At 40.6% G+C, this 144179-nt stretch overlaps 1 protein-coding gene across 1 annotated transcript; it reads right to left on the bottom strand.

Moving 5' to 3' along the window:
* Nucleotides 1–47610: 47610 nt before the first annotated feature.
* Nucleotides 47611–94052, bottom strand: cxxc4 (CXXC finger 4). Its single transcript, XM_084096590.1, has 3 exons — nucleotides 93832–94052; nucleotides 91607–92545; nucleotides 47611–48694 (listed from the first exon to the last, which is right to left on the bottom strand). The coding sequence occupies exons 2-3, from the start codon at nucleotides 92429–92431 to the stop codon at nucleotides 48650–48652; spliced, it is 870 nt and encodes a 289-aa protein (XP_083952716.1). The 5' UTR covers nucleotides 92432–92545; nucleotides 93832–94052; the 3' UTR covers nucleotides 47611–48649.
* Between the last annotated feature and the right edge of the window lie 50127 nt (nucleotides 94053–144179).

Genomic DNA, 144179 nt, shown 5'->3' with positions numbered 1-144179 from the left:
GCACCTGTGTCATTGTTATGCTTGTTGCCTAGTAACAACATTCTTCACCGCCCACCACAGAAAGAGTGGAAGCCATGCATGAAGATAGGAACAAAGAATCTCATATTTCATGGACATTTTAAAGAGTTTATGTTGGAGATGTGACTGCAAGGTGTCTGCATTCATGTTTTAAAGGTTTATGACAGTCAGTTATAAAAGTAATATATATATATATATATATATATATATATACATAATTTTAAAAAAAAATCACAACTGCCATGTGCGTAGGCTTTCTGGCATTAATATTAGGCTTCTATAGCAACATTTTAAAGACAGTCTGTTTCGCAAAGTCACATTTTGATTGGCACCTACAAACTTCCCGTACCACAAAGAATGCAGGTATACTGAATAGGCTAAAGGTATGGAATATTTAGAGAGCTAGATAATTGGTCGTAGTTAGTTGACTATTTCACTGTATTGTTATTGTAGGCTATATGTTGGTGAAGCAGCCGCAATGAGCGTGTGTTTTATAGTGAAGCAGAAAAAATTATTTACTTTTGGTAGTGGTGGTATCATGCACTGTAAAAAAAAAAAAAAATCCTAATTTTTAATAATCCTAATAATTCCAGAAAATAACTGTGATTTTTTGACGTTCATTTTCTTTCATTTTAAATTGTATTAATAAATAAATAAAAAATTCAGCTGTTATTTTAGGTATTGTGACATTAAAGAATGTCATTGCATTTGTCATTGCAAGTGATGATGCATTTCTTTTCCAGGCATGGGAAAGAAACCAGGTAGGGAACCAGGTAAGCCATGTTGTATTTCTGGAGAAGTAGTTTCAGATGGGGTGCACAGATGCATAGGATCTAGTTCCTGCTCCCAGGTTTGGCCTTGGTCAAGAAGGTTGTCAGCAGGTGGTGGTGGTGTAGAAGCAAAACGTACATTCCATCCCTGTGGAAGTTTGTGGGGCAGTGTGGGTGTGGAGTAGAAAATGGAAGTGCTTGGCAGTGGTTGACTGAAACGTTGCACATTTTGCTGTTGCCCCGTTTGCCCACTTGGAGTAGGGATGTCCGGAGGAGGATCGATATCCACCAAAGTGGACGGGGAGGGTGGTTTTGTGGCCATATGTATCATGTATATCAGTCAATGTATAAAAGTTCAATAAAGGTATTGTCTTTCAATGTGTGTGGTGAGTATGTAAATCACAACAAAAAATAAAAAGGTACAAAAATGAACATACACCCTCACACAAAAAGTCACAATTTTAAAATGATCCCCCACAGGAATTACCAATAGGCCTACACATTAAATTTTCTAGCATAGAAAATCACTTCAATTGTCCATTAGCTTAGCCACACCCTTGATGTCTGTCATTTAACCACTTATCAAAAACACTTATCATAGGGCTCAAAAATAACAGTTGGTTCCAAAATCAGCAACACACAGTTGTAGCAATAAAAAATAATTTCTTTACATGACAATTATGAGAAGTGATAACAACAACAAAAAAACAAAACAAAAAATCAGTTCCTTTGTAAGTTTTTTTTGTTTGTTTTCAAATGCAGTGCTAAAGGGTTACCCACATAAATTTTAGCTTATCAATTCATTAACACTATTCACAGAAGTCATGCAATCTTCCCAAAAACATTCAAATTCATATTCACAAAATCAAATAATAGACCCACACAATTATAAGAATATCTGAGTAAATATAGTATTATACGTTCAAGTCCCTGTTCGGGCGCCACTTATGTAACGGTTGCAGTAATTCACTTTTTTTTTTTTTACAGAAAATTGACTGTATTTTTCATACAGTATTTTTTCTGTTCCTTTTCAAGGGAACTCACACTGCATCGATTGACACTAAGGGAACATGATGACATATTGAAGCATATGTAAAATCAGTCCAATGGTGTGACGGAATGTCAGAGGCGGGTGACTTCATGAACCAGGAAACTATAAAGCCTGCCCAAAACAGAGCCGCGCTAGCTTCTGTGTCTTCAGTAGCGCTCATTGTGAAACTGTCCTTGTCATATTTGGTGTTGTTTTGTCTTTATATTTTATATATATATATATATATATATATATATATATATATATATATATATATATATATATATATATATATATATATATATAAAGTCATGGTGAGCAAGCAGCAGTTCAGGATGTGTGTGCACCCCTGCCCGCACTATTTAACGGGTGGGGACACACACATTCTTTGTGTAGCTTGTTTTGTGTAGACAGACAACGTTTTGTTGTGCTAAACGAGTCTGTCATGCAACTAAAGTTCAAAATGTTAACACTGAGACAAATCGTGCCACAGATCAGATCTGAGGACTGGTTTGTCACGATAGATCTCAAGGACGCATACTTCCATATATCCATCCTTCTATATCACAGGAAGTTCTTGAGGTTCGTTTTCGGGGGCAAAGCTTACCCATATCGAGTTCTTCCGTTCGGCCTAGCACTATCACTCCGCACTTTCACAAAATGCGTAGATGCAGCTCTGGTGCCTCTGCGCCTGCAGGGTATTCGCATCATGAACTACATCGACGATTGGTTGATTCTAGCTCAGTCGCATCAGTTGGCGGTTCGGCATCGAGATGCCGTTCTCGCCCACATGAAAGAGTTGGGGTTACGGCTAAACACCAAAAAGAGTGTGCTTTCTCCACTACAGAGGACCACTTTTCTAGGCATAGTGTGTGACTCAATGTTGATGCAGGCACGCCTGTCACCGGCAAGCATAGAGTCTATCCTTTCAGCTGTGAAAAGAATAAAGCTAGGCCAGTCACTCACTGTCAAACAGTTTCAGAGGCTGTTGGCTCTGATGGCAGCAGCATCCAACGTGATACCTTTTGGACTGTTGTACATGAGACCCCTGCTGTGGTGGCTCAGGACCAAAGGGTTTTCCCTGAGGGGCAACCCCTTTTGCATGATCAGGGTTACGCAGCGATGCTTACGTGCCCTGGTTATGTGGAAGAAACCTTGGTTCCTGTCCCAGGGTCCCGTGTTGGGAGCTTCTTGTCGTTGCAAGATGCTAACGACAGATGCCTCTCTCACGGGCTGGGGAGCGATCCTAGAAGGACGCTCGACTCGGGGTCTGTGGAGGGACCACCATTTCTCATGGCACATCAACTGAGGTTGTAGAGACCATTCTACATTCCAGAGCTCTCTCCACGAGGAAATTTTGTGCCTTGAAGTGGAGAGTTTTTACTCCATGGTGTAGTGACCGTCAGTTGGACCCAGTTAACTGCCTGGTTGGTACAGTGCTGGAGTTCCTGCAGGAGCGGTTCACTGCAGGTCTATCCCCGTCCACTTTGAAGGTTTATGTGGCGGCCATAGGTGCTTACCACATTCCTTGGGTGGAATGTCTTTGAGTAAAGATCCGTTGGTATCTCAATTCCTCCGTTGTACTCTGAGGCTGAGGCCTACAGCTCGTACCAGGGTGCCGACATGGGATCTGGCCACTGTCCTTCAAGGCCTTTCCCTGGCTCCCTTCGAGCCACTGGAGGGGGTTCCGGCTAAGTTCCTGACCCTAAAAGCTTTGTTCCTCTTTGCTATCATGTCTCTTAAAAGGAAAGGAGATTTGCAAGCACTGTCAGTTGCACCCTCGTGTTTGGAATTTGCACCTGGCATGGTTAAAGCATTCCTTCATCCTAGACCAGGTTATTTTCCAAAGGTCCCCACTAATGTGGCCAGATATATCATGCTGCAGGCCTTTTGTCCTCCTCCCTTCCAGAACTCGGACCAGGAAAAGAATAATCTGCTATGCCCAGTCAGGGCGCTAGATGCTTATGTCCACAGAGCTGCCATGTGGCATAAATCTGAACAGTTGTTTGTATGTTTTGGGCCCCCTAACAAAGGGTCCTCTACATCTAAACAGAGAATGAGCAAGTGGGTGGTTGAGGCTATCTCACTTGCTTTTGAATCGGTCAAACAGCCTTCACCTATGGCTGTCTGTTCCCATTCTACTAGGAGTATGGCGGCCTCCAATGCCCTTATAACAGGAGTTGCTCTCCAAGATGTTTGTGATGCGTCAGGTTGGTCCTCACCTCACACATTTGTAAGGTTCTACTCTTTGAACTTGGACTCTACACCAGGGTCCCAGGTCCTAGTGCTGCTCCTCGCGATTTCACACTGGACAGACACTTGTCGCTATGGTGGCGTTGATATAAACGTTCCCTTAGTGTCAATCGAAGCATCGCGAGTTCCCTTGAAAGGGATCGCCTTGGTTACGACTGTAACCTCGGTTCCCTGAAGAGGGAATGAGACGCTGTGTCACCTTGCCATATCTCCTATGCTAGCACGGCTCTGTTTTGGGCAGGCTTTATAGTTTCCTGGTTCATGATGTCACCCGCCTCCGACGTTGCGTCACACCATTGGATTGATTTTACATGTGCTTCAATACGTCATCACGCAAAGCGTTCCCTTAGCGTTAAACTGCAAATTAACATTTATATGCCCTAATATATCATAAAAACGATATGTTAGGCTACAGACGAAATAGGAAAGACAACATTTTGTTGACTAGTTTTGGATAGATTATAAAGTTTTTACTGTAAAATAGACTACTGCCACATCAAATAAGCTTTTGTTTGCCAATTTCTGCTCATATGTTATGGTACGTTTTGTCAAAAATAAAGTCATCAACTAAGATGTTATTATAGTGTTTGTTCCAATGTAGGCTATATTCAAACTAATGAATCCTTTTACGTATGATAAAATGTATACATTAGTTTTTTACAAAGAAAGATTACACTTGAAATATTGTTAAAATTTTAATTGTAATTTTAATTTCATTTTAAATTTTAACTGTAATTGTAACCTTTTTAATAAAATAGCAAAAAATATATTTACAAGGTAGATGTAAACAAAATCTTAAAAGGTCAACATAAGCCTTCTCTTTAAATTATTTTTATTGTGTTTTATTAGTGACAAATTTGGGGAGAGGATACCAATTCCAAAACTTAATTAATTGCACAATTACTAGAAATGTTTACCTTGGATATTATACAATTTGCAAGCATACACAATTTGTTGAAAAAAAAAAAAAAAAAATTCGAGATGTTTCCAACTGTGAACCAATTTTGTAGGATATATATATATTTCTTTTGTCCTTGCATTCTTTCTCATTATGCAGCTCATTATGTGGGTCATTGTCTTCTCAGGTGTGAACCACATCATTATTCATGATCATTCATGCCCCCACGAATATTGCCTTTCCAAAACAAAAACTGTCCTATAAAATTTAAATCAATGTATTGTTTTATTGTTTTAAGATAATTTTGAAGCAAAAACTCTAGGCGACAACATCCATTAGTCAAAAGTCTTGTGGACACATATTTAGTATGTGTTTTGTGGCCTTATTTCAGAAACTTTCAATTTTAGTTTTTTCAATAACCATGCATGAACATTATTCTCTCAAAAATACAAACATGTACATACATGTTGCTCACACCCTGTTTGTGCTGAATAGAGTGTAATTACACCTTTGCCATTAATATGTTTATAGACCATTTCAAGGACGTAAACAATAACATTCCGTTGGAATGCTACTTCGCATGTCTGGCCCTGAAGCATTTCCGGTGGCGGCGTTTTTAAATCTCTGGTCTGTGAAAACAAGCGCGTAACTTTTACGTCTAGCGAAAAGGCAACAGTTAAAGTATTTCCAAAAACTGAAAATAAACGATGATTGGAATTACCGGACCCTTTAAATAAGATTTTGATGCGTATACTTTTTACACAGAACAACGTTTGCCTGAGTAAGTTAGTCCGATTGGGTGTTGCGGCTGCTTGCGTGTACACGAGAGATGCGATAAAAGCCTAACTTATCGCAGTCTGGATACTTACAATTAATTTCTTAGCAGAAAGGTTGGGAACATTCGTTCGTAAAATGTTGATGACATCTGTCTTGTGTTTGGTGAAGATGAAGCAAGTCAAACAGCGTCAAAAACGTACTTATCATGGTTTGTCCGGGGAGGTTACGAGTGGGCATTTCACTTGCATTTGCTGGCATATCTATGCAAATATTCATATTTATTTGTACAGCGCTATTCAAAATACATATCGTTTCAGAGCAGCTTTACAGAACATGCATGTACCGGTATATTACAACGCTAAATGTACGCTAGTAAACGGACTTCAGTAAAAATCGCTTTAAGTATATGCCAGTACTCATTTCATTCGTTTCCAAATGTGTGTGCTTAGTTGGGTGAAGTGTGTTGCTGTGGAACGGTGTGCGAGAGGGTTTAAATGTCCTATCTGAGCCCCTCATGTGGTCACAAATAAATAGAAGGTGAAAGCAATGTAATGCTGGCTGTCTTTTTTTTCTAATGCATAAACCTGTATTAGTCATTTAAGAGAAATGTATACGTGAAGATTAATAATTGTAAAATTAAGAATAAAACATACAGAATACACTTTTTAGGTCCTTGAAGGGAAAATGTTATTTTATGGTTAGTATAGTCACATACAGATTTGCTAGCTGTGTGTGTATTTATGTAGTCAACATTTGAAGTGGATCAAAAAAGTTAATCAAAGTTGTCCTAAGACAAGAACGGGTATTGTTCAAAATTAATGTTAACTTTGATGAAAGGTTTTTATCCACTTCAAATGTTGACTACTGTATATATTTAAAAATGCATAAAAGAAACATCCTCTCACTTTTAACAGCTTTTATTTCCAGCAAATTTCTTAATGTGTAAATAAATACTTGTATGAACATAATCTGCTTCAACAACTGAGACAACAACATAAAACACATTTCACAGACTTTTTTTGACAAACAGAAATGGAGTTATGAGTCCCTGAACAAAGGGGGTCAATATCAATCCTCAAGGTCTCGAACACATCTGGGGGTTCATATGTGTGCAGAATTATTGATTTTGCACGTTGATTTTCTGATCATATATTTTTTTCTCCAGACACATTTTTACCAATTCCAAACCACATTAATCTTAACTACAATTCATTTTGTATTTAATAATTTATAAGTGATATAGAATTGTTCATCAAGGCTGGAAATTAAAAAAACCTTATATTCAGATGTGCATAATTATTAGGCACGTTTTCTTTTACAGTTAAAATAAGCCAAAAGAGATAGGTAAAGAATACTAAAAAATGCCCCACACTTAAGAATCACAAGCTGAAGTGTAGTAAAATACATGAAGAATTAATCTTCCAGAATCTGGCATTAAGTTTTAGGAGTTCATTTTTAAAAATTAACTCCCAAAACTTACCGATGAAGATGAATTCTTCAAACAGTGGAACAAGAGGATGTGATGCTGGACGTCTTAAATTACAAATGATGGCTTTCCTATTAAAGACAAAAGCAGAAAAACAATTATTAACTTAATCTGGTTAATGCACAATATTTAAGAACTAATGCTACTATTGTGTACTATAGTAAATGTTGGAATTAACATTAGCCAAGCTTAAGTAATGAAAAAAGTTTACCGTTACCTTTTGTAAACTACTGCAGCACACCATTCAGGTGGTAACTGTTATACAGTATACATTCTGTAATGTGTTACTTACTGCAGTTGTCAACTAACTAGACAGCTAGCCAACAAATGTTAACTCCTACTTAATTACAGCCCACAGAAGACAGAACATTTAGGGGAAAAGACGGAAATAAAAGGCCTATTTTCACTAAATTACACACGTCAAAATGCTAGGTTTATATGTAAACAATAACGAACAGAGCTATCTTACATTATGCTGCAGCATACATAAACAGTTAACGTAAAGAAATAAAAATAATCCAATGGGGGTGGGAGTATTTTACTTACCAGAATCGAAATGTGTGCTGTATATTGCTAGTTGCGTATTCAGCCTTCTCGCTTCACTGATGCAATCCAGGCGCGTTTTTCAGGAATTTAAACATTTTAATTTAAAAAAAAAAGTTTGTTTCGGGCCAGAAGGAGGACCCAACTAACGAGCAACAAGGACCTAATTTTAATTTAGATATTCTAAATAGCAGGATTAAATAAATTATCGCAATCCCACTGTACATCAAGCGCATCCTGCCATTGTTTTGAATGCGCTCGACAACTAACCGGAAACGTCCTAGGGCCAAATACGTCACTTCCTTAAACAGACGAAAGGCCGTTGAAATGGTCTATAAGCAACTGAAAAAAAGCACAAATGTCAGGGCATGTCAAAACATCTCAAGGACCCCAAAACACCTTAGACCCCAGAGGGTTAAATGATAAAACTGTCGAATAACTGGCAGCCCAAAAAAACTCCTGTAACATTTAAAGTAAAACATCCTAAATTAAATAAACTGAAAAATGTCCTGAATTATCGTGATCAAATACCTTCATTGTAAAAAAAAAAAAAAATCGTAAAAAAAGGGTCAAATGACTGGCAGCTACGGCTGCCAAACAAAAAACATAAAATTAAAATAACAAAATGCTAATTTAAATAAAGTGAATAAAACTTTAACAGAAATGATGTCACCATGATGGAGATCAGTGTTTGCTTTAGTTGGGCTCATGACCCTTGAATTTTTAACATTAGTTTTTCCCTGGCTGCTTTAACTGTGTTTTTGATACACATTTTATAGCAAAGAAAATCTCATCAGATGATGTTGGTCACTTATTGGTGATGTTATAGTCATTATATGGTGACCTTATTCACTGATGACTTTGAGTCAAATCTCTGAATATATTAGCTGAGGTTACATAAGTAAGGGATAATCCACGGCTAGCCGTGCATTAAAGGATTTTAATGCACGACGTAGAGGCGAAGAACCACCCGACGCGAAGCGGAGTTGCTTTTATTTGAATGAATTCACATTTAAATTCATTATTAAAAGAGAGAGACAGAGAACTGAAGGAGAAGGAACAGAGAGAGAGAGAGAGAGAGAGAGAGAGAGAGAGATGCGTGCGCGAGTTACCTGTGTGCGTCTCTTCTTTAAAGTCTATCAGCTAACGTCCCCTCGTTGCTTAAGAATATAGCTAACTTAATGATTCTTTAATGGATTTATTACAATTATTTATGAATGACAGGCAACACTGACAGTGACAAGGCAATCTTTATTTGAACTAATCATGTCATTTATTTGTTGTTAATTCTTTGTGCCGCTTTTTGTCATTCAACGTCTTCTCCAAGTCTTCTATTTCGTCTTGTGCCTGGGCCCATTTCTCAGAGTTGCCATATTCACCATACAAATTAAACGATATGAAAAATTCATCCATTTAGCCTACCTAAATAAACGTTTTCATATGCGTCTCTCACTCTGCTTGCAAGTGTATCTGTGTTACTATGGTTACCAATGTAGCGGATTAATTTCGAACTGTAATCAAACTGACTGGAACTACCTGTGCATTAAACGGTTTTACTGCACACCTTCCAGCCAATCAGAATTGAGTATTTAAACAGCCCATGGTATAATATTTATTATGTATATAGAGAATTTAATTTTATATAGAGTATGATTAACGTCACAATTTTTCACATGACTCTTAAGATATTGTGGCATTAGTATTATGACAATGTGATATCCTGAAATAAAAATATTAAAATATAATAGATATAAAAATATAAAGACTTTAGTTTTGTGATGAGTTCAGAGTTGATCTGAATTTTTTTCATTGTCACCATAGTTGCGATTCATATGCTGATTCTTGATGTCTGTGTGAGTCTATATGATCCTGTCAAAACATTTTCTGTATAATGACTTCATAAAATATTTCAGAGTATCACAGTACTGCAGGATTTTCTGCAGCAGTATTGGCATGCAAAAGGTAACTGTTTGCGTCAGCGTCTGCAAACTCGAACATGTGTAAATACCGATCTTTTATACAGCAAGTATTAGAATATGATTGGATAGATGTGAAGGTAATGAGTGACATAGTAATTGAGTCTTCCTGGCAGAACTTATGCTAAATATTTCATTTCTGTTAAAATGTTTAAAGAAGATATCTGTAAAAGTCTGTTGCCATTCATTTTACGGTTTTTGTATGGCAGCCATTGCTGACAGTCATTTGACCGTTTTTTATGTTTGTTTGTTTTTTACAGTGAAGGTGTTTGATCATAATAATTCAGGAAATAGCTGTAAAATAACATTGTTTTTCTGTAAAACATTTAAGGAAAATTTCTGCAAAAGTTTTTTGCACTTTATTTAAATTAGGATATTTTACTTTATTTTTACGTTTTTTGTTTGGCAGCCACGGTAGCTAACAGTCATTGACCGTTTTTTTAAAGATTACATTTTCTACAGTGTGGTACCTTGTCTGTATTTATGGTAAAAAGGCTGACATTATGTACCATTGATGTATTTATATCTGGTGGTCTAAAATGTGTTTATTTCATGGATATTGATGAGTCGACTTTTTCGTATTTGTTGGCCTAGGTGAATTTCCTTTTTGTTTTATGTAGTAGGCCTAATATTATTCAAAGCTCTGCCATCTGTATTTGCTAAGCTTTTAGTTTCATAGTTGTAGTAGGGACAGGTTTGTTTACAGTCCAACAAAAAAGTGAATGGGCCCCATGTTTTTCTGCAACCCCAGTTCCAGAAAAGTTGGGACATTTTGTAAAATGCAATAAAATCAAGAATCTGTATTTCCTATGTTTTCACTGACCAACTTAATTGTATTTTGCAAATATAAACAAATTTTGATTTTGATGGCTGCAACACACTACAAAAAAAGTTGGGACAGAGGCATGTTTACCACTGTCACATCACCTTTCCTTTTAATTACACTTTTTAATCATTTGGGAATTGAGGATACTCAAACATTTTTACACAATCTCGCTTGATACAAGACAGCTGCTCAACAGTCCGTGGTCGTCATTGTCTGATTCTCCTTTTCATTATGGACCAAACATTTTCAATAAGAGGCAGATCTGGACTGCAGGCAGGCAGTCAGGTACATCCACTCTATGGTGCAGAGTGTCTCGAAACCACTCTGTTGTTGCCTCAGAATGAGGCATGGCATTGTCTTTCTTCCCAGATTAAATGCCATCCTGATGGCAGTTTATGTCGCTGTAAAATCCAAATATATGCCTCCATGTCAATGGTACCTCCACACATATGCAAGTCACAGATGCACCCCCATACCATGACAGATATTTGCTTTTGGACCTGTTTCTGATGAAAGTCTGGATGGTCCCTTTCATCTTTGGGACTGAGAACGAAATGTCTGTTTTTTGTTCCAAAAACAAGCTGAAACATACACTCATCTGACCACAGCACACATTTCCACTGTCTTTTAGACCATCTGAGATGAGCTCGGGCCCAGAGAACTCAGCAGCATCTCTGCATTGAACAGATGTATAGTTCTCTCCTTGCGTAACAGAGATTTGAGTTGCATTTCTTGCTGCAGCGCCAGACTGAGTTCAGTGAAAACGGTTTTCCAAAGTACTCCTGAGCAATATGTGGCTATATTTAAACAGTAGCGTGATGGTTTCTCATACAATGCCATCTGAGGGCTCAAAGGTCATGCATATTCAACAGAGGTTTCCTGCCTTTCCCTACTTGTACTGAGATTTCTCTGGATTCCCTGAATTTTTTCACAATATTATGTATGGTAGATGGTGAAAGACATACATCCTTTTCAATCTTGCATTGAGAAATGTGATTTTTGAGTTGTGAACTTGTGAAATTTGGCACAAAGTGATGAGCCATGACCCATCTTTGCTTGCAAAGACAGAGAAGCTCCTTTTACACCCAATCACAATACCCTCACCTATTACCAATTCACCTGCTAATTGTGGACAGTTTCAGATGAGATTAACTTGCATATTCTATAATCTTTTATTTTATTTTGCCTCTGTCCCAACTTTTTTGTAGTGTTGTAGCCATCAAAATCAAAAATGTTTATATTTACAAAATACAATTATGTTGGTCATTTGGTCAAACATTGGAAAACGTCTCGGTTACGTATGTAGTCTCGGTTATGTCTCGGTTACGTATTCCCTGAAGGAGGGAACGGGAGACGTTACGTCGACGTGATGACGTAACGACGTAATTGGGATCACTTCAGGGAGCCCTATCATCATCTATCGCACCTCTGTTTTTTGCTGAGGAGCTGAGATCGTGACGGCCGTACAGCGATGGTCAGCAACAGTGGCGAAGGGACGTAACGTCTCCCGTTCCCTCCCTCAGGGAACGAGGGTTACATACTTAACCGAGACATTCCCTTTCAGTCGCTCAAGTTCGATGTTATGTGGACGTGACGACGTAATTGGGATCCCTATGGAAAACGCCAAGGTTGCTGCCACATTCAGCGCTCTGCGCAAGACTCTCAGACCCACAACTGACTGGGGCGGAAGGCCTGCATAGAGGGAGTTCAAACTGCTGCTCCGTTAACCCACACAGTGGAACTCTTGGATAACACTGGGAAAGCGTGCCTTTCCAGGGGAGAGGGATGCTGCGGAAGCCACATCCTGCCCGAAGGGAGGTAATGTGGAGAATACACATATGGACTGGCCGGTGAGGGACAGTACAACATATGTAGAGAAGAAGAAGAATTGAAGTGAGAAGAATGTCACTGGGGAGACTACACCGGACAGTGACGGCAGAGCAGACTCTGCCAAGGGAAAGACACAGGCTCACCGCAGGGAGCTGATCGTGGAAGAATACACATAGGGGATCGCTGCAGGGATCACAACATATGGAAGCCAGCCTAGCACAAGTTAAACAAGCATACGAGCACTAGGCCTGGCGTCGGACGCTCCGCAACGTTCACGGGAAGGGAGTGGTAGGAACCTTGGGCACGTATCCGGGCCGAGGTCTCAGGATCACGTGAGAGTTAGCCAGGCCGAATTCTAGGCACGATTTGTCGATCGAAAATGCATGCAGGTCCCCTACCCTCTTGATGGAGACCAATGCAACTAGAAGTACTGTCTTACAGGACAGAATTCTTTACTCTGCTCATTGCAAAGGCTCAAAGAGTGGTCTCTGAAGTGCCGAAAGGACCAGAGACAAATCCCAAGAGGGTATCGAGAGCGAGTGAGGTGGATTTAGTCTCCTCGCCCCCTTCAGGAACCTGGCGATCAGGTCGTGCTTTCCCAGCGATTTACCCTCAACTAGCGGCAACATACACTTTAAGGGTGGAGGGAGACAGCCTTTGCTCCAACCCTTCTTGCAGGAAGGAAAGCACAGCTCTGATCGAGCAAGTTTGGGGGTTCTCCTGGTGAGAAGAACACCACTCAAGGAACAAGTTCCACTTCAACGCATAGTGGCGCCTCGTTGAGGGGGCTCTAGCAGAAGTGATGGTGTCAACTACAAGGTGTGCTGCTAACAACTCGAAGCAGTTGATGTGCCAATGCAGTTGAGGCCCCGTCCACAGACCGTGGCCCCCCAGCCGGTGGCAGAGGCATCCGTGGTGACCACAACATGCCTGGACACTTGTTTTAGGGGAACGCCTGCCTGAAGAAACGAAGGGTCCGACCACGGGCTGAGAGTTTAGCGACAGTGCGGGGTGATAGAAACCCGGCACAAGCCGCGCTGCCACGCCCATCTCGGGACTCGACCGTTGAGCCAGTGTTGAAGCGGCCTCATATGAAGCAATCTGAGTGGCGTCACCATGGCTGCAGATGCCATATGCCTCAGGAGCCTCTGAAATAGTTTCAGTGGTGCCACTGTCCTGCATCTGAGCGAGCTCACGCAGTCCAACACTGACTGGACGCTGGCCTCCGTGAGTCTCCTGGCCAGTTGTCGAGGTAGTTGAGAATGCGAACACCACGCTCGCACATGTGAGCAATGGCTGCCTCCGCGACTTTCGTGAAGACATGGGGCGACAGGGTCAGCCCGAAGGGTAAGACTTTGTACTGATATGCCCGCCACTCGAACACAAAGTGAAGAAATGGTCTGTGTCGAGGGAGAATCGAGACATGAGGTCGATCGCTGCAAACCAGTCTTGGGGACGGATGCACTTAAAAATGTCCAAGATTGGCTGTAACCCACTGCCTTTCTTGGGTACAATGAAGTACGGGCTGTAGAAGCCGGTCTTCATATCGGCTGGAGGGACCGGCTCGATCGCGTCCTTCGCCAAAAGGGGGAACAAAAAGAAAAGGAAACAACAGATTCTCCGCCCTGCCCTCCACTGGGGGAAGGAGCGGCGTGTTCACCATCTCCTGAAGAGAAGTCTGATCCACCTCTGGGTCGCCCGTCTCAGGATCATTTGCACCTCCGCTTGCCACCTGGTTTGGCAGCGGACTGGATGGACGGGGTCGACTTCGTACGGTCGGCTCCATGCTGTGGCCTGGCTGGAGGCTGCTGCGGCGGCTTAACGGGAGGACGCCGCAGGAGTTCGACCTCGGCGACGAGCGGACGGAGGGTCTGCAGCCAGCGGACAGGTGGGGGCAGCAGCGGTCTGCCGGGGCAGGATGTGTCGAATGGCCTCCATCTGCTTCTGGGCAGCCGAGAACTGTTGGGCCAAGCTCTCGACTGCCTCGCCGAATAACCCAACTTGGGAGAGGGGGGAGTCCAGGAACCAATATTTATCGGTCTCCCTCATGTCCGCCAGGTTGAGCCAAAAGTGGAATTCCTGGACCACCAAGGTGGACATCACCTGACCAACGGAACGTGCAGTTTCCTTCATCGGTTGGTTGCCGATGAGCGCCTGGGCCTGGTGGACCTGCAGGAGCGCCATGGCATGGAGGGCGGAAGCAGCCTTTCCACAGGCACTGTAAGCCTTCGCTGTTAGACCGGTGGTGGAGGGTTCCACACAAACCGAAACCTTCTCGGCGGCCCGGGAAAGCATAGACACCCATTCTGGATCAGACTCGGACAACGTTACACTCTCCCAAGGGGGTAACGCAGCCGAATCTTCATCTCCAGAGGACTGAAGCTCCTCCTCCGATGCTGCAACTGACATCTGGTCATCAGCTGGAGCCCCAAAGGAAACAACTGGTCGTCCATGCGAAGGACCAGCGCACTCCTTTGAAGGCTCCACCAGCTGCTGCATTTGAGAGGCGTGAGGGGCCCACAAAGACTGGCTCGGCGGGGAAGCCCTCACAGTAAACATCAGATCACCCTGACTACACGCCAAAGTAGCTTTATTCTGGGGACCAGAATAGACACTAGAATGGGGAATAGGCGAGGGGACTGCACCTCTCTTGAGGTAAGCGAGTCTCTATCTTAACGCAGCCATAGTCATGTTCCCACAGTAAGAACATGAAGTATTCACAAAAGCAGCCTCAGCGTGCTGAATGCCCAAACACGAGAGGCAGCTATTGTGGCCGGCTGCTGGCGCCAGGGAACAAATGCATCCAGAAATGCACAGGCTGAATGACATCCTGAAAAGGACGCAGTGTCACGCCTGTGTTGCTCTTATGTGAATGTAAAAACAAAAAAGAAGAAATACTCTCTGTGACTCTCACACAGTGCTGAGGCACCCAGGGAATGGCCGCTGTGTACTATGTATACTATGGGAAACGCCCACTGACCCGACACATTGCTCTTGCTGTGATAACAGCAGTTGTTGAGCTTTGAGCTCACGGCCACTTGCTGCTCGCGCCGTCACACCAACAACCGAAACACAACCGAAACAAATATTCCCAAGAGAATACAAATATTCATCGTCACAAGTTTCAAAACGTTATGGTGAGTATTGAGCACTGAAATTATTTCAAGTTTTGCTTTAAGGCCCGGTATAAAGTTTAAAAGGCATTTTGTAGAATCGCAAGTTCATGCATTCATTGGTTTCATGATAATGTTTTCGCGGTTTCCACATTATTATCTGATGGTAGCCAATAGTTTTATTTTCCTCATGTCATATATGTCTAAAATACTGTTTGATTGGCTTCTGAGATGTTATGTGTGATGTTTGCGCCATGCGACCGCTGAACACAAAAATGGGCAAAAAATATATTGGTAGAAAATATATTTATGTAAATATATTTGAGCAAATATATTTTTTTGTATATTTTGAAATATATATGAAAATATTTGGAAATCATATCGGTAATCGTTACCGTATGGGTTAGATTAAAGTTGACCTCAGCCTCTTTGGGGACTTATTGACTTTTAATATCAATCATGCTCATGATTTTCTTATTCATCCATTCATCTTTTTATTGATCATGTCAGTAACTTTAAGCAGTCCTGAAAAGCTGCATATTTACATAATGCAAAATAAACAATAAGGAAAAATCCATATCAACAGACACAAGTCTCATGCCCCCCCCCCCCCCCCCCCCATTTTCCAGACTTATTTTTGGGACAAAAGGAGATTTTTGTGGAAAAATCTGAAATATCTGGATTTAACAGAAAATAATTGTATTTGAAAATTGCAGTGATAATTCATTCTCTCTCTTCGAGCGCGTGTGCGCACGCACCTCTCTGTCTCTGGGCCCTATCTTGCACCCAGCGCAATTGACTTTGTACACCGACGCATGTATCATTCCTATTTTGCACCCGCGCAAAGCGCGCTTTTCCCTCCACAAAAGCACGTCGCTAAACTAGGGAATGAACTTGCGCTCCCTGGGCGGTTCAGCACAAAAAAGGAGGCGTGTTCCGGCGCAAACGTTCCTTCATGCTATTTTGCAGGTTTAGAAAACAATTGCGCCACTAACCAGGAAAAAATTAGCTTAAAGTCAGTGGCGGGTTGCGCATGTTATTCATATGCTATTTTAAGGGCGCATGCTTGGCCATAATCAATGTAGCGTGTGCACAACGCGCATACACTTTGATTCTCTCCTCTACACAGAAGCAGCAGTTTTCATTTTTGCAAATCATATATTATTACGATAGATAGATAGATAGATAGATAGATAGACAATTTATTATAAAAGCATACATCTAGCTTACACATTTACCCAAATTATCATACGCCTTTTTAACCGAAGTTAATTTGGGTGGGTTTCTCCATCCCCAACGTCCCTGACGAGAGCGTTGCTCTCCTTGGCTGTGAACCGCTCCTGGCGCGCGCCTGGCAAATCCGCCGTTATAATAGGAATCCGCTTTAGAACAAAGCGCGCCTGCTCTTAAAGGGAATGTGAGATGACGCTCTGATTGGTTTATTTCACGATACGCCCAAACCACACCTATGAATAATGAAGCTACTTCAGACCAACCCATTTTAGATTTGCGCCTGGCGCAAGAGTCATTTATCCCGCTGGGAAAATAGCAACAGCGCCAAGACCCGCCCACAAAGTTACTTGCGCTTTGCGCTTTGACACTTGCGTTTCAGATCGTTAAAATAGGGCCCTGAGTCTCTCTCTCTCGCTCTGCGTCTCGCGCGCACCTCTCTCTCTCTCTCTCGCTCGCTCTGCATCTCGCGCGCGCACCTCTCTCTCTCTCTCTCGCTCTCTCTCTCTCTCTCTCTCGCTCGCTCTGCTTCTCGCGCGCACCTCTCTCTCTCTCGCTCTGCATCTCGCGCGCGCACCTCTCTCTCTCTCTCGCTCGCTCTGCGTCTCGCATGGCAGAGGGGAGCAGCGTTTTAATTCAGTTAAACACAGATATTATGTTGCTTCTCTAATTTTACATGCAAGTATAGCCGAAATCATTTTTAATGGGTCGCGTTTCAGTCACTATTTCATATTAATTCCGTTGTTCCTTCTCCCTTTCCCCCCGCGATTTTGTCTATATCGCGAATATAAGACGACCCCCCATTTTTCAGCCTATTTTTAGGACAAAAAAACTCGTCTTATATTCGGGTATATACGGTATTTCGCTTTGTAAAGTTTTCAAGACATCCTGTTATACAGAAGACTTCTTGAATGTATTCAGTTTTTTCTTATTTAAAATAAGGTATTTTTACCAAAAACCCTGTGTTGGAATTGATTTGTTAATAAAGTGATGTGATAAAATGTCAACCCTGTTGTGTTCTGTATTTTGCTTGATGTATTTGTTTTTCATACATTTTTATATTTTGGAACAGTGAGAAACAAACAATTGCTACTGCAATTTAAAATATTTAATTGGACCAACAACACGGTTTGGTAAACTGGTCCAATTAACTGAGTTGGATAGGTCTGGAACTTTTTAGAATGAATTGTCATTCTGAGTAATTCGAGTTTGGGTTGCACAACGATTGAGACAAAACCATTACCCTTTTTACCTTATGAAGATGTCTGTCATTCAAGTGTGGAGAGAGACTTTTTTTAAAATTCATTTTCTTTGCCATACCTGCTTGTGAGCACAGAGCGCCACTGCTAGGGCTGTCATACTGGATCAGAGCTCTACTGATTACTTCCACTTTGTCACCTTCATCAGGAAATGATTCTGGCATACACTCACACCCTGGTTTCTCCACATCAATATGTGTGCTGTGAAAAACAAATGTAGAAAGAAAATAAATAATAAAAAGGAGGGCATGATACAACTTTACACTCTCTCTCCCTCTATTGCTTCTGAGCCATGTTTTCCAAGAGGAAAAATGTATTGCTCAGTGGTTGCTTTTCCTATTCTCAGGAGACTCCTATATCTCTCATTTTAGTATCAACAATATTTCAGATGATTCTTCTAAAATAATAGAAATAAAAGTAGACACAAATGAGACATGAGAAATATCTGAGAGAAAAGGAGTGAAAACTGAGAATGTGCTGGAAGAAACATAGAACGTTTTTATTGTCTTGCTGTAATCTCTTTCAAGACTCCATTATAGGAATATTTTATTGCTCAAAGGTTGCTCTTTCTAAGCTCAGGAGACTTAGTTGTGATTCTCATATATCTCTCATTTTAGTTTCAACAATGTTTCAGATTTATGTCCTAAAATTCCGTAGGAGAAAAAAAATTAGACACAACTGAAACATGGGAAAGTTTTTGAGATCTCTTCTGAAACTTAGGAGACAAATATAATACCACCTGAGTCTTTAGGTTCGTCGTCTAGCACTGATAAATCTGAGATTGTGGGATGGACTTTTGGATTAAAGCTGGACGTGATGGTGAGTTCTGAGCATCTGAGGAACATTGTGTCAAGTGAACATTGTGTCAATTGAAGCCTTGGCGGAAGTTAGAGATAAATTTGATTCTGTATTATTAAGTTATTGGTTGTCTGGGTGGGTGGGTTGAGTTATTTGGATACCTTTGAGCAGAGATGTATGTGAATTGGCTATTTCTGAGGAGGGTGAACTGAAAATGAGTTTGTGGAAAAATTGGATTCCGCATAGGTAACCGTTGATGGAGCTGGATTGGAGTTTCCTGGTGCTGTTGAGAAAAGATATGAATGTGGTGATGATAAGCAGAGAAAAATCTTGAAAATGAAGAGATGTCTCATCGATCACAAGTTCAGTATGGCGTACCACAAGGCTCAGTACTAGGACTGTTGGTTTTCACTCTGTACATGCTACCCAGTGAATTAGTTTTCACTGTTATGCCGATGATACTCAGCTCTATATTTCTTCACGCCCTGACGAAACTTACCAATTAACAAAATTAATGGAATGTATAGGTGATATAAAAAATTGGATGACTAGTAATTTCCTACTACTTAATTCTGAAAAAAACAGAGATAATTATTGGACAAAAAATTTGCTCACGTAATAATCTAGAATACTGTCTAACACTTGATGGCTGCTCTGTCAAGTCTTCATCGTCGGTTAGGAACCTGGGTGTGCTCTTTGATACCAATCTTTCATTTGAAAGTTACGTGTCTAGTATCTGTAAAACCGCATTTTTTCATCTTAAAAATATATCTAAATTACGTCATGTGCTCTCATTGACAAATGCGGAACAATTAGTCCATGCGTTCATGACATCAAGGCTAGATTATTGTAATGCTATTATGGGTGGTTGCCCTGCACGCTTAATAAACAAATTACAACTGGTCCAAAACGCAGCAGCTAGAGTTCTTACCAGAACCAGGAAGTATGACCATATTAGCCCAGTTCTGTCAACACTGCACTGGCTCCCTATTAAACATCGTATAAATTTTAAAATATTGCTGATTACTTACAAAGCACTAAATGGTTTAGCTCTGCAGTACTTGAGCGAGCTCTTAATGCATTATAGTCCTTCACGTCTATTGCAATCTCAAAATTCCGGCCAGTTGATAATACCTAGAATATCAAAATCAACTGCTGGCAGTAGATCCTTTTCCTATTTAGCACCAAATCTTTGGAACAGTCTTCCTAACATTGTCCGGGAAGCAGACACACTCTGTCAGTTCAAAGCTAGACTAAAAACACATCTCTTTGACCTAGCATGCACATAACACATTATAGACTTTTATAATTCAATGTTAGGCTGCATAGATTAGGTAAGCTGGAACCGGGAACACTTCCCATAAATCCTGATGTACTCATTACATCATAAGAAGAATGGCGTCTACGCTAATATTAGTCTCTCTGTTTATCCCAAGGTTTACCGCAGTCCACCAGATCCAGGCTGTATCCAGATCTGATGAAGGACCTGCGCCTGGACGCGACGACAGCGCAGTCCTGAAATGTGAAGGCCTCCCTCCCCTCCCTTTACCTATCTACAGATAAAGCGTTGTCGGGATAATTCCGGTTTGCGTGGCTACGTGGAAGCGATAAAAATTATGTATTATTAATTTTAAGGCCAGACAAGTAGTATGTTGAGGGTTGATTTGTAGGGAAGGACTATACGCCTGCGCACATATATTCAAACACACATACCTATAGACTGAACTCGTAATGCGCATGTGCACGCCATTGGCGTTCTCACTGGTTCGCGTTTTTGAAGTTTGCGCAGAAAGAACTTAAGAGTTTTCTGTTAAAACAGTGTTGTGTTAGTGGCCCCTAAGTTAATAACTAATGATCGTTGCGACGGAAGTGAATCAATTAAACTAACTTTAGCTGAACAATAACTTTATTCTAGAGCTGCTATAAAGCCAAAACACTTTACTTTAATTTCCTATTATCAATGTAAAGCTGCTTTGGAACAATCTACATTGTTAAAAGCGCTATATAAATGAAGATGACTTGACTTGACTTGAAGTCAAGTCAAGTCAAAGCAGGTTGCGTGTGTGGAGTGGAAAGTCTAAAATACTTCCATGCAGTTTGGTAGGATTGGAGGGTTCTAGGGGAAACGGCTTGAAAATGGAATTGAGAGAGGCATCAAGGAGAGGTTTCAATGGTTGACTTATGGGAATATCAGCTCTGAATAGTGAGTACTGGGGTTGGGAATAGGTCTGCCTCTTCTGTGAAGATCTGTGCTCTGATGCTGATGGTGACAGGGGGGCGGTTCCAAAGTGCAGGGCAAAACTTTAATGAATTAACCCCATCACTGCCTCAGAACAGGGAGCCCACACGGCAATGCAAAAAGGGATGAGTTCTCATTGCAATCAAACAGGAGGGCTCGACTGGTGCTTTGTGGGTGTAATTAAGGGAACCTGTGAACAGGAAGCCCCCACAGGGCTTATTTAGCGAAAAAAATGTCTAATCCTCGTCAATTTGTTGTATCAGGAGTTAGTAAGCAGCAATAAAGCACACGAAACAGAAGTAGCAAACTTCATCCATCTTGTTTACTCATTACTTCTGTTCTCACACACATTACATCAGAACACAACACTTCCTTACACTCTTTCAAAATAGTAGTCCCAGCACAATTCTACTTATGAACACAATAGACCTCTCCCATGTTAGATCCACCTGTCATTTTTTATTCTCAAAACTTCCCTGGAAGTTGTGTACACCAAGGAATTACCAGTATTCTTAGCACAGCAGTGTACAGCACAGCATGAGCATTCCCTGCAGAATACCTGAGGGATTATTTAGACGACTGCACCATCCCTGGGGTGGCCATGCCTGGGAGAGACACAAGGTTCAGGCCCAGCATACCACTGCAAAAGTGAGGAATATCTTTCTACTTTTTGTTGCTCACTGGACTAGGTATTCGCATAAATTACATCTATTGCTTGATTTTACAACATAAAATAGCTATTTATAAATATATACATCTGTGGAACATACTAAGATGTTATATGATTTGATTTTAATATCATCTACTGCAAATTCATAGAAGAATTTCTATGAACAGTAGCTTTTTACTCAAAAAACAGAGAACCCTAAGCATGATCACAGTCTGTATGTTTTTGTAATCATTTATTTATGCAATAGACGATTCTAGAACATACTACTTCAAATCAAAGTGTGTGAATGGGTTTAGGAACAGAGGAGAATAAGAGCTCTCTCTGGCCCTGTTTAAACCTGGTATTACGATGCATTTTTGGTCGATCAGATCACAAGCTTAATACATTTTTAGCTGGTCCACTTTCGACCACTTTCAGAGCTATTTTTATATTTCAGCTTATTTTGTCCATTAGATTGAAAGATCTGGGAAAAACACATACATTTACCCACCATAAACCATTCCCTCGAAAAACTCAGGACAGAAGTGGACAAAAGAGATGAATTAAAACACCAGGGGCCCTATTTTAATTATCTGAAACACAAGTATCAAGCGCAAAATGCAAGTAACTTTGTGGGCGGGTCTTGGGCGCTGTTGCTATTATACCGGCGGGATAAATGACTCTTGTGCCCGACGCAAATCTAAAATGGGTTGGTCTGGGTTAGCTTCATATTCATAGGTGTGGTTTGGGCGTAACGTGAAATAAACCAATCAGAGCGACATCTCACATTCCCTTTAAGAGCAGGCGTGCTTGTTCCATGGCGGATTGCTATTATAACGGCAGATTTGCCAGGCGCACGCCAGGAGCGGTTCACAGCCGAGGAGACCGACGTTCTCGCCAGGGCCGTAAAACACAGAGAAGTGACATTGTATGGGGATGGGAGAAACCCACCCAAATTAGCTTCAGTTAAACAGGCGTATAAAAATGTGGGTAAATGTGTAAGCTAGATTTATGCCTATTTTTTCACATCTTCATGGACACAACAATGATTTCCCTCGTGTGTTAATATTTTTCCTTGTAATAATGTATGGTTTTTAAAAAATGCGAACTGCTGCGTTTGTGTGTAGATGAGATAAGCAAAGTGCATGCGCGTTGTGCACACGCTACATTGATTATGGCCGAGCATGCGCCCTTAAAATAGCATATGAATAACATGCGCAATGCGCCACTGACTTTAAACTAGGTTTTTCCTGGTCAGTGGCGAAATAGGGCCCCAGGTGTAAACGGCTGTGTCTTCCTCATCTACGGTCCGATCGACCAAAACACATCTTAATAACAGGCGTAAACAGGGCCTCTGGGGGCTATTCCAGAAAGCAGGTTATGTGACATACCCGGGTATGTTTAAGGGTAAGTAATGATGAGGCTCCAGTGGGCGTGACAGATTGGCACAGTATTATATATAGTTATATGGATTTATAAAGCGCTATTAAAACAAAGTCATGTTAATTTTATGTAAATCAGCATAGAAAGAAGTAGTATGGTGTGTTTTTTATCAGCGTCCGTTTCCATGATGACTCATCGATTCGGTGCTCTGTTGAGAATATCTTGTGTGTTAACCATGAACATACTCTGAGTTGGATGAACTTTCTCCCTGACGCGTTTTTGGAACCAGCATAGCTCGAGTAAACAAAGTTTGGTTTAATCAACCAAGAGTTCAGGGTATGTTTGATGGTAAGATAACCTTGCTTTCTGGAATACACCCCTGATGTTCTTGTTCTTGATGGCCCTTATCACCTTGTGATTACTGAGGGGATTTGGCATAGATGAAGCTGCAGCCAACATTAGTAATTATTTAGACCCTGCACTGCCAGGTGTTCAAATGCTTCATATTTTCTGACCAACATACTTTCCTGAATAGCAGAGAAGCCTGTGAAGATTTATTAACAATTAGTAACACATACATTTGGCACTTTCAACACACTCATCGAAAGAGGTGCTAAATTTACAGAGAATGTTGATCGTCAACCTCAGGAGGTAAAACAATATATTACAAGAGCATAACATTTTCTGTTAACTTATACGCAAGAAAGTTACTAAACTTTGAGACAAAAACTTTGTGTTTTTTTCTAGGCTATAAATAAACTTACAGCAACCAGTGGTAATCTGTTGTTGATAACAGGCTCACTGTAAACTAAGTAAAAAATAAAAATAAAAAAAAGCATGCAAATGACCACTTCCAAGGACAGGGACTGTGTGAGTGCAAAGACAACAGTTCCTCGAGCTGCGTCGTAACGCTGTGGGAACGCCTCTGCGTGATTGCGTCATGAAGCACGTTTGAAACCAGTCCAATGGCGTGACGGAACGTCATGTGACGTCATCGACCAGTAAACTATAAAGCACACCTGAACCAAACAGTGTCAGCTTCTGTGTCTTCAGCAAATGCTCTATGTGAATATATGTCCCTGGTGTTTTTTGTCTGTCTTAGAATTTGCTAGGCAGGAGTTTTCACCCATAAATATATATATATATATATATATATATATAAAATAAAACTTTATAATGGCGAGCGAACAACATTTCAATAGTGTGTTCATACCTACCCAATCTACATCACGGGTGGGGATACACATGTATTGTGTGTTGTTCGTTTGGGAGCGCAGCACACTCGAGGGTGCTGAATATGAGCATTGTTGTAAGACAGTTGAGAACGCTGTGCTCCTGCTGATCGCTCTTTAAGGAGGGCGACTCGGCTCGCGTTGCGCTCGTGGCTCGAGTCGTGGGGTTCACAAATGGATCTGGCAGAGGGGTTAGAGATGGGCTTCGCCCTTTTTCTGCCTTCACCTGCCAGGTCCAGTGTCTCATCTCGGGGTCAGAAGCACGATTTACGGTTACATCCACCCCTAATGAGGCACCGGTGCTGCAATTATCCAGTTCTGAGGAGCCGAATGCTGTAGTTATCGAAACAGACTCACCACTTCATGTGAAGCAAACAGCCTTTTGAATTGTGTCCCTCCCTGCCCTTACTACATTACGAGTGGTAATACACGCGGTGTTTGTTTGGGGGCAGTGCATGCACGTCAGTGTGGGCTGACAGTTTCGCGTAGATTATGGGTCCGCAATATATTTATAATGCAGAGGAAACTGAGCTCAAGGAGTTCCCCTTTCTCTCTTTTTCCTATTAACACAACTAAAATGTGTGTTTGCAAGCTATGATTTTTTTTTTGTATTCAAATATGAATATTCAGCCTGTAATTCAGACTATGAAATACTTGTCTGATTGTTATTGGCTGCATTTAAATTTGAGAAATTAAACGAAATATATGTATGGCCTTTTTGTTGCATAAAATACTATGCACTTTCTAAAATCCATGTTTATTGTAAGGGCACTCGCTGAGTGCTTCATGCCCTTTCTAAAATCCACGTTTATGGTTTTATTTAATTTTGAGAAATTAAACTAAATATCTTTCTGGCTTTTTAGCTGCATAAAATACTATGCACTTTCTAAATCCATGTTTATGGTAAAGGCACGCGCTGAATGCTTCGTGCCCTTTCTAAAATCCATGCTTATGGTAAGCGCACGCGCCGAGTGCTTCGTGCCCTTTCTAAAATCCGTACTTATGGTAAAACGGTTCTGAGGACCGTTATAATCTCTAAGTAGGCCAAGAAGCCCTGACGCCAGTGGTGTCAGGCTTCTGAGTAACTTTATCTGCTCTGCCCAGTTAGGGCCTTATATGCTTATGTCCACAGAACTGTGGAGAAAGTCTGAACACTGTTTGTTTGCTTTGGGGTACCCACAAAGGGGTGCCCGGCATCTAAGCAGAGGATGAGCAAGTGGGTGGTCGAGGCAATCTCACTAGTTTATGAGTCGGCCAGTCATCCTTCACCTTTGGCTGTATGGGCCCACTCCACTAGGAGTATGGCTGCTTCCAAAGTATTACTGTCAGGAGTTTCCCTCCAAGACGTTTGTGATGCGGCAGGCTAGTCCTCACCGCATACATTTGTGAGGCTTTACTACCTGGACCTCGGCTCCAATCCAGGGGCGCAGGTGCTTTCGCCTAGATGTGCGCATTGATTTCACACAGACGGACACTTTATGGCGGCGTGGGTATTAGCGTTCCCATAGCATTTCGACACAGATCGAGTTCCCTTGAAAGGGAACGTCTCGGTTACGTATGTAACCTTAGTTCCCTTTTGTGGTCATTACGAGTTACGTCAGTGACGACGAATGGGGTTTCGCTTAGAAAGCCTATCATCTTTGAGTATATAAAACGAGCCAATGGCAATGAAATGCCATGGGTCTGTGTAATTTGCATAGCGTAACTCCGCCGTACGCCGGCAACATGCAGATATGTTTTCGCTTCGGAGCCGAGTTATTCACTTCACTCCACAAGCCAAAATCTGAGTATCATCTCTATCCTCTTCGAGACGAGCCTCTCTCCAGGTGTTGGTGTGACAGCGAGTTCCAGCGAGTGCACATTCCCTGCTTATCTGTGCAGTGATTTGCCAGTGTTTGTGTGTTCATCTCCCTGGTCGCTTCAATACTCTGCGGAGAAATCTCCTTTCTAAAAGAGCATTGCATGCGGCACGTCTTTTTAAAGATGCCTCGCCCGTGCACTTCTTGCGGTTGCGGTCGCGTTGTGACTGATTCTGATGGGCACAATCGCTGTCTTGCGTGACTGGGCATTGATCACGCTAAGGCAGCGTTTGGGTTAGGGTTCGATCTACGAGCTCCACGAGAGCTGGTACTTCGGCTGGCAGCCAGGGTGACCTGAGGGTGACGGTGTGGAACAAAGCGCCGACTCTTCCACGCTCCACACCCCCCTCTCTCACAGCGCAACCTGTGAGCGTCCCGAATGAGCCCGTGGCATCGTCTCTCGGCGTGCCGCAGGTCTCTTTCGGCGCTCCAGATGATGACACGATGTCGATCGCGGCATCACAAGGTGGGCAGGAGTCATCGGGAGTGCCAGCATTGCCGAGTCTGATCCCGAGTTGACGGCCATGCTTTCCCGGGCAGCCGTGGCCATTGGGCTCGAGTGGTCCCCGCCACCTGACCCAGTGCGCTCACAGCTGGACGATTGGATTTTGGGTGCGGCCGCTGATCCCCGTCAGCGTCCAACCCCAATGCCTTTCTTCCCGGATATGCATGAGGAGGTCACAAGGTCCTGGAAGGCACCCCTGTCTTCCCGTGATCGCTCGGCGACCTCCTCCGCCTTGCAGATCAGGCGGCCGCCAAAGGGTACACTGGGGTTCCCCGGGTTGAACGCTCTGTTGCGATGCAACTGTGTCCGCAGAGTGCTTCTTCCCGCGGTGACCCAAAGCACTCCTCCAAGGCCTGTAGGTTCTCCTCCACCCTTGTGGCGAAGGCCTACAGAGCTGCGGGGCAGGCGGCCTCCTCACTGCATGCCAGGCGGCCTCCTCACTGCATGCCATGGCCACTCTGCAGGTCTACCAGGCCCAGATGCTCAGGGACATGCACGAGGGGAGGACTGACCTAGGGCTCTTTGATGAGCTGCGTGCCGCCACCGACCTTGCTCTCCGTGCGACGAAGGTGACCGCACGCTCTCTGGGTCAGGTGATGTCCACATGCGTGGTCCAGGAGCGACACCTGTTGCTAAACCTGGCCGATATGTGGGAGGCCGAGCGAACACGTTTCCTCAACACCCCCATATCCCAGGCTGGCCTCTTCGGCGGAGCAGTCGAGGACTTTGCCCAGCAGTTCTCGACTGCCCAGAAGCAGACTGAGGCTCACAAACATGTCCTTTTTTCCATGCCCCTCCCGCACGGCCCCAGCAGCAGCCTTCACCCGGGCCGTGTCGTGGAGGAAGCCGCAGGAAGGCGCCACAGCCCTCTCCCGCCCCGCCCCACTCCTGAGACGGGCTGCTCAGAGATGGCGTCCAGTTCTTTTCAGGAGACGGTAGCAGGGCCGCTCCTTCCCCCGGTGGAGGGCCGTGGGGAGAATCCTTGGTTTTCCGAATCCCGCTGCTCGTCCCACGACGGGCAGCACCCTATTTAATTTAAAGAAAGAACTGACACACCCATCTCTGAGCACACAGAGTTCTCGGAGGACAGTGCTGCCGCTCACGAGCCTCGCCACTCTCATTCCCCTCTGTTGCCAGACCCCTGCCAGAGCACGCCCCCGTGGGACGCTGGTCCTCCCCTGGCCTCCTCTGGCAGGACGCGGCTAATGACCGTGCCCCCGCACCGGGCCACTATGCCACCCACGCCTGGGCCGGTCATTCCGCCTCGCTGCACCACCGAGGGTACGTCTGTGGTCCACATGACCCCGCTGGTACAGTTCTTGGGAGCCTGGTTAGAGCTTCCCAGACTGTCCCACTGGGTCGCGAGGACCATCAGGCTCGGCTACGCGATTCAGTTTGCGCGGTCTCCTCCCCACTTCAGGGGAGTCTGCTTCACTATGGTCGGTGGCAATGCCCCTGTCATGAGAGCGGAGGTCGCCACCCTACTAGCGAAAGGTGCGATCGAGACTGTCCCTCCAGCCAAAATGAAGTCCGGCTTCTACAGCCCCTACTTCATTGTACCGAAGAAATCCGGTGGGTTACCACCGATCCTGGACCTGCGCGCTAGAGGTCTGCATTCCCGCGGGACCCGACCAGATATTTTGCGCCGCGGGATTAAATTTCCGACTAAAAAACGGTAGCGGTCGGTAACTCTGGTGTAATTTGAACGGGAGCGGTCGGTCATTCAATATCACGTTCCCGACGCCGACGTTCTTTAAGAACAGCATATCTTCGCTTTACCTAATCTTAATCTTATCGACCACCCGGTATAGGCTACAGTCTGCCCTGTACTCAGGACCGTTATGCACGCGCTGCACGCACGGACCAGTAACGGTTCTTTCTGTCATGCATTGTATTTGCTGGATCATTTGTCAATGACATTCTTTTCTTGCATGGATATTTAAAATAGTCTGGAAAAAGCTGATTTTTCCAAGTAAGTAAACAGCTTTCGTTCATTTCATATTGCCTACAATTTTGAGTTGTTAATTTTTTTTTTTAGTTATTGTTGAATTTATATATTTTGTTGGAGAGACGTACGTCAGCACATTCTTCTCAGGGATGAGAAGGTTAAGGCCTACATATTGTTCGGTTAAGGCCTACATATTTTGCTTAATGACATGTCATATTTTCTTTCTTTCTCTGACACTTTTCCTGTGTTGACAGCAAAATGTTACGAATTTTGATAATACGAATAAAAATAATAGCCTACACTTCATTTTTTTTTCGCTGCGACATTTTTTCCCCTAGCCTACTGTCTGCAGCAAAATGTTAAATTTTGTATATTGACAAGGCGAATAAAATAATGATTAAAAAAAAATTTTGTGCAGACTACATTTTTATTTTCTCTGTGAAAATGTAGGCTACATGTGAAATTCTGGGAGATCTATATTAAGCGGGATGGTCGGGTCGGGAAGAAAATTATTCTAAGCAGACAGCGGGTGAACAAATAGTGTATATATAGCGGGAACGGGTGGGTGCGGGATATAACCCCAGCGGGAGCGGGCGGGAGCGGGACTTAAAAAACAGTCCCGCGCAGACCTCTACTGCGCGCCTTGAACTGCTCCCTTGACAGGATGCCGTTCAAGATGCTCACGGCCAAAAACATTTTTGAATGCGTGCAGCCGCAGGATTGGTTTGCAGCGATCGACCTGAAGGACGCCTACTTCCATGTCTCCATTCTTCCTTGACACAGGTTTGCTTTCGAGGGGCAGGCATACCAGTACGCGGTTCTCCCTTTCGGGCTAGCCCTGTCTCCTCGCGTCTTCACGAAAGTCGTTGAGGCAGCCCTTGTTCCTCTACGGGAACACGGGGTTCGCATCCTGAACTATCTCGACGACTGGCTGATCCTAGCTCACTCTCGAGACCAGGTTTGCGAACACAGGGACCTAGTGCTCCGGCACCTAGCTCGTCTGGGCCTTCGGGTCAACTGGGAGAAGAGCAAACTCTGCCCTGTGCAGAGGATCTCTTTTCTCGGTATGGAAATCGACTCGGTCGCCATGTGCGCGCAGCTTACGAGCGAGCGCGCGCAGTCACTGCTGACTTGCCTTCGTCAGTTCGAGGGCAAGAGTGCGGTTCCACTGAAACTATTTCAGAGGCTCCCAGGGCATATGGCATCCGCAGCCGCAGTAACACCGCTCGGATTACTTCATATGAGACCGCTTCAGCTTTGGCTTCGCGATCGAGTCCCGAGGTGGGCAAGGCAACACGGCACGCTCCGAGTCCCAGTGACTCCGGCCTGCCATCAGACCTTCACCCCGTGGACGAACCTCAGTTTTCTACGGGCCGGAGTGCCCTTAGAACGAGTTTCTCGGCATGTTGTTGTATCAACAGATGCCTCCACCACGGGCTGGGGCGCATGTGGAATGGACATGCTGCCGCGGGCTCCTGGACAGGACCCCAGCGCCTTTGGCATGTCAATTGCCTCAAGTTGCTGGCTGTACGTCTCGCCCTGCACCGCTTCCGTGCGTTGCTCAGGGGTCAGCACGTACTAGTCTGATCAGACAATACCACGACAGTAGCGTACATCAACCGACAAGGTGGTCTATGCTCCCGCTGTATGCCGCAACTCGCCCGCCACCTCCTTATATGGAGTTAGAAGCATCTGAGGTCGCTTCAAGCCATTTATATCCCGGGAGACCTGAACCGTGCGGCCGACGAGCTGTCTCGGCTTCGGCCTCTCCCTGGAGAATGGAGACTCCATCCCCAGACGGTTCAGCTGATTTGGCACGGATGCACTGGCGCGCACAGCTGGCCGGAGGGGCCTCCGCAAGTATGCGTTTCCCCCAGTGAGCCTTCTTGCGCATACCTTGCGCAAGATCAGGGAGGACGAGGAGCAGGTCATTTTGGTTGCCCCATATTGGCATAAACGGACCTGGTTCCCAGAACTAGTACTCCTCGCGACATCACCTCCCTGGCCAATTCCTCTGAGGAAGGACCTCCTTTCTCAGGGACGGGGCACCCTATGGCACCCTCATCCCGATCTTTGGAACCTCCACGTGTGGCTCCTGGACGGGACAAGGCAGGTTTGAGTACCCTACCACCAGCGGTGGTGGCTACCATCACTTCCGCTAGAGCATCGTCCACGAGACATGCCTATGCGTTGAAGTGGAACCTCTTCGTCAACTGGTGTTCTTCCCGACGTGAAGACCCCACGAAATGCCCGATCAGTGTTGTGCTTTCCTTCCTGCAGCTAGGGTTGGAGCGAAGGCTGTCTCCCTCCACCCTGAAAGTGTATGTTGCCGCTATCGCCGCACATCACGATGCAGCTGAAGGTAAGTCTCTGGGAAAGCACGACCTGATCATCAGGTTCCTGAGAGGAGCGAGGAGACTGAATCCTCCTTGCCCTCCTCTTGTTCCCTCTTGGGACCTCTCAGTGGTACTAACTGCCCTGCAGAGTGCTCCCTTTGAGCCTCTGCAATCAGTGGAGCTTAAGTTCCTTTCAATTAAGACAGCGCTCCTATTAAATATTATTCATTGTAAAAAGGATGCGCCAAATACAGCTCTTCTATCATTGGATGCCGAAAAGGCCTTTGATAGGGTTGAATGGCCATACCTTTTCCGGGTATTAGAAAAATTTGGATGTGGAAACAATTTTATTAAATGGGTCAAAATATTATATGACAGCCCCACTGCTGAAATCATCACTAATAGAAATATTTCTCAACCGATAGCAATAAAACGCGGGTGCCGACAAGGCTGCCCGCTCTCACCTTTATTATTTACGTTAGCAATAGAACCATTTGCAATAGCAATACGCTCCCATCCCCAACTTAGTGGAATTGCAGTAGGACCAACTGAACATAGGATTTCTCTGTTCGCAGATGATGTGATCTTATTTATTTCAAATCTAAACACATCAATACTGATCATTCTGGAAATCATCCAGTTATTTAGTGAAATTTCAGGTTACAAGCTCAATAAAACCAAGTCTTCTATCTTACTGTTAAATGAACATGAAAGAGCAAACCCAATCCCAGATGTTATACAGTTTAATGTTGTGACACAATTTGAGTACTTGGGGATACAGATTTTACCAAGCTTAGAAAAAATAGTTGAGGTAAATTACAATCTTTTAGTAACAGGAATACAAAATTCAGTTGATAGATGGATCCTGCTGCCAATATCTATAATTGGGAGAATTAATATTTTAAAAATGAACATTCCTCCAAAGCTATTATATCTGTTTCAGAATATTCCCTTTCACCCCCGTTTGCTTTTTTCTCACAAATGAAAAAAATGTTTATACGTTTTCTCAGGAATAATAAAAGGGCAAGACTTAGTTTGTCTTTACTGTACTTGCCTTATGAACGTGGAGGTTTGAAATGTCCTAATTTTAAGCTGTACTATTGGGCTGCGCAACTAAGGTCTATTATGTTTTATTATACTAATCATTCACCACATTGGATAGAAATGGAATCACAAGGATTGAACTTACCTCTTCCCTCATATATATATTCAAATACAATAAGAAAACTATTAAGAGAAATTAAAAACGCCTCGGTTACGACTGTAACCTCGGTTCCCTGAAGAGGGAACGAGCGTTGCGTCGAGTTTGACGCTATGGGAACGCTTTGCGTGATGACGTCTTGAAGCACATGTAAAATCAGTCCAATGGTGTGGCGGAACGTCAGAGGCGGGTGACGTCACGTACCAGGAAGCTATAAAAGCCGGCCCGAAACAGAAAACGAAAGCTTCGTAAAGTCTGAAGTCGTGTTGACAGGCATGAAGGAGATATGGCAAGGTGACGCAACGCTCGTTCCCTCTTCAGGGAACCGAGGTTACAGTCGTAACCGAGGCGTTCCCTTTCAAGGGAACTCGTGTTGCGTCGAGTTTGACGCTATGGGAACGTCTATACCAACGCCTCCATAGCTACAAATGTCTGTCCTGTGTGAAATCTGGTGAGCAGCACTAGGAAGACAAAACATGAGGCCCTGGAGCAGAGTCTAGATCCAGAGAGTAGAACCTGACGAAAGTGTGCGGTGAGGACCAGCCTGCCGCATCACAAACGTCCTGTAACAAAACTCCTGATATAAGGGCCTTAGAGGCCGCCATACTCCTCGTAGAGTGCGACCGGACAGCCAAAGGAGAAGGCTGTCCAGCCGCCTCATAAGCAAGTGAGATAGTCTCAACCACCCACTGCTCATCCTTTGCTTAGACACTGGACCTCCCTTGTTAGGGGAGCAAATGTCACTTTTACGCCACAGGGCAGCTCTGTGGACATACGCGTCTAACGCCCGAACAGGGCAAAGCAAATTATTCGCCTCCTGGTCCGATTTCGAAAGGGAGGAGGACCTCCAAGTGCCACGAGGGAAACGAGATACCAAAGGGGTCTTTCCCCACAGACATTCCACCCAAAGGACTGTGGTAAGCACCTACGGCCGCCACATAAACCTTTAAAGTGGACGGGGTCAGACCTGCAGTGAACCGGTCCTGCAGGAACTCCAGAACTGTACCAATTGGGCAGTTGACTGGATCCAACCGACGGTCACTACACAAAGAGGAGAATACTCTCCAGTTCAGGGCATAAAGTTTCCTCGTGGAGGGAGCTCTGGACTGTAGAATGGTCTCAACAACCTCAGTTGAGAGACCTGACTCTATGAGCTGGGCCCCCTCAGAGGCCAAGCCCACAGGTTCCACAGTTCTGGTCGGGGGTGAAAAATCGAGCCCCCTGCTTGGGACAGAAGGTCCCTCCTGACGGGTAGCTCCAGAGGAGGCCCGTCGAGGAGGGACACAAGATCGGGAAACCATACTCTGCCCGGCCAGCGCGGGGCTATAAGAAGCAGGCAAACCCGGTCCCTGCGAACTCTTTCCAGAACTCCCGGGAGCAGAGCAACTGGGGGAAAGGCGTACAGACGTAGCCTCGGCCACGTCTGTACCATAGCATCCAGTCCCAGAGGAGCTGGATGCGTGAGGGAGAACCAAAGTGGACAGTGAGACGTCTCTCGAGACGCAAACAGATCCACTTAAAATTTCCATATCAGCTCCACCACCTCGGGGGTGGAGCCACCATTCCCCGGGCCTCGGCCCCTGTCTCGACAGAGTGTCTGCTCCTATATTCTGGACCCCGGGGATGTAGGCTGCCTGAGTGACAGCAACTTCCCCTGGGACCACAAGAGGATATGGCGTGCCAGCGCAGACCCCCTTGATATAGGCGACTACCGACGTGTTGTCCGTATGTACTACACATGGTGTCCCCTGAGACCTGTGATAAAGCTCCTCAGAGCCCGGAAGACAGCTAACATCTCTAGGCTATAGAATGCCAGGAACGATGATGGTCTTCCCACAGACCTTGAGATGAGCGACCCTCAGGATCGCTCCCCAACCCGTGAGGGAAGCATCCGTCGTTAGCAGTTTGCGACGACAAGGAGCTCCCAGCACTGGGCCCTGGGACAGGAACCAAGGTTTCTTCCACATAACCAAGGCACGTAGGCATCACCGCGTGACCTTGATTGTGCGAAATGGGTTGCCCCTCGGGGAAAAACCCTCTGGTCCTGAGCCACCACTGCAGGGGCCTCATGTGCAGCAGTCCAAAAGGTATCCCGTTGGAAGCTGCTGCCATGAGACCCAACAGTCTCTGGAACTGTTTGACAGTGAGTAGCTGGCCTAGCTTTACACTTCTCACAGCTGCCAGGATCGAAGCGTGGCGATGACAGGCGCGCCTGCATCGACACTGAATCCCAAACCACGCCTAAAAAAGTGGTCCTCTAAAATAGAGAAGCACACTCTTCTTGGCGTTCAGCCGTAACCCCAACTCTTTCATATGGGCGAGAACAACATCTCGATGTTGAACCGCCATCTAATGCGACTGAGCTAAAATCAACCAATCGTCGATGTAGTTCGTGATGCGAATACCCCGGAGGCGCAGAGGCGCCAGAGCTGCATCCACGCATTTGGTGAAAGTGCGGGGTGATAAAGCCAGGCCGAATGGAAGAACTCGATATTGGTATGCTTTGCCCCCGAAAGCAAACCTCAGGAACTTCCAATGACACGGACGGATGGAAATATGCGTCCTTGAGGTCTATCGTGACAAACCAGTCCTCGGACTAATCTGTGGCACGATTGTCTCAATGTTAACATTTTGAACTTGAGCTGCATGACAACTCGAAGACCTAAAATGGGACGCAATCCCCCGTCCTACTTTGGAACTATGAAGTACCGGCTGTAAAACCCGGTTTCCCTGTTGGAGGGAGGTACATATTCTATGGCCCCTTTCTCTAACAGAGTGTTTACTTCCTGTTCCATAACCAGAACCTGCTCGGGGCCCACCATTGTGGGCAGGACCCCCATAAACCGCGGTGGGCGTTACTAGAATTGTATCTAATACCCTTTTTCCACGGTCTGCAGGACCCAACGAGAAACATTTGACAGTAGCTTCCACGCTGTCAAAGATTCTACTAGAGGTACCAGTCTCTCGAGACTGGTTTCTGGATTTTGTTGCTGTTGAGTAGTCGGTTCGTCGCCCTGTAACGGCGCACCGGCAGGGAACGACCAAACAGACTGCTCTAGCACCCTCCTCAGAGGGGGCGGGCATCCCGAGGCCACTACGTTTCCGGGTGGACCTTGAGATATGTGCTCGCCGGAGACCGCTGCGCCCTGTAACACCGGAGGCGGCAGGGTTGGCAGAACGGTCCCCTGAGGGCACCGAAGAGAGACGGCACCGTATTTTTCTCCTGCTGTTGAGCAGTCGGTTCGTCGCCCTGTAACGGCGCACCGGCAGGGAACGACCAAACAGACTGCTCTAGCCCCCTCCTCAGAGGGGGCGGGCATCCCGAGGCCACTACGTTTCCGGGTGGACCTTGAGATATGTGCTCGCCGGAGACCGCTGCGCCCTGTAACGCCGGAGGCGGCAGGGTTGGCAGAACGGTCCCCTGAGGGCACCGAAGAGAGACGGGCACCGTGAAAAGAGGTGTTAACCGCTCTGCTTCGGGGGGACTACCCTCATTTGTCCTGAGCCCTCAGACATCAGGACTTTTTCCCAGCAGCCTTCTTGGCGGTAATAACGGTCCGCAGATCCGTTTTACCCCTCGAAGACTGCTGGGTTTGAGAGCGCCCTCCGTGTCCCCGAGATTTTTGTGGGGGAGCACGGGAGGAAACGCTCTGTTTCTGAGTGGCGCGGTGCTCAGCGCTCTTTTTAGAGGAGTGAGGCTGCTCCCGCTCAGCAGCCTCATAGAAAGAACGGCGGGGGAGAAGTTTCTGAAGTGCAGCTGCCTGTTTTGAAGCTTCTTGTGACTTCGCTACAGCAGTATTAACTGCGTCTCCAAATAACCCTTGCGTGGATACTGGTGCATCTAAAAGAACATGTTTTTCTTTGTCCTTTATGTCACTTAAGTTGAGCCACAGATGCCTCTCAGTGGCCACCAGGGCTGCCATAGAGCGGCCGATGGATTTAGCCGTCTCCTTGGTGGCCCTGAGAGACAAATCCGTGGCTCTACGCAGTTCAGACACCGTATCAGCACTAATACCCCCGCCCTCCTCAAAATCACCCAATAACTCAGCCTGGTAAGCCTGCATTATGGACATTGTATGTAAACACGCTGCAGCTTGACCGGCGGCGGCATAAGCTTTATGAACCAGGGAAGAAGTAACTTTTACTGGCTTGGATGGAAGTGCAGGAGCCTTCAGAGAAGATGCCGTTGCTGGAGAGAGATAGCTCGCGAGCGTCTCTTCCACCTTCGGCATCTCCCCATAACCATGCTCTTTATAATTGTGAATGGATGAATAGTGTGATGTTTGTGCAGTATACACTCGATATGACACTGGTTTCGCCCACGATCTCGACACCTCGGTGTGGAGATCGGGGAAAAACGGCAGGCTCCTGCGCTGGGGCTGCGCACGAGATGGCAGGAAGCGTTCGTCGAGCTTACTTTTCGAACGAACGTCCTGCCTATCTTCTGGCCACTCAATAGACAGTCTGTCAACAGCTCTAGTAATGACATCGAGCAGTTCCTCAAACGCATGAGACTGAGGTGGCGAATCCTCAGACTCAGCTACAATACTCACAACATCCAACTCCTCAGAGCTGGATAGTTGCAGTACTGGTACCTCTATCGGGGGGGAAGAAACCGCAGCGCGTGCTTCCACACCCTGATAAGAGGCACTGGATCTATCAGACGGATGCTGAGATAAGGCAGAGCCCGTCTCAACATCCACTGATAAATCCATCTGTGAACCCCAGGTCTGAGATCGACGCCGTGCCTCGGCAGCGGCGGGACCCGAGCCCTGGGGAGCGTGGTCGGGATTGAACCGAGCCAAGCGGGATCGGAGCGTACGCAATGGAAGCGCACAGCAATGCACACAGTCACCACCCTCGAGTGCTGACTGGGCATGCTCCTCTCCCAAACAAACAACACAAAGAGTGTGTGTGTCACCTCCCGTTAAATAACGCGGGCAGGGATGGACACACACTCTAAACTGCTGCTCGCTCGCCATACTGAATATATATATATATGATATAGACAGACAACACCAAATATACAGACAGATTTCACACAGAGCGCAACTGAAGACTCAGAAAGCTTTCGTTTTCTGTTTCGGGCCGGCTTTTATAGCTTCCTGGTACGTGACGTCACCCGCCTCTGACGCCCCGCCACACCATTGGACTGATCAGACGTCAAGACGTCATCACGCAAAGCGTTCCCATAGCGTCAAACTCGACGCAACGCGAGTTCCCTTGAAAGGGAACCCAATTCTTAAAAACATGATAAAAGTATGGAGTGATGTGAAGACACTTTTGAAAGATTCACACTGTCTGTCTCAATTTAGTCCATTATGGGGCAAACAATTTTTTTCCACCAGGCAGGGCAGGCGCAACATTTAAGTTATGGAAAACCAAGGGACTGAGAATGGTTCAAGATGTGTATTTGCCAGAATCTGACATACTTATGACCTTCCAAGAATTACAAGATAAATTTCACTTAGATAAAAAACATTTCTTTAAATATCTCCAACTCAGGAGTTTTATAAGAACAAGTCAAGTCAAGTCAAGTCAAGTGTATTTATATAGCGCTTTTCACAATACAGATTGCATCAAAGCAGCTTCACAGCATTAAACCAAAATAACACAACAAGGTTGTTTCTAGTGTAAATTTATTGATTGATAAAATTAAATTAATATCCCCAAAATATCCCCAACTGAGCAAGCCAAAGGCAACAGTGGCAAGGAACCGAAAACTCCATCAAGTGACCTAATGGTGTCCTAAAACTCCATCAGGTGACCCAATGGAGAAAAAAAACCTTGGGAGAACCCAGGCTCAGTCGGGGGCCAGTTCTCCTCTGGCATTTATGAACTAGAGGCCAGATTGTAGTTTGAACAGTAAGATTTAAAATGTTATATAAATGCCTGGCTGAAGAGATGCGTCTTTAATCTAGTTTTAAACTGGGAGAGCGAGTCTGAGCAACGAACAGTATCAGGAAGGCTATTCCAGAGTTTCGGAGCTAAATGTGAAAATGCTCTCCCTCCTTTGGTGGATCTGGATATCCTAGGTATGACCAAAAGCCTCGAATTTAGTGATCTTAAAGAGCGCGATGGATTATAGGGCGATAGAAGATCCGTTAAATAGACTGGAGCTAAGCCGTTTAGGGCTTTATAAGTCAGTAGCAATACCTTGTAATTGATACGGAACTTTATAGGTAACCAATGCAGTGATGATAAAATCGGTGTTATATGATCATATTTTCTTGATCTAGTAAGAACTCTAGCGGCTGCATTTTGGACTAACTGTAGCTTGTTTATTGAGGATGCAGGACAACCAGCTAATAAAGCATTACAGTAATCTAGTCTCGAGGTCATGAATGCATGAACTAACTTTTCTGCATCGGAAACTGATAGCATATTACGTAGCTTAGCAATGTTTCTAAGGTGGAAAAAGGCAGTTCTTGTAACATATGAAATATGATTTTCAAAAGACAGGTTGCAATCGAGTATAACACCCAGGTCTTTTACTGTAGAGGATAAAGTAACAGGACATCCTACGATGTTAAAATTGTATTGTGAGAGGTTTTGTGGGCGGTTTTTTGAACCGATAAGTATTACCTCTGTCTTGTCTGGATTTAATAAAAGAAAATTACGCGTCATCCAATCTTTGATATCTTTAACACATTCTGTCAATTTGGATAATTTAGCGTTTTCATCCGGCCGTGATGAAATATATATTTGAGTGTCATCAGCATAACAATGGAAACTAATTCCATGTTTCCTTATAATATTTCCAAGTGGCATCAAATATATTGAGAATAACAGAGGGCCTAACACAGATCCCTGCGGCACTCCATAGTTTACTGGAGTTATGATCGATTTTTCTCCATTTAAAGAGACAAAATGGTAGCGGTCAGATAGGTATGATTTGAACCAGCTTAATGCTTGTCCTTGAACACCAGTATAATTTTGTAGTCGATCTAAGAGTATTGTGTGATCTATAGTATCGAACGCAGCACTTAGATCAAGTAAAACTAGTATTGAGATACAGCCTTGGTCAGAAGCTAAAAGTAAATCATTTGTGATTTTAACGAGCGCAGTTTCAGTACTGTGATGCGGTCTGAATCCAGACTGAAACTTTTCATAGATATCATTTTCTTGTAAGAAAGAGCCCAGTTGAGCGGACACCACTTTTTCTAATATTTTAGACATAAATGGAAGATTTGAAATGGGTCTATAATTTGCTAGATTATTAAGATCTAATTGTGGTTTCTTAATGAGAGGTTTTATAACTGCCAGTTTAAATGTTCTAGGAACATGACCTAAAGATAAAGATGAGTTAATAATATTGAGGAGAGGCTCTTCCACTACAGGTAACACTTCTTTCAGTAATTTAGTTGGTATAGGATCTAATAAACATGTTGTTGTTTTAGATGAAGTGATAAGTTTATTTAACTCTTTTTGTTCTATAGTTGTAAAGCATTGTAATTGTTCTTGCGGGGTGATAATTGAGGCTGAATTATAAGGCGCGATTGAAGATTGAAAGTTTACAATTGTGGTTCTGATGCTTTCTATTTTCTCAGTGAAGAAGTTCATGAAATCATTACTACTGAACTGTAACGGGATATTTTGTTCGGGTGACTTCTGTTTATTTGTTAGTCTAGCCACGGTGTTAAATAAAAACCTAGGATTATTTTGATTATTTTCTATTAGTTTGCGGAGGTGCTCAGCCCTGGCCGCTTTTAGGGCCTTTTTATAACGTGACATACTGTCTTTCCACGCGATTCTAAAGACCTCTAAATTAGTTTTTTTCCATTTACGCTCTAAATTACGGGTTTCTCTCTTTAGAACATGCGTAGTATTGTTGTACCATGGTGCTTTAATTTTCTCTCTGACCTTTTTTAATTTAATAGGTGCAACAACATCCAATGTTCTAGAGAGAATGGTGCTCATAGTGCTAGTTAGTTCTTCTAGTTCATCTGTTTGTTTGGGTTCAGGCAGCAGATGAGACAGATTAGATAAGCAATTTGAGAAATTATCTATGGTGGATGGAAGGATTGTTCTGCCTGGTTGATAACGCGGCGCCGCATGACATATTACAGCAGTACGTAATATGCAAGTTACCATGTAATGGTCAGTGACATCATCACTTTGTGGAATGATATCTATATCAGTTGGATCGGTTCCATATGATATAATTAAATCGAGTGTATGATTAAGACGATGAGTTGGTCCGGTGACGTTTTGCTTGACCCCAAAGGAGTTTAATAAATCTGTAAACGCAGCCCCTAACGCATCATTTGGATTGTCTACATGTATGTTAAAATCTCCAACAATTAATGCTTTATCGACATTGACTAATAGGTCTGAGAGAAAATCTGCAAACTCTTTTAGGAAATCAGCGTAAGGCCCAGGCGGTCTATATACGGTAGCCAAGGCTAGAGATAATAGGGATGTTTTTCTAACATCTAAGAGCGTAACATTTAGTACAAGTACTTCAAACGAAATAAACTTATAACCCGTTTTCTGAGTAACATTGAGAATATCTCTATAGATTGTTGCAACACCGCCGCCACGACCAATCAGACGGGGCTTGTGCTTATAGGAGTATCCAGATGGAGTAGACTCATTTAGACCGAAATAATCATTTGGTTTAAGCCAGGTTTCAGTAAGGCAAAGTACATCGAAGCTATTATCTGTGACTATTTCATTTACAATAACTGCCTTAGGTGCGAGTGATCTAATGTTTAGAAGACCTAGCTTTAAAAATTGTTTTTGTTTACTAATAGCAACATTTTCTGGTTTAATAACAATTAGATTGTTCCTAGATCCTGCAGTAGATTTATTATTTGGTCTCACTAAACGAGGAATAGACACAGTTTCTATGCAATGTTCAACACTAGTATTTATATCAGTTAAATTGGTGCAGCAGAGACTATGATTTGGACTTTTGGTTACTAGTCAAAAGGTATTTAACATTTTGGAGATGTTATCTGACAAAAGATCTGCTCTGAATCTGCTTGGGTGTAAGCCATCAGCACGGAAAAGCCTAGGACGCTCCCAAAACAGATTCCAATTATTTAGAAAGAGCAGTTTCTGCTCACTGCACCATGACATTAACCATTCATTTAGCGCGAACAATCTACTAAACTTTTCATGTCCTAGTCGGTACGTGGGAAGCGGTCCTGACACAATAATCGTTGTTTCGGGCGATGTACTGCGTACCGTATCGATCAGATTCCTGAAGTCTTTTTTCAGAATCTCCGTCTGACGCAGCCTGATGTCGTTCACTCCCGCGTGCAGGACCACAGTTCCGACGCGCTCGTCATCGTTCAGAATCTCGGGAACGCGAGCAGCGATTTCAGAAACAAGAGCACCAGGAAAGCAGTGACTGTGCACCTTACTTTTACCTAACGTAGCATGTACGTGCCGAACGATGGAATCGCCGATGATCAAAGCATCGCGTTCTGTTTCGCGGAGAGGGGAGAAGCGGTTCTGTGTGGATAGCTCGAAAACCGGGAGGGTCGGAGAGAGTTTTGGTCTGGGCCTGACTCGCGTCTTCCGCTGCGGAACCACCCAGGCTTCGTGGTGGCGTGTTGGAGCCGGAGTGAACGAGACCATGGCTGATCGCGACCTCGGCGCTCGGGACCGATGTTGAGAAATGCACGGAGTAGACGAGGTCGGAGTCAGCAGGTTAGTAACGTTAGTCACTGATTTGTGTGCATCGGCGCGTGATGTTTCAAGAGCCAAACGCCGGTCTATCAGCTCGGCCTGTCTTACTAAAAGGTCGTGGATCGCGATAGTCGGTGTTACCGGTGTTACACGGTGTTCAGTCGCAACACCGGTTTCATCACTTGCCCACCGCAGCACCGCAAAAAAATTTTTTTAAAGCAATTACGCAGTATCCATATTTTCTGTCACCAGTTGACTAGCATTGTATGATCATGCTCAACCATTCAAGCGTGACAAAACAAGAGACCGCGCTGTAAGTCCTGCCTATTACACACGCACACATACATACACACACACACACACACGAAAAAGACGCGCGTCAGTATCGAGTTCTTTTCGCCCTTGAACAAGGATTGGTATATCGGTAGCCTAATAATCATGAATGCACTCTCTTGTGTGCATGAATGAATCTTTTAACACATCTCCGGCGAACTTTTCACGCAAAAGAAAAACTCATAAATCGCAGTGAAATTCATGTGGCGTTTCCTGTTGGAACGAGGTTGTTCGTTAAATTCACACGAGCTCTAAACGAATGCGAGACTGCTGCGATTAGTCAAAATTTATTAATGAAACAAAATCAGAGGGAATAGTTTCTTTAATGTATTTTTTTCACCGGTTGGCCGGTCACACGCTTTCATAGTTTTCAGTTAGGCTAGTGCGGAGATTCCGGGTTTCCCGATAACGATGTATCTAAGCTCTTAAGTGCGTTCTCTATGTGCAAGGTTACGCTCGTCACACGCCGCAATTCCACGCGCGTTTCCAACGCTATCTCACGACCAATTCGTACGAATTCGTACGAATGATAAAAAGTTGGCTAATTCGTACTAATTCGTACGACCTAACTCGTACGAATTTGTACGATTTGTCTAAACCCACGTGATGGGTAGGTTTAGGGGCGGGGTCAGGGGTAGGTCATTCGTATGAATTCATACGAATTGGCCAATTCGTAAAATATGTACGATTTTGCAAAAATCGTACTAATTCGTACGAGTCAGGTCGTATGAATTCGTACGAATAAGCCACCTCGTAGAATTTGTACGTTTTCCCGTGAGATCGGGCTCGCGTTTCCCAAAAATGCACTTAACATGAATGCGCGAGAACGCGTTCCTGCTACTTAAGAGTCGCTGTCCATTCCTGAAGTGATGAAATGTAACCTTACATGGTGTATTCTTATTCTTTTTAATAAACGTTTTATGTTTAATATAAGCGTTTGCGTTTTTCAAGAATAATAACGAACCCACCATTCAAACTGTGGTTGAATCCGAAATCGCGCCCTATAGGGCGTTATTGTTCTCAACATGATCTAAAGCAGTGAAAAATAGAGGACACTGACAACGCGCGGAAAAGACAGGACCAAGCAGGTAATATTTAACAAAGTCTCGACTTTCAAATTTGGTCAGTCAAATATAAAATAGGCCTACCGTTTTTTGGCTCTTTAATGTGTTGTGACAGATTGCCTCAGTTAAAGCCAAGCTCAAATCCACCGAAGTTAATCAATAACTCTTCTGACTGCTTTGTCGCACAAAAATGGTGGAATTTGATTGGTCAGATCGCATGTCAATCAAACTCAATACGAATGATGAATTGACGCCATGTAAAAAAAAAAAAAATTACATCACTCTAACACCCCCCACCCCCACGATGAAACCGGTAATACCGGTGTTGTCACAAGTCGATTAACCGGTGGGAGAATATTATCACCGTCACATCTCTACTCCAAAGACAACAACACGTTCAGACGCGACGCATGCGCATTCGTGCAAGTCAAAACAATATATTAACGAAACCCACCACGTCAGACTTGGAAGAATTGTTGTTAAAAGATAATCAAAAGAAAGGCATTATTTCTCAGTTTTATAATCTGATTATGTCTTACGTTCCTGAAAGTTCTCATGATAGATTTAGAGCTTGGAAGGATGATTTGTCATTGCAACTTACAGAGGAAGACTGGAAGGATGCATGCACTTTAGCTCACACAACATCAATAAATACTCGTCTTAAAGTTATTCAATTTAAATGGTTAATGCGAACATATGTGACACCAGTGGAACTCTGTCGATATAATGGAAACATTCCTGATGTGTGTTCAAAGTGTGAACAATGTAGAGGAACACTGGTTCACTGTATGTGGCATTGTACAAAAATTACACTCTTTTGGGAAGAAGTAAGAGACATTATATATTATTTCCAAACAAATAATATTAGAACCAAAATTGTTTTTATTGGGCTTATATCCAGAGAAGCATAACTATACTAAAAATGAATGTACATTTATAGACCTTAGTCTGCTTAACGCCAAAAGATGTATAGCTTTATTTTGGGGAAAAAACATGTAGACCAAGAGGCAATTTATGGTTACGGCAAATGCTGTCTGCTCTGCCACTAGAGAGGATTACATATGTGCTAAAAGGCAAACAGGGACTTTTTGAGAATATCTGGAATACTTTTATTGATTATGTCAAAGATTTGGATTTAACAGAAGACAATGACTGAGATGTGTGGACACTGCAGTTCACTTTTGGACAATAATTTGTATCACCTGATTTGTATAATTCATGTATTTTATTTTATTGTATATTTTTATTTTAAAGATAAGCGATAAATATTTATAGATTGTTGCTTTGTACAGAGATGGCTTTCTGATAGGCATTGTGGTTGTTTGTCTTGTGTTTGTGTATGCACAAAACTTAATAAATATATTCTGGCAAAAAAAAAAAAAAGACAGCGCTCCTGGTTGCATTGGCCTCCATCAAGAGGGTAGGGGATCTGCAGGCATTTTCGGTTGACGAAGCATGCTTGGAATTCGGGCCGGCTAACTCTCACGTGATCCTGAGACCACTTCCTTTCGAGACCAGGTGCTGCCATCGGAGGAGGCAGACCCAGCCTTGGCACTGCTCTGTCCAGTACACGCCCTCCGTGCTTACGTAGACAGAACGCAGTGTTTCAGGACCTCAGACCAGCTCTTTGTCTGTTATGGTGGGTGGCGTCCACTAACCAGTGAGACAACCTTTGCTTGGAGAGAGCCTTTCCCTTCAGCTTTGGCATACCAGCAGCAAAGTCGACTGTGCCCCCTTGGTGTGAAGCCCCACTCCACCCGGAGTGTGGCTTCCTCTTGGGCTCTAGCGCATGGCGCCTCACTAACAGACATCTGCAGAGCTGCAGGCTGGGTGACACCTAACACATTCGCGAGATTCTACAATCTCCGAGTGGAGCCAGTTTCTTCTCATGTACTCGCTTCAACCAGCCGGTACTAGATTCTGCTCAGGTGTCTTCGCTTGCTCGCCATTCCTCTCCACGGACGGGATACGTGCGATTTTTTTCCTCAGGTGAACCTAATAAGCCCTGAGTTTCCTCCAGCACTGTCAACGTCAACGCCAGAGTTATGCCACCGGCAGCTTTCGCGCTTGGCTAGGTGCCTCCATGTGCATGGTTCCCCCTCTGGGCAACCCCCACATGTGTACTTCCACTGTAAGGCTCTCTGAGCATGTGTCTTTCCCTCGGCAAGCCACCTTGCCACCCCTGGGGTTGAAATATTCCACCTGCGGCTGGACACCCCAGTGATACTCTATATACTCCATTTCCACTGAGCTATGCTTCCCAGTGTACCTTGGTATTCCTGTGTTAAGTAGGAGTCCTTCGTCCGTGCCAGTCTCACGACAGGGAGCTCAGACTTACGCAGGGCACTGGAAGACAGCCGAGGTGGCGTGATTAGACTGGCGTAACTCGTAGTGACCACGAAAGGGAACGTCTCGGTTACGTATGTAACCCTCGTTCCCTGAGTAGTTAAGTCTCCCTGCCACTTCCGCTGTACCGCTGGAACGCTTGAGCTCAGTCTCAGCTCCTCAGCGAAGACATATCTGCATGTTGCCAGTGTACTTCCTTATATACCCACGAGGTGGGTAGCAAGTTACGCTATGCAAATTCCGCAGACCCATGGCATTTCATTGCCATTGGCTCATTTTATATACTCGAAGATGATAGGCTTTCTAAGCGAAACCCCATTCGTCGTCACTGACGTAACGTCTCCGTTCCCTACTCAGGGAACGAGGGTTACATACGTAACCGAGAGGTTCCCTGAAGAGGGAACGAGATGCTATGTCACCCTGCCATACTCCCGGTATGCCCGTAATCAACTTGCTTCAGCCTATCTGAAGCTGACGTTGTTTGGTTCAGGTGTGCTTTATAGTTTCCTGGTCGATGACGTCACATGACGTTCTGTCACGCCATTGGACTGGTTTCATACGTGCTTTATGACGCAATCACGCAGAGATGTTCCCACAGCGTTTCGACGCAGTGGTCTCGTTCCCTCTTCAGGGAACTAGGGTTATGTAACCGAGACATTTTCTTTGGTTGTCAACCTACGCTCACTGGAAAAATGTGCCTCTACATACATTTTTGTTAAACTCCAAAAACTTACACATACATGCAATTCACAGCAGTCTCCAGCTAAAATGACCACTGGTGGCAACACCAATCAGTTTTATTTCTTTTCACACAAATTATGAATGATGGGGAAGATTATAGATTAATAAAGATTTATTTTCATGCTGTTCCTTTCACAATTCTATGACCTCAAAACACTTTGTGCATGATTTTCAAACTTATACATTTTGACGTTTGCATCACATATAGATCAATATGTGTTCATTTTTCTGATGTAGTAAACTTGTTCGGTTGCTCAACTGGTACAGCATTGCATTTGTGATTCTTAGTGTTTGGGTATGAATCCTGTGAAACATGAGTCACGATAAAAGAGCTCTCAAGACCTGTAGAACTAACTAAATTGACATGGTTACTTACAGAAAAATGTATTTGTTATCTCACATTTGTTTGGTAACACTATCGATTAGGCTTAAGGTAGAGCTTAGTGGAGGTGTACGTTAATTCCAAACGCAATAGAACATTAACCTGTCAGTGCCATTCACTGGACATTTCCTTTCCGAACTGTCACGATATGTACAACAGCCAGTGTAACAAAACATTGCCAAATTTACATTCATCTATTTCAGATGAAACTGAACGCGCTTTTAGTGACACTCACTGGACATTTCACTTTGAAAGTGTCATGAAATTTGCAAGAAGCACCGTAATATTATATTGCATAAATTACGTCACATGCACGTTTTTCCATGGGTTGATTTGGTTTATTTAGCTTGTATATAAATAGTTGTTGTAGCCTATATTTTTGCCAGCTGTAGTTGTAGTTTGCATTTTAACCTATGCTGTCGCCCAGTAGAGGCTAGCTAGTTTGAAACCAGGTGTTAGTGTATATTTATTGATAATGTTATATTTGCCATAAATTGTTTCCCTTCAATCTCCCCAGCAAAAATAATAATAATAATAATAATAATATTTTTTTCCTTTTTCCAACCATTGAAATATGATTCCATCCTCACAATATCCAAAGCTTGATTTACCAAAACACTCGTCTAGCCATCAAACTTCAGTATTCCATCCACCCAAACCATCCCCCCAAAACCCAGCCTTTGCAAGCATTACAAACCACATGGGATTTCAGTCTCTCTTTAAAGCTTAACGCCTCTGGGAGCCACTCTCTTTTCCATGTGACATTTTTGCATTCCAGGGGAAGATGGCAATGACAATGCCTGTTTTCCCCCCTGTATTTTCTTCCCACTTTTTATCACCTGTGAGGGTTTGCATTACAATTATGTACACAGAGACACAGGAAATGTATGCTTGTAATAGGATAAGAGAAAGACAAGAAATATATACAAATGACATTTAACTGCACATGTGTGATTAAAAAATAATTAAAAATGTTAGTGTTTCCTAGCATCAAATTACGTTTATCACACTTTTTTTTTTCCTTTATTGTTTTAACACATAAAAGCATCACAACAACAATATACAAGTTTTTTAATTAAAAACACATTTACACATGCAACATTAGGGTAAAGACAATGAGCAACTTATTGGATAATTCATTCGGAATGTGTCGTTTACTGTGTTGTGAGAATTAAAAATGCAAGTCACAAATCTTACTGTGATGTTCACAAAAGTTATTTACTGGTTCTCTACCTACCTTTAGGCAGCTTTTTAAACAGTTTCAACCAAAATTAAGTGGAATGCAATCGAACTTTGAGAGACTATACAAACAACCTTAAAACACCTTCTCTCAGTCTTACCAGACTTTTAAAAGTATGCCATGGCAACAAGATAATGTGCCCTGCACTGAAATATGCCACACAAAATCAACACAGCTGAAAATAAAGAAACTGGCTTTTGTTTACTGTTCGTATAGTGTGTCAATTACAAAATATCACATTAATAACAGAGGTCACAACGTGTCCTCTCAAACTGGTTAAGGTGAAAAGAGGTATTCTTAAGATCATTCCAGAGAAATATGGAATATGATGGCAGAGAACAATTACCTTTATGATTATTGCTCCAGATCTAAAGATTTATGTTGTGTTTTAAAGAGGTTTGTGATCCCTTTGGCCAATAGCCCATCGGTTGACATTATTTTCTCCTGTTTGTAATGATTGTCTACTCAGTTCTTTACAAGAATGGTTGCAACTTGCACAGCCAAGACACTGAAACACATTGATAGACACTGAAAAATATACATTATGATGCTGCCAAAATTACAATATTAATTACACAGGAAATAAAATTACAAAGGTGTTTTTTTGTTTGTTTTGTTTTTGTCCCACCCTCTCTCATGCTCTGTCATCCACAGTCTGGGTTTCATTTTGGGTCCCTGTTGCCCTGCAAGTTCCTTTTGTAGTAAGTCTGTGACCACTGCATATGATGTCACTTGGTTCAGAGTCCTAAAAGAACCATCGAAATGCTTCCCCGTTGTTTACCGGTGTTCTCTAGAGAAAACACAAAAGGAAAGTATAGAGAATCAGCCCCACATTAGTTAATGCTTTAAACGTTGCTACATTTCACCCTATCGCTACATTATTCCAAATGTTTACCAGAAAGTCAAAAGTCAAATAAGTCTCTTTGCTTATTAGTTTATTCAATCTGCAACTGACATAAAAGAAGACAATAAATCCTGCATCGTATTAGGTTTTTGTCCTGATGTCTCCTGCTTGAGTATTCATCTGAACAAATACATTTCTTTCTCAAAACAGGGCATACAGTAACAAATACATTTCAAAACTATTACAAAATGACATGTTCAGTGTAGTAATTATGTAATTTACAGTATGTCACACATGTTAATTTTTTTTCCCTTTTTCTTTTCTATTTCATGTCCAGAGAGTGCTGTTTGGTTCTCTTGTAATCTACTGTATGATGTGTCTAATTAAATAAATAAATAAATAAATAAATAAATAAGAAAGCCTTTGAGACAAAATTTTAGCCAGTGGTCTAGGATAATGGACATATAAGCTTAAAAGCTCAAAGCAATGGAGCATTCAACAGATTTTAATAGGCAAAAGAATGTAACATAAATCAAAATAGGTATGAGTGTCAAAAGAACCTTTTTTCAAACAGCATATTCATCTATGTCATCTAAATCAATAATAATCACCACAAATAAATTAAAATGACAAGAAACACAAGAACATCAATAATATAAATAAAATCAGTAAACAGTAAAATAATAAAGTAACCTACACATCTTATTTAAACCTGGGTGCATTGCTGGTAAATTGAGAACTGCATCTATCACTGAAGGCATTCCAGAATTATTGAAACACCACACTTTCCTAAAAACTGCTTGTTTGCACTCAACATTCATGTTCACACTTGACATTCCAGTTTGCACTCAATGCAAAAAAAAAAAAAAAAAAAAAAAACCTACTCTGTGGTTATTCGAGTCTTTGTTGTGCTTAATGAAAAATGACATTTAAACTTTTGACCTCTTACTTTAAGAATAATAAAGATATGGCTAGACCAACACAGATCTTATTCTGAAGGAGCTGAGCTCCCTTAACCTCAAAGTTCCAGTCAGAAAATAAGGAGAACTATTTTTCACGATGAGTAGCAAAAAAGTATTTTAATGAATGTTCTGAATCATAAGGGGTAAAGCAAAAAATCATCCAAAATCCTAGCCCAAGGGTTCAGGACGATGATATCTTCAGTAAGAGCATGAGAGAAACAGAAAGAGACAGGGACAAAGTAGAGTAATTTTCTTCTCACATATAGCCTATGTTGTATAGCTGCCAACCACACAAAAAAAAAAAATCCCAGTGTTGAGATTTTTCTAAAAACGAATAAATAAATAAATAAATAAACTTTTTTTTTTTGAATGAGAAACCACTGAAATAAGTTGTGGTTTATATTCCCCCATTGATCAGTCCCTGGTGGAAATGTGGCTCGCTGTAGACAGTAATGACCCTGATGTGCGTGGCCGGCATGTCTGCGTTTTGTTAAGTCTCGCACTATTGATCTGGTTGAGGCTTCCTGAGTGCTGCTCAAATTCACTTCCAGCCGTCTCTCCTCGCCTCACTGCTGTGACCAGGCACAAAGAGAGCTCAATTAGCACAGCTCGATGACGGCTCTCTCCCGCCTGCGCACTCCATCAAAATCACTCCATCAAGCCACCCAGAGAGAGGGAGGGAGAAGAGAACAGGAGATTGGGGGGTAGTGATACAACGGGGGTACATGCAAGTAACTTTGAGGTTTTATTTCCAATCAAAAGATGTCAGGACAAATACATGGGTATACATGTATATAATCCTGCATTCAAAGCTTAGCCTTTGTCAAGAATACAGAGATTCTATTTGTTCTAAAGTCAGCTAATATTAGTAGGCCTATTTTGTAAAACTGGTCTGATTGGTCCAAAATCAGATAATATCAGAGCTGATCTTTGATTCTCCATTGGAACTTCAGTTTCAGTCTTAATTTAGCAATCTTTATTGGTAACACTTTATAATAACGTTCAGTTGTAAGTCATTTATAAGTGGTTAGTTAATGATTAACTAATCATATACAAAACATGACTATGCGTTTCATAAATGTTTAATAAATTATGTTACATTTGTTTGTATGTTTTGCTCACATCAGGTGCACAGTAAAGACTCCATGTGTTTCAGAGAAGACAGCGGTCTATACCCTCACCACAGTACACACTACAGCAGGGATGGGCAACTTCAGTCCTGGAGGGCCACTGTCCTACAGAGTTTAGCTTCAACCCTAATCAAACACACCTGAACAAGCTAATCAAGGTACTCAGGATTACTAGAAAATTACAGGCAGGTGATTTTTTCAGGGTTGGTGCTAAACTCTGTAGGACAGTGGCCCTCCAGGACCGAAGTTGTCCATCCCTGCTCTACAGTGTTCAACACCTGTTATACTACAGGGTCATTGAATGCTGGAATCTGATTGGTTGACGAACGTTCTAAGGTGTGCATTATTTTCAGGGAAACGCACAGCTAAAGTAGTTCCAGGCAGGTCTTGACCGCATTACAGTTCCATATCACTTCGCGTAGTTAACCATAATAACGGAAAATAGGATACAATTCATAACAAGAAAAAGCATTTAGCCCCATGCGCTTGATCTGCAATTTTCAATGTCTAGCTTCACAATCAATAGAAACATGCAGTTTAATTTTAATAAATAAAATAGGCCTATATAGTCCTATCTATAATCAATAGAAAATTAAACTGAATATAGGCTAAATAAATGGATAGTACTGCAGCAAGGATTTTTATTGCAGATAATACAACAAATAAATAATTATTGATAGGCCTACTTGTTAAAAGGGCTTTGTGTTTCATTTATTTGGCTATAGTCTACTGTCATCTGTCAATAATAAAAAATAAATTAAAAAAAATAATAAAAAAGAATGAACGAATTAATTAAAACGAATTGAATTAATAAATAAATAATAATATTGACGCACATGCTTTTCTGTCTCATTATTGCAACATCTCTCTCTAATAACTGCATTAATAACTGCATAATGAATGTAATTTGATACTTATGACTGATCATGCCCAAACTGTTCAGCGCGTTCAGTCTGTGTTCAAAGTCGGTGTTTAAAATCTGCTGCAGTCGATGAAAACAGTCAGAGAATGTGTCAGCTAGTCGTGTGTCCCCAGCATTAGTCTGCTATCAGTGGCTCAAACCTCCGTTACTAACTCTAAAATGACGTTTTGGAATTAGCAACGGAGGCATGGGATTAGATGCGTAAGAAATTAGTCCTATTATATACAAGAGCATTTTAATGACAAAAACTTTACAAACGTCTTGAAATGCATAATCTGAACAATGTTTCGAGGTGTGGTAATAAGTAGTATAAGCGGAATAATTGACTTCAGGCCGTTGAATTATTTGAAAAATAATGCACACCCGAGGTGTGCATCACTCCGCTTCGCGTCGTGACCGCATTACCTCCTCGGGTGTGCATTATTTTTCTAATAATTCAACGGCCTGTCGTCAATTATTCCTTACTTATAGATGATGTGTAAACGCATGAATAAATCATTTACAACACTTTCTGCATCCCATAATCTAAAGTGTAAACTATTCATCACTTATAAATGTGTTACATATCATTGGTAGATCTTTCTTACCTGTTACAAATGATCTGTACGTGTATTCAAGGCATTTACAACACTTTCTGCACCCTCTAATTGCTACATACATTAAAAAAAAGTAACATAATTTATTAAACATTTATGAAAAGCATATTCATGTTTTGTAAATGATTAGTTAATCATTAACTAATCATTTGTAAATGACTTATAACTGAATCTACAAAACATACATAAAATAATTAACATATCACTTATTAATCATTTATGAACGCATAGTCATGTTTTGTAAATAATTAGTTAATCATTTACTAATCACTTGTAAATGACTTGTAACAGAATTTACAAAACATACATAAAATGTTAGTATATCCCTTGCTTATCATTTATGAATGTTTTGTAAATGATTAGTTCATCATTAACTAACCACTTATAAATGACTCACAACTGACCGATTATAAAGTGTTATCCAACAAGGTTTCATTTGTTACATTAGTTAATGTATTAACCATGAGCAATGCATTTGTTACTGCATTTGTTTTTGTTAGTGTTAGTTAAAAATACTGCTGTTCACAGTTTCTTCATGTTACTTTAGTGCAAGAACTAATGTTAAAAAATACAACTTTGGATTTTAATAATGTATTAGTCAATGTTAAAATTAACATTAACAAAGACTAATGAATTCTGTAGAACGTCTCGGTTACGTATGTAACCCTCGTTCTCTGAGCAGGGAACGGAGACATTACGTCGAGACGACAACGACATAACTCGTAGTGACCACGAAAGGGAAGTGCAGTTCATTATTAGTTCATGTTAAAGGGGCATTCCACCCATAGGAACATTGTTTTTTATTGAAAGTGGGTCATATATGTAGTCGAAATGTAAAATAAATTTTGAATTTGGTGCTTTCGTGACCGAGGAAAGACAAAAAATAACTTCAGGACGCATTTGTATGAAAGACAACAACTCCCATAATGCACCACATTGCACAGCTCGGCAAGCCACTCCCACTAATCCAGAACAGCGCATATCTGCCTATAAGAGAAATCACCCTTCCGTCTACAAGGCTAGCTACCACCAGAACTTGAAATTCATTTCACACAAAATGTCTAGTTAGTTGGCGAACTCATTAGTGCATTACTCCTCGTTTGTATTTCTTTCGAAAAGGTGAATTATTGCATGGTACCGGGATGTTCAGTCAGAACATATGCGGTGCGAAACTAGGATAGTTCACAACACAAACGTCCGTGTCCTCGTCTGATTCAGAGATTTCGTCCAGGAGAAATTGTCATCGTTGAAATTCTTTGCCGCAGACGGACTATATCTCTGTGTTCGTAGTTGCATAGTGAGATCACCGGCGCCACCAGTCCGCCCTAACTCGAGCCAGTCCGGGCTCCTCGTCCGTGGCAGGCAGGTCTTCTGCCTCGGCTGCTCTTCGCTATAATGCGGCTTGTAGAGGTAGCCACAAACACCTGATTCAAGCATCAGACTTCCGAAATCCTCTTCTTCTATATCATATTGTGTACCCTCCGCTATTGTCATAACTTTACATCTGTCTCCACAGCGCCTGTTAGCTTAGCTTCAAACAAGATGGAGGATATTGCTTTCAGTTTCAGAGAGTAAAGTCCCACCCACTGATCTGTAATAGGTCTGTAGCGTGAGCGGGTCCCGCCCCCTGGGAAAGATGAGGAACGAGTGTCTGTAGTCTCAACAGAAATCCCCCCTTCTTACACTTCCTCCGACAATGACGCAAAATGACGATTTTTGCGTCATTGTGGGAGGAAGTGTAAGAGGTAAATAACGGATTTCTCCCGTCTCAGGGGAAAATGAGAGAGTGTTGCACGACCATTCAATAGTATGACTGGGTTTCTAACAATGCTTAGTGCAAATGGGTGGAGTGTCCCTTTAACTAATGTAGCCACTGATAACTGATGTTAACCACTGATGCTAACTAATGAGACCTTATTGTAAAGTGTTACCATTTTTCTTTATAATGTGTGTGTGTGTATGTTTTATTAGGACATTTCCATGGACATAATGATTTTTATACTGAACAATCTGTATATTCGAGGACATAAATTTTGGATATTGCCATCTTTTCTTTTATTACCAGGACGACACACACACACACACACACACACACACACACACACAATAAACATTATAAAGAAAAGTGGCTGTGTTTGGGGGTTTTGGGGATACAGTTAAAAAGGATCTAAAATATATATTTAAAATGCTAAAAATATAACTATATGAATATATTTATTATATTAAGGATTTGGGTAACGCTTTAGATTACAGCCCGGAAAGTACTGCGTAATTAAGATGAATTTACAGTGTAACTTTCGGTAATTATAGAGTACGTATAAAGTACTTGCATGTAAGTATAAGGGAACAATATGTAAAGTTTGGGGAATAAAGGTGTAACAACCAGGAGAATAAAACAAATATTTATACTGTAAGTATTATAGAACTAAGGGGTACTTATTCTACTATTATGACCTTTTTCTAATAATTGTGTTCCAATACATACTGTATAGGCTTTTTAAAAATTACAGGGCACATATCTATGCATTTATACAGCTGTTGTTTTTTTTCTTTGTTTTTTTATAGCAAAAGTGTGGATGTTTAAGTTTGGGCTTACATGTTTCAAGGCAAGTAAAGCTAAAACTATTGCATTTTTTTTACTGGGAAATATACTCTTGTTCCATGTAGTTACAGGGTAAGTGTGACATTGCGGGCCGTAAATGAAAGTGGTGCTTGTTACCATCTTGTTCCATGAAGTTACAGGTTAAGTACAATAAAAATACATGCACAGATCTAATATCACTGATTCAAAAACCTTTATTTGAAAAACAACTTATTACAGTTGGTCTGAAGCAATAGAAATTAAGAAACCGTTAACATCATGCTGACTCATAAGTTTAAAAAGTTTATTATAAAATATTATAATTTTTCTTACAAACACCCATCGTTTCACTTCAGAAGACACTGATCCATCCATTGGGGTCGTATGGATTACTACAGTTATTAAGTGTGCTTGCTGAAAGCAACGGTCAGTACCGGTGTAAGTTGCTCGCGAAGATGACATCACGAGTCCATGTCATTCGTCCGCCATATTGGATTGAACAGAAAGCGAAACTAAATTTTCACAGGTCACAAATTTGGTCCGAACTTCACGAAACTGGACGTACATGATCCTTGGACTAAGCCTCACAAAAGTTACTAGAAGGATTTTTGATTTTTGGAAGCGTTTGCCCGTCACAGCCAAACGAAATCAGCGGCGTAGTCGCCAAACAGGAAGTTGTCCATATCTCAGGAACTCTGTCACGTATTGAAACCAAACTTTGTACATTAACTCGGGACTCCAATGTGAGGAAGCACAAGATCTGATTTAAAAAAAAAATAATTTATTTCAGGCTAATAGACAAACCCATTTACCTATGTCTATGCAAGAGTTTCACCTCACACTTTTAATGTTAATGCATTTAGACAGTAGGTGGCACTGTTGTATTACATTTGACAGAGCTGCCAAGTCAGTGTATATACTGCATTCGTTTTTACTAGGTTTGTCTTAATAAATGCAGGCATGAATTTCGTTTTTTGCATTGGTCTAATTTAATCATCTTCATTTATTAATATATACAGATTTGTATGCATGAATTGTGCATTTCCAGTTCTCAAAGCAGTTAATAACAAAAAAAAACAAAAAAAAACTTTATACAAAATACATCATGCTCTTCTTCGCTAACCGAACAAACAATTCATTGTCTATGGCTGTGTTTGTGCGCACGGGAAATATGCTGCGCATAACAATAGAAAACAAAGAGAAACGCGCAGTCACATGCTCAAACAATCAACAACGTCGCTCTAGAGGTGCGTTCCATTTGACCGTAAGTGGACTGCGAAGTGGACTTCACAGGGTTTTCCGCCATCTTAAGTTAGATTCTAATCTGAAGGGAGCGAACATGTTCAGTTTGAAGGGCACTGCGCACGGCATAGGGAATAAGGGAACATCGATACATCACTTCACAGGAAGTGGAGAGCGATGATCACCCAACTGTCATTTCGCGCACCACGTCATCACCAGTCAGAACGGTCATAACTAACGATGGAGGAGTTTACGTATGTGTGTAAGTATTCATACATTTCGCCATTGTTATACAAATGACAGTATTTTTAACGGTTATTTTTGTGAATATTACATATACTATTTTTGATGATTATAATTTACCTCAGTGAATGCAGCCAGCTTAGCTAGTTTGTGAAGTAAAGTGATTTTATTTTAGGTAGTTGTAAAATAGTGCAATATAATTGTAAATATATAATATAATAATACAAATTAAAATATGAATTTAGTCCTATATATATTTATGTTATATCATAATCTGCGCGACTCCGTCATTGACTTTCTTTGATGACATTTGCAGGGCGTTTCAAATGAGCGGTTATTGTCAGTGAAGTCCACTTCAACTGATATACCGTGCTCAGGGAGTAGGGGAGCAGTGAACACTGCCCTGTCGAATAGAACGCACATTAGATGTGTAAAAACAAGTGGAAAGCGCGAGCGCGCCGCTGTCTCCTTTCCACAAGCGCTTGTTCTCCTATGGCGTCTGTCGTTGCTATGCAACCATGAACTGCGCTCTCCATGATGACAAGAGCTGTGTCTGAAATCGCTCCCTATCCACTATATAGTGCACTATTTAGGGTGTCGGCCATTTTGTAGTGGTGTCCGAATTCTGAGTGAACGACATCATTCCCTACATTCTTCACTACTTTTACCCACAATCCTCTCTGAATTCGAGTGTACATACGATGTACACTTGCTGAGAGCGCGAATGAAAAATAAACAAAAATGTCACCATGGCAACGGTGCACGCCAGTTAGAAAACAATCATTTATAAGACCAGACGCCTGGTTATTTATTTATATACCGTTATATCTATATTTGAATAAACAAATGTGTTGTGTAGTGTTTTGTTTTCTTTTATTTTCACATATAAATGTAAAAAGTAAATAAATATGACAAGCAAGTGTTTTTATTATCTTTTTTTTTTTAATCAAATAACGCAATAAACATGAAAAATACATACATACAATTGTTACATACAATTCATACAGCCAAAAAAAGGAAATATTAAAGATGGGTAGGTAATGTTTATGACAAATTGTCCGAGTTCTCTGGCGCGTGATAATTATGTCAGCGTCCGAATTCTTTGCTGATGTAGTGCACTCAACTGCCATTCACTATGTAGGGATTAGTGAATGAGTGAACGAGTGAGCGGTTTCAGACACAGCTAAGGAAGTATCAGCAAAAGATTAATAGATTTCTAGCCCTTGCATTAGCTTTACTACTAGATATATTTATGGAGATGAAAAATAATAAGGCGCCCTGTACAGCTATGATCAGCTGTTCGGCCGAGCATTCAATGTTGTTACGCTGCAAGCTGATGGTTCGTTCCTGCCGCGCTCTATCACTCGCACACCATAAAGAGCAAATTGTTTTTTAATGTTTCAATTTCGTGATTAAAATGACATAATTTGGAAGCGGATAATTTCTTCACAAACAGCTCATTATGACTCAATGTTAGAATGCTACACCTACACTCGATAGTGTGAATAAGATCAGCGCAACGCAGACCACTGCATTGACAGCGTGAAACATATGATCTGTCTACGGCCAGGGCTAAGCGGAAGACAGAAAATGCCGGTCCAGCACTGATTGAGGAATTAAATTCGAAAATAAAAGACAGTTTGACATCTTTTTTCTCACATTTTTTCTCGCATCTCGCATCTATCCACCCGAGCAAGCACACTTTGCAGTTCCTCCGGAAATGCATTTTTCTAGTTATTAAATATTACTGTATAAATGCATAGATATGTAACCTGTAATTTTTAAAAAGCCAATATAGTATGTATTGGTACATCATTATTACAAAAAGGTACGCAGTTATGTCAAAGAGTATAGAAGTACCAAGAGGCGAAACTCAATAGAACGTTCCATTGCAACAAACGCACCCATGCGCAGAGCTGCAGGTCCGCCATCTTGGACTGAACACAACACAGCTGTCATAGAATTGAACGATACCGGTTCAAATTCAAAAGCGGTTAAATGAACAAAATAGTTATTTCTAGTTTTTAATATCTCTATAGCAGACATCCCATGTCTCCCGGAAGTTCCGGGAGTCTCCCGCATATTGATAGCGGCTCCCTGATGCCCACAAATTAGCTAAAATCTCCCGGAATCTAGAGCGAGCGAGCAAGAGCGCGCAGCTCCAAACCGTGTAACGTTAGAGCACACGGCAGAAAGGGTGAGGGAGCAAGATATCAACATATCAACCTAAAATGTGGAACACAACTTGTTCAGATTTTTTGCTTTCATTTTCTTGCAATTCTAGAGTAAAATATATTTTGTAATATATATATTTTATATAAAATATAAATAATTATATTTTTAAATTTGTACATTTTAATAAACTTTTATAATCTGACAAATGTCTTCTTTAAAACAAGACCAACCATAGGTCTATATTCCAAAGCATTCTTGAATTACAACCATTTAAGTTTGGATAGTGATTTCATGTTTATGCGAAAAAAAGGTGACAGTTAAAGGGTTAATTTAGTGATAACAATGAATTAATAAAGTGGTCATTTGCCAGGTTAGGTGTTCATATATCTCATATATCTCTGTATGCGAAAAAGCCCATTTCGAGTCTTGACAATTTCGACCAAATACATAACATTAGCAAACTGTTACTGCGGTTATGGGATAGCTTACATTAACGTTACAGCACCTGTTATCGTTGACGTTAGCTCACTTTAAAGCTAATAAAAACCTTTTCTACTTTACCTCTCTGGATCTTTGGGGAATCTATGAAATGCTAGTTGATTGGTTGTACACTGGTAGTTGTTGCAGTTGATGGCAGAACACTGTTTTCTTTGTTTCCAATTATTTCCAGACATAATGTTAATGCTGTATACGGTAGTTGTGCTAACGGTAAAGCCGTTGGTTCAGTCCAAAATGGCGGCCGCGCTACCGAAGCGCCACCTAGTGGCTGTTGTCAAAACTGCAACGGAGTTTCGCCTCTTGGTACTTCTATACTCTTTGGTTATGTTCTTGCTAAATTGCTCCCAAATGTAAAATTGTTGTATCATAATAGTAGAATAAGTACCCCTTCTCTAATGCCTCGTTTCCACTGAGCAGTACGGTACGGTACGGGACAGTACGGTACGGTTCGGGTCTGTTAACCATGATCTGGCTAGCGTTTCCACTGCCAACAGTACCCTTACTTGATAGGCGTGGTGTTTCGATCGACGTCATTTTCGCGCGAAGAAGAACATAGTAAACTACAATGGATGACATACAGCAGATCTTGTTCTTGCTTCTCAACATGTTTGTCACAAGAAGACAAGCGCCGACATCAGGCTTTTCTCAATATCAAGTACGCAAAGTTTGTACTTGCCATGTGCCATGTACTACATGGTACAGCGCGTTCTTAAAAGCGTCACTCAGCTCGCTCTGCTACTCCGGTTATCTCTGTTAACTTACTCTGTATGTACATTTTAAGCAACAATAAAACGAAATATGTTTTAAAACACCACTCTGCCTCTTTTCGTTTTCATTTAAATAAATTAAACATTATAGGGACACAAATGTGGTTCATGCGCAACGCATATTGATTATTCACTGCACGTTATACGTTATTCTATTTATAACAAAACGAAATTTAAAACAAAACCCTAACGTTACCTCTTTTCGTTTAAAAAAATAAATAAAATAAACATATTCCAGGCAATATATGCATTTGTACAAATGTTGCAATAAACATCAGTGATAATCTTTTAATAAAAATGACAAGAAACCATATTTATTTTTGTAAAATTTCAGTAAAGTAAAGTACAAAGCTATACAATAAGAAATAAAGTAAACAATTCAGTCAAATATCCAAATGCAGCGCTCTATAACGTTAGTCTAACATTACAAGTAAAGTTAAACACAAATAACGTTAACTAAACTTATCCCTCAGCCAAAACGATTGACAGGGAACTCATTATATATTCACGGGACCAAAGATCGCCCGTTAGGTCTACACAAAACGAATTATATCTTATGTTTAACCACTACCGTCGGAGTCAGCGACGAACGCCGAGGACTAGCCGAGGAAAGGCTCATCCAGCCGGGAAACATGAGCACCGAGCGCCCGCTGAACGCATGGATCTCACAACCGGGGAAAAAAATAATCATCTTTATAAATAAACCACAGATTTGAGCTTTAAACAACTACATTCTCGCCTGAAAAACTCTTAAAATTACATTTCGTGATACAGTAACAGTAGTATTATATTAAACTTTATATTAAAAAATGGCGCTTCTTATGTTGTCATTCCTCTTGTAGCACGCGCAAGTGACGATTCTCTGTCAACCAATCAACGTCCTGCAGTGAGTCTAGCTCCACCTTTTAGTACCGTTCCACTGTGCTAGGTACCCCAATGGAAGGGTACCTAAAAAGTGGTACGGTACGGTTCGGCATTTTGGTACCATTCACAACTTTTGATAGTGGAAACGCAAATAAATGCGTACCGTTCCGTACCGTACCGTACCGTACCGCTCAGTGGAAACGAGCCATAAGGGAACAATATGCAAAATTTGGGGAATAAAGGGGTAACAACCAGGAGAATAAAAAATTATTTATACTGTAAGTATTACTTGCATGTAAGTACTTTATAGGTACACTATAATTACCGAAAGTTACACTGTAAAATCGCTTTAATTCTATTATTCCTCTATTCTTACCAATAATCAGCATGGATGTATTTATGTGATTGAGATGTACTGAATAAAGAATACAGTCCTATGTCCTGCTCACAAAAGGAAGACACATCAGAGCCAAAATCAGGCAGGCTGAATGAAAGAGAGTTCTGGATGCAGTGGGGGTCCTAACAGCCATTGACACTGATTGGGGATGGCAGGTGCAGTTAATGACATGGGCCGTGTATGTCCTGCTCTGATTGAGGTGAGAGAGAGTAGAAGGAAAGAGAGGAGAGATGAGTGCTGACTCATAATCAAACCCTAATCAAATGGCAAAAAAAACACATATATGCACTGAAACACATGCAAATTTTTTCTCTGTCTCACGCACACAAACAGACATACACGCATCCTATCCAATCCCATCCCTTCTCCCCCACCCCCAGCAGCCCTGATATGGTGATTCGTGGAGGCCGCAGATAAACCACTCAAGACCATGAGGATGATAATGGCAGATGCTGCTTAGACTCAAATTCAATCAGCAGTGGGCTGTCAACGTGGATGAGTTTAAGAGTGAAACACGCTCGCTGACGTACATTAAAGACACATCAGCTGAAGTAAAACAAAAACAGCCTTGGATGAAAGGGACAGTTTGCCTAATCATGACACCCTGCCATTAAAAAATGTATGGTAAAAAAAATAAATATATATATATATATACAGTACCAGTCAAAAGTTTGGAAACACTACTATTTTTAATGCTTTTGAAAGAAGTCTCTTATGCTCATCAAGCCTGCAGTTAAAAAAAAACAAAAAAACAAAAAAACAGTAATATTATGAAATATTATTACAATTTAAAATAATGGTTCTCTTTTTTAATATACTTTAAAATGTAATTTATTTTTGTGATGCAAAGCTGAATTTTCATCAGCAAGTACTCCAGTCTTTGGTGTCTTATGATCCTTCAGAAATCATTCTAATATGCTGATTTATGATCAATGTTGGAAACAGTTGTGCTGCTTAATATTTTTTTATAACCTGAGATACTTTTTTCAGGATTATTTGATGAATAAAAAGTTAAAAAGAACTGTATTTATTTAGAATATAAATCTTTTGTAACAATATACACTACCGTTCAAAAGTTTGGGAACAATAACTATTTTTTTTTAAAGAAATTAGTACTTTAATTCAACAAGAATGCGTTAAATTGATAAAAGGTGATGGTAACGATTTATATTGTTAGAAATGTTTTTATTTTGAATAAATGCTGTTTTTATGAATAAATGCTGTTAACGTTTTACTCATCAATGAATCCTGAAAAAAGTATTCCAAAAAAATATATTAAACAGAACAACTGTTTCCATCATTGATAATAACTGAGTATCAAATTATCATATTAGAATGATTTCTGAAGGATCATAAGACACCAAAGACTGGAGTACTTGCTGATGAAAATTCAGCTTTGCATCACAAAAATAAATTACATTTTAAAGTATATTAAAAAAGAGAACCATTATTTTAAATTGTAATAATATTTCATAATATTACTGTTTTTTTTTTTTTTTTAACTGCAGGCTTGATGAGCATAAGAGACTTCTTGCAAAAGAATTAAAAATAGTAGTGTTTCCAAACTTTTGACTGGTACTGTATATATATATATATATATATATATATATATATATATATATAAACGTTTATTTAGCATTCAACATTAAATTGATCAAAAAAGACATTTATGAAATTAATAAATATTACAAAAAAGTTATATTTATAATATTACAAAAAAGTTATATTTATAATGAATGGTGTTCTTTTGAACTTTATATTCATTAAAGAATCCTGGGGAAAAAAATCTAATTTTCCACAAAAATAAGCAGCACAACTGTGTTTAACATTAATAATAATACGAAAGGTTTCTTTAGCACAAAATCAGCATATTAGAATGTTTTCTGAAAGATGTGACACTGAAGACTGGAATAATGGCTGCTTAAAATTCAGCTTTGCCATCAGAGGAATACATTACATTTTAAAATATATTACAACAGAAACCAGTTAATTTTATAATATTTCACAGTATTACTGTTTTTACTGTATTTTTTAGCAAATAAATGCAGCCTTGGTGAAATTAAGAAACTAATTTCAAAAACACAATGTTTCCAAACATTTGACCAGTGCTGTATATTTTCTTTTTTCTTTGTATATTTTCTAAAAATATGCAGGAATGTCCTCTACATTGCTAGAAAGTTTTCTGTGGGTTAAAAAAAGAGGGTAAAGTTTAAGAAACAGAAGGCTGACGGGGAAACAAGGGGGGTTGGGGGTTCACTGACAGTGGCTGAGACCCTTGTCTCTTCACGAGATGAATACCAGTCCAGGCAGTGTGCTGATGTGCTCCAGAACGCTCATTATAACGCACAGCCCATACGTTGCCCTGACATATCCATTATTTATTAACGTATGGACTAGGGAACCAGGCCACCATTCATGACTGCAATCCTTTGGAGGCAATTCTGACAGGTTCTTTCAGAAATAAATAAATAATCCTTCACTTCTTCCTTCCTTCATGGCTTATGTGCCCAACACAAGAATAGCTCATATGCTCAGACTGTTTCTGCCGCGGAACCTGTAAACATATTTCACATGCATTCACTGCTCAACATAAAAAATCCTAGAATTGTGACAGACCGTTATATTGTCCAGGCCGATTAATCCAACTCATATTTTGAATAAATATCATGCATAATAAATATTGTGTATTTCAGTAGATATACACAAGTACATCTCACATGCAATTATTAAACAAGGCATGGTAAGTATTTTACGCTTCATTATTTTATTATGGTAACTATAATTACGATGCTACAGTTATTTATACTGTAAATTCTAGAAAATAGTTTAAAAAATATATACTATTCATTCTCAAATGGTGGGTTGTGACCCAAAAATATATTGCAGGTATGTTCTGACACTAGGATTACAAACGATGTAAAATGCAAATAATAAGATGCAACTAATAATCATGATACAGTATGTGCATAGCTACCATAACACAATAAAAAGTATAGTTAGAATTTCTAAAAGATCTTCTATAAGACTTTATAAAATGGATAGTTTCGATCCTTGATTCTGATTGGTTGAGCCGCGTTCGAAGCCGTTGTAAATTACTCAACAAACATACACCTGTGACCGCATTACATTGGAACTACATTGCTTGGCGGAGGAATAAATGTGTTATAACGTTATATTTTTTGTTGCTGGTGTTTATTTTATGAATAAAATAAATATTAAAATGAATATTTTTATGGAATAACCGTTTTATAAAAGCAATAAGCCCACTGAAGCCATGTTTTACAGTGAATTTAGAACAGCTAAGGGGCGTTGTTAGGCACAACGCAGAGCGGAGTTCTAAATTAACTGGGCTTATTGCAATTTATAAAAAAAATTGTGTTTTCAGCTGTAATTCCAATTGGATGAGCTGCATTTGAAGCCAGTCAAATAGTAAATATATGCACACAAAATAAGCACACATGAACACATTATTTGATTACTATATGTGACCCTGGACCACAAAACCAGTCACATGGGTACATTTTTTGAAATTGAGATTTATTTAGGATAGAAGTAGCCTGGCAAGCCAGACCTACATCAAGATGTTGGGTCTGGCAACTCACCATAGACACCCTCAATCCGAGGGGCAGGATAAACGGCTGTCTTTCAAATTCCCTCTGCACGCAATAGGACAGCGCTTCAACCAACCAGAGCGTTTTCCCAACAGCGGAGCTAGTTCATAGATTCAACTTTTGCCATATCTGGCCGGCAAAACTACGAACACATCTTCCTTTTTTAAGAATGACTTCAGTGCTGTTCTATGCTCTTTTCTCAAAGAAAAACTTAACTCCAAGTCCTCCAGGGTCGCGGACAAAGCCGATTCGAAAGATGTTCGCCAGCAGCCGCCATTCTTTGTTTTCAAGTGGCAGGTAACCGTTCACTCTGTCGTAATATGTTAAGCCCGCCCCGCCTACTCTATACACGACGTGATTGGCCTGACCCAATTTAGGTTTTTGCAGCTCGAAAGTCAATGGAGAGTTGCTAGACTGCCCTGGCTGCAAAATACATTTTGCTGCCACTAGGGTGCGTCTAGATTTCTAGGCTAGGATAGAAGAATATTTGGTCGAGATACAACTATTTGAAAATCTGGAATCTGAGGGTGCAAAAAAATCTAAACATTGAGAAAATCGCCTTTAAAGTTGTCCATTTATGTTTGCGATTGTGCTGCATTCACTCACAAAAATATATGTTTTATATATTTATTTTTATATATTGATTTTGTATCCTCAATATGTCCTGAGTAAGAAAAAAAAAGCCCCGAAGAATCCCATTAGGGGAAAGTTTCGAAAAAGACCCAAATATAGCCTATAGCCTATATCTAAAGGTTAAAATTTTTACCCTATTCACGTGAGAAAAAGAATGAATAGGCTATATTTGGGTCTTTTTCGAAACTTTCCCCTAATGGGATTCTTCGGGGCTTTTTTTTCCTTACTCAGGACATATTGAGGATACAAAATCAGTTGAGTTTGCTTCTGTTGCAATTTGTTCAAGGTTGACCCCCATTTTGGCTTAAAATGACTGGACTATAATGATTTTTGGCATAAAAGAAAAATCGATAATTTTGTCCCATACAATGTATTGTTGGCTATTGCCACAAATATACCTGTGCAACATGTGACTGGTTTTGTGATCCAGGGTCACATATTAGTGTCACATTACGCGTAGGACAAAGCTCATGGAGACGAGGAATACGTAGAAATAACATTTAATAATCAAACTCTCAGGGGAAACACCAAACACTCACACTTACATTGACGATAACGGACAAAGACTGAAGGAGAACACAAGGTATAAATACACAGGGACTAACAAGATAACTAATGAGGTGATTGACAATGCACAGGTGAAAGACATGACTAATTAGAACAATCATGGGACACTAGGTCACAGGACTGAACCAAAAACACAATGAAGGGGGAAACACAGATCATACATATAACAATTAGTGTATCAACGGGTTGTTAAATGTTAAATGCTCTGTATTTTCATACTAATCCATGTATTAATAACGTAAAGCAGTCCTTCTTTCTGATATGCAGATCTGCATTACTATCTATTATGGGATAAAAAGTTGCGAAATCTCCAGTATGATCGTATATACAGTATGCAAAGGTAATGTATATGTCATATATGTCATACTGCCCAGCCTATCATTAAACTGTATTATATTAGTATGTATTTATAATGTATTTTATTTTTCAAACTGTATTTTTATCATTATTAAGCTGTCCATCAACCACCCTGCTCTCTAAATATCACTACTCAATCACACTCTAACGTCGCATTGTTGTCTTACTGTTAGTCAAAACAGCAGAAAGATTCATCAATCTCTTTGTAATGACAAAAGATATCTGTGTTCAAATTAAACACTCCCAGCAAGTAACCCTGATTCTTTATTGCAGGCAAAAAAGAACAGAGGATGACATAATCACAGAAAGAGAGGAAAAATTCAACAGATTCAAGCAGTTCAGGGCTGCTCTCCAGACAGAGAAAAATAAAGTTTCTCTGGTGCAGTCAGCCCAAACTGATTTGTTATATATTGCCTGTCACTCTATTCTACAGGAATATTAGGGCGTTGCCTAGCTCAAACCTGGAAGGTACAGCAATCCATCAACAACATTCACAGGAGGAGATCTCATCTCAGTCTTGGTAGCCAATATCCCAGCCACTTGAATGCCACATAATAGGGACCCGGTTCAAGGCTGTTTCAAACACCGCTCATCTATACCTTCCACATTCTGCAGTTGATTGCTTTAGCCTTACATTGCAACGGCTTCATACAAACAGAATGAATGATTAAAAATAAAGGCAATCATATTCGAAAACATTGCTTGTACTAAAATAACTTCTTTTTTTTTTATCTCATCCCTGCTGAAAAATCCAACATTGCTGGTCACCAGCATAAGGTATGTTTTACATGCTGGGACCAGCATGGGATGCTGGTTGCTGGTTTGCTGGATCCCAGCATGGGATGCTGGTTGCTGTGTTGCGGGTCCCCAGCATTGGATGCTGGTGTGCTAGTGGACCAGCATAAGGTGTGTTTTGCATGCTGGGACCAGGTTTGGATGCTGGTGGACCAGCATATGTTGTCTTTTGGGTGCTGGTATGATCCCAGCAAGACCACAACAAAACTTGCTTATGTGTTAAATATCACTTTTCTTAGTGTGAACAAACTGCTTATGATTATGCTTTTATTAAGCATTTGTCTTGGTTTTCATATGTTTTGCAATTACACAAACTCTTTTAAACTGATCTTAACTGATTTGTGTACAGATCTTTTGAAACAGGAGACAATTCATTTGATGGTTTGAAATGTTTTTCCACAGTTTACCAGTGACATTGATTAATAATGTAATCATAACTAAACAATTAAAAAATTATACTTTTTATATAATTTGAATATAAAATATACAGTTATACTTTCAGCAGAGGAAGCAAAAGAAATTACAAAGTTATTATCATATAATTCAATAAATCATATTAACCTTATATTGTTTTTTTCATTTCCATCATTAATCTGTTAATTATATAAACATGCAAGCGAAAACAATGCTTGTCCCCAAAACACTGCTTGCAGACAGACAGCTGTCCTACGCACACTCAACCCTGCAAGACCATGCTGGTGAACCAGCTTCACCAGCTCCGTTTTGCATGAGAACAGCATGAATATGCTAGACCAGCATTATACCAGCAAAAACCAGCCAGGACCAGCACTATTTCAACACCAACAAGGGGTGTGTTTCCTGTACAGCAACGGAACTTGCTGCTAAACTACCATAGCACGATGCATCGTTGAAGAAATCGAATAGCTAGTCACGACCGTTTCCCGAAACCATACTGTCACAAATTTGTCGTTCAACCACGTTGGTTGATGTTACGCACGTGAGTAATAACTTTAATTTGAATTTTCGCATATTTCTCAGTTATTTTGCTTTATTTCCAGATTCAATCATAGGCTCGTTCTTATAGCCTACTAGAGCACATTAAATCTCTTGACAAACTAAAAGACATGAACAACGTTTGCATATATTCGAAATAAAATAGATAGATTGTACTGAATGTCAGCTTGCTTATTTTGCTCAAGATAAGGATTTATTAAGTCCACGTGTTATCTAACCACACAACTTTGCGATGCGTTTTGCGAATTAATTGAAACTATGGTTTCAGGAAACACAGACTCGTTGAACTATGCTGAATCAGGAAACGCACCCCAACACTCTGTCTGTATGTCTGTCTGTCTGTCTGTCTGTCTGTCTGTCTGTCTATCTATCTATCTATCTATCTATCTATCTATCTATCTATCTATCTATCTATCTATCTATCTATCTATCATCTTCTGTTTACAGAGCCTGGGCTTGTCACAGAGACAGCACACCTGTCAGTGATAACTGTCAAGTAGTAGGAATATTCTGTGTTGAATTCCAAATGCAAATTTCTTACAGCACCTTTAACTTGAACTTGAAGCAATGTCTTATTTACTTATAATACATAATGGTTGATAGATTTTGATAGCTTTAGGAGTTTACCACAGTTATCAGACCACAGAGCAATGAAAGAAAATTGGAGTTACTTATTTACTGCAAGAAAACATGTCTTCAGACAAGGACAGAGAAAGAAATGTTGAAGAGAGCAGTTAGGAAATTCAATATCCATGCTGTCTTCTGAGTACATATTTGACCTTGTAAGAAAAATAAAGTACATCTGGAGGTCATTGACCATGTTTCCCTCACACAATACTCTACAAAGATAGAAATCAAGGAGAACTGTTACAATCAAACTGGAGAATTAATTAAATGCGTTTACCAGTTTAATTTTACACAGACTGGGTAGGTACATGACCTATGCAATTAGCACAAAGCAAATACATAATAACAAAAACTATTTAGTTTTAGTTTTAATGTATTTATTTGTTGATCTCCAATGAATGTACACTGCACATGTGCCTAAAGGGGCACAATCAAATTGTTTCTTACAATAAATGCGTCCAGAAAAAAAAAAGTGTTGGCCAAGTGTTAAGTGCTTGCTATCATGCTAGTGACACAATATCAATTCTGGTTTGTGTCATCTCTTAAGCATTCCCGTCCATCTCATCATCTCTATATAAGATAAAATAAAATTTAATTAATATAATAAATAAATAAATAAATAAACACTGCATTCCAAAGTGGCACCACATTTTATAAAAACCCATTCATATTTTCAATATCTTCCAACCAAAATTTCAGTTTTCTGATGAATACATCTCTATTATAATTTTAAGTTGCACAGCATTCAGTGTCTCTAAACACAGTCTTCCCTGAAGAAGGCCATCCTCCATGTAAGTAAGCTTTCTGTAAGAGCACTTCTAAGATATTTCTAAGATATTATCATTTCTTACAGACCACAACCCCATAAACAGAGATAATACAGGGATAGGCAAGCGAGAAACTGGGAAATGGGGTTGACGTCACTGTAAGCTGTTGATCTACATCAAGAAAATTACGATTTTTAGAAGGAGAAGTGACACAAGTAGAGAAGGTGCAAAAGAGGATGGTGAAAGAGTGAGAGGAACACAGTGGCAGCAGGGTGCTTTCTAAGGGCTCTCAGGGGACATTTTGTGGCTTCCCTCCCTGTGGCGGCCCGCAGGCTTTTAAAGAATGGCAGCGGGACGTCAGTCACTGGCATCAGCACAGGAGAGTGAGTGAGTGCAGCATAGCAATGAGTCATGTGGGTGTATCAGTACGAGGGCTAAGCGATCTGAACAGATTGCCTGTTCTCTGAAATGTTAAATCAAAATGCAAAACAGGAGTTGACCGGTCTTCCTCTCTTAACAGATTCACCAGCATATGTATGGACAGCTTCTTGTGGATCACTAATATTTAAGGTAATTAAGCTGAACCTCCAACTGCCTGAGAAGCCCTCAGTCTTCTCTGTTTGCAATGTTATTTTAGCCATCTTCAGGACAGATGAATAGGTCTGTGCTATTTTGTACTTAGTATAATAATTATCTCTAAGTCAAGCCAATTCTGTATTTAAGTTCTTCTCTATCTTAACCATAATTTTGATTATAAGATATATTCTGAAAAAAAAAACAAATTTGGTTGATAGAGATAATCTAATTTAGCAGAAATATCTATGTATTTTGAAATGCACACTGTCTGTAACACCAGGTGTATACACTGTGATTTTCGTCTGTTTACGATTGGTGTTTGTCAGACTGTACAAAATGACCTTGGGTAAAAGCCAAAAAAGTTTAAACATACACATGTGAAAATCCTTTTTTGAGATAATCAAAAAGTTTATAAAAAAGTTATACAGTACATGTTGGGAACGACATGAGGGTGTGAAAATTAATTTTTCAAGAATTTCCATATTTGAGTGATCTAAACCTTTTGTACTGTACTTGTGAAATTACGGCCTTAAATACATTTTGACCAAACGTACTCATCTAGGAGGAATAATGTAATGTAAGAAAATATATTTCCTAATACAGTGGTGGTCAGAATTAATGGCACCCCTGGTAAATATGATCAAAAATGGCTGTAAAAAAAAAAATCTACATTGTTCATCCTTTTGATCTTTCATTAAAAAAATTATCAAAAATCTAACCTTTCATTGAAGTAAAAGAATTGAAAGTGGGAAGGAAATCACATTATGAAATAAATGTTTTTCTCCAAAACACGTCAACCACAATTATTGTCACCCCTAGAATTTTTTACGAGTAAAATATCTCTGAAGTATATTCCCATTAATATTTACCTTTATTTAGCACACCAGGGTGACTAGGAACATGAATTTGTCTAGCTATGGCCCGACCATTGTGAGTTTAAATATGATGAATACACAAAGGCCAAATTTTAATCATCCATCACAATGAGTAAAACCAAAGAATATAGTTCTGATGTGCATCAAAAGATTGTTGAGCATCACAAAATAGAAAGTGGCTGTAAGAAAATAGCTAAAGAATTGAAAATCCCCATTTTGACCATCAGGGCAATAATTAAGAAGTTCCAATCAACTAAAGATGTTACGAATCTGCCAGGAAGAGGATGTGTGTCTATATCAGGGGTGGGCAAACTACGGCCCGCGGGCCACATACTAGTTATGTGACACAGTTAGGCTGTTTAATCCGGCCCGTCGAGAAGCCTATTTAAAAAAAATTCTTAAGATCGCATTCATTTTGCATTTTTCTTGCAATACTTTGCGTTATATATTGCGTTGCATATATTTGACAATCGGAATATCAGATATTTCATGCCATAGCTAACAAATGTAAAAAAGGAAAAATGACATGAAAGCAGATCATCATTCATTCAGCGCTGTTGTGGCTGCGGTGTGTCACATAACAAGCAATGACGCGTCACCATGGAAACCAAACAGACAGCGACTTAAGCGCATTGTTGCACGTTAATGTTTTTTCCTTTTTTGGAAACTCACAGAAAAAGAAAAAAAGTTTGGTAACCGCTTGCACACCTGTTTAGTTTTTCCTTTGATTTGTCTGCTATTTCTTTGCTCCTCTGAATTTGTGGATGTATCCTGACTGATTCCGTTTACCGACCTTTATCGCCCGGCTTTCGACTACGCTCCCCTGCCATGTACAGAACCCGGTTTTGTTCATTAAATGTTCTGATCTGCCTTTGCTTTTTATGTTTTATTTTATTATTCTTAAAATAAATTTGTATATTATATATTATATATATATTTCGTTTTTTTCCACAAATGTATGACTTTTGGAAGTGCAAATTGATTGCCATATGCAGTTTTAATAAAGTTGAATTAACGTAACCTTCTGTCATTTTTACTCTTCTAAGTGTACACTTGCAGGTGTTTTGTTTCTAATTTACTGTTAGGCCCATTAAATAATAATAAGGATAAACAATATTTAAAAAGTATAGGCTATAATTATCTAACATCTGACTAATTAAAAATTAACCTCAAAACATAACATGCTAAATGGGGGATATCTAGCATAAAAAAATGTATTGTCAGAATGTCGATCGTCTCTCAGTTGTTGAATTTCGCGCAGATGTTGACACAACGTGAATGTGTGCTCAGCCCGATCTCATGAAAGTGCGAATAACCACGAATTGTATTTGTAGTGCTTATGATACGCAGTTTTCGCGTGCATATGATACGCACTTTATGGCGTGTAATAGGCACGCACTCCGCACCCCTAATCCTAACCAAGGGGTTTACAGTGCGTAGCATGCACGCAAAAAAAAAAACATTTTTGGCGTATAAATGGCACGAGAAATAAAATTTGTGGTATAGATACGCACTTTCATAAGATCGTGTTTCATAATCTGCTACTGGGCCGGTGTTGTGCCGAATTTCGACCCCCTGCCAAATTATTACCCCCCTCGTTGAAGTCAGTACCTGATTGCCTAATCCTAACCCCACCCCTAATCCTACCCCTCCGCCACAACTAATCTTAAACCTACCAATACTAGGGGGGTAATAATTTGGCAGGGGGTCGAAATTCGGCACAACACCGGCCCTCTGTCAAATTTTAAAACCCAGTGTGGCCCTTGAGCCAAAAAGTTTGCCCACCCCTGGTCTATATTGTCTTAATGCACGGTGAGGAGGAAAGTTTGAGTGGCCAAAGACTCTCCAAGGATCACAGATGGAGAATTTCAGAGATTACTTGAGTCTTGGGGGTCAGAAAGCCTAAAAAACATTATCAAACAACCCCTACACAACCACATGTTGTTTGGGAGGGTTTCAAGAAAAATCCTCCTCGCTCCTCCAAAAATAAACTCCAGCATATTCAGTTGTCAGACACGACTGGATCTTCAAAAGGGACCGGATTCTGTGGTCAGATGAAACAAAAAAGGGCTTTTTGGCAGCAAACCCACCAGATGTGTTTGGTGCAAACAGGGATAAAAATTACCCCATGCCTACGGTTAAATATACTGCTGGATCTTATATGTTGTGGGCCTATTTTTTTGCTGGAGGTCTTGGACTTCTTGTTCAGATACATGGTATTATGGATTCTAGCAAATACCAACAGATCAAAAATCAAAACCTGACTGCCTCTGCTAGAAATCTTATAATGGGTCATGGTTGGATCTTCCATCAGGACAACGGTCCAAAACAAACATCAAAATCAACACAAAAATGGGTAACTGAGCACAAAAATGAAGCTTCTGCCATGACCGACCCAGTCCCCTAAACTGAAACCTATAGAAAATGAGTGGGGTGAACTGAACAGAAGAAGCACCAACATGAACTTGTGAATCTGAAGGACCTGGAGAGATTCTGTATGGAGGAATGGTCTCTGATCTCTTGTCAGTTATTCTCCAAACTCATCAGGCATTATAGAAGAAAACTCAGATCTGTTATCTTGGCAAAAGGAGGTTGCAAAAAGTATTTAATAACAGGGAGCCAATGATTGTAGCCAGTAATTTTTTGAATGAAAGATCAAAAGGATAAACAATGCAGATTTATTTTTTTACAGCCATTTTTGATTATATTTACCAGGGGTGCCATTAATTCTGACCACCATGTATATGAATAATCAATATATTAAATGATTTAACTGTATACTAGAAAATATACGGAATAATATATTGTGTAAATACACTCACCTAAAGGATTATTAGGAACACCTGTTCAATTTCTCATTAATGCAATTATCTAATCAACCAATCACATGGCAGTTGCTTCAATGCATTTAGGGGTGTGATCCTGGTCAAGACAATCTCCTGAACTCCAAACTGAATGTCAGAATGGGAAAGAAAGGTGATTTAAGCAATTTTGAGCGTGGCATGGTTGTTGGTGCCAGACGGGCCGGTCTGAGTATTTCACAATCTGCTCAGTTACTGGGATTTTCACGCACAACCATTTCTAGGGTTTACAAAGAATGGTGTGAAAAGGGAAAAACATCCAGTATGCGGCAGTCCTGTGGGCGAAAATGCCTTGTTGATGCTAGAGGTCAGAGGAGAATGGACCGACTGATTCAAGCTGATAGAAGAGCAACTTTGACTGAAATAACCACTCGTTACAACCGAGGTATGCAGCAAAGCATTTGTGAAGCCACAACACGCACAACCTTGAGGCGGATGGGCTACAACAGCAGAAGACCCCACCGGGTACCACTCATCTCCACTACAAATAGGAAAAAGAGGCTACAATTTGCACAAGCTCACCAAAATTGGACAGTTGAAGACTGGAAAAATGTTGCCTGGTCTGATGAGTCTCGATTTCTGTTGAGACATTCAGATGGTAGAGTCAGTATTTGGCGTAAACAGAATGAGAACATGGATCCATCATGCCTTGTTACCACTGTGCAGGCTGGTGGTGGTGGTGTAATGGTGTGGGGGATGTTTTCTTGGCACACTTTAGGCCCCTTAGTGCCAATTGGGCATCGTTTAAATGCCACGGCCTACCTGAGCATTGTTTCTGACCATGTCCATCCCTTTATGACCACCATGTACCCATCCTCTGATGGCTACTTCCAGCAGGATAATGCACCATGTCACAAAGCTCGAATCATTTCAAATTGGTTTCTTGAACATGACAATGAGTTCACTGTACTAAAATGGCCCCCACAGTCACCAGATCTCAACCCAATAGAGCATCTTTGGGATGTGGTGGAACGGAAGCTTCGTGCCCTGGATGTGCATCCCACAAATCTCCATCAACTGCAAGATGCTATCCTATCAATATGGGCCAACATTTCTAAAGAATGCTTTCAGCACCTTGTTGAATCAATGTCACATAGAATTAAGGCAGTTCTGAAGGCGAAAGGGGGTCAAACACAGTATTAGTATGGTGTTCCTAATAATCCTTTAGGTGAGTGTATGTTACAATATATTGAATAATACATAAGGAATTGCCGCTTTCATATATTGAAAAATATGTGACAATATATTTACTTATATATCTAAGTGTATATAATTTCATATTCAGTACACTTCATAACTAGATAGATATATAGCTAGTTAACAATAGTAGAATTTAGCAAAGAAACTATCACTGTGCTAAAGAGGGCATATCCATTACTTTTTTTTTTTTATTATAGTCTTAATGGCATTCGACAAATGGTCAACCTAACCACAGGCTCTACTCTTCAGCACAATAGTAACCCAAAAAACTCAGACATACCAGAAAGCCTTTTAAATTCCAAAATAATACAACTTAAAAACACTAACAGATATCCCCCTATATTAATATTGAGCAAAACGCATGAAATAACACTTCCTTTTGACATTTACTCTCCTTTAACAGTCAAAAGCAAAGCATGCTGGGAACTAGAAATCTGTTGTAACCACTGATTGTAACTCATTCCGTGAATGTGTATATACAGTATGTGTGTACAATACATTCACATTTATATGGGAACATATATGTACACAACAAAGGATACAACTTTATGAATATTACATGTAATGCTATTTTTTGTCTTCATTTCTAAATATTTTATATATATCAATATATAGCCATACATGGTCAATGCATATATTGCAGTATATTGAAAAATAAGCAGTAGTTTCCTATTTATGGAAATGTATTATGTAATATATTGCATTTTATTTTGCAGTATATTCTCATATATTTTTGTTACGCAAGGGAAGCGTAGACACTGTATTATACTGTACATGTTGGTCATTTTTGGACATCCCTCTTCCAGTCATACCAAATAAGTTTAGATCAAAGTTGTAAATAATGGTGTCCATTAAATTACTGTTCGAAGTAGTAATATGCACACATCCAAAAACTTTAGGCAGGTGCACTATCAGATAAAGCACTTGGGAGCAGCAGTGGCAGTGTGCCGATTTTTGTTTATTCTTTAGTGAAGCACTTTATTACTGTTGCAATTTTGCAATATTAGTTTTCAGATTTGAGAATATGTCAACGCTGTTGTTGTTTTTTTTCCTTTTTTTTTTTTACTTCAAAATGATGTATGATTTGTTGGAATCTGACAAAAAATTAATGAGCTACACCTGTTTGAAGTCGATAGAGTCAGCAAAGTCAATTTTGAGAAAAATCTAGTTTTCTGAAGGTTCCAAAACAAAATCACCTAGCAACCATACCTTAAAATCCCTGTTAATAACACCAAATTTGGCACACGCCAAGTCAAAACCCATATATATTTTCTGCTTAGCAGTGAGAAGTGTGACACTTGTTAAGGGCTACCCTTTTAGCAATCCACTTGCAAGATTATGCAACAAAATATCAATAATAACAATAAATAACAAATCGCCCATCTCAAGTTAACAAGTTTGTAAAAAAAAAGATTTCTGTAAAGAATTTTCATGATTTTTCCCACATGGATGTGTGGCCAGATAACTATAGTGATCAAGACAATTAGCAAAGTTAATTTTAATACAGTCATGACAGTTTCATATTGTGCCCATGCCTGACCATTGTTCAAGATTTGCTACATGAATGTCCACAATCATCTTGTTTTGGTGGTGGCTCATTATCACTGAAGTAGTTATTAGAGTCACAAATGATTTGCTCTTATCATCCAATCGTGGTTGTATCTCTCTATTAGTGTTACTCGATTTTAGTGCTACATTTGATACTATCGACCACAACATTCTTTTAAATAGACTCGAAAATGGCATTAGTGGAATCGCATTAGCATGGTTTAAATCATAGTTATCTGACTGTTATCAGTTTGTAGCAGTAAATGAAGAGATGTCTTATCGATCAAAAGTTCAATATGGCATACCACAAGGCTCAGTACTAGGACCGTTGCTGTCCACATGCTACCCTTAGGAGATATCATTAGGAAGCCTGGCATTAGTTTTCACTGTTATGCTGATGATACTCAGCTCTATATTTCTTCACGCCCTGACGAAACTTACCAATTCACAAAATTAACGGAATGCATAGCTGATATAAAAAAACTTGATGACTAGTAATTTCCTACTACTTAATTCTGAAAAACTTCCTCACGTAATAACCTAGAATACTGTCTAACACTTGATGGCTGTTCTGTCAAGTCTTCGTCGTCGGTTAGGAACCTGGGTGTGCTCTTTGATACCAATCTTTCATTTGAAAGTCACGTGTCTAGTATCTGTAAAACCGCATTATTCCATCTTAAAAATATATCTAAATTAAGTCATATGGTCTCAATGACAAATGCGGAACAATTAGTTAATGCGTTCATGACTTCAAGGCTAGATTATTGTAATGCTATTATGGGTGGTTGCCCTACACGCTTAATAAATAAACTACAGCTGGTCCAAAATGCAGCAGCTAGAGTTCTTACCAGAACCAGGAAGTATGACCATATTAGCCCAGTTCTGTCAACACTGCATTGGCTCCCTATTAAACATCATATACATTTTAAAATATTGCTGATTACTTACAAAGCACTAAATGGTTTAGCTCCTCAGTACTTGAGCGAGCTCCTAACACATTATAGTCATTCACGTCTATTGTGATCTCAAAATTCCGTCCAGTTGATAATACCTACTGTAGAATATCAAAATCAACTGCTGGCGGTAGATCCTTTTCCTATTTAGCACCAAAACTTTAGAACAGTCTTCCTAACATTGTCCGGGAAGCAGACACACTCTGTCAGTTCAAATCTAGACTAAAAACACATATCTTTGGCCTAGTATACACATAACACATTATAGACTTTCTATAATTCAATAATTTATTCTATAATTCACATTATAGACATTATATAATTCAATGTTAGGAACCGGGAACCGGGAACACTTCACATAAATCCTGATGTACTTGTCACATTATAAGAAGGATGTCGTCTACGCTAATATTAGTCTCTCTGTTTATACCGAGGTTTACCGCAGTCTGCCGGATCCAGGCTGTATCCAGATCTGATGAAGGACCAGTGACCTGGACACGACGACAACACAGTCCTGAAGTGTTAACTAGGCTCTCCCCTGTGAAGGCCTCCTTCCCTTCCCTTTACCTCTGTACAGATAAAACACTGTCATTTTATCTGTACAGAGTCACCACGTGGCTACGCGGACATGATAAATAATTCTGTATTATACTTTTTTAAGGCCAGACAAGTAGTTTGTTGAGGGTTGATTTGTAAAGAAGGACTACATGCCTGCGCACATATATACAGTGAGGAAAATAAGTATTTGAACACCCTGCTATTTTGCAAGTTCGCCCACTTAGAAATCATGGAGGGGTCTGAAATTGTCATCGTAGGTGCATGTCCACTGTGAGAGACATAATCTAAAAAAAAAAATCCAGAAATCACAATGTATGATTTTTTAACTATTTATTTGTATGATACAGCTGCAAATAAGTATTTGAACACCTGAGAAAATCAATGTTAATATTTGGTACAGTAGCCTTTGTTTGCAATTACAGAGGTCAAACGTTTCCTGTAGTTTTTCACCAGGTTTGCACACACTGCAGGATGGATTTTGGCCCACTCCTCCACACAGATCTTCTCTAGATCAGTCAGGTTTCTGGGCTGTCGCTGAGAAACACGGAGTTTGAGCTCCCTCCAAAGATTCTCTATTGGGTTAAGGTCTGGAGACTGGCTAGGCCACGCCAGAACCTTGATATGCTTCTTACAGAGCCACTCCTAGGTTATCCTGGCTGTGTGCTTCGGGTCATTGTCATGTTGGAAGACCCAGCCTCGACCCATCTTCAATGCTCTAACTGAGGGAAGGAGGTTTTTCCCCAAAATCTCGCAATACATGGCCCCGGTCATCCTCTCCTTAATACAGTGCAGTCGCCCTGTCCCATGTGCAGAAAAACACCCCCAAAGCATGATGCTACCACCCCCATGCTTCACAGTAGGGATGGTGTTCTTGGGATGGTACTCATCATTCTTCTTCCTCCAAACACGTTTAGTGGAATTATGACCAAAAAGTTCTATTTTGGTCTCATCTGACCACATGACTTTCTCTCATGACTCCTCTGGATCATCCAAATGGTCATTGGCAAACTTAAGACGGGCCTTGACATGTGCTGGTTTAAGCAGGGGAACCTTCCGTGCCATGCATGATTTCAAACCATGACGTCTTAGTGTATTACCAACAGTAACCTTGGAAACGGTGGTCCCAGCTCTTTTCAGGTCATTGACCAGCTCCTCCAGTGTAGTTCTGGGCTGATTTCTCACCTTTCTTAGGATCATTGAGACCCCACGAGGTGAGATCTTGCATGGAGCCCCAGTCCGAGGGAGATTGACAGTCATGTTTAGCTTCTTCCATTTTCTAATGATTGCTCCAACAGTGGACCTTTTTTCACCAAGCTGCTTGGCAATTTCCCCGTAGCCCTTTCCAGCCTTGTGGAGGTGTACAATTTTGTCTCTAGTGTCTTTGGACAGCTCTTTGGTCTTGGCCATGTTAGTAGTTGGATTCTTACTGATTGTATGGGGTGGACAGGTGTCTTTATGCAGCTAACGACCTCAAACAGGTGCATCTGATTTAGGATAATAAATGGAGTGGAGGTGGACATTTTAAAGGCAGACTAACAGGTCTTTGAGGGTCAGAATTCTAGCTGATAGACAGGTGTTCAAATACTTTGCAGCTGTATCATACAAATAAATAGTTAAAAAAATCATATATTGTGATTTCTGGATTTTTTTTTTTTAGATTATGTCTCTCACAGTGGACATGCACCTACGATGACAATTTCAGACCCCTCCATGATTTCCAAGTGGGAGAACTTGCAAAATAGCAGGGTGTTCAAATACGTATTTTCCTCACTGTATTCAAATGTGCTTACCTATGGACTGAACACGCGATGCGCATGTGCGTGACATCGGTGTTTGTGCAGAGGTTTGCGCTGAGGTTGCGTAGGTTTGCGCAGAGATAACTGATAATTGTTTGCACCTTGGAACTTATTCCAAGTTCTCAAGCCACCAGGCACTGTTTTGTGCGGATGGGCGGCCGGAGCGCATTGAGGGTTTTCTGTTAAAACGGTGTTGTGTTAGTGGCCACAAAGTTAATAACAAATGATCTTCGCAACGGAAGTGAATCAATCAATCAACCGTAACTCTTCAACCATTTGCTCTATCAAAACCATTCAAATGGCCCCTGACAGTAGACAACATGCGCTTTTCGGCAATATATGGCTTATTACGATAATTTCCTGCTTTCCGTCAGCAAATGACAGCAGCTTTCTGGTAGAGCGGGAAGGAAGGATTTGAACAGAGAGATACGAAGCGAGGCAGGTTAGAGTGTTTTGGATTGCATAACATAATAAAAGAAACGAACAAATGCATGGTGAAAAGTGGTATACAGCAGAAGAGGGGATTGGGATGATTTTTAATGAAACTTGGGAGGCGATTGGCCGTTACTCTTTCACGTATCTTAGCATGTGGTGTGTGCATGTGTATGTGTGCGTGCCTATGTATGCATGCATTTGTATGTGTGTGTGTATGAAAAAAATCAAAATATGTGAAAAACACCTATTCAAAAAAAAAGGTCTTGGGTTACTGTAACCCTTGGTCCCTGAGAAGGGAACGAGACGCTGCAGTGAAGACGACACTTTGGGGAACGCCTCCAATGTGATAGCGTCTGAAGCACGTATGGAACTAGTCCAATCTGGATTGGTGTTGCTCATGACGTCACATGTGACCTTAAGTGTGAATGGGGAGAGCCCATCAGAGAAACGACCTTGGAGGAACTCCAGCACTGAAGCCACTGGGCAGTTAACTGGGTCTAGCTGATGTTCTCTGCACCATAAAGTGAACACATTCCACTTTAAAGCGTAACGTTTCCATGTGGATGGAGCTCTAGAGTTTAAGCTGGTCTCAACAACCTCAGTTGAGAGACCAGCACTTACAAGTTGGTCCCCCTCAGGGGCCAGACCCATAGCTTCCACAGCTCCGGCCGAGGGTGATGTATTTAGCCCTCGGCCTGAGATAGAAGGTCTCTCCTGATTGGAATCTGCCATGGAGGGCCTGCTAGAAGCACTGTTATGTCTGAAAACCAAACTCGGGCCGGCCAGTATGGAACCTCTCTAGAACCCCTGCGTACAGACGCCGTCAGTTGCGTTCTAGACACTGGGACAAGTCTGTGGCAAAACTCAAGTGTTTTCCACATACCATTCAGATTAGAAAGAAGATCGAAAGCACTTGTTAGAGGCACGAAACATCTTTTAGCGTTAGGTAAGTGCCTATTACAATCCAATCTGAAGTTAATTAATACATTGTTCGACCGGAACTTAACTGTTTTATATATATAAATATAGGTTATATGTGTTTGTGCACGTGATATCAGGAAGCAACGTAATACGCACATGACGACAGGAGGGTGACGGCGATGCGCAAATCGAGTTAGCCCTCCCACTTCTGCTAGTTTTACTGAGATATATTATCCCCTGTGAATTGGCCATTAATATTACAGACGTCCTGTGGTAAAATTACATTACTCCATCTACCCTTGTAAAGTTAATCCCATCCGAATAGGGCTCAAGACAAATTTCCTTCGGGACAATAAAATCTATCCTATCCTATATATATATAGGAAAGCCTCTAAGTGCCATCTGAAATTTTCTTCTAGAATGATAATTTTTATCAAGCTCATATATTTAAATTCAATAATTTCACTTAAATGGCAATGAAGATTACCTATTAATTGTCATTTAAGTGAAATTACTGAACTTAAATATACGAGCTTGATAAAAATGATCATTCTATAAGAACATTTCAGATGGCACTTAGAGGCTTTTGCATCTGAACTCTTCATATTTATATTACATTCTAAAGAGGTACATATTTGCAATGCATTAATGTGTTAACTTTTCCAGCCCTAAAAATAATCTACAATAAGTATTATAGTAATATGTTGCACTACTTTTTTCCCCAGGGAAAAATGGCATGACCTCAAGTGCTGAACATGAATACACGACATAACAGCCACAGACATCACACCACGAAATGTTTCTGTTAAACAGAGCAACCATACACAGAAGAAGATACATTTCTTGAGCCAGCCAGTTAAAGTCCAGCATGAACCACTAACATCATTCAAAAGTTTGTTGGGATTGAATCCAAGAATGTCATTTTAATTTATGTATGTTTTCAGAGACCAGGAAAAAACATAGACAATGATGCGCTAAAAAGCCACAAAAAATTGACATTTATTTATTTTACCTCTTACAGAATCAAGAAGACTAAGAATACAAATAGGGGATTCTTTACATACAGTATGTAGTCTAAGCAACAACAACAAAAACACAATACATAAACATTAAAGACCCAAACATCCTTTGTATAGTCCCATCACTGTCCCATTCAAGTTTTACAGAATCAGCACATGCAATCAGAACCTTATACTGTATTTAACAGACACTCAGAAATAAAGATAAGACATGACACAACAACAACACAAGTAGAATTACACTTTTTGCCACTCATTTGACAAAAAGGAAAAAAAAAAATATACACCAATATATTTCAGTATAGACCACTAGGACAAATAAAAGACAACCAAAAAATCAGTTAAAGACACCATGAAATTTATGTTTTGATGCTTTTATTATTAGTATGTTAGCCTTAAGATTAACCATAAACTGGTTTGCTCCAAAACAATGACAACACTATCATTTACAAGATATATGAACTAAAAATTTACAGTTTCCCTCAGCCAGCAATACAGATCGACAATTTTAATGACATCATTCTGCACTTCAACTTGTCATCGGATTTTTTGTCCAATCAAATGGTCTCTAGAATCTGAAGCCTCCAGCCCCCTGCATTACACAAGACACTAAAGCTGCTTATGAAATCTGTCACATTTACTACGTATATGTACTATTAGTGAATGTGCACACACAGTGTGTTCCAGTCCAGAGACATGATAACTCAAAACAGGTCATATGCAAGAGTTGGTGCAGACCACAAAACTTATCTGACCCATTTGAATTCTACATAGAGTGCTGTATTTTATTAAGTTATGGAGGTGAATATAAGGAGAAATGGTTAGACAGCCATTACAAACAGCGCTAATGAGCAGATTAAACAACACTGGTGCCACCCACCAGCCTGAATTTTAAGATTTTCAAACTGCACATCATAACTATTACTAAAGATTATCACCATTTTGCTGTAATATCAGTTTCATATTAAATACAACTTAATTTTTAATACAATTGTGGCTGTTACAAGCTGTCAAATGCAGATTTGCTGGTCTGTAATGCAAACGAAATGCGACTGGCTATTTAAAAAAAGGGACGAGCTCTTCAATATGCCTCGCCCAGACTTCGTTTCAATCGGAAATACGCCAAAGCAATATTCTTTTAATTTGTCCCCATACTGTAAATTTTTTTGCACGTTTAAAAAGAAAATACTATTTCAGTCTTTCTACTTAAAAATTTCTTACTTGCTTACTTGCCATTTCTTTGTAATTATTTGTGAAAGTTACTAGTATTTTCTGAGTGAAAACTGTTTCAAAGTAAATCCTGCACATCCTATTTTTAAGTGCATTGTTCATACCCAAATATGTAATACGGAAATTCAGAGGAGACTCAAGTAATTTGACCATATCACAGTCTTCCATGCTGTAGTGTGCTGAGATATAGTGTGATTAAAATGATAAAATGGTTATTGAGCAACAGTAGTGTTGGATTCAGCATCAAGTAATGCAAAAGATTTCAGTTCAGAATGAGACTGTCTAAAACTGGCATTTTATGTAATTTTAGTTTACAATAAATGCTTATCAGTACATTCAGCAGTACACTTCAGCAGTACACAGTACATGTTTCAAAGACAAAAGAAGTAATAATGAAATTACATAAAGATTATACTTACGTCCTACTTTAATTGTTCAAAAAAACATTCTAAATTTCTAACATTCTTAAATACTAATTGCATTTAAGATAAATTTAAACTATAATACATTTTCATTTAATTGCGATTAATATGTCCAAAAACATAACATTCAGTTTGCATTTAAGTATATACTTTTAAAGTATATAATTTCTGTCTCAAGTACTCTTTTTAAAAGTATTCTAAAGTGTACTTTTTTTTCCACAAGGGTATATATGAGCCTTGATCTCATGTGACACAATTTTTCAAATTTGTCAAAAGTATTTTTTCTTTCATTAGGGTTTTTTAAGTGTACCAATAACTGAATCAGTAAATGTTACTGAAATGTGGAACAAAATATATGAAATGTTGGCATATTATCTATGCCCTTAATGTAAATGCGTTGACTTTCCTCACAAACAGGTCACTGCAATGATGGGGGAACCATTTAACTTCTCAGCCAGAACTAGCTATCAATTATTTACAGTCACCTGTTTAAAATTTAAAGTGCCACACATTAACGTTCCCAGCACCTACACTTTCACCCTGACCATCCTCCAATGATCCGCCACCCCTCCCCATCCTAGAAACGGCCAATGATAATGAGTTGCTTTCGCCAGTGATCTGGAGATGTTAAATCAAGCCAGGTCAGAGGAGATGCCAGGCGTCATGGTAAGGGCACAGGCCAGGCATGTCCGATTACGTTTTGGTCTTAATTGGTAGCACAAGCAAAAACAATACATTCAGCAACAATGTTGTAGCACATTGTGTAGAGCGCTGGGATTTTGGGCGACAGAACTGGTGGAAAATATTTGCCGAAAATAAAAACAGAAACCCAGTGGTGGACAGTACCAAAGTATTTTTTTTTTATATATATATATAAACTTTTACTTCACTTCATTCCAGTGCATAATATCATACTTTTTACTCCACTAAATTTAATAATAACATTTCGTTCCTAGTTATTTGAAACTGAAGAAATCACCACCCGCTCTGCGACTTGATAATGGTGTCCGATTCTTGAATGACCTGATTCTTTTCAGTTAATCTGTTAAATCGGTTCACAAATCGCACTGAACATTGGGCTTGAGTGATGGCGTAAAAAAGCAAGTTACTAATGCCGAATTTTATGCCCATCCAAAAAATCCAAATTACAGTTTTTCTCAGTCGCTTTGGTGCATTTCTCAGATAAGAAATGAAATTCTCAAAACTACTTGTTCAACCTCCACATCATCTAGTCACTTGTGGACATCATAAAAGCAGTTTCTCATTCTTTTGAACAAGCTGTGATTGCTTTGGTACATTCTTGCAATTGATTATGTACAATTGTCTGCGGTTTCCTACATTATCAGTTGCTAATGCCATGTTGCTCAAAATGTATTAAATAGTTCTCTGTGCAATAGTCTTACCCCTCAAAACATCTAGTAATTAGTTCATCGTATACTTTCACTAATGAAGAGAATGTAGATCAACCAATGAGAAACCATTTTTTTCTTCCTTTTTTTTTTGTTAGACCACTAGTAAAAGTGTAAGTGTGAATCCTATCCCGTCTCTTTCAATCAATAACTCACGTACAGTAGTGTGTAAATTTGTATTTTTGAAATGGATATATGGCATACAGAAGAAGTGCAGCTTTGTACATTTCAATACAGTAACTGTCATCCAAACTGTTGCCATAGTTTACATCAGGTAATACAGAGTGCAGTGTTTTATTGACAACATGACTGAGCAATTTTTGTTATTTTGAAAGTCTTATCCGTACACAATGACACAAGGACTTGTCATTCTGATGGCACTGACATGTTCATTGACACAGATATTTACTTTTGAGAGATGAACTAAGGATTTTGAGCAAGAGACTGGCTTTTGCAGGTAATCCATGGTGTTTTGCTATTTGTACGAATTGTTTTGAGAAATGCACTTACTGTTTTGCAAATGTCGAGGATGATTTGAGAAATGTACCATAGCGACTGAGAAAAACTGTAATGCCCATGCATCTTCCCCGCCACCGTAGCAATTTTAAATGATGTTAAACTAGTATGTTTTTATAGCGTTCTTCTTACAATATGAATACATTTTGATGTTTTTATATTGTACGTTTATATTTGTCAAAACACATTTACACAAATTTAGTTTTTCCTCATTTCTACTATATGGTATATTTTATTATTTTCACTTGTTTGCACACTTGAATTATAGGTAATTATCAGTAGGGTAGTATCAGTGAATGACACATAATAAAATTAAATGTTTTATTTAATGTGTAAACAAGTGTCTGAATAATCTTCCTTAGTGTTGGCAACTCCATCATGATGATGTCAGACTGAGCTGTAGCCAATTTAAGCTCTATCTATGTGTCTTGTAGTATACCCCCACATTTTGTGTAGTAGGATTATATAAAATTTCAAAACAAATCAACTTTCATCAGTCAGTACTTTTTATTTTTTCACCCAAGTAAAACTGAATAGGAGTACTTAATACTTTTACTGGTGTAATATTTTATTGGGGTATCTGTACTTTTACCCTTTTCATGTAGGACCTACTTGATTTGTATCCACCACTGCAAACGTCTCCACAAATTACAATTTGTATTTGTAAGATTTGAAAATTGTGGTGGAGGGGAACATTTCCAGCTTTACATTACATGTAGATTTGGAAGATAGCGCAAAATGAAGTAAAATTTTTACTTCATTTTGCGCTATCTTCCAAATCTACTGCTTCAAAAGTACCATACCAGAAGTATTGTCAGTGATGCTAAACGCCATTGGTACTCTTGATCAATCACATTGGTTTGAATATAGTACATATTTCAGTGTCATAATTTACTCATCTTCATGTCATTTCAAACCTGTATGCATTCTTATTCATACTTCTGCTGAACACAAGAATATTGGTTTGGTGATCATTGAAAAAACACTGAGGCCTTTCTCAAAATATCTTCTATTATTTTCCACAGAAGAAAGAATCATTCAGATTTATAACGATTATCGCGACCCCGATTTTTGGGTGAACCATCAAATTTTCAAATTTTACAGTCTGTTTCTGTTTTTTGTGATATTTTGAGCGTGTCATTTACTGTGCATACTATATGTTTGGTTTTTAATGACATGTTTGTGAATAAATGATACAAAAATGGTCCAATTCATAGAACAAACAAAATTCTTTAATTTCCTCAAGCAAAAAAAAATATATAATTTATGCAGCATTTAAGCTGTGGTACCTCTCATAATCACTAAGATGAAAAGCCCTGTTGTATTACTAAATCTCTCCTCACGCATTACTATAAAAAACAGCAATTTTTGCTTACATTACACACTATACAGAAGTGTTCATGTTTTCACGATGACAGAAAATTATCAGTTGCTTCATGTCCTAAACAGACATTACATGTGACATATTACTGTAAATAAAAGTAAAACCAATCAATTTCCAACATAGATCCTGGTTTATGTAAGCACACAGCCTCTTGATCAACATCTTTAAAAAATTCCAACACAAAACTGTCAACTCAAACTGTCTGACTAACCTGGAGCATTACTGGACCCAAAGCAAGCTCAGGAAATGTTAGAAAAGATAAGATGACTCTACTAGACTAATCCATTCTGGTGGCAGAGAGAGAGAGAGAGAGAGAGAGAGAGAGAGAGAGAGAGAGAGAGAGAGAGAGAGAGAGAGAGAGAGAGAGAGAGAGAGAGAGAGAGAGAGAGAGAGAGAGAGAGAGAAACAGCAGAGCAGTGACACAGGGTAATCCTCCGGGGTCTTGCATTAGCGTGCTAAATTAAAGGCGGTATTAGATTAAATTGGCTCTCCGATTTCAGGGGTGTAAGTAAAATTCTAATTTGCATTTTCCACTGCCGCTTAAGATATAATTAGTTCAGGGTGATTCCCAGGTGCAAAACACTGACAGCAACATCCAGCTGCTTACTGTGAGTTTATCATTTGTTAGCAGCAAAAGGTCCAATCAGCTGGTTCTACATATGTGTGTTTGTGGGTTATGTATCTGTTCGTATAGGCTTATTGGGAGCAAGTCAATTATAAATAAAAAAAGAGTGTATCTTAGTTTGAATGTGTCTGCAGACGCTTGTGTAAAGACACATGGTTCTCCTATACTGGTCATTACACATGTTGGCTCAATATAAATTAATGAAGGAACTGTGTGTGGGCAGAGGATGCAAATCAGTCTTACAGCAAACTCTGATCATACCTCACACATTGAATACAACAACAAAGAGTCTATAAAGACCTATCACGGACGGGGGGAAAAAAACATAACCTTAGCATTATAAATAAATGTGATCAGGTTTCTCCTATATTTAATTTATCAAAAATACAGTAAAAACAGTAATAATATGAAGTGTTATTACAATTTAAAATAACTGTTTTTTATTTATTTGAATATATTATGTAATTTATTCCTGTGATGGCAAAGCTAAATTTTCAACAGTCATTACTTGTCTTCAGTGTCACATGATTCTTCAGAACTCATTCAAATATTCTTATTGTCAATTTTGAAAACAGTTATATTTTCAAAATATTTCTTTATAAGAATGTAAAAGTCTTGACTATCATTTTTGATCAAATGATTAGCATTTTAAGGATTTACTTAAAATATGAACATATATACAGTTATTATAGTTTTTTTTTCTTTGTCTTCCACAGCTCCCCAATCTATATTTCTAATAATGGTCACTGAACATGATATCTACACCTCCGTACCCTTCTAGATCTAGATAGATTAATCTCTGTATCAGTCCATCTACACCTAAAGTAACATGTTCATTAAAACTTCCACCAAGGAAGTTTGTGCTACAGAACTCAAAACTGTATTCTACAGGACAGAACAGTATTCCACAACCCAGAATCCCATACAAAAAAATTAAAAACTGCCATAATTTCTTAATTTTAGACATATGAATACACTTAAGGTGAAGTCTGTTACCTCTGTTCCATAAGAGGCACCAAATGGAAAAGCAAAAAAAGTTTTCAATCAGGTTTTCATACCAGAACAAGTCTGCCACTGGTCAGCCAAACTGACAGGATATTTAAAGACTGAATATTTTGAAAGTGCCACAGAGGAGCACTGCTTAAACTTTTAATTGGAAATCAAACTGTAAATGGTTTCCATATTGTCTCTCCATATTAAGCTAAGTATTTTAAAATCGAAAAATCTACACACTTCACCTTTCACACATGACAACTACATCAACAATGCTTAGTTTGTTATTAGCAACTTGGCCTGTACATTCATGGTAAAGTAATGAGAAGAAAGTAGAACAACTTTATCCTAGCTGTTACAACACCAAACACATGTAACAAACTGTATTCACATGCAACCTTAACCTGCACACAAGTCAACACATTTGTGATCCTGGACCACAAAACCAGTCACTTGGGTCATTTTTTTTTAATTGAGATGTATACATCATCTGAAAGCTGAATAAATAAGCTTTCCGTTGATGTATGGTTTGTTAGGACAGGACAATGTTTGGTCGAGATACAACTATTTGAAAATCTGGAATCTGAGGGTGCAAAAAAATCAAAACATTGAGAAAATCGCCTTTAAAGTTGTCCATTTATGTTCGCGATTATGCTGCATTCACTAACAAAAATAAATGTTTTATATATTTATGGTAGGAAATTTACAAAATATCTTCACGGAACATGATCTTTACTTAATATCCTAATGATTTTTGGATATTCGATAAGTTTGACCCATACAATGTATTGTTGGTCATTGCCACAAATATACCCGTGCGACTTGTGACTGGTTTTGTGATTCAGGGTCACATTTAAGAAACCTTTATTAAAAAATCTTTCCATACACTTAATTAGCAGGTGGAGAATTACTTTAGCAAGTACTTCTACGTGAATATATGCTTAGGTGCTGTTTTTAAATTCCTCTCAAATGCATTTCCTGTAACCACTTGTGATTGTATTTCATTGAATGGAAAGTTACTGAATGTTGGCATCAGACATACAAGTCAATGTGCAATTTTTAATCCTTTGTTTTTGTTCATTGATTGAATATTAGGTGAGTAGGCAGTCATTCGATGATGTCCAATTAGCATTAGGACATATTAGCGTTTACACTACAAATATATGTGCCTTTAGGCCTCGTTTACACTGCAGGTCTTGATGCCCAATTCTGATTTGTTGCCTATATCCGATTTTGTTGACAGTCCGTTTACACGTTCTTTCAATTGTGACCCATATCCGATTAATGTGTTTACACTTGCCATACTATCTGAATTCTGAAACATCGCGCATGCTTAAAGGGTTAAATTATCTGACACAGATGGACGAACGCAAAATGCTAGCTCTGCGATATATGCGAAGTTCGCCAAACATCACCATGATTATGAGGCGGAGGACGAAAAGTGCCATCATTGCAGCCTGTGCATATGCTTGAGTTATTGTGTGTGAGAGAGATCTCAGGTCTGGTGGGAGCATATTGTAGTGGGCTTTAACGAGAAGCAGTGGGTCCGAAATTTTAGGATGAGCAAGCCAACCTTTGATATGTTGTGTCAACGTTTGTCCACATTCCTCTCCTACGACGACACAACGTTTCGTCGGGCCATCCATCCCTTTGCAGAAGCGCGTCTGGATTTCTCTCGTCATTAAACCGCGGAGATAGCCTCAGAAAATCCGATCTGCCTGTTTACATGACAGTCGCATTGGCACATATCCGATTTATATCTGATTTATTTCCACATATGAATGAGGCCTGAAACCGATCTTGAAATATCCGAATGCATGCGTTTTTTTCCTGTTTACACTGTCATAGAACACATCCGATCTGTGTCAAATATGAGCAAAAAATCGGAATTGGGTCACATTTCACTGACAGTGTAAACGAGGCCATATGTGTCCCAATGTGTAATTGTGTAAGATCAGATAATGGTGCATTGCAACCTGTTTACACTTGTGTTTTGCACTGTCCACATCACCTCACACAAGATGAATGTTCATACCATGTGTAAACAGAGCCTTTGTTTGCTGAACTAAATTCTTTCAAGAAATATATCCTCTATTTGTCCACTCTCATGCAAACATACACACACCAATACACCCAAATTTGTATTTTTAAGGTATTTGTTGGACTGTTATATTTGTATTTTACTTGGACCAAAATTATGGATAAATCACTGCCTGTAAGCCCTTGAAAATAGGACATTTTATAGAACTTTCATGTCAGAAATAATAAAAAGTGGTTAATCCGTTTAATTGTTTTTGCTATTTTCTTTTCAGTGTGTAAGGACATCAGGAAGAGAATCTAGACTTTCCACATCCCAAGTGTGATAGAAGAACAGTAGCAGGAATTTTCCTATTGCTCTCATTGTGGGGGAGATCGACTAGCCTCGTCAGGAGACAGTTTCTATAATTGGTTAAAATGACCAAGAGCAGAGAAGGATGGCTCTCTGCTGAAAACCATTTCCCAGCTCAGCTTGGAGCAGAGCCAAGCCCTGGGTTGTTCGGATGCGTTCCAGCCCCAGCCTGACTGGCAGCAATTAGGGGTGTCTGAGCCAAGCTCAGCTTGCGCTCCGCACAAACACCCCTAATTACTGCCAATTAGGCTAGGCGGGTAGGCAGATTTGAGAAGCCGGGGGGATGTTCAGGCATGGGTGGGCATGGAAACAATTTTCAAGGGCTTAGAAACGTGACTAGAAGGAAAGGTTAATGCTTTTGAGTGCACGGAGGGAGGGAGGGAGGGAGGGAGGGAGGGAGGGAGGGAGGGGGAGTGTGGTGTCTGAGCCGTCGTCTCACCTCTAGTGATGAGCCAGGCTTCTTTTTTAGCTCCTCGCATTTCCGAAACTTGCAGATCTGGTGGCCCGTCTTACGGTTCCGACAACTGCTGCACACTCCACAGTTGATTAGCCTCCTGCAGGGCGCGCAGACCCCACACCTTTTCCTTTTCTTTTTTGCTGGGTTTCCGCTGGATGCAGAGGAATTATTCTGTGGGCAGTCTGCCAGATTGGCAATTTGAAACGCACTGTCTGTAACGGCTGCTGAGGCTGCGGGGGAGTGAAGGGCTGTCATGACGATGACCCCGGGAGGTAATGAGATGCCCCCTAAAGCCGGAATAGCGGAAAAAGTTCCAACACGTTCCGGGAGATTCATTATCTCTGCTTCAGCAGCACCGCATTTCAGCTTGTTCATGCATTCTCCTGCTAAAGGTCTGCAGTGTTCAGGGGATAAGCTAGAGAGGAAATTATTATTTGCCATTTGCAGCGTCTCTGGCGGCACGCCAGGTTTCCCCGGCCTTTGGGAGTCATTTCTATGCATGCTGGTCCTATTAGGGTTTATTGCTGCTGATTTCCTTCCCCAGAGCATGCTGTTATCACAGTTCCAAGGGGACACACCGATTCTGGCGCTGGGAAAAATTGGTGTCGTTATGCGGGCAATCTTAGCAGTCTGTGGAAATGCCCCATTAGTTTTGTAAAAGTTTGCAAACGACCTGTACCTTTCCATTTCGGCATTGTAATCCAACAGCTGGCTTAATCCACTGTCCTGAAGATTATCCTTTTGCAAGAGTGACACGTCTGTGCTTTGGCCACTTTCAATGCAAAGTGCGTTGTTAAGATTAGACATGACTGCTAAGTTTCAAGCGCTCACAAGAAATATTTGGGGGAGGGTAGCAGTTGGTTTTTGTCAAGGTGAAGCTTGTTAGACACAAGACGTTACCATCCTGGTTTATCCTCTCCACTAAAACAAGAGAACAACAATTACGGATACAAGTGACAAACATTTACTGGTCATCATCTGGCACTTCCAAATCACTCAAATCTAGTGAAAGCTTTTTAATTCACACGTCAAAATTGTGAATTACTGATTGCTTTAGTCATAAAATTGGGATTCTAATCTTGTGACTTACCATTGTAGCTATGAAACTTTAATGTTGCATAACAACAGAAAACAGACATTTGCATATGTGAAAATCATATGATTAGTACAGTAAAATTACAGTAATTTTAGAATAGGACCACTACAAATAAGTAGCATCATAATAGAAAAAAAAAACAAAAAAAAACATTCATGCACATTTTACGTAAAAAAAAAGTTTTTCGATAATATCTTAAATATAAGCAGCCTCAAACTATAGAAGTCTCGTATTTTCACAAAATCATACATGTAATCATGCATCAAGCAAGTTCTTATGAAAATTTGTAGAAAAATGAATCACATTGTCAAGATTCACCCAATGATACAAAGATGCTTTGTTGGGCTCTCTCGCAGACCTTGACAACTGTAGTGTGTAGGGGGATCCATTTCCGATCTCCCAGACTGGCTGGGTTTTGTTGCCACAGATAAAAGCCCATTAGACACATCTTCCTCTTCTTGCATTACCTTTCTCTAGAATCTCTCACTGACTGTCTATACTACACAGCAAGAAGACTACAGCAATTCAAAGCACTGTGAACATCTGAATCTAAATTTAATCGTGCATTTCCACCTGAGAGACAATACTGGAAACCCATCTAAGACCCTTTCATTAATCATTTGAGACCTCACATGAAGCAAGTAATGTTTCTTTATTAAGTTTGTTAAAGAGTCTCATGCTCTTTTATAACTTCCTTATTAAAGGCAAAAAGAACAAAACTGAGTAACAAATATGACTTTACACTTGCAAGCGCAATAAGTTTTATCTGTTCTGAGAAACAATCCACACTGTACTGATGATGCAAATTATTTGTTTACTATTGTTATCATCACTTGTTTTAAGTAAAAGTTGCTTTTAAAACGTCGATGTTCAAGCTGTAAACAAAGTTCAGAGAATACGAAATATCCGATACTCAGAGGAGACAGAAAGAGGTCGAGAGTAGACAACTGTGCCTTCGATTACAGCCCGAGACACATATCAAATTGCATAATGGGATTTAATCACTCTGGTGCCTACAAAACCACCCGAAATAAATAATAAAAAGTGGACATTCAGAAAACATGCGCCACTATCGCTAAGCGAAAAAAAAAAATGAAAGAGCATCACCTACCAGACAATCCAGACACTAGAGCAGCACATTACTGCGATGAACACACAATAAACACGCGCCGAGTGATCACTACACAAACACCATCTTTACGCACAAAACGCCATTGTTCATGCGAAGAAAAGTAGAAGGAAAGGTATATGTTTGTGATGGCGTCCGGGTTGAGGCTGTTGTCCGTGGAGCGATGACTGGAGGTGAGGTGTCTCCTGTCGCTGTGTGTGGCTGATTGGTGCTGAGGTGAGGAGGATGGGGATGTGGACACCAACTGATCATTGGCTGGAAATTACTATAGAAACACCAGGAGCTCTGGGGAGGGGGATGCTCATCAATCGCCACCGGGAAACAGCGTGCTTTCTCTCGCTATCTGGTTGGTAACTCTTTACAGTATCTATCAGATATTACATGTAATGAATTACAATATTAAGTGTATTTAAAAGCAGTTACACAAAATATTTTTATATAAGCTTTAGACACCCTGGTTCATAACACTGTCAAAAAGGCAGTCAGCTCACTAGGTTGTGTGACACAACAATTAGCCAAAGTACACTGGTTAAAACGAAATGTCTGGTACACTAAGCTTCATGTGACAAAAACATAAACAAACTGGTTTTATTCAAGTCAAAATTATAATTAAATTTTCTTGACTTCAATGAAATCAGCTACATTTATTTACACTAACAAAAGTCATTTTAAATGTAAGGTTAGAAACAGTACCATACAAGGGAACATTCACTCAATGAAAAGGAAAAATCCACAGTCATGTATTTTAAAACCTGTGGAATAGCCTACAAAATAAGCTATTATGAAGAAAATCAGGGTCCTAAAAAAGAAAGTGAATATTTTATGAATATATTTTATGTTCCACTGAATAAATAATGCAGGTTTGGAAAAACATCCCTTTAAACTATCCCTTTAAGGTAACAAATGCACAATATCGCTAATTGTGTACTTTACATGCTAGGTTATTTTGTACTTAGTAATTTCTAGAGTAATTACAATAGACAGTGTAAAGTATTTTCTATTCAGTTTCTTGATGAGGTGTTAAAGTGTCTTCTGTCTGAAGACATCTAACATAGCGTAGCGCTTTGAGTATGTGAAAGGCGCATTATAAATAACATTTATTATTATTATTATTATTATTATTATTATTATTAACATGTAGACAATTTAAATAAAATTGGGGGCAGACACTACAGGCAAAAACAGTGTTTTTTCATGCATCTATCAATTTTGAGATTTCAGGCTTTTTGGCTTTTCATAGTGTATTTTAGACTAGTGGACAGAAAACATCCAAAATACACTTTTAACTGTATCTTTTAGAGCACTTTATCTATTTGCGTCTGTAGATTTCAATTACAGTATATATATTTAAAAGCCGTTTTCTCAAAATGAGTTTTTCCTCTTGAGCCAGAAATATCCACTTCAGTAACACTTACATACACCAAACTTTACAGTTTTATTCTTATCTATATTCTGAAGGTTTTTACACAACATTTTATTCCCCAAAAATGGCGATTTTTTTATTTTATTTTTGGCTGTTTGACAGTATTTTCTGATTTGTGTAGTGTTAAAAAGAGATATCCAAAATCCCCTCTGTAAAAACCTTTGACTCTAATATGCACTAATATGTATTAATATTCACTCCAAAAAATGAAACAAGAATTTTAAATCTGACTTCATCCAATGTTCAGATTAGATAACGCCTAATTTGCATATTTAAACATAACATTTCAGAAAACTTGTAATACAACAAATGTTTGCAAATATTACTGCAATCAATCAACTGGTGAAGTATAGTGATTTTTTTTTTTTTTTTTTTTTTTTTTTTTTACCCTATTCACCTGGGGTGTCTCACGTTAATTGAAACAGGAAAAAAATTGAAATGTGCACTGAGATTTTTTTTGAATTTGTCAAATATAATTGTATTGTCATTGATTAATGTGTGTTTAAAACAAAAAGACTGGAGTGGACCAATTTTGCATTGGCTGTGGATTTGTACATCTTTATTTTGCAATGTTAACCAAAACAAATGCTAATTTAATATTTGTGCTAGTTTAATATGCATTTTGTGCATACATTGTATATAATTGCACTCACATTACTGAATGTGTACTAAAAGCTCAAACGTAAGGTCCACAAGAAATTAATGCAATTCATTACAATTATTAATTTAAAAGGAAAACAATTTAAAAGCTCTTGGTGAATTCCTGGTGACAAACTACACTTCCTAAAATCCTGAAGCACAATCCACCAATCAGAGAAGTCCTGTTACCATAGATATTCGAGCAGGAACAGTGCACCCCCAGTAGCATATGTGTCCTATTCATTTCCCAGTAATGTTCTCCATTGATATTCCAGATATTCATTTAAAAAAATTATGAATACATTTGCGACCATATTTAATAACTAGAAAAATGCATTTCCGGAGGAACTGCAAAGTGTGCTTGCTCGGGTGCAGTTCACTAACGTTAGCAGGTAGTGGATAGATGCGAGAAAAAATGCGAGAATGCGAGAAAAAAGATGTCAAACTGTCTTTTATTTTCGAATTTAATTCCTCAATCAGTGCTGGACCGGCATTTTCTGTCTTCCGCTTAGCCCTGGCCGTAGACAGATCATATGTTTCACGCTGTCAATGCAGTGGTCTGCGTTGCGCTGATCTTATTCACACTATCGAGTGTAGGTGCAGCATTCTAACATTGAGTCATAATGAGCTGTTTGTGAAGAAATTATCCGCTTCCAAATTATGTCATTTTAATCACGAAATTGAAACATTAAAAAACAATTTGCTCTTTATGGTGTGCGAGTGATAGAGCGCGGCAGCAACGAACCATCAGCTTGCAGCGTAACAACATTGAAGCTCGGCCGAACAGCTGATCATAGCTGTACAGGGCGCCTTATTATTTTTCATCTCCATAAATATATCTAGTAGTAAAGCTAATGCAAGGGCTAGAAATCTATTAATCTTTTGCTGATACTTCCTTAGCTGTGTCTGAAACCGCTCACTCGTTCACTCATTCACTAATCCCTACATAGTGAATGGCAGTTGAGTGCACTACATCAGCAAAGAATTAGGACGCTGACATAATTATCACGCGCCAGAGAGCTCGGACAATTTGTCATAAACATTACCTACCCATCTTTAATATTTCCTTTTTTTGGCTGTATGAATTGTATGTAACAATTGTATGTATGTATTTTTCACGTTTATTGCGTTATTTGATTTTAAAAAAAAAGATAATAAAAACACTTGCTTGTCATATTTATTTACTTTTTACATTTATATGTGAAAATAAAAGAGAACAAAACACTACACAACACATTTGTTTATTCAAATATATATATAACGGTATATAAATAAATAACCAGGCGTCTGGTCTTATAAATGATTGTTTTCTAACTCGCGTGCACCGTTGCCATGGTGACATTTTTGTTTATTTTTCATTCGCGCTCTCAGCAAGTGTACATCGTATGTACACTCGAATTCAGAGAGGATTGTGGGTAAAAGTAGTGAAGAATGTATAGGGAATGATGTCGTTCACTCAGAATTCGGACACCACTACAAAATGGCCGACACCCTAAATAGTGCACTATATAGTGGATAGGGAGCGATTTCAGACACAGCTCTTGTCATCATGGAGAGCGCAGTTCATGGTTGCATAGCAACGACAGACGCCACAGGAGAACAAGCGCTTGTGGAAAGGAGACAGCGGCGCGCTCGCGCTTTCCACTTGTTTTTATACATCTAATGTGCGTTCCATTCGACAGGGTCCATAGGCAGTGTTCACTGCTCCCCTACTCCCTGAGCACGGTATATCAGTTGAAGTGGACTTCACTGACAATAACCGCTCATTTGAAACGCCCTGCAAATGACATCAAAGAAAGTCAACGACGGAGTCGCGCAGATTATGATATAACATAAATATATATAGGACTACATTCATATTTTAATTTTTATTATTATATTATATATTTACAATTATATTGCACTATTTTACAACTACCTAAAATAAAATCACTTTACTTCACAAACTAGCTAAGCTGGCTGCATTCACTGAGGTAAATTATAATCATCAAAAATAGTATATGTAATATTCACAACAATAACCGTTAAAAATACTGTCATTTGTATAACAATGGCGAAATGTATGAATACTTACACACATACGTAAACTCCTCCATCGTTAGTTATGACCGTTCTGACTGGTGATGACGTGGTGCGCGAAATGACAGTTGGGTGATCATCGCTCTCCACTTCCTGTGAAGTGATGTATCGATGTTCCCTTATTCCCTATGCCGTGCGCAGTGCCCTTCGAACTGAACATGTTCGCTCCCTTCGGATTAGAATCTAACTTAAGATGGCGGAAAACCCTGTGAAGTCCACTTCGCAGTCCACTTACGGTCAAATGGAACGCACCTCTAGAGCGACGTTGTTGATTGTTTGAGCATGTGACTGCGCGTTTCTCCTTGTTTTCTATTGTTATGCGCAGCATATTTCCTGTGCGCACAAACACAGCCACAGACAATGAATTGTTTGTTCGGTTAGCGAAGAAGAGCATGATGTATTTTGTATAAAGTTTTTTTTTTTTTTTGTTGTTGTTATTAACTGCTTTGAGAACTGGAAATGCACAATTCATGCATACAAATCTGTATATATAAAATTCATGCCTGCATTTATTAAGACAAACCTAGTAAAAACGAATGCAGTATATACACTGACTTGGCAGCTCTGTGAAATGTAATACAACAGTGCCACCTACTGTCTAAATGCATTAACATTAAAAGTGTGAGGTGAAACTCTTGCATAGACATAGGTAAATGTCTTTAGTTTCGCTTTCTGTTCCTGAGATATGGACGACTTCCTGTTTGGCAACTACGCCGCTGATTTCGTTTGGCTGTGACGGGCAAACGCTTCCGAAAATCAAAAATCCTTCTAGTAACTTTTCTGAGGCTTAGTCCAAGGATCATGTACGTCCAGTTTCGTGAAGTTCGGACCAAATTTGTGACCTGTGAAAATTTAGTTTCGCTTTCTGTTCAATCCAATATGGCGGACGAATGACATGGACTCGTGATGTCATCTTCGCGAGCAACTTACACCGGTACTGACCGGACGTTTTAAAATTGGAATGGTGTCTCTGTCTCAAAGGGCCTAGGTGCAGGAGCTGGCCAAATAGCTGTGGGGGGGGGGGGGGGGGGGGGGGTTGCCAAATAATGTAAAATTTTGTAATGTTTTTTTTTTTTTTTTATCTTGTACATCCTCACATTGGAATCTCGAGTTAATGTACAAAGTTTGGTTTCGATACGTGACAGCGTTCCTGAAATATGAACTACTTCCTGTTTTGGCGACTACGCCGCTGATTTCGTTTGGCTGTGACGGGCAAACGCTTCCGAAAATCAAAAATCCTTCTAGTAACTTTTGTGAGGCTTGGTCCAAGGATCATGGACGTCTAGTTTCGTGAAGTTCGGACCAAATTTGTGACCTGTGAAACTTTAGATTCGCTTTCTGTTCAATCCACTATGGCGGACAAACGACATGGACTTGTGATGTCATCTTTGCGAGCAACTTACACCGGTACTGACCGTACGTTTTAAAGTTGGAACGGTGTCTCTGTCTCAAAGGGCCTAGGCGCAGGAGCTGGCCAAAATTTTTCTCCCGGGAATAATAATAATAATAATAAGAAAACTTAAGAAGAACAATAAGTAAATAAATAAAAAATGTTTTTTTCAAAACAAGCATTCCATTTACAATATAGGAAATTAACCATTCAAATACCTAAAACACAAGAAAACACACACACACACACACACACACACATATTCTTGTACATCTATCTTTGTGAGGACATTCATTGACACAAAGCTATATAGCTCCTTACCCTAACCCTACCCATCAAAACTAAGTCAAGTCAAGTCACCATCATTTATATTGTGCTTTTAACAATCTAGATGGTTTCAAAGCAGCTTTACAGTGATAATAGAAAATTAAAGTGACAGAGATTGTTTTGGCTAATTACAGCAGCTCTGGAATAAAGTTATTGTACAGCTAAAGTTAGTTTTGATTGATTCACTTCCGTCGCAACGATTATTAGTTATTAACTTAGGGGCTGCTTACATGACACCGTTTAGAGCAGAAAACCCTTAATGCGCTCTGGACGCTTATTTGCACAAAACAGTGCCTGGTGGCTCGAGAATGCAAACCATGAAATAGGTTCCAAGGTACAAGCCTTGAAAAAAAATAAAAATAATTATCTCTACACAAACTTCAAAAAACGCAAACCTGTGAGAACACTGACAGTGTGCACATGCGTATTATCTGTTTAGTCTATAGGTATGCGCGTTTGAATATATATGTGCGCAGGCATGTAGTCCTTCTTTACAAACCAACCCTCAACAAACTGTCTGGCCTTAAAAATCTATAATACAGAATTTATCGCTTCCGCATAACGCATTCTCATCCTAGGGCGTCATATACTGACGCTTTTGACATTTCGTCTACATCCAACGCACATGGCACCCTTTAGCGTCAATATGACATGCACAGAGCTTTGTTCGGTTATGGGTAGGTTTAGGTCTGGGGTAGGGTTAGGGTTAGACCGCTAGGAGGCGCCTTCTGGCCCATATCTATCTGCGTCTCATATTGACGCTAAAGGGTGCCATGTGTGTTGGATGTAGACAAAATGTCAAAAGCGTCAGTATATGACGCCTTGGGATGAGATCGGGCTGACAACGTTTTATCTGTACAGAGGAAAAGGAAAGGGAAGGAGGCCTTCACAGGGGAGAGACTAGTTGACACTTCAAGACTGCGTAGCCGTCATGTCCAGGCGCAGGTCCTTCACCAGATCTGGAGTGTGTGTGTGAGTGTGTGTCCAGGCGTAGGTCCTTCATCAGATCTGGATACGGCCTGGATCCGGCGGACTGCAGTAAACATTGGGATAAACAGAGAGACTAATTTTAGCGTAGACGCCATCCTTCTTATGATGTAACAAGTACATCAGGATTTATGGGAAGTGTTCCCGGTTCCTGCTGATCTAATCTATGTAGCCTAATATTGAATTATAGAAGTCTATAATGTGTTATGTGTATGCTAGGTCAAAGAGATGTGTTCTTAGTCTAGATTTGAACTGACAGAGTGTGTCTGCTTCCCGGAAAATGTTAGGAAGACTGTTCCAAAGTTTTGGTGCAAAATAGGAAAAGGATCTACCACCAGCAGATTTTGATATTCTAGGTATTATCAACTGGCCGGAATTTTGAGATTGCAATAGATGTGAAGGACTATGAGCTAAACCATTTACTGCTTTGTAATCAGCAATATTTTAAAATGTATATGATGTTTAAAGCAGCAGTTCGTAGTTTTTCCTCTTTGTCGCCATCTCTGTTCGAAATCTGCAATTGCAGTTATTCGCGGAATTATCAACTTTACGTGGGTTGTGCGTCGGCATGGCATTGCGCGGATGAATCCAATGTTTTGAGGAGAATGTGCGGCTGTCAGTCACCGCGCCGGTGTGGATCTTGTCATTCGAAATCACAAATATCGCTGAACGATTGCTCCTGTCTGCCTCGCTGCCTGCTGTGAGTGTGTTTGCTTCGCTGCTGTAAGCTCCGTCTTAGCCTCGTATTTCTTTGCTTTGAACCATCATTTACTATCATTTCTAGTTGTTTATACTACTACTAAATACAGCTTACCCAACATCTCAGTTTAACCTGACATCGCTAGCTTCCGTTACTACTAGCACAACACGCTAGTAATTCACTAGCCTGTTAACGCGCCACCCGTGCGCTCAGCTACTTTTTATTTATTTATTTATTTATTTCTTGCACGCCCGCGCCTTTGAGTTCATAAAAAGCTCAGGTGAGTAAGAATCAGTCAACAAACACGGTGAGTAATGTCTTGTCCTGTTATTGTCACCTGCACTTCATGTCACATGTTTAGCATAGCCTTCTCTGTTGGCAATATAGGATTTATATGTGATAAATGCAAGGAGTCAGTTAGGCTGACAGAGAAGATTTCAGAACTAGAGACACGCATCCAAACTTTAATTGAGGATAGTAAGAGTGCTAGAGCTTTAGCTACTATTTTGAATGCGCCTAGCATAGTGAACTCTTTACATGATGCGGTTCCAGCTGAATTAGTGCCTGAGCAGCCATGCAAATGGGTGACAGTGAGGGATCGCTCTAGTCGCGGATCAAAAAACCACTCTTCCGTTCCGATTACCATAACAAATCGATTTGCCCCGCTCAGTGAAACACCCACTGAGAATTCTGTTGATTGTGCCCTAGTTATTGGTGATTCGATCACACGGAACGTGAAAATAGAGACACCAGCCACCATAGTCACATGTTTGCCGGGAGCCAGAGCGCCTGACATCAAAGCAAATTTAAAAGTGCTGGCTAATGCTAATCGTAAATTCTCTAAGATCATTATTCACGTCGGCACTAATGATGTTCGAATCCGCCAGTCGGACATCACCAAAATTAATATTAAAGAGGTGTGTGAACTCGCAAGTACGATGTCAAGCACTGTAATTTGCTCTGGCCCCCTTCCTGTTCGCAGGAGTGATGAGATAGTTAGTAGATTGGGTTCACTGAATCGCTGGCTGTCTAAGTGGTGTCCGCTTAATAATATAGAATTCATAGACAATTGGAAAAGTTTTTGGGGCAAACCTGACCTGTTGAAAAGAGATGGTATTCATCCCTCCTGGGATGGTGCTGCTCTTCTCTCTAGTAATATGGCACATAGTCTTAGAGCTCAAACATGACAATCTGGGGCTCAGGTCAGGAAGCAGACAGACTGGCTTAACCGACCGTCTGCTAGCGGCCTCGCGTCACCAAGGTCAGATAAATCCCATCACATAGAGCCTCTTTCACCTAGCTATCATCATATAGAGACTGTGTCTGTTCCCTGAATTTGGAAATCCAAAAAAACGTTTAAACCCATCTAAGGTTAAAAATTTGATTGATGTTCAACAAATAAAAAACAGCTATAATACAGATGAGCAAATGATAAAGCTCGGGTTGCTGAATATTCGATCGCTTACTTCAAAAGCACTCATTGTTAATGATATGATTACAGACTATAATCTAGATGTGCTGTGTTTAACAGAAACCTGGCTAAAACAAAACGATTACATTACTTTAAATGAGTCCACCCCACAAGATTACTGTTATGAACATGAGCCTCGTCTGAAATGCAAAGGGGGAGGTGTTGCTGTAATTTATAGAAATATTTTCAAAACCACTAAGAAATCAAGTTTTAAATATACTTCTTTTGAAGTGTTGGTGCTTAATGTAGAAATATATAGTATAAATGATAAATCACGTTTGAGATTTGTGTTGGCTACTGTATACAGGCCACCAGGGCACCATAAAGACTTTATCAAAGAATTTGCGGACTTTCTATCAGAATTAATATTGACTGCAGATAAAATACTAATTGTTGGTGATTTTAATATACACATAGATAATGAAAAAGATGCATTGGGTTTGGCATTTAAAGACATTGTAAACTCAATTGGAGTTAGACAACACGTGTCAGGACCTACTCATTGTCGTAATCATACTCTAGATCTAATATTATCACATGGAATAGATGTTGATGCCGTTGAAATTCTGCAGCAGAGCGATGACATCTCAGATCATTATCTAGTCTCGTGTAAATTACATTTAGCCAAGGCTGCAAAGCCGACTCCGTGTTTCAAATATGTTAGACCTATCACTTCTGCCACTAAAGATTGCTTTATTAATAATCTTCCTGATCAGTTTCATCATCTCAGCATCCCAGATAGCTTAGAAGAACTAGATATTGCAACAGAAACTTTTAACTCTCTCTTTTCCAGCACTTTAGACACAGTTGCTCCGTTGCGCTTAAAGAAGATTAAAGAAAATAGTCCAACGCTGTGGTACAACGAGCACACTCGGGCCCTTAAGAGAGCAGCCAGAAAAATGGAGCGCAACTGGAAGAAAACAAAACTAGAGGTATTTCGGATTTCATGGAAAGAGAGCTCGTTTACGTATAGAGAGGCTTTAAAAGCTGCTAGATCTGCTTATTTTACAACCCTATTAGAAGAAAACAAACATAATCCTAGGTATTTATTTGAAACAGTGGCTAAACTATGAAAAAGAAAGCTTCAAGCACCGAAGTTTCCAAGCAACACAGCAGTAATGACTTTATGAAATTCTTCACTTATAAGACTGATAATATCAGGGACAAAATTATAACTATGCAACCGTCTACTACAGTATCGCATCAGGCAATGCATTTAAGTCTCCCAGAGGAAAAATTTGATTCATTCGTTGCTATAGGAGAGGAAGAATTTACTAAACTCGTTAAATCATCTAAATCTACAACATGTATGTTAGACCCTATACCGACTAAGCTACTGAAAGAGATGCTTCCAGAGGTCATAGATCCTCTTCTTAATATCATTAATTCATCTTTGTCTCTAGGATACGTACCAAAAAACTTTAAGCTGGCTATGATTAAACCGCTTGTTAAAATAACGCAACTTGATCCTACAGAATTAGTCAATGACAGGCCGATCTCGAATCTACCTTTTCTGTCAAAGATATTAGAAAAAGCAGTATCTTCACAACTGTGTTCCTTTATTGAAAGAAATGATATCTGCGAGGATTTCCAGTCCGGGTTTAGACCGTACCATAGTACCGAGACTGCTCTCATTAGAGTCACAAATGATTTGCTCTTATCATCCGATCGTGGTTGTATCTCTCTATTAGTGTTACTCGATCTTAGTGCTGCATTTGACACCATTGACCACAACATTCTTTTAAATAGACTAGAAAACTATGTTGGCATTAGTGGAATTGCACTAGCATGGTTTAAATCATACTTATCTGACCATTATCAGTTTGTAGCAGTAAATGAAGAGATGTCTTATCGATCACAAGTTCAGTATGGCGTACCTCAAGGCTCAGTACTAGGACCGCTGCTGTTCACTCTGTACATGCTACCATTAGGAGATATCATTAGGAAACATGGAATTAGCTTTCATTGTTATGCCGACGATACTCAGCTCTATATTTCTTCAAAACCTAATGAAACTTACCAATTCACAAAATTAACTGAATGCATAGCTGATATAAAAAATTGGATGACTCGTAATTTCCTACTTCTAAATTCTGAAAAAACAGAGATTCTAATTATTGGACAAAAAACTTCCTCACGTAATAATCTAGAATACTGTCTAACACTTGATTGCTGCTCTGTTAAGTCTTCTTCATCGGTTAGGAACCTGGGTGTGCTCTTTGATACCAATCTTTCATTTGAAAGTCACGTGTCTAGTATCTGTAAAACCGCATTTTTCCATCTTAAAAATATATCTAAATTACGCCATATGCTCTCATTGACAAATGCGGAACAATTAGTTCATGCATTCATGACCTCAAGGCTAGATTATTGTAATGCTCTACTGGGTGGTTGCCCTATACGCTTAATAAACAAACTACAGCTAGTTCAAAACGCAGCAGCTCGAGTTCTTACCAGAACCAGGAAGTATGACCATATTAGCCCAGTTTTATTTTATCTTTATTTTATTTATTTATTTTATCTTAAAATACTTATAATCTTATCCTTAAAACCAAGTCTTGACCCTCAAACAAGCATTTAAATGGGTTTCAGAAAGTGAGGACTAGTCAAAATGTTCTCACTTTACTCAATTTTTTTTTTCTCACTCCTCTGGTCTAAAACTCAAACTGGTCCTCACAAAGACCGTTGTACAAGTACACACACACACACACACACATGTTGGGTTTCCATATTTTATGGGGACATTCCATAAATATAATCTGTAATCTGCACTCTGTCCGTTTAAATCTAGACTAAAAACACATCTCTTTAACCTGGCATACACATAGAAAGTTATACATTCCTATTATTCAAATCAGTTAAATGATTATTAGGCTGTATAAATTAGGTCAGCCGGAACCGGGAACACTTCCTATAACACCCGATGTACTCGTTACATCATAAGAAGAATGGCATCTACGCTAATGTTAGTCTTTCTGTTTATTCCGTTTATTCTGTTTATTCCGTTTAAATCTAGACTAAAAACACATCTCTTTAACCTGGCATACACATAGAAAGTTATACATTCCTATTATTCAAATCAGTTAAATGATTATTAGGCTGTATAAATTAGGTCAGCCGGAACCGGGAACACTTCCTATAACACCCGATGTACTCGTTACATCATAAGAAGAATGGCATCTACGCTAATGTTAGTCTTTCTGTTTATTCCGAGGTTTACTGTAATCAGCTGGATCCAGGCCGTATCCAGACCAGATGGAGGACCTGCGCCTAGACACGACCACAACGCATGATGTAGTCAGCCGGATCCGGGCCGTATCCAGACCAGATGGAGGACCTGCACCTGGACACGACCACAACACATCCCTGAAGTGTCAGCAGAGATTGTGTCAACTAGACTCTCATCGAAGGCCTATCACCTTCGAGTTCTAGAAAATGAGCCAAAGGCAAAACAATGCCATGGGTCTGCGGAATTTGCACCACGTGGGTATAAAAGGAGCAGCGCAGCAATCTGGCATCATGTTTTTGCTTCAGACCCAAGAGTTTTCTTCACTCCTCTGCACGCCTTTCTACGAGAGTTCTACGAGACGAGCGACTCCTCAGTGCTGTTGGTGTTACGGCGTGTTATGGCGTGTTCCAGTGAGATCACATTACCCGCTGCTGGTCTGTGCAGTGATCTGCCAACAGTGAGTGTGTTTCTCCCTGGGCGCTTCAACACACTGTCAAGCTTTTTTCTCTCCTCTCTAAAAGAGCTGCACGTGGCACGTCTTTTTAAAGATATCTCGCCCGTGTATTTCTGGGTGCGGTAGACAGGTGTTGTCTTTTGATGGGCACAATCGCTGCCTGGTGTGTTTGGGCATTAATCATGCTCAGGCAGCGTTTGCGGATGAGTCATGTTCTCATTGTGGGAACATGACCATCGCAATGTTGCGATCGAGACTCAATGACCTCCATAGAGGTAGAGTCCCCTCCGCCACACCCCAATCTATTTCCTCCACGAGAGGGGATACTTTGGCTGGTGGCCAGAGTGATCTGAGGGTCACGGTGTGGAACAAAGCGAAGAATCTTCCTCGGACCACACCCCCCTCTTGCACATTGCAACCCATGAGGTTGTCGAATGAGGTCACGGGCCCGTCTTCGTCTTTTGTCACGTTTCATTCGGCACTCTAGAAGATGACACCATGTCTATGGAGATGGAGATGAAGACTCGGCTGTGCTGCCTCCTTCGGGTGTGCCAGCACTGCCCGAGTCTGATCCAGAATTGACTGCCATGCTTTCCCAGGCAGCTGCGAGCATCGGGCTAGAGTGGAACCCTCTGCCCTGTCCCGAGCGCTCAAAGCTAGACGATTGGTTTTTGGGGTCGGCCCCAATACCTTTTTTCCCAGAGGTGCATGAAGAGGTCATGCGGTCCTGGAAGTCTCCTTTGACTTCCCGTGATCGTTCATCGACCTCTTCCGCCTTCTCTACCCTCAACGGGGCCGTGGCTAAAGGGTACACTGGGGTCCCCCCGGTGAAGCGCTCTGTGACGATGCAGCTGTGTCTCCAGAGTGCTTCTACCTGGCGTGGTGATCCTAAGCACCCCTCCAAAGCCTGTAGGTTCTTGTCTACTCTGGGGGCAAAGACCTATAGAGCTGCGAGGCAGGCTGCCTCCTCACTGCATGCTATGGCCATCCTCCAGATCTACCAGGCCAGGGTGCTCAGGAACATGCTCAGGTTGGGCTGATCCAGGGCTCATGGAAGAGCTGCGTGCCGCCACCGACCTCGCTCTACGGGCGACGAAGGTGACCCCACGCTCCCTGGGTCAGGTGATGTCCACTTGTGTGGTCCAGGAAAGGCACCTATGGCTCAACCTGGCTGATATGCGGGAGGCTGAGCGAACATGTTTCCTCAACTCCCCCATATCCCAGGCTGGCCTCTTCAGCGGCGCGGTCGAGGATTTTGCCCAACAGTTCTTGGCCGCCCAGAAGCAGACTGAGGCGATTAAACATATTCTGCCCCAGCGGCTAGCTGCTGCCTCCACCCAGCCGCCTCAGCCTGCTCGCCGCCGAGGGCGCCCTCCTGTGGCTCCCGCCCCTCCCGCCCGGCCCCAGCAGCAGCCTTCACCCGGGCCGCACCGTGGAGGTAGCCGCAGGAAGGCGCCCCAGCCTGTACCAGCCCCACAGCCTGCCAAACGCCAGGCTCTCTCCAAGCAAAGGTTGTCTCACTGGATAGTGAACGCCATTGTCTTGGCTTACCAGACGCAGGGGCGACCATGCCCCCTAGGGGTGAGGGCTCACTCCACCCGGAGTGTGGCTTCCTCCTGGGCTTTAGCGCATGGCGCCTCGCTAACAGACATCTGTAGACCTGCAGGCTGGATGACACCCAACACTTTCGCAAGATTCTATAATCTCCGGGTAGAGCCAGTGTCCTCTCATGTACTCACTTCTACTAGCCAGTAAGTAGAACCTGCTCTGTGTCATCGCTTGTTGTGCCATTCCACTCCACGGACTGGATACATACGCTATTTCACTCAGATGAGTTCTCCTTAGACCCTGAGTTCCTCCTGCACTGTCGATGCCGTCACCAGAGTGCATGGTTGGTCAGCCCTCGTGATTGGCAAGGTGCTTCCATGTGCATGGTTCCCCACTTGGGCAGCCCCCACATGTGTATTTCCACAGACCTCTTGCCATCTCGAGGTTGAAACTTTCCACCCTGCGGGCTGGATACCTCTGAGTTTTCCATATGCATCCCGCTCTCGGGTTATATGTGTATTTTAAGGCCTCCCTATGGGTAGGCGCTGTGTTACATATTCCACCTGGGATATGCCACCCAGTGTACCTTGGTATTCTTGCATTAAGCCTAGACCTCGTCCATGCTAGTCTTACGACAGGGAGCTCAGACTTGTGCAGGGCACTGGAAGACAACCACTGTGGCGTGATTGAATTGGGACCCCCATTTCGTCATTCACTGACGTAACTCGTAGTGACTGAACGAAAGGGAACGTCTCGGTTACGTATGTAACCCTCGTTCCCTGAAGAGGGAACGGAGACGTTTACGTCCCCCTGCCACAACCACTGTACCGCTGGAACAGCCGGGAGTTCAGTCTCGGCTCCTCAGCATAACATGATGCAAGATTGCTGCGCTGCTCCTTTCATACCTATGCGGTGGGGCAGAGTTGCGCTGTGCAAATTCCACAGACCCATGGCATTGTTTTGCCATTGGCTCATTTTCTAGAACTTGAAGGTGATAGGCTTCTAAGCGAAACCCCCCATTTCGTCATTCACTGACGTAACGTCTCCGTTCCCTCGCCACTGTCACCTTTTTCCACCTTTGTTGCCATTGCTTGGCTTGCTTAGTTGGGGACATTACATTTAACATTTAATTTAATATTCAACAATAATATTGATCTGCCTGCATTGACACAATTATACAAGAACTGAGCTGAGCTGGACGATGACACCACGGTTTACTCCAGAGCGGCTATACATATATATAATTGAACTAAATTAATAACTAAAAAAAAAAACAACAACACTGAACTTACTTAAGCTGGGGCTCGTTCTTCGTACGTTGCTTATTACATCCGAGATCAAATGACACATCCAAGATGATATCATCGTGCTAAGCATGATCCGGCTAATTGGGTTCTTTGAACTCACCTGTTGTTTATGATTAGTATAGCTGGATTGAGTTATCTGAGATAACTGCGCGTTCATGCGCTGGTTTAAAAGGGGATATGTATCGATAGTAGAAACATTGATCAACGCTGCTATTGGCTGTTCAGCGTGGCCAAAGAGCGCGCTCAGTTTTTATCCTCAGCAGAGCAAGAACTAATAGTCGAAGTTTATTCGGAATTTTAATGTTTAATCAAAACGCCAGGGAACACCTCAAAGTCTGCAAAAGCCAGGAGAGAGGGCTGGCAAAAAGTAGCAGACAATTTAAATCCGTTAGAAGTGGCCATAGATGTTTTTATTACTTAATATCACCTATATTTTTGTATTTTAATAATTGCATAATTACTTTGTTCATTGTAATGTCAGAGTCACCACACTAGAACATGGGAACAAATAAAAGTGAAGTACAAAAATATTCTACATTATGGTAATTTTTAGTTATATTATAGTCTCTTTTATAAAAGGCACTGTTAAATAAATGGTTGTCTGTTTATAAAAGCAACCAAGAAAAAGGCTGAGAAAAAAAGAAAAGATCTTAGTCTTACACTGTAAAATAATTTTTGCTGCATTAAATTAAGGCCTTATAGTCATTTCAACTGTTAAATCTTGAGTAATGATGAATTGCTTTGACTTGTGAAAGTGAAAACTGATAAACTTATGTTTATGTAAAAATATTTTGCCATGAGTTATTGATCACATTTTCCCCGAGTGTAGTTCATTGTAATGACATTGTGTTTTCCTCTTTTGTGCACTTTTACAAAATACACCAACACTTGTATCTGTTCCCAAGAAAGTGGTGGCTGAAATATGTGCAGTAAGTGGACATTTTCTAACTTTCCAAAGGAAAGAAAGTATAAGACTCTATAATGTCCATTTGTTTCCATTGCACTGGACAGTGAATAAACCCTCTCAGATAACTGTCATATGGAGGAACTAGCCTACCTGCAAGTGCATAAATAACTTTACTTCATTTATACTTGTATGCTTTATGGCTGCAATATAAGTTGCAGGATTCCACATCTACAGAAAGGCCTACAGAAGAGTCTGCACAGACAGAGGAGACATAGGCCTACAGGTGGGCAGTGTATAGCCAACTTTTCCTTTTTATTTGTTGAATGAGGCATGTGTCTAATATCTCTTGTTGCAGGCACTTGACCACTGGCTTTTCTTTACAAAGAACAATTGAAATAAAACTCAAGGAACTAAGCATATTTGTCTTTTATTAAACATTTAATGAAAAGTGTTTTGTTTTTTTTTTTGTTTTTTTTGGCAGTGTTGTGTAATATGGCACATGCAACAATGTCACAGGCCCTGTCAGGTGTGCAACCCTCAGACTTTTCACACTGAAATCTTCCCTTTAGTTAGCCAAAGTTCATTTCATTGTGTGCCCTTGTTCAATGAGCTAGAGCTGCATTGTAACTGGTTTGGGTCAGGGAATGGGGTCATAAAACACCTGTCTGCAGGCAGGAACATGTCATAATCACCTATGAAAAAATGCAGTTCTGTTAGGATCAGCATAAGTGTGTGTAATACAGTGAGCTTGATATTTAATTGTGGAACTTCCCTTACCACTTTCAAATAATGTGCATAAATGTGAATCTCTGAAAATTCTTAAGTCATGCACAGATCCTGGCCATTTTGCTTTCACATTTGTGATATGGAAGATTTGTCAACTGCCTTTTTTTTTTTTTTTGATATATTATTAATCTGGAATATTAAGAATCACAATAGTAACTGGGCTGCACATTTACATTGTGAACCCCCTTTCTGTTCACACAATCCCCTTCATTGAGGCCTTGATGGCAGTCTGGTCTAGTCTATAAGCCTGAGTGACATATATACTGTAATCAGCATGGTCAAGATTGCATGATCTTCATAAAAAAATATGATAGCCTAAAAAAAATAAAAAAATAAAACTGCTTAAAAAAAACTGCTTTACAACATTGGGTCTTAAGTGGCTTGGAAATGCCACAAAAAAAAAAAAAAAAAAAAAAACTAAAACCTAAATCGCCAGGTAAACTCCGAATGACACGACAGACAGCACTTTCCATAAAGTTCTCCACATCTCCAATAGTGTAAAGGAAAGAGCCACTCGCAAATAATCTTAGGGTACAGTTTGTGCTGTAGCCTAGTTAAAGCCCGACTCCGACAAGTCGAAAATAAATGTGCGTTTCCAACAAATGAATAATGTAAACGACAATCTCACGAGTCACGAGAAAAAAATATATCTCTCAGAAAGTGCACTACCGCGCTTCCCGTATCAGCTCCGCTTATGAAGCCGGGATCTAATCTTGTTTACATGAAATAAGCCTGCTCCCGAGCAGGTTTAAGCTTGCGCACCTGTTGCTATGACAGCAAGTCCAGGATGAGCTTCGAAGAACCAAACAATCCAAGATCATGCCAAATCGTCAACAATCAAATCCAGCTAACTGAGTTAGCGACGTACGAAGAACGGGCCCCTGGACTGTGACACTATTTTCTTCTGGAAACAAACTTTTTTGCATTATTTTCCTGTTATCTCTGTAAAGCTGCTTTGAAACTATGTATTGTAAAATAGCAATGTAAATAAATGTGACTTGAAAATATGGTCTTTATACTGTACAAACTGTATATTCTATCCCTATACACTAACCCTACCCCTAAACCTACTCATAACAGAAAATGTTCTGCTATTTTGGATTTTCAAAAAGAATTCAGATTTATAAGCTTGTATTCTCATGGGGATAAAAAAAAAATTGTCCCCACAAGGTCAAAATTTACTAGTATCACTATACTTGTGCATGGGGACATTTGGTCCCTATAATGTATGCCAAGACCACAAACATATGCACAAATTTTTACTATGTTATAATGCCCTTTTAAGGGCTTGCAGCCTTCCTGCCATACATGCTCAGCCGACACAATTTACACTACCACCATTCAAATGTTTGGGGTCAGTAAGATTTGCTTTTAATAAATAACTTTTATTCAGCAATGATGCATTAAATTGATCAAAAATGATTATAAAGACTTTTACCTTGTTACCAAAGTGTTTTCAAATAAACAATGTTCGTTTGTCTGTGAAAAAAAAACACAGTACATCCGTATTCACAGCGCTTCACTTTTTCCACAATTTGTTATGTTACAGCCCTATTCCAAAATGGATTAAATTAATTATTTTCCTCAATTCTACAAACAATACCCCATAATGACAACATAAATGAAGTTAATTTGCAATCTTTTCAAATTTATTAAAAATAAAAAGCAAGAATCACATGTACATAAGTATTCACAGCCCTTGCTCAATACTTTGTTGAAGCACCTTTGGCATCAATTACAGCCTCAAGTATTTTTGAGTATGATGCTACAAGCTTGGCACACCTATTTGAGCAGTTTCTCCCATTCTTCTTTGCAGAACCTCTCAAGCTCCATCAGGTTGGATAGGGAGTGTCGGTGCACAGCCATTTTCAGATCTCTCCAGTGATGTTCAATCGGGTTCAAGTCTGGGCTCTGGCTGGGCCACTCAAGGACATTCACAGAGCTGTCCTGTAGCCACTCCTTTGTTATCTTGGCTGTGTGCCTAGTGTCGTTGTCCTGTTGGAAGGCAAGGCACTTTTATTTCTAGAGCACATTTAAAACAGCCACTGCTGACCAAAGTGCTGTAAAATTTAACAACTTTAGACAAAATACATAAATACATAAACTGACAGGAACACACAAATTTCTAAAATTACACTGAACCAAAAGCCAGAGAGAAAAAAAATAAGTCTTCAATGAGGATTTAAAGCTATCAACATTGGAAGACAGCCTTATGTGTTCCGGCAAATCATTCCACTGATGTGGAGCAGCAACAGAAAAGACGGAAGATCATTGAAAGAACCGGAAGATGGAAGATGAACCGTCACCCCAGTCTGGGGTCCAGAGTGCTGTGGAGCAGGTTTTCATCAAGGATGTCTCTGTACATTACTGCATTCATCTTTCCCTCAATCCTGACTAGTCTCCCAGTTCCTGCTGCTGAAAAACATCCCCACAGCATGATGCTTCCCACTACCATGCTTCACTGTAGTGATGGTATTGGCCAGGTGATGAGTGGTGCCTGGTTTCCTCCAGACATGACGCTTGCCATTCAGGCCAAAGAGTTCAATCTTTATTTCATCAGACAAGATAATTTTGTTTCCCATGGTTTGAGAGTCCTTCATGTGCCTTTTGGCAAACACCAGACGGGCTGTCATTTGCCTTTTACTGAGGAGTGGCTTCTGTCTGGCCACTCTGCCATACAGGCCTGATTGGTGGAGTGCTGCAGAGATGGTTGTTCTTCTGGAAGGTTCTCTTCTCTCCACAGAAACGCTGGAGCTCTATCAGAGTGACCATCGGGTTCTTGGTCACCTCCCTGTAAGGCCCTTCTCCCCCGATCGCTCAGTTTGGCCGGGCGGCCAGCTTTAGGAAGAGTCCTGGTGGTTCCAAACGTCTTCCATTTACGGATGATGGAGGCCACTGTGTTCATTGGGACCTTCAATGCTGCATACATTTTTCTGTACTCTTCCCCAGATCTGTGCCTTGCTACAATCCTGTCTCAGAGGTCTACAGACAATTCCTTGGACTTCATGGCTTGGTTTGTACTCTTGCTGCGTTCCAGTCCAAAATTGTCATGCCCTTCACTTGCTAACTTCCCTCCGTCTCGTTCACTCGGATGTACGTCATTGCGAGTGCCCACTACTGGCGGAATCTGCAATGGGCTGAACTGGAACGTCCTAAGCCCTTGATCACTTGGAATCAGCTATGTAGTTGATTTATTATTTACATTTGTTTTCCCTTTAAGAATTTGTTTAATGCAGCATCCAATTGTATATATGGTGTTTGGGTTGTTTTCAATTAAAAAAAAAATATATATATATATATCATAGAGTTGTTTGTTGTGGTGGTGATTAGACGAGATATGTGGTGACGTTACAATCGTACTGCATTGTGGGACATATAGGTGTCTGAAGTGTACATATGAAGTAGACTCATCTTTATCTCATCTCACATCTGGGTGAATGTGAGGCTATGTAAAGCGCTTTGGTGGCCATAGGTCTGTGAAAGCGCTATATAAATGCAGTCCATTTACCATTTTTTACCATTTAGACTCGCTCCCTCGGTCAAAATCGAGGGAACGAGGGTCTGTCCATCTAAACTTCCCTCGTCCACTTCACGAAGTGGAACGCACTTCAAAATGGCGGCGGGGAATCCCCCGAGGGGAAGTGCTTAGGGGATTTTGCAAGTGCGTGTCTAAAAGTGGACTGGAACGCAGCATCTGACATGCACTTCTTCTTCGTTGATGTTTAACGACGGTTGGCATCCAACATTAATGGTGCATTTCCGCCACCTACTGTACTGGAGTGTGGGCCGGAGATAAATAACTAAACCATCAAAAATAATAATTATTATTATTATTATTATATCCTTTCTGCCAATCTTGTTTCCTTTAAAAATCGAAATAACAGTGTACTCATATCATTTAATGGTTCCCCCAGCAATTCTTTAAGTGAATTTCCTTGTCCCCCTAACCTTCTTATGCCCTCTCTCATCTTTGTTCTTTCCTTCTCATATTTCTGACACTCAAAATTCACGTTCCACAGATTCAATATTATCACAAAATTCACACCTACCTGATATGAGCTTACCCATAATATGTAAATACTTATTTAACCCACAGTGTCCTATTCTTAACCTAGTGAAGATAATTTCTTCCATTTGATTCCTTCCCGTGACCCTCTCTGTCCCAACCTTTTGTTGAATGTTTGTATACCTGCCATTTTTTATTAATTTATGACCAGATTTGTGCTTTGGCTTCTGCTTTACTTATTGTAATTGCTATATCCACAGCTTCCCGTTTACTGGCTTGTTTTGCCAACCTATCTACTGTTTCGTTTCCCTTCACCCCCACATGTCCTGGAACCCATGTAAATTTTACCCTTACCCCCATCTGACAAATCCGTGAATGAAGTTCTAGTATTTCATATATTATGTCCTGTCTTGCTTGTGACCTAAATGATTGCAAACTCCTCATAACTGCACTAGAGTCTGAGCATATGACAACTTTTGCTGGTTTAACTTCTTCTATCCACTGCAATGCCAACCAAACAGCCACCAACTCAACGGTGAATACTGATAAATTATCAGAAAGTCTACTCTGCATCTCTACCCCCATTTTTGGTACACTGAAAGCATATCCAACTTTTCCAGATTCAGGATCTTTAGACCCATCAGTGAATATGACCAAATAGTTACTATACTTGTCATTCATCCTATCACAAAATGCCTGACAAACATCCAACCCCTCTCTACTCCTTGTGTGGCTATTTAAAATCTCTAGATCCACACTAGTCTGCCAAAGAAGCCAAGGTGGTCTGACTGGCAGCGGAACTGTTGGGCTAAATTCCTTTCCCTCTAGTCCCATCTCTTTCCCAATAGCATCACCCACCCATCCAAAACTCTGACTTTTAACCCTTTCGTGCTCCCAGCATACCTGTATATTCTTAATGCTTGTGCTTGTACAACATCCAACTTGGCCAATGTGGTTTTAGCTGCATCTCTGTATGCTATGCAACCATAATCTATTACTGATTTAATCAGTGCATCATATATCCCCTTCAGTGCTTTCCTACTCGCACCCCAGTCCACTCGTGCCAAACATCTCATCACATTTAATACCTTTTTACACTTAACTATTACTTTCTCAATATGGCCGGCCCATGTCAACCTAGCATCAAACACCATTCCCAAAAATCTAAAGGACTCAACCTTCTCCAGTACATGTCCATATAGTTTAAGATTGATCTCTTCCCCCAACTTTTTCCTTGTAAAGAAAACCAGACCAGCGCGGTCATTGTTGATATGCTGGAGCACTGTCTATGAGCAGAATGGTGTCTAAGCAATTGTGGTGTTTTGTTCTTGGGTGTAATAAGGAACACAGCAGTCATTTTGATGTTCCTAAATCCTGTGTTCAAATTGTGTTCCCCCGAATCTGCTGTTAAAAATAAATAATCCACCCGCCAACCTCCCGAACCTATATGACATTCTCTGATTTAGATATCTGCATCTGATCATCACATTTCAATTATTCAAATTCTCAGTGTTAAGCATGATAATATTATAAAATATCACACTGAAGTAGGCTGATTTAAAATTAAGATTTATTTAAAATAAAAGTTCTTCTTTTGTCAAAATTACACTTCCAGCCTAAACAGAGGCTTTACTCCCTTCAAACTTAAATTGTCAGTGTTTCATTACATCACTGTTGGAAAACACTTAGCTTTATAAAGGGCATTTCTTTCCCTAATTTTTACTCTCTATACTCTTTCCCTACTCTCAGGGAACTGAGGTTACGTTAGTAACCGAGTACGTTATTTCTTATTTTATTTTTTTGATATTGAAAATTGTTTTAATCAGGGCATTTGTCCGGTTGGGCAAGTACAATTCTCTTTCACTTGTCCCTTAAAAAACACACGCACGTGTCCCGGACAAGCGTTAATGTCGAAATTCTATTCAGATCAGTAAATTACCAAACAATCATAAAAGAAAGAAATATTATCTTACCGTCATCGTGAGGTGAAAATGAGGATCCACTCTGCCAGACTCTCGTGAAAGTGCTTATCTATAGCACGAAATTTATTTCTCGTACCATTTATTCGCCAAAAATAGTTTTTGCGTGCATATGAAATGCACTTTATGGCGTGTAATACACACGTACTCCACACCCCTAATCCTACCCAAGGGGTTTGCAGTGCGTATCATTTACACACAAAAAAAAAAAAAAAAAAATTGGCGTATAAATGGCACGATAAATAAAATGTATCTGTTTATAAATTCAACAGTCTGTAAATTCCTTCAGAAAACAGCGTGTGGTGCACTTGAGCGTCTTTTCAGACGCAAATCTAATTTGAATTACTTTCTAATGGGAGCGGCAGCGCAATACTTTGATTAAAATATATATATAGGTCTAATACATTATGTTTGGCCTTATGGGGGGTCCCTTGATGCTTATGGGAGGTCCCGGAGGGTACATTACAGCATGTTTTCTATGTACGACGTTCTCAATATAATTCATAATCCCACGTTTATAATGAACAACGCGTTATGGTTATTGTGTTATTATTACAAACGGTGTACGCACAGAACAGAGGGGCGGGGTGAGCAAAGCTCATTATCATTTAAAGACACATGCACTTAAACAGCGTGCTGAAAACAGAGCTGTTTTTGACCAGGTAAAATGAGTGTTTTCTTACAATACTAATGAGAATTTTTAATTAAAGTATATTACAGACCTTTAATTTAGACCCTAAAGAATCATATTAGCTTGTACAAAAATGGCATTATATGACCCCTTTAAGACCACAGTTTTTTTCATTAGGATGTATTGGTTTGGAGTTACATTGTTTTAGCTCTTTAGGCTCAAGGTAAGCAAGCTCAACTACTAGCTCAGTATGAATTCAGCTATCAAAACAGGTGCACAAGTGTTTAATGTAGTATCATGTAAATTGTAAGATCTTTTTTTCTAGGCAAAATTTCATTTATTATGACTGAACCAAGCTAACTACATTAATTACTACAACAAATTTGTTTTTGAGAGTCAGATCAGATGGATAGAAATAGATATAGGTAGAAATAGTTCTTATAATAACAATTGCACACTATCTCTTTTCATTGTGCTGGTGAGGTGAGCTCTTTTAGATAAATGCTTTCACTGACACTTCGCAGTTTTAGACCATTATGCACGGACACATCGGTGTCAGTCCAAACCTCCCTTACCACAGGCACATTTTATCTTATGAGCATCCCCTTAATCCTCCTGGGAAATCTGCAGAGATGGTCCTAACTGTCAGCAGACAGAGACGAGAAATCGAGAGTATTTGTAGCTTGGGAATGGAATGGGCCTAACATGGCAGCCACATGACTGGCTCTGTGCCTGTCTCTTCCTACAGGTGTGTGTGTGTGTGGTCCTGGTAAACCTTATCATCTAATCACATTCTCTTGGGTATATAACCAACATTTGTATGTGGGGCCCATATGGGTATGAAATGGGCTGAAAATGGGCCCCATATAGGATTGTCCGCGGGTTCCATAATGGCCTCTATGGAGGCCTGTTTTATGCCACATCAGAAAATAAAGCATGCTTTAATGATAAGTTAAGTTAAAATTATGACAAAAAGTGGAAATTATGAGATTTGTTTTTATTTATGTTATAATTTTGACTTAGTATGTCATAATAAAGATGTTTTCCCGTTATGTAGCAGAAATGGACTTCCATAAGAAACAGAATTGTTTGTTTCATAGTGGGTTTACTATGAGTGAACTATTATATAATTTTATAAAATATTATATAATATGTTTTTTGAAAATGTTTTTTGAAGTTTTCTTTGATGGGTAGGTTTAGGGGTAGGTTTAGGATTAGGGGATAGAATATACAGTTTGTACAGTACAAAAAATTATTATGTCTATGGAATGTCCCCATAAAAAATGGAAGCTTTTTAGTCAACCTACAGTGAGGAAAATAAGTATTTGAACACCCAGCTATTTTGCAAGTTCTCCCACTTGGAAATCATGGAGGGGTCTGAAATTGTCATCGTAGGTGCATGTCCACTGTGAGAGACATAATCAAAAAAAAAAAATCCAGAAATCACAATATATGATTTTTTAACTATTTATTTGTATGATACAGCTGCAAATAAGTATTTGAACACCTGTCTATCAGCTAGAATTCTGACCCTCAAAGACCTGTTAGTCTGCCTTTAAAATGTCCACCTCCACTCCATTTATTATCCTAAATTAGATGCACCTGTTTGAGGTCGTTAGCTGCATAAAGACACCTGTCCACCCCATACAATCAGTAAGAATCCAACTACTAACATGGCCAAGACCAAAGAGCTGTCCAAAGACACTAGAGACAAAATTGTACACCTCCACAAGGCTGGAAAGGGCTACGGGGAAATTGCCAAGCAGCTTGGTGAAAAAAGGTCCACTGTTGGAGCAATCATTAGAAAATGGAAGAAGCTAAACATGACTGTCAATCTCCCTCGGACTGGGGCTCCATGCAAGATCTCACCTCGTGGGGTCTCAATGATCCTAAGAAAGGTGAGAAATCAGCCCAGAACTACACGGGAGGAGCTGGTCAATGACCTGAAAAGAGCTGGGACCACCGTTTCCAAGGTTACTGTTGGTAATACACTAAGACGTCATGGTTTGAAATCATGCATGGCATGGAAGGTTCCCCTGCTTAAACCAGCACATGTCAAGGCCCGTCTTAAGTTTGCCAATGACCATTTGGATGATCCAGAGGAGTCATGGGAGAAAGTCATGTGGCCAGATGAGACCAAAATAGAACTTTTTGGTCATAATTCCACTAAACGTGTTTGGAGGAAGAAGAATGATGAGTACCATCCCAAGAACACCATCCCTACTGTGAAGCATGGGGGTGGTAGCATCATGCTTTGGGGGTGTTTTTCTGCACATGGGACAGGGCGACTGCACTGTATTAAGGAGAGGATGACCGGGGCAATGTATTGCGAGATTTTGGGGAACAACCTCCTTCCCTCAGTTAGAGCATTGAAGATGGGTCGAGGCTGGGTCTTCCAACATGACAATGACCCGAAGCACACAGCCAGGATAACCAAGGAGTGGCTCTGTAAGAAGCATATCAAGGTTCTGGCGTGGCCTAGCCAGTCTCCAGACCTAAACCCAATAGAGAATCTTTGGAGGGAGCTCAAACTCCGTGTTTCTCAGCGACAGCCCAGAAACCTGACTGATCTAGAGAAGATCTGTGTGGAGGAGTGGGCCAAAATCCCTCCTGCAGTGTGTGCAAACCTGGTGAAAAACTACAGGAAACGTTTGACCTCTGTAATTGCAAACAAAGGCTACTGTACCAAATATTAACATTGATTTTCTCAGGTGTTCAAATACTTATTTGCAGCTGTATCATACAAATAAATAGTTCAAAAATCATACATTGTGATTTCTGGATTTTTTTTTTAGATTATGTCTCTCACAGTGGACATGCACCTACGATGACAATTTCAGACCCCTCCATGATTTCTAAGTGGGAGAACTTGCAAAATAGCAGGGTGTTCAAATACTTATTTTCCTCACTGTATATGTTGGTTTATTCCCCATTATACTGAGTTTTTACAATAATTTAGCAATTTTACAAAAAGATTGCATTTTGGTTGCAATTGGATCACATTGCAACATCAAAAAAATGTATATACATTCTAGAAATCGCTTTAAAAATTATGTAATCAAAATATAGCTAATGTGTAGTTTACATTTTCGGATTAAATGATCACTACTAAACTGTCACTTTGAGAAAAGTAAATTTGACACAGATTAGGTGTCACAAAATGCCTGTTTTTGTTTCGTTTTCATAAACTTTCTATTTGTTTTTATCAGTCACCTGTTTTCCTTTGTTCCAGTTTCCCTCTCTTTGTTTGTTACCATGGTTTCTGATTAATGATGAGTCATCACCTGTTTGTTATTTGAGTTCAATCACTGTGTGTATTTAACTTCCCCCCTTTCATGCTGTTGTTGTGTGATACATGCTGCTATGCTGCCTTCCTGCATTGGATTAACTAAGTTTGTTTAATTAAAGAACCTTTTTGTTTATTGAAACTCGTTTAAATGTTTTCATTATCTGGACCAGATTGTGACATTAGGCTTTTTATTTAGTTAGTTTTACACAGCCAAAATAAACAATTTGGCAATATTGTCTAAAGTAGAAATGTCCTTCTTTTTTTTTTACTGCAAAAGCTTTGGAAGTTGACAAAGGGAGTTATTATAAAATGTGTGAAACTATTCATATTTCAATTTTTGACCATGGAAAAAACACACATACATTTCTCATTTGTGCAATAAAAGATATTTATACGTCATGAAATGTACTTTTTTTTTTTTTTTTTTTTTTCACAAATCTGAAGACACCTCTTTGGTAATCCACAACAATAAACAAATGCACTTATAACACCCATTTAATGCAGTATCAGACTGGACCTTATAATGAGGTTATAAAACAAACTTTTCTACAATTTGAATATGCGTTTTTATGTTAAAAAAAAACAAAACAAAACAAAAAACACCTCAGACATCTGTTGTTTTAAGTGCATGTAGGGTAAACACAACATTGTGCTAACTGGGTTGAAGTCAGTCTTATTTGTAAACACTTGTTAATTTAGAACTCTGCTCTATTTTAAATAAGAAAAAAGGCAGTATTTTCAAATATATATTAAAAAGTACATTTATTTGCAACAGCAAATGCTTCCTTTAGAGTTTGCACTTGAAGAGCTGTGCCCTCCGTAGTGATTAGGGCAGGGATCCTCAAGATCTACTTTCCTGCAGAGTTTAGCTCTAATTTTAATCAAACTCACCTGCCTATAACTTTCTTGTAATTCTGAAGACAGTTGCTGTGTCCCAATTCGCATTCTAAATAGATCCGTGCACACTCTAATGTTGCTCACAACCCAATGCGCGTTGGACAAGGATTCGATTAGAACTATGAACACGAATAAAAAGTGTTTTTAAAAAAAACAACCTACAAACATGGCGAGTCCGATGGTTAAGAACAGAGGTTTAGTTAAAGGGGTTTGAGTGATTCATAATCAGTATCTAACCTGACGAAAATATATTTATTCAATGTTATCCACATTATATGTAATCTGCAACAGCATTGTGAACTTTTGTAAAGATACGTTTGCATTAACCTTTAAATGCATCATTATGCAAATTGCAAACACATGAGGAGAGTTATCCGCATGAAAGACCAACAACTGGCAGATCAACGAGCTACTGTACTACATTTCTCTCCGAAACGGTAGGAAATGAAATAAAATTGAATTTGGAGGATTTTAACTGTGACAAGATGATTGACAGGGCAGTTTAAATGGTTAGCCTATAGGATGCACGTAACTAAGCGACAGAGCTGTCATTATTATGACAAATTATGCCAATTATGAAGAAGTATTAGCTTGCCTACTCTTCAGCAACACACTCATAAGTAGCCTATGTACTTTTTCTTCACAAAAAACAATAAATCCTTTTAGAGCATGGAATAAGTAGGCTCATTGGGATGCAGCACTTGATAGCTTGTTCAGGTCTGTTTGATTAGGTTTGCACAAAACCTACTTCCAATTAGAATTTGCGTACTAATGCTTCATTCTCTGATCATGCACTTCCCTTAATTGACCCAATACTGCCCTCTGCAGGACTAAATGGCACATCATTCCCTTTCTTTCGAGGTTTTAAAAACAGGCTAACCAGCTTTGCCACTTAGCTATTACACAAGTTTCTTTCTTTGCCTATATAATACCGCCTCATGTTATTAATTTATATCTACACAGTTCAGTCTCATTTCAGGACAATTAAAACCAAATGTACATTTTGATACTACCAGTAGCGGCTCCTGACTGTAAATTTAGGTAGGGCAGATTCTGGGTCTTAGCGCTAGTTTAAACATTTTGTAAGTTGAACACATGCAGACACAATTTTGGCAAAGGTCTAACGAGTTATTCAGCCTAAGAGTGGTGCTCTAATGTTTATTGACAATCATGCATAGAATGCTATCTTAGTATTGCCTTAATGTAGTATTTATTGCATCTGAATGTTACAAGTTGTGTAAGAATTACGGTGAGGAAAAGAAAGTCGTTTCTGTTCTCAAAACAAACATAAAACAAACACAACAGAACTATATAAAGGATATCCACATTAGCATGTTTAAACTTTCATTAATTTGAAATGAACAAAGACTATATATAGAAAGACGGTTAACACCTATTACTTATGTTATGAACTGGAGAAACCGCAACGCACAATATGGCAGAATACACCCCGCCTTCTAAGCAAAAGAGCCAATCACTGACTAGTAAGGTCATTACGCCACTGCAGCTGCCTAGAAGCTCCAGTTCCCATAGAAACATGAGACTCGCGCTTAGGACTAAACATGCGTATTGGATGGTATAGCCTGTAAAATATGCTTTTTTAATATTTTTAGGCATTGCAAATATGGCCACTGAGTAAACAGTGTTCCATCCTACCATCCTACCTCCATCCACGGGGTTCCATGGCGTTCTCTTTCTAACATTCGTTCGGTATCTCACTAAGGGAACGCCACCGGCTTGACCGACTGTGGAAGCACCAATTACACCATGTCTGTCAGACTGACAGACCAATCACTACAGCGATCAGGGAGTCCCGCCTCCTTGGTATATAACTCGCTGCTGCCCCTTGCTGCGTCATTCTTACTTTCTTCCCCGTGAAGATTGTGGAAGCTGTACTCACTGACGCATTTTGGATTTACTGCTCAGCGGTTTACAGACGAAGCCGACCGGTAACGTCACAAACGCAGAAAATCTATATTGCTGTTAGGAGTGCATTTTCTTGCGAGTGTGGGAAAACGTCCACGTCAGGGCGAGTTTTTCCACTCCTAGAGAATAAACAGCCTTATCTTCTAATCTAATACGATTCGTATTTGATACCAGAAAATAAGAGTTTATTTTCAGAATTACTCTGTATTCACTGCTCCGGGATAGTAAACCTACACGTCACAGTGAAAGTTTACTGAACAAAGAGGGTGAAGATACGGCCACGGCTAGAACGGCAGAGCACGGGAGGAAAGGATGCTCCTCCTCGCATGTGCTCCCGTGGCTTATGGATTTTGGCGCGAGATCTGCATTCGATCTGCATATCGTGCTTGGGTGTTAAGCATGCCCAAGCAGCGGTATCAAACCCAGAGGGCTGCCCTAACTGTTCTGGTTTCCCTACTAAGATCCGTGAAAGGAGACTTAGAGTTGCAATATCAGGAAACAAGGACCCATGCTTCTCCTCTCAGACTCAGCCCAGAGAGGAGACAGTTAACCCTCTGGGGTCTAAGGTGTTTTTGGGGCCCTTGGGATGTTTTGACATGCCCTGACATTTGTGCTTTTTTCAGTTATTTATAAACATGATAATGGCAAAGGTGTAAATTCACTCTATATAGCACAAACAGGGCTACCATAATATGTAAGCATCATGTATGTAGATGTTTGTATTTTTAAGAGAATAATGTTTATGCGTGGTTATTGAAAAAAATTAAAATGAAAGTTGCTGAAATAAGACCACAAAACTCATACTAAATATGTGTCCACAAGACTTTTGACTAATGGATGTTGTCGCTTTGAGTTCTGGCTTCAAAATTATGTGAAAATAGTCTTGCTTTATCGTTCACGTAAAACAATACATTGATTTAAATTGTGTAAGACAGGTTTTGCTTGGAAAGCCAATATGCGAGGGGGGCGTGAACGAGGAGTGGTTTACACCTGAGAATACAATGTCCCACCCACTCTGCATAATGAGCCATTCATTCAGGTGTGACACTGACTGAGCCACAATGCAAGGACAAAAGATATATTTAGAAGAAGACTTATAATTACAATTTCAACAATATTTCAAGTGTACTCTTTCTTTGTAAAAAAATTATTATAGGCCTACATTTTAACACTAATATTCATTAGTTTGAATATAGCCAACATTGGAACAGCTAACATCTTAGTTGATGACTTTATTTTTGACAAAAATAGTATTTTATATATATATATATATATATATATATATATATATAATACTATCTATTTTTGTATATATAATATAATATAATATATATAATACTATTTTATATATATGTATACATACATACATATATATGTACATGTATATACATGTATAACATATGAGCAGAAATTGCTAAACAAAAGCTTATTTGATGTGGCAGTATATTCTACAGTAAAAACTGTACCCAAATCTAGTCAACAAAATGTTGTCTTTCATATTTCGCCTGACTGTAACGTTGTTTTTATGAAATATTAGGGCATTTAAATGTTAATTTGCAGTTTAATACATTGCTTATACAAATAGCCTACATTTTATTTCAACATATTTCAGTCGATTTTTACTCATTTCAGTATAGCAATACAGTTTGCTAAAACATCATCATTCATTCATACACAGAAACGCGGTTTAAATTTAAACTGTCTTTTTGCGAGCTGTGGTAAACAGCGCGCATCTCTGCCGTTCATTCATTCACAAACAGAAACGCGATTCACTTGAGAAGGAAAAAAAAACTTACTACAGTATTCCTCAGCTCAGTCGGATCCTTGCTCCTCGAAATACCCGCACTTCTGAGGTACATTTTCCATTATTATTATTCCTCACAGCGCTGCGAGACGGTGTAAACAAGTAGGCTACAATGATCTGATTAAACTTGTGTTTTCTCGAGCTGATATGGGGGCGTTCACAGGTTTGCGTGGATTGCCTCAGTCATTTGCATTTGAATAGCGCGCGCTCTCCGTGAGCGGGGTCACATTAAAAAAAATTAGAAGAGATGAGAACGACTGACATCTCGCTCTTTTCTTACAGATTACATGAACTGAGAATATTTGTTTTTTATATAAATTACTTCATTTAAAAGAAGAGAATTCAAGCTTCATGCCTGTGTGTCAGTATGCCTGTTTGACTGAGTATTCGCTGAGTTATTGTTCATTTTCGGACGCGTTTCAGACTTCACTGACAGAGAGAAGGCAGAACTCGCTTCGTGTTTATTTTTCTTTATTTGGCAAAAAGCAAAACACTTTGTTTTTATTGTGAGTATACACAAAAATAATACACATTTAACAGAATCGATTGATGTATGAAACGTGTTTGTAATATCAAAGTCAACAGAGCAAAATGAATCTCTTTTGAACTGATTAAAAAAAAAGCGAGCTGGTATCGCCGGCGATACCGCCGACCCCAGGGGGTTAAACAGCTACCGGAGCCAGGTACCTGGAGCGAGATTATGGATGTGGAGTCCCTGGACCTCCCCCCTCTCTTTGGAGATGCCCTCGCGGGTATAGCGTGGGAAGATGATGATGAAGATGAGGAATTATCCCCTCATCTTCTAGACGATGATGAAGAGGAAGAGGATGACGCCATCCTCCCTCCTAATTCATCTCGTCCACCGAGTAACCAGAGTGGGGACCCCCCGCCCTCTTCCCCCGCGGTGGACTTAGACCTTTTAGAAGTCTGTCGCAGGCCTGCTGCCAAACTTTCCATCGACTGGCCCTCCCAGCTGGTCGGCCAAGGGGCAGAGAGGGATCTCTACGATGGTAAGAGGTTACTGTCACACCTCGCACCGGTCAGACAATTCATCCCAGCGGTCCCGGCGTTCATGGCGGAGATGAATAGACATTGGGACAAACCCTTTCCTCACCGGGTGCCCATTAAGGGTTTTGCACGTCTGGATATTCAGGATATGAGGGAGCTGGGGTTGGCTGACCCTCCCCTGGTTGAGCTTTCAGTGGCCAACCACCTACATCCAAGTCGAAGAGCTGCATTTTCGTCTGCGTGTGCCATGCTTCCTGGAAAAACGGAGCGGTTTTTCATCATCTGTGTTTCAGAAGATTTACAAATCTTCTGCTTTGGCTGTCAGGGCCCTGAATGTGACATCTTTTCTGACAGCATGCCAGGGGGATCTACTGGAGGAGATTGGCTCTCTGAACCCAGCGCTTTGGGAGGAGATTTGCGTGATAGCAGATCTGAATCTCCGCACATCACGTGAGGTGGTTCAGAGCTGCGACAGAAGTATGGGGCTGGCTGTAGTTATGGAGCGTTAAGAGCTAAGAGCGTTATGGCTCAGTCTCTCAGGCCTTTCTGATAAGGAAAGAGTGGAGTTTCTGGACGCCCCGGTGGACCCCAAGGCTATGTTTGGCTCTACTGTCACAGCTATGCGCCAACAATGTGACTTGAGGAGGAAAGAGGGAGAAGCGTTCGAGACCTGCTTACCTAGAAAGCCTACAACTCAACCATATCAGCCTGCCCACGTGATTTTCACGCTGCAGTCAAAGAGGGGCTACCCAGACTATTGCGGTCATCGACCCCACCCACCTCAGCATCCGACTCACAGCCCAAGCCGGTGCAGGGTAAGGGGAAAGGCAAAGCACCGTCCTTCCAATCCCCAGAGGGGGCAAGAAGAAGCGGGCTACCTAGGATCGAGCCTTGGTTATCACAGGGGGACAGAGAGCAGCTCCTAGGATTTTCTGCTCCATCCCCCTTAGAGTTCAACACTTTTCCTCCTCCCCCGGGGAAATTAAGAAAGTTGTCAAGTGTGAATGGCCCCAGTTCAAGCGTTCCAGTGGCCATTTCAGCAGATTCACACACCATTATGAGAGGAACGGTGGCACAAGGGGGACTCCATTAGGTCCGATCACTCTAAGAAAGGTGGTGACGACAGATGCATCACTTACAGGCTGGGGGGCAGTGTTCGAGGGCAGAACAGTGCGGGGAGTGTGGCCTACATCTCAAAGGGAGAAACACATAAATTACTTGGAGCTATTAACAGTGTTGCTAGTGCTAAGCTACTTTATTCAGTTCTTTCAGGGATATCATGTTTTGGTCAGATCAGACAACACAACAGTGACAGAGACTAATTGTGTGGGGCAACACTCGGTTTCTGTCGTTACGAGCAACACATGTACTGGGAATAATGAACAGAGGGGCAGATTTGTTGTCCAATCCTATGTACACTCCACCTGCAGGTGGTGAGTGAGATACGGACAGACTTCCATAGATCTCTTCGCATCGCGTGAAAATGCGCAGCGCCCTCTGTCTGTTCTTTTCCCTGGTAGATGCACCGCTGGGTGTGGATGCTCTAGTCCACCCATGGCCAAACGCACTGTTGTACACATTCCCCCAGCTGAGCCTCATCGGGCCAACACTTGAGAGGGTGAGGGAATTCATATTCATATTCATTCTTTATTGTCCTCGTTAGAGGAAATTCGTTTTCACAGACTGTACCAGGAGCAACATTTAACACACATAACATGCACATACCACACAGAATTTTGTTCACATAAATAGACATATTGCACAAAAAAAAAAAAAAAATAATTCACTAAACATTCACTAATTCTGATTGCACCGTTTTGGCCAGGGAAGTTGTGGATAGCAGAGATAATCCCACTTCTATACGACCAGCCCTGTTATCTCCTGCAGTTCGCCTGAGAGAGATTTCATTCTGCCCCTCGCAAGATAGCTCTCTGGGCTTGGCCCGTGAGAGGATGAATTTAAACGCCATCGGGCTACCCCCTAATGCGATCAAAATGATTCAGAGTGTGAGAGCAGCCTCTACGCGCTCTTTGTATGATCATAAGAGGAGCGTTTTTGAACAATGGTGTGCATAGAGACAAATCATCTCGTTCTTATGCTCTGTATCAGATGTTCTCTGTTTCCTGCAGGAACTATTAGATAAAGGTAGAGCCTTTTCCACGGTAAAGGTCTATCTTTCCGCTATTTCGGCATGTCGTGGGGCTGGATTCGGGAACGATAAGCCAGCACTCCTTGATATGTCGATTTATGAGAGGGGCGAGACGGTTACTTCCGGTCACAAAGTTCTTGATCCTGCTCTGGGATTTATTGGTGGTTCTGGACGCGCTCTCTCTGCCTTCTTTTGAACCATTACTGTGTATTGATGTACAGCGTCTTTCTTTGAAGAAAGCTTTACTACTGGCTCTCACTACAGCAAAGCGAGTGAGTGAGTTACATGCTTTGTCTGTACATTCTTCCTGTATGCAGTTTGCAGCAAGTGGATCGAAAGTTTTGCTGAAAACTAATCCGGCATTTGTTCCTAAGGTCAGAGAGGCAAATAGATCTGTAGATTTGTTGGCTTTCATTCCACCGCCTTTTTCTTCATCAGAGGACGAGCGGTTACATTGTCTGTGCCCGCTGCACGCTCTGCACACTTATGTTCAGAGAACATGTGTGTTTCGAAGGAGCAGTCTGCTCTTTGTCTCATGGGCGGGACTCCCTGATCGCTGTAGCGATTGGTTTGTCAGTCTGACAGACGTGGTGTAATTGGTGCTTCCACAGTCGGTCACACCAGAGGCGTTCCCTTAGTGAGATACCTCACTTCTGTTATCAGAGAACCGGGGTTACGCAAGCAACCTAACGATTTCAATATTCATCTAGAGAGGCCTTATGCTACAGACTTCCAACTCTCTCTTAGGGTGCTTTCACACTAGCACTTTTGGTGCGCACCCGGGTTCGAATGACGTCAGAGTTCGGTTCGTTTGGATGATGTGAACACTGTCTTCCGAAAACAAAACCAAAAAAAGAAGAACAAATGTGAAGCGAGCAATTCTATCCATTTTGACACCTTTTCATTCATAGCTGTGTCCAAGCAACACAATTATGCTGCAGCTTGATGACGCAAGCGTACCGCGGTTCGGATGCGAATATTTTTCATAGAGTGAAAGCGCCCTTAGCCTCATTTTATCTCAAACGGCTCATCAACAGAGGTACTCTCAAATCGGCAAAAAACCTAATTTACACTCGCAAATGCATCACAGACAACATTTTGGTGAAACCTCTGCACATTTCTGATAATTTCTTTATTACTTTTATTTTACATCTTACTACTTGTGCACCACCAACCCTTCTACCAGTTACTTTCAGACGAAACCTGTGCTCACTTTTTCCTTCCCATCTTTCCTCTGTTGTGTCATCCTCTCTTCCCTCACCCACACAATTATCACAATACTGCAACAGACACTTTATGTTCCACTTTAAGTTCTTGTCTAGATAATATCTGTCCTCTCTCTTCCAGGCCAGCATGTGCTACTCCCTCTAACCCCTGGGTATCTGATGTTCTTCGAGAACACTGCACCAAACTCAGGGCTGCAGAAAGAAAATTGTGCAAAAACCCATCTGACCTGAGTATCTATCAATCTCTCCTCTCATCCTTTTCTGTTGAAGTCCATGCTGATAAATCTTTATATTTCCACAAAAAGATCAACAGCACTTCAAACACACGCACGCTTTTCAAAACATTCAGCTCTCCCCTCTGTCTCCCTCCACCACCACCTCTTTAAATGCTGATGATTTTGTTAATGTCTTCACTGACAAAACAACAATCAGCAGTCAGTTCTCTGCTCCACACATACAAGAACTCAGACCAACCACATCCACAGCCAGAAATCTTCTCTTCTCCTTCTCTCCCCTCACTGAGGAAGAAGTATCTAAACTTCTCCACTCTGGTCATCTTACCACCTGCCCTCTAGGTCCCATCCCCTCACACCTTCTACAAGCCATCTCTCCTACACTTTTGCCAGCACTCACACACATCAACACATCTCTCCACACTGACAATTTTCTTACTGCATTCAAGTGGTTTGGGTAACCCAACTTCTTTAAAAAAAAAAACACATTAAACACATACTTTGTAGATAGTTACAGACCAATCTCTCTACTACCATTCATAGCAAAAACACTTCTGTCATGACAACTCTCGGAGTGATTGGCAAGGTAATGGGTATGACAATGTTGTATGTTTGGTCTTGGTGGAATAGATCTGCTATGCTGCTGCTGCTGCTGCTGCTGTAGGTTATTGCTGCGGCAGAGCAAAACTTGCTACTGCCAATACATACACGACACACTGCTGTGAGCAAGTAAGACATGCAGCTGCTGTACAATATAGCATACATGAATTACCCCGTTGTAGATCTAAACAGGTAGGTCTTTCGGGGTTGCCTGGAGAGGGGAGGTATCCAACACACATCAACTGACCATGGGGGTTCCTCAGGTTTCAGTTCTTGGATCCCTCCTCTTTTCCATATACACTACATCATTGGGACCCATCATACATGCACGTCTTGTCTTCAACAAGCCCAAAAGGGCCCACACCACACCTCTCTTTGTGTCTCTGCACTGGTTACCACTTGCTGCTCGAATCAAGTTCAAGGTTTCTCCTCATGATCATTGAGGCCTGGCCCATCAGACTTATGGGTAGCCTAGTCATACTGGACAGACACCAGTGGTTAACCCTGACTGATTTGAAGGACACAGAGAAGGCTGTCCTCCTGAATGCACATCAGCCTGTCAGTAGCTGTTTGGCAACTCTGTGAATCGCCCCACCAGCAGTTCACAGAGACACAGAAACTGTCAATGGCCCTTAAACACTTTATGCCAAAGCCAGTTGGAGACTCTCCTCCCTCACACTCATTGTCTGCCCAGTGCTCTTTCTTTAGACCGTGGGCGATGCCTACTCTAAAACCTTTGCTCTTAGTCAGACCCTTTGGTGCGACCCAAGGACACTTGGCCTCAGCGTCATGTGCTTCCTAAGGGTCAGGAACCTTGTCCATCAGGCAAACCGACTAAAGACACTCAGCCTCATTCCTGACGGGCTCAGAAGAAAGAGGAGTCTGAAGCTAGACAACAGAGACAGTACGGCAGCAAATGCTGCCCGTTCGGATGCTGCTCTGCCTGTTCCTCTCGCCTCCCTGCCTGTTGCAGACGACAAGAACAAAGAATGTTGTTGTATGATTGTTCCACATGAATGTGTAATAAAATCCAAACAACCTCACAAAAAGAGCTTTTCTCCTCTTCCCTCTCTTACTTGCACTCACATCTGACCCCACCACACAGCAGCGAGCTGTCAGACCAAGCCACACTGAAACATTGCGCAGTTTGCATGGCGAGCGCTTCCAGGCATATCAAGGTGGGTGCAAAACACGATCATAAGCAGTTACACGCTTCAGACCATCCTACTTCAATGGCAGGATGGCATCAGAGGTTCAAGCTCAAAACACCCCGGTCTGTCTTTAGCTCCGCACACATTCACCAAGTGCATGAACACTGTTCCCACCACACTTCATCTGAGCGGAATACGTGTCGTGAATTATTTGGACAACTGGCTGTTTATGGCTCCTTCAGCGAATGAGCTGTGCAGCCAGAGGTATCGGCTTATCAACCACCTTCAGTGTTTGGAGCTTATGATCAACCTGCAGAAAAGCTGACTCCAGCTCACACGATGTATTACATTTATGGGCGTGAGTCTGAACTCTATTGCAATGCGAGCCCGCCTGTTACCGAAGCGTTCGCAGGCTATTATGAACTTGCTCGCGATGTACAATGAAGGCAGGTCTTTTCCTCTGAATAGCTTAAGAAAGTGCTAGGGTTGATGGCAGCTGCTTCAACTGTATGTCTCTTGGGACTGCTTCACATGTGGCCACTTCAACTATGGTTGAAAGTGGGTGTTTGGCACTTCGGCTCGATGCGCATCTTAGTGACCCACAAATTCTTAGAGGCACTAGCCCCCTGGGTGAGTACAGTTTCTTTATGATCAGGGCGCTCCAATGTGACAGGTGTGCAGACGCAAGGTAGTTAGGACAGACGTATCAGGCATGGCCTGGGGAGCCCTTTGTGATGGTTGTCCAGCCTTTGGTGTCTGGACAGTCTCTCAAGTGTTTTTGCGCTCAAGTCCATCACAAACATGTTCTCGTTCGCACAAGGAGGCATCCGTTCTAGCTCTCTCCTCACACTCACGACAAGCCTGCTGATATGGGCAGATTACCACCTCCTATCTATTCGAGCTGTCCATGTCCCCAGCCATCTGAACTGTGGGACAGACATGCTGTTTGAGACATGGGGTGGCCTAAGGGGAATGGAGACTAACCTTCAGATTTTGAATGTGATCTTCTCCCTAGCAGAGCGCTCCACGTTGTACTTGCTCACCCCTGGCCGGAAGCACACAAATACGCACTCCCCCCGGTGAATATCCTGCACCAAGTGCTGTGCAATATCAGGGAGAAGGAGTCAGTTCTGTTAGTTGTGCCGAAATGGCCCACACACCCCTGTTTCCCGGACTTGCTTGAGATGCTGTCAGGTCCAGCACAGCCTGTTCTGCTGAGGAGGGATCTTCTCTCTCAGGTGAACAGCTCAATTTGGCACCCCAACCAAGAGTTGTGGAACCTGCACGTCTGGCTGCTCAATGGAGCCTGTCAGCGTCAATCTGATGATGATTTCTGAAGAAGACGTCTCTACACTCATAAATGGAAAGTTTTCGTGAACTGGTGCAGCACAAAGAATGAGGATCCTGCGAATGTGCCAGATTCCCAGAATATTGTCCTTTTTACAAGAGCATCTGGATGACGGCAGTACATCCTCTACGCTCAGTGTATGTAGCCGCTATATCAGCTTTTCATAATTACATTAATACGCAGTCATTGGGGAGAAATAACCTGGTGATTATGTTTTAACACGGCGCGAGACGATTAAATTCTCCTCGTCCCTCTACGATCCTCAATTGGGATTTGGCTTTAGTTTTAAAAACCTTTACATGTGCTCCTTTTTAGCCATTTCAATCAGCCACATTAAAAGTGCTCTCTTTCAAGATGGCACTTTTACTCGCACTCGCATCTGCTCAAAGAGTTGGTGACATACATGCTCTCTTAAATGCATGGACTTTGCACACTCTCTCCTGCATGGACTTTGACTCAAACGACTGTAAAGTTGTGCTTAAGCCGAGAAAGGCCAATGTGCCTAAGATCCTCTCAACACCATTCAGAGCCCAAGTGATAACCCTCTCAGCTTTCACCCAGAGCGAACCCGCAACCAGGGAGGTCCAGCCCTCCATAGCCTTTCTGCCCTTTTTGTGCTTTGCATATGTTGGGCGTATCAGACAGTTTAGGCTTTCTAAACCGCTCTTCATGTGTTTTGGTGGTCACAATAAAGGCCTACCAGTATCAAAACAAAGACTATCCCATTGGATTGTGGATGCAATAATTTTGGCTTATGATTCACAGAATGTGTTGTGTCCCATAGGTGTGCAAGCCCACTCTACAAGGTTTCTTATGGGCATGGGCAAAGGGTATGTCTATCCAGGACATCTACTCAGCAGCAGGATGGGCTTTGCAGAACACTTTTGCCAGGGTCTATAACTTGGACGTTTCTTCGCTAGCTTCTTGAGCCCTGTCAGTGCAAGAAGTCTAAGGTAAGCCTGTTTTTTACAGCTTTTATTCTTTATTGCTTCTACTACAGCATATGCATCCTGTCTTTGTTAGGTGCAAGGAATCTAGAGCGGACAGTATGCACTCAATGCTATGAATGTACACATTTCCCATAGCATCAGCAAGCTGTATGCAATGTCGAAAGTAGAGATCGACTGATATTGATTTTTTACTACTGATACCAATTATTTGCATGCTTATGTGGCTGATAACTGATATACAGACCCGATATTTATTTATTGGTTTATTTCTGTTTTTGGCAGTTAAAACAACGTCACTGAACTAAACAAACACTTTTTAATACTGTAATTTCTGCAATTGCATTCCCTCCTTGCATACAAAACAAAACACACTTTTGCATCAATAGTCTTAAAGAGTGCCAAAAATGAAAACTATAGTGCATTGTCAGTAAGTGACTTTTCTAAAAAAAATTCTACATTCTAAACTGAATAATAGTTAATAAAAAACATTACTTTAGTATAGCTTCATCATCCCAGTTTTATTTTATTTATAACAACAGCATTAATATTAACAACAAATAAATGTACAAAGTCTAAAGTTGTCAAATGGAGAACATAAAAAATGACAGGGGAGTCTATCAACTCCCCATAAATATAAGCATTTGTTTTAAACTACAGTTGTAAAAGGTTTATGTGTTGTTTGATAAGTTAAAGAGTAAAGAGAATAGAATATGCAAACATTGTCAGAAAAATAAACAAAACAGCGAATACATCATCGCAATTACCGAGTCCATATCATCTAGCATGTTATCATAATTATTAATGTTTTTGTTGGTCTAGGTTATGAAATACCTGCTGACAGAGCGCTGTTTTTATGTGCGTTTACACAGAACTTCTCTTGAGGAGATAATTAATTAATTTCCACAGAGCTGTAATTATTTAGATGTTTATTAGTGAAATAAAGGTAAGATAGTAGACGGAGATGTTAATATAATTTAAAGAGTTTTAAACGAGTGGATCGTGTTATGCTATAAGAACTATGCTGAAGCATCAACCCGCTATGAATGTGGCTATGCGATACTATGATGAACTACAACAGAGAGAATTAAAGTCAGCGCTTTTATTTCCAATATGCACTCATTCATAGCTGTTTTATTTCATTCATGTAAAGCAGAATTTTTATTTTTGGGTGAACTATCCCCTTTAAACTACAAGGAGTGTAAATGTTGGAGACACTCACAACAATGAATAAAAATAATTCAATACCAAAGAGAAGAAAATTTGGTATGATATGATAAACTTGGTATGATATGATAAACTTGGTATGATATGACATGATATTTGGAATGATATGTTCACTGAATATACATGCTAGTGAAACAGATCACTAAGATCATCAGGATCAAGTCACTTAGAAATACCAAGGGTCCGCTCAAAGCAAGGAGAGTCTGCTTTTAGCTATTATGCCAGCCGCAGCTGGAACCAGCTTCTAGAAGAGATCATATGTGCTCCAACAGTAGTCACATTCAAATCTAGACTCAAAACACATCTGTTTAGCTGTGCATTTACTGAATGAGCACTGTGCCACTGTGTGTCCGACTGATTGCACTTTATCTTATCTATGTATCATCTTTTTATTCTTTTAATTATTTTTATAACTGCTTTTTTTTTTTTAATTAATTGTTTTTATTTTTGGTTACAATTTAATTTGTTTTATTTTTTAATGACTCTTCCATTCAGACAGGGGCACCATGAATTTAGTGATTCAGGTAGTCAGGAATAGGATTTTAGCCAGTCGGGGTATTTGTGGTTGTTGGTTTTCCACCAGTTCATGGGGTCAATGTGGATGGGTGGACACATGTCCTGGCAGTACTGATTTAGTTTGGTTATGTCTGAAATTTCTACATTATAGTCCTCACCAAAGAAGACTGCAATTGCAGATGCAGACAGCGAATCACTTCATGGCTTTTTGGCCAATGGTTGTTTCATCTGATTCTACTGTTAGGCCTATCTCTTCCTCGCTCTGAGCTGTTCGAGATGAGATCACACACCTTGGCCTGCACAGCGCGTTTAACTTCCTCAGTTGCGAACCTCAGGTGTTTGTGTCTAGGATCCAGGAAGGATGTGATGCAACCTTGCAAGCGCTGCTGACATCTGCAGCAAGTCGCCGCTCCAGTGAAGTAGACACTGTTTGCCTGAACTGAGAGACTTTGGGAGACTCTCCTGGGATTTCTTTGAGGTGTTTTGATGGAAGAGTTACTGTCACTGGGTAAACCATGGAGATGGATACTCCGGATTCTCCACACAAGGCAGTGGTGACTCATTTAAGTGAGTGAAGCACTGGTAAGAGTTTCTCTATAACTCTCCAGCTATCATCAGTCAGTTTGAGGGTTTGTGCATATTGCCCATCTTTGCTCTAGTAAGCGATCGAACATGTCATGAATAGAATTCCACCTAATTCAGTAGTACTGCACATGTGCTCAGGCAAGTTCTGCAGTTGCTGCTTTTGTTTCAGTGCTTGTGTTGTAGTTGTGCTGTGATGGAAATGAGAAACGAGACAACTGGCAGATGCAACAACATGGTTTATGTGTTGAAGCTTGAAACCGTAATTTGTGTGTGTGAAAAACAAGGCTGAGAGTCCCACTCTAATCATTCTGTGTTGGCAAGCACCACGTTGCTCGCATTGTCATGTATGCATGCAGTGAATTTTCCGCATAGTCCCCAGTGGTCCATAGCAGTGGAAAGGGTATTTGCCAGATTTTCAGTAGTATGCCGCTCTGGCATGGCTTTGGTCTGCAGAACAGCACTGTGAATTTCCCAATCAACTATATAATGACAGGTGACCATGATGTATGATTTGGTTGTACATCATTTGGTTCAACGTGCAAAAAGCATCAAAAAGTTTCTCCAGTCTGGCAGTGATTATTTTTCTAGACGGGACCGTGCACTCGGGCTCTACAAACTCCATTAGATTTCTAAAACCCTTTCCTTCTACAAAGCTGATCGTTTGTTTGCTCTGCCTATCTAGAATCCAACTTGGTTGATCATGAAACTAGCTACTGATTGCTGCTGACCTGTGGATGGACTTACTGGGTGCTTCGCCCTCAAATGACTGTGCATTGTAGTGGTTGACCTATGATAAGCAATCTTCACACGGCAGACTTTGCACTGCACTTCTTTCTCATTAATTTTCTAATAAGAACTCCACACAGAACTCTTATTTGACCGTCCCAAGTTACAGTATCCGTTATATGCCACGCAAGTCTACAGTGTGCGTGTGAGATAATGTGTTCTTCTTCTGTTGTTCTGTGAGTTGATTGACAGCTTTTAGGTGCGTTATTGGCAGTGCCACCCTCTGGTTACATGAACGCATCACCACCGCATCAGCACCAAAAACATGTTTTTTTGTTGTTGTTTTTTTACAATAATCGCAAAACCTATTCACAAGTACAGCCCTCTCTGTTGTGATGCTTGGTGCGTATACATCATCAAGGATTATGTTCTTTTTAACAGGGAACATCCCTGTGCCCCTGAATCCAGCCTGAGCATTTTCAACTGTCGCAGTTTTCTGCCAGGCCTGATGAAACGGAGAGAAGATCTGTGTTTTGGGGAGCTTCTGTCCTGCCGTCCTCCTTATTCACTTCCTCGTACCAATTGTGTTTCAAACTTTTGAAAAGTGCTTTGTCAGCAGGCTGGAGGGCATTTTTGGCTTTCATAAGTTGTAAGAAGTCCAAATTATAGACATGACTACAGCCATTCAACTGGATAACATGGGGCATAACATCTCAACTATCTCCTGGTATTCATTAATGGGACCCCTCATTCTGTCATTTCTCCACTGGTTGTACTGACATCTTCCTTTTCTTTCCCTTTCTCTTCTCTCTTCTTGTCTCTCTGTTTCCTTTTGTTGCTTGTCCTTCTGCCATACTGTCTGCAATGCAATAAAAAAAAATAAAAAAAATAAAAAAGACTGTTAAGATTTTGTAGGATAATGATGATACATATCTAGGCCTATACACATATTTTCAATCTCAATTTCTGTGTAAAAGTGTGTGTGTGTGTATGCAGCCCATTTTAGCTGAAAATTGTGGCCTATTTTAGCTTGACCAGCTATTTCTACCTAAAATGAAGTTTCTTTTTTAAATTAAACTTTTTTTATGTAGCAAAAATTCAGGAAACTTCAAGGCACTCTCTTTAGAAAGATTAAAAAGCCTTTATTGTTATGGCTTGGTCATCTTTAAACCTTTAAAACACTCTGTGTTTCGGCATACAAGCCTTTGTCAGGAGGTGCTTCTCAATATCCCTCCTCGTCTCCTCGCTCCTCCGTCCTCCATCCTATCACCCGGAAACCGATCGAGCTCAGCCATCTTGAAGGACATCTCAATTCTCTAATTGCACCGCGAGGAGACGATGATCGAGGAGTTAGGAGGCTTCCTGAGGAGTCATGAGGGAGGATACACAGGTGTATCCTATGCGGAAGAGTTTTATCGACTTAAACGTGACGCACGTCTAAATTCTCCTCCCCCTTCACATCGGTCACAATCATTTTAATTTATACTTTACCTTTGCAGTTTATATAAACCACACATCTCACATATTTCAACAGGGTATCTTGCTTTATTATTATGACGCGATGAAGTGACGCTTGAGTGATCAAGTATTCCAATGTATAAAAACAAGTAATAAAACCTCATGGGATCACAACACTATGAGATAGTAAATCTTTTCCTGGATTTTTTTTGTGCGTTCCCGAGATTAGACCTTTCTTAACATAATGCCGAAAACCCGAAGTCTCTAGGTGGTCTGGTTGAGGAGTAGATAGAAGTGCAAGATTGGTGCGCACAGACGCACAGAACAGAAATCATGAGTTAACAAGCGCAATTTCGGGGGAAAATTGCGCTAAAAAGTTACATTCGAATCCTCCATCCTCGCGTCTTTTCCTTGCAGCCTTCCCTCGCATCCTACAGGGGGCGGAGCTGAGACGTGAGGAAAGGAAACGAGGATGCACAAATAAGAAATGAGAAGCACCCAGGGTGTCAACAGTTTTCAAACAGGAAGAGACTTTCTTATAAGCTTTCAAAACACCAATCAGAAACCTCCATTTGGCAGAAGCAGTTTCAGAGTTGTAATATTATACAAAGACCACTAGATGTCCTCCTTGGTACTTAATAGAACAGAATTTTCGTGACCACACATCAAGGTTACATACACTGCATACATCACTACAATACATATAAAAGTAAAAATAGACAAAATAAAATTAAAATTAAAAATAGAAATGAAGGGTGTGGTTTACAGGAAAACACTAAAATCAAGTTCTTCGTTCAGACCTGGGTATCTAGTAGCCTCCAGTTTGTCAATCCAGAAACTTTCTCTCTGGTTTAGTTGTTTTTGTCTGTCCCCTTTCCTTAGTGACAGTGGTATATGGTCAATCCCACAGGCCTGTACGGTAGATGGGTCACTATTATGGTGTTCCCTGTAGTGCCTCACCATAGGATATTTCATATTGCCCATGCGGATTGCATATTTATGTTCAGCCAATCTGTCCTGTAAACGTCTCTTTGTTCTTCCTATATAAAACAATTTGCACTCAGGGCATTCCAGTGTGTATATATATATATATATATATGTATATATATATATATATATATATGTATATATATATATATATATATATATATATATATATATATATATATACAGTTTTACAGCTTATGAAATGGTTAATAGTAAATTGTTTTTGGGATACAACATCACCAAAGGTTTTAGTATGTAATACATTTGTACAATGATTGCAGTGTTGACATTTGTATGACCCTTTGGGCTTAGATCCCAACCATGTTTGTTGGCCTTCTGGTTTCAAATGGCTCCGGACCAGTTTGTCTCGAATTGTAGGACATCTCCTGAAAGTGACCAGAGGTGGCTCAGGAAACAGCTGGCCAAGCACATCATCACTTTCAATATTACCCCAATTTTTTCTTAGTATTCTCTTAATTTGTTCTGCCTTTGTACTATACGTAGTGACAAAAATGGGTCTGTCTTTTGTTGGCTTGGGTGGGTTTCTTTGTAGAAGTGATGCCCTATTTACAAATTTGGCCCTGATATATGCTTTCTGGAGAGTTGTGCTTTTATAACCCCGTTCCTTAAAACGTAACGTCATCTATTTTGCTTTACACTGAAATGAATTGTCTTGGTCACAAATTCTCCTAACTCTCCTAATTGCCCATAAGGAACATTTTCCTTCAACCACTAAGGGTGGAAGCTTTTAGCATGCAGAATGGTGTTCCTATCAGTAGGTTTTCTAAACATTGAAGTGTGTAGGGCACCATGATTGTCTTTAAAGGGGACATATCATGCCAAATGCACTTTTTTAGCCCTTAAATGCATTTTGTTGTATATTTGGAGTGTTTAGAAGTACAGAAAATATGAAATTATTCTCTTCAGGTGCTTCGTTGATATCTTTATATTCTGTTTTGGTCATATTTTTCAACCTGTTCCGATTTTTCTGTTATCTATGACGTTTTTTGAACTATTACGTCACAGTATTTGCAGCGGAACTGCCAAATAAGGACATTGACTTCCGGCCCAACACTTCGAGCAATCCGCCATTTTTATTTCTCGCTGCAGTTTTGTAGTCCAAGCTAAAGGATGCAGAAGTTACGAGAGGGTAAGTTAAAATGTTCGGTTGTTGGATGTAGTAACCCACACGCTTCATTACACCGTTTAATGTAGATGAACTGCTGCGCTTGTTACAGGACGCATGTTTAACTGAAAGAACGAGCAGAGAGAGAGACCCAGTCGCGCGCGCGCGCGCTCACTCTCTCTCTTCAGAGCCAGGCGAAAGTGTAAACAAGACATCACCGTCTCCAAACTAGACGCTGTCTTGCTCTCTCTCCCTCTCACATATTATTCAAAATAAATCGACACGGTGGTAAAAGGTCGGAAGACCAAAGTTTCATGTGTAAATACAGTACACACCATTGCAATACATCCATATGAAGACGTTGTTCTACAGGTTCGTCGTCTTCATTTTCATCTCGCTCCTGCTCCGACTCTGGCTCGAACATGTAAGGCTGGCTGGACAAGTCTTCCGTTGTTGACATTTTGTTAATAACGTGTGAATAAAAAGTTTCTGTGCCGCTAGATAATCGTATCTCTGCTATCAAACTACAAAAATGGCCGAACGGGGTGGAGTTGAACCGAGTGTGGGCGGGGTATGAAGTGTCTCAATTGTATTTAAAGAGACCGCACCAAAACGAGTTGCTCTCAGACGCACATCAGAAAAGGGGTAGAAAAGGGGCCTGTGGAGCTATAATAATGAGGAATTCAGACCCAAGCATTGCAGTTCCGCTTTATATAGACTACAAATGTATGATTTATATGTAAAAAGGAACAATTTAAAAGCATGATATGTCTCCTTTAAAGACAGTTAGGTCAAGGAAATGAATACAGTCTTTACTATATTCCATAGATGGTTTAATGTTGGGATTAATGTTATTCAAAAAAGCATGGAACTCTTTCAAATCTGCCTCTGACCCAGACCAAAACAAACAAACATCATCAATGAAACGTCCCCACCAGACAATGTATTTGAAGTAGGCATTCTTTTCCTGGTTTAAGACAAAATCTTCTTCCCATTTTCCCAGAAATAGACCTGCATATGATGGGCTGTAACAAGCCCCCATAGCACAACCTTTCATATGTTTGAAAGTCTTATCCTGGAAGACGAATATATTATTATTCAATGTCCATTCCGTTAATGACAGTAAAAAATCAGTTGGTGGCATTTCCGACTCAGGTCTCCTACTCAAAAAAATGTGTCAGAGCTGAAAGACCCTGCATATGTTCAATGCTAGTGTACAATGCTTCTACATCCATAGTGACTAGATATGTATCAGAGCCTATGTTTTGTAGTTGTGTGATCTTATTCAGAACATCTGTGGTGTCTTGGACAAATGCCGGAAGTGACAATGCCGGAAGCAAACAAGGTTTAATAAAATAGTCAATGTACTTAGGGATTGGTTCAGTGAGACTGTCATTACCAGAGATAACAGATCTCCCTGGAGGGTTCTTAACACACTTATGGATCTTGGGTAGCATGTAGAATGATGCCACTATTGGGTTTTCATTTTACAGAAAACCAAGTTCAGATTCAGAAATCTAGTCGTTGTCTTTGGCCACATGTAGTAGTTGTCTCAGTTCCTCTTTAAGAGACTCAATAGGGTTAAATGTCAATGGTTGATAAAACTCTGTGTTGTTTAACTGACAAAAAGCCTCTTTTATATACATGTCCTTTCCCTAAATTACTATAGCACCACCTTTATCTGCATTTTTAATTACTAGATCACTGTCTTCTTTTCAGTGTGAGACAGAATACTCTGCCTGGGTGATCTTTTATGTTTAAACAAATTTTCAATATCATAATTCACCTTTTTAGCAAATGTATTTAATGCTGTATTCTGAACCAGTAAACTTTTTTTACTTGAAAGAGCATGTCAAAACATTTATTCATAAACCTTTGCTTTGTTGGTAAGCTTTCTTATAATTGCTTATACCCATATTAGTGATGAATGAAATTGGTAACGCTTTAGATTACAGCCCGGAAAGTACTGCATCATTAAGATAAATTTACAGTGTAACTTTCGGTAATTATAGTGTATCAGAGGTGTAAAGTCCAGGTTCAGAAAGTAAAAGTCCTCCTCAGTATTTTGTTCCAAACACCTGGATTTGCTAATTAGCACAGTTTTTCAGCCAGGAGATAGAACTAATTAGTGAAATCAGCTGGCTGAGTTCATGGATGGAATAAACATATGGCAGGACTTTTACTTTTTGACCTCTGGACTTTACATCTATGTAGTGTACCTATAAAGTACTCACATGTAAGTATAAGGGAACAATATATAACGTTCTGGGAATTAAGGGGTAACAACCACGAGAATTAACAAATTATTTATACTGTAAGAATTATAGAACGACTCTGAAACCTTTATTTGAAAAACAACTTATTTCAAAACAAACTTACAACACTTCTTATTAATCTAAAACATATTTAAAAGAAACATTTTATTTCAAAGACAGAAAGAAGCACATTTTGCCCTAATTTTGTTTTTCTTGCTTGGCTTCTTCCTCCTCTTGATCCTCTTTTCCTCTTTCAATCTTTCCACTGATGAATCTTAAGAAGGAATCCCATGTCTCTTGCTTTTCTATATTATGTATTAAAAGAAAATACAGTACACCCAGAAATATTCTAATAATTTACTCATCTTTTCGCTTCCAACAAACTGTCACCAGCACGTGCATGAGAGTCTAATTCACTTTTGATGTAAATATAAGCACGCTGTGAAACTCGTGCAAGTCTTTTTCCTCCTATTTTTTTGTGAGAAGTTTTTTTTTTTTTAAATAAATCAAAAATGGCGGTAAACTTTCTCGGCAAGCTCACGTTACGTTCATGTCAAGCGTGTCATGCACGCGCTGGTTACAGGGTTTTTTTATTATTTTATGTCCAACTGGGAACCAAACCCGGGTCTCCTGCGTAGCAGGCAGGGAGCTCTACCTTGGTGCCACAAGGTGGTGTGTTTCAACTCAGAATGCAGAGACAGAGACAATAACTCAGTTCAAGGGCTTTACTTGAAAAGTGGGGCAAAAGTATCCAACAAGGAACAGGCAAAATCAAAAGTAATAATCCAGGCAAAGGTCAAAGTCCACAATAACAGTCAGAATGAGTGAATAATCCAGAAGAAGGAGGCAAAATCGTAATCCAAGAAACAGGCTGTACAGGTCGGTAATAAGCAACAAACACAGGGGAAAAAACTCTGAGAATAACTCACGGACAGGTTTAGTCAACAGGACTGCACCGGTGTCAACTCAAGACTGAGCAAAGACCGCAAGACAACAAGGGTTTTAAATA

The sequence above is a fragment of the Abramis brama genome (genome assembly GCF_963993115.1).
Source record: "Abramis brama genome assembly, chromosome: 2".
In the NCBI taxonomy this organism is placed as follows: domain Eukaryota; kingdom Metazoa; phylum Chordata; class Actinopteri; order Cypriniformes; family Leuciscidae; genus Abramis; species Abramis brama.
Note: the sequence above shows the minus strand (reverse complement) of the source record. Positions and strands in the feature narration are given on the sequence as shown.

What these genes read in the sequence shown, in the direction of transcription:
- cxxc4 (XM_084096590.1), bottom strand. Translation starts at nt 92,431, where the DNA reads ATGTCTAATCTTAACAACGCACTTTGCATTGAAAGTGGCCAAAGCACA. An exon ending in AGCCTGGCTCATCACTAGAG is followed by an intron (nt 48,695 to 91,606) that starts GTGAGACGACGG and finishes TGTTTTCTCTAG; the next exon opens with AGAACACCGGTAAACAACGG.